The sequence below is a fragment of the Vanellus vanellus genome, assembly GCF_965231255.1.
Source record: "Vanellus vanellus genome assembly, chromosome: 6".
In the NCBI taxonomy this organism is placed as follows: domain Eukaryota; kingdom Metazoa; phylum Chordata; class Aves; order Charadriiformes; family Charadriidae; genus Vanellus; species Vanellus vanellus.
Genome location: NC_138911.1, coordinates 57,468,120 through 57,612,298, shown reverse-complemented (window position 1 = coordinate 57,612,298; position 144,179 = coordinate 57,468,120). Strand labels below are relative to the sequence as shown.

Here is a 144,179-nt window from a genome sequence, read left to right as displayed (position 1 = left end):
GCTGAGAAGGAAAATCTGGGAGCACTGAGAGCCTGAAGGAAGAGCCCCAGCAGGAAGTGGTGGGAACTGAGGTGCAGAGGCAGGTCCATATCCTGCAAACGCCACCAGGGAAAGGCTGTTGCAATCTGGGAGAAAGTGAATCAAGACCTGCAAAAGTGTTAGTTCGAGCCACACTTCTTTGATGCTGCTGTGGCCAAAATACATTGAAAAAGAATATCCCATTTAAAAGAAAATACAGGGTTTAACAGAGCATGTCAATTTGGTAATAACAACACTTATGAAACCCTCCACTCTCTGCTGGCCTCCAATGCTTCACTTAGTTACGAGCAATTAATTAGTGCATTTTTCTTTCTAAGTAGCAAGAAGTTCCCTGCAGAAAGCAAACTCAGAGCTGCTTCTTAGGAGAAACCAGTATGAAGCGAAGCAACACCCTGATTGCTGAAACCCCTGCTGTGAGCCAGCACATTGGGTAAGGAGAGCGTTTCGGTCGGCTTCTCCTCCCGGGAACCATTTCGGAGGAAGCTTTCATCACGAAGCCAGACTATGCCCCGCTCCTTTTAAACATCACCTCTTTCCCCAGGCTTTGCAGCAGGCTTGGGTGGGCTCATCGGAGCCTGGCATGACAGGAATTTCTTTAAAAAATGATCTGCATGCCTCCCTTGAGCCTCCTCATGCTCACGATCCCCCCGCCCCAGGGAGGCAGGAGGACTTTGTGAGGCTGCTGTGGTCCAGACAGACTTGAAGCAGCCCCACAGGCGTGATTGATGGGCACTCTGGTGGTGGGAGCGCCGAAAATAATCCCAACACATGTCTCCCAGTAGCACCTGGCAGCCAACCAGAAGACAGCACTAGCATTTCCTAAATACTGAAAAAATGGCTGTCACCGCAGATGCCTCACTAAATATAACCCTGGTGAGGTGGCAGCCTGTGAAAGGCTGGAGAGGGGCAGCTACCAGGGATGTATATACAATGCTGGTCCCATCCAAGGCCTGGCTGTCATCCCTGGGCTGCGAGATCTCCAGCACTGTTTGCTCCACCAGCTTTGAAGTCCTAGACCTGATGGGGAAGTGTATCTCAAGGAGCAGGTGCCAATAAAATATTGAAAATTGAAAATACAGAGTTATTTGAGTAGAGCAGGCTCTTACTGTCCACAGGCAGGAGACATGATTTTGGGTCTCTTTCCATCTCTGGGGCTCTCTGGGAGAGGGTTTGCCCTATTTGAGGCCAGGCACTCCATGGTGCGTGCTCTCAGCTTCTGCAGAGGGACCCAGGCAAGCCCCTTCGGGTGGCCCCTAGCTAAGACCTGGGCAGCTTGCACACCTAAAATTTCCTAGCTTTCATGAGTGTTTCACAGAGCAAAGTGCAACCAGGTGTCAGAGTGGTAGAACACAGCTTTTAATTTTTAAAGGAGATGGGGATTATCCTTCTCAGTGCGCCCCTCTCCCCTTTGCCCCCCGGCCTCACCTCAAGGATTAGTTTACCAGCAGAGCCCAATGGTTCCTCGGGTGACGGCACTGCAAAGCATCGGTCCTGGGAGCTGTATTGTGTTACAGGGCGAGACAGGGGGTAGTGCTGCCAGTGTTTGCTTTAGCCGCTTGCTGGGCCGACATATGCATCCAGATATGTGGTTCTGACTCTGGTACGTGATTCTCATTTTCCCAAGTTGGCTTTTGTTGGGGGGAGGGGGGTTGAAGGGACCTCTCAGGTCATTCTTGAAATCTGGCCTCTGGGACAAGAACCTGTCAAGGTGTTTCATGATTCTGAGATTCAGCTGTATCCCTTTAAGAGCCAAAATGTTAAATAAGGTGCCTAAATTTGTGCTTCTAAGACAAAAGAGTATGTTCGCAGACGTTTCACTTGCTCTTCAGCCTGCCATCACCCACCAGCATGAAGTGCACAAGGTCAGCCCTGGGAATGGCTGCTCAACTGCAGACACAGATCTAAGGAGTTGTGTCATGAATCCTACCAGGATAGAGCCAAAGAGCAGAAATCGGAATTTAAAAAAAAATGGTATTTTTCTTTGCCTCTTGCTACCTCCATGGGGCTTGTGAGCCATTCCGACTGACAAGCAAGGTGGTGGAGGAGAGCCTTCAAATCGGGGAGCACAGGAAGTCCCCACTAAGGAGGAGTTATTATCCAAGAGATGAAAGCCTGGATGAGGCCGCGGAGCAAAACAGTCACTGCAATATGCCCTGTCTATCTTCATGTAACTAGCAGAAGGAATGGGGCAGTGAAAGTACCATGGCTCTGCTTTTACCTGACTGTTACTCAGGTCCCCAGAGAGTTTGTTCTCCTGTTACTTGTGCTTGATAAAGGTCACGTCATGGCATCCTTGCTGGAGATGTGCTAGCTGTGCGCTAATGTGTGCAACAGGCATACTTCATCCTGCTGTGTGGAAAGACCCCCAAATAAGGCAAAATAACCCATAAAAAAAAAAGTCTTTTCCTGATTTTGTACTCTAGGAAATTATGGGAATGTCTCTTGGGAAAGTGACAGGAACAACCTTGCTAGACACCGAGGTCAATCTTCTAGCAAGCATAGCCCAAGGAACAGTCCTTTGAAAGGCAGAGAAGTGCTAAACAGCATGTTTTCAGTCTAGATGCTGTAGTCCAGGTTGGCCTCCTTGGAACAGTCAATGGGCATTTTTCTGTTGGCTGAAGGAATTTACATCAATATTAGATGCTACTGCTGGAGCGTTTACTGGTGCAGCAATATTTTATTGCTTTTACGATTTCTGCTGTTGGGCGTTTGGTATCTAACACTGCCAGAATTTGCACTTCACGTGTGTCCTCAGTTTAATTTTAGCAATCCAGAAGGAGAGTCCGAGTGGGAGATGATTGTTTTTTCTGGATTTGGCCTTGCCTTTGATTCTGAGCTGAGTGAAGCTGCAAGCAACCTTTTTCCGCTCTTATTCATAAACAGAATACAAAAAGCGGAATAGAATAAAAAGTCGATCCTATGATGTTACTGTAAACTCTGAGGTGATTCTGCCCCTCTACTCCACTCTCGTGAGACCCCACCTGGAGTACTACATCCAGCTCTGGAGTCCCCAACATAAGAAGGACATGGACCTGCTGGAGCGTGTTCAGAGGAGGGCTGGAGCACCTCTCCTATGAGGAGAGGCTGAAAGAGTTGGGGCTGTTCAGCCTGGAGAAGAGAAGGCTCCGGGGAGACCTTATTGCGGCCTTCCAGCACCTAAAGGGGGCCTACAGGAGAGCTGGGGAAGGACTTTTTGCTAGGGCATGTAGCGATAGGATGAGGGGCAATGACTTTAAACTGGAAGAGGGCAGGTTCAGATTAAACATTAGGAAGAATTTTTTCACTTTGAGGGTGGTAAGGCACTGGAAGAGGTTGCCCAGAGAGGTTGTTGAGGCCCCATCCCTGGAGGTGTTCAAGGCCAGGCTGGACATGGCCTTGGGCAACCTGGTCTAGTGGGAGGTGTCCCTGCCTATGGCAGGGGGGTTGGAACTCGATGATCTTCAAGGTCCTTTCCAACCTAAACCATTCTATGATTCTATGATCTGTCCTTTCTATATGTTTCCATAGTGCCTGCTACAGCAAGCCTGAGGTCCAAGAGGCATTATCAGACAGGTAGTTAACAAAGGAAGGCAACTGCAGACTTCCATTTCAAATCCATCATGTAACACGCTGGCAGAGGGGAATTTTGGAAATTGTTATCTGAAGCTGTCATCTTCTAGATGCAACTCACCATATGTGGCTCTAACTGTTCTTTGGAGAATCTTGCTTGTCCCCATTTTTTAATGATTCAGGCTTCAGTCCATCAGGATGAACAATTAATTTCTGAACCAAGGAGCACGGGCTTTCGGGCTTGCAGGTGTTCTCTCTAATAGGAGCTGTCATAGGAACAGTTCCTACAGCAGAGTAGGTAAACAAACGGATATAGAACATAGTCCTTCATAAGACAGCTGGTGAGAAAAGCTGTAAGGGTAGAAGTGTCATTTAAACAAAAATAGCTAATTTGGGATCTCCTGTACAGGACACAAGACCTTATGAGTGGCCAGTGTTGGCCCATACTAAAGCGTGTGGTTATGGCTGATCCATTTGTTTCTCCAGCATCATCTGTCCAACCCAGAATGGAACATGAGAACTTTTTGATGCACTAATTTGCAAGAAATGGGCAAAACCAACCTCAATGAAAGGAACGTGCAGCCTCATCAGCACTGCCTGCATTTCTTGGTTTCCTTTTTTGCTGTGGGCTTCCCTCCAGCCTGGCTGTCTGTGTCCACCTGTTGCCCCTGCTCTTATGTTTCGACTGTAAGTGCTTTGGGATAGGAAGCATTATCTTCCTGTGGGGCACTTGTACAGTGCCTGAGCCGCAGGCCTTAATGCTTGGACGTTATATGTAATGGTGTCCTGTAGCACTATGGAAAGACTTAGGAGCTTTTGTATTCATAAACCTATAAATCTCTGTCTGTGGGTACCTATGAAAGCCTGTGCTCACATGCATGTGCAGACTGCGTGGTGTGGCATTTCACCTTCTGGAAGATGGCGAGTGAGCGCATGGGAAGTGTTGGAGTGGGACCAACAGGCATGGGGCTGGATGTGGGGGCTGATGAACCACCAGTATCCCAGAGATGGGAAGAGACACGTCCTGCCCACAGCAATGTCTTCTGGTTATCTCAGGGCTCAGCTGTATGCCCATCCCTGGAGCATGGCATGGTGCCCCTGGGCAGGTTCTTGAGACTCTTGCAGTGTGTGGCAGCATGGGGATGTGTTGTATAGAGTCAGCATGTCCTGATGCAGAGTGAAGAGTAGGGTCCTTGGGAGTGAAGCACTCAGCTGAGGCATGAGTGATGGAATTCAGTCCCCTTCCTGGCATGTTGTAGGGTAAATCGCCCTTTCAGGGCCTTGGTCCCACCTTCCTGTTTGTGTCTTTCCATCAGTCATGTCATCACGTACCAGTGTCTGCCCTGCTTTGTTTCACACCCATGTTTGTCGCATGTGGTGGAGCAGTGGGGAGAGAAAGGGCCCACCTTTCTGGTTCCTCACTGCCTCCTGCATATCTCTTCTTCAGGCAATGGGAGCAAAAGCAAGTGGGTCTCTCTCCTTGTAAATTGTTGGAGCTTAATTCTTTGAGACTTCATTGCACCACTTCTCACAAAATTTAGGAGGTTTCCCAGGGTGCTTCCTCACATCAGCAAGCTTAAGGATGGTCTCAGGTGGTTTTGGAAGAGCAACACTCCATTGCTGAGACCGAGAGCTCTGGGTCTCCCCGCTTTGGCTGCCCTGCAGTGGGATGATGACTCCCAAGACGCATTTGAGGGCATGAAGTAAAATAAGCTTATCAAAGGCTCCCTAACTTCTCTAACTCATCTTCTTTAGGAAGGCCCATTGTGTGTCTTCCATTCCATCCAGGTATCAGCAGGGTTAACAGGCACCTCAGGAGCCATTAGGATTTTAATATTCATACTCCTTCCTAATTGTTCACTTCCCAGTGCCTTTTCTTCCTGCCAGGAGATGATAAAGTTCTTTGCCTAAAGCCAGATTCCTCCAGCTCCCTGACTAATTTTCCTACAAATTTTGCAGCAAAAGCAGTTGGCTGGTAGACCTGTTCAACACTTAAACGATACCTAGGCTGAAATTCATCTCCCTAGATCCAGGTACCTCCATCTAGCTGGTTACCATCTGGCCTGCTGTTGTCTCTTTAGAGTCAGTGGCTTTAAGCGAGATTCATCTTATGCTAAAATAGATGTCCAAAATCAATTGCATCCATCCCTCTCTAGAATGTGTTACATGTGTATGAAGGGAGCTCTGATAAGATGGCAGTGCTGCAAATGTCTAAAATGCAGTGAGATGAATCCTACCCCTGTGCCGCAAACAATGTTCTCCAGTAATTAAAGTAGATTAAAAAGAAGAATGCAAGGGGCTATGAAAAATCCGCAGCTGCACTGAAAAAATCATCAAAATCCCCAGCTTCCTTCTAATTGAAAAAGATGAATAGTTTCTAGTAGCTCATAATCCCAAACATTCTCTTGAACCTCCAAATCCCAATGACAGGCCCCAAGAAATTTATATGAAGCTTCTGTATCAGCTTTCTGGGTGTATCCACACAATTTGGCATCTTATCTGTAATGAAGTGTCCCTTTCTGTAGCTGAACTGCATGTTCAGATGTCAGAAACAGCAGCTTTCCAGTTCTGTAGCTGTGAATTTAGGGCAGGCTGGGGGGTTGTACATGGGCTTTGCACACCCATGCCCAGATCAAGACAAACAGGGGCAAAAAGAGACTTAAGTTCTCCTGAAAGCCTCTGGGTGGGGAGGAGAGCAAGTTTCACTTTGGTAGTGAATCCTGCGTTTTCTCCATTCTCAGTGTCTGTAAAAGCTCCCCTTAAATGCTCCTACAGTCTTCCGTTTAGCGGGACTTTGGCACATGCCAAAAGACAGCCACCTAGTGAACTTCCCAGCTGAATAAGGAGACACTAACCAGCAGGGCCCTTTGAATGGAGCATTACTGTTTATTTTAGGTCTTCGGGCAGAAGTTACGCTCTTGCCGTATGGTTGTTCAATAAGCTGGAGACTGTGAGTCTGCAGATACACACATGCACAGACACACAACTGGTTTGCAAACTATCAATTACTGCACTAAAAAAAAAGTTCAATATCTGCTGAGACACCCAGCTGAAGAGGAAAAAAAAAATTAAATAAAAGCACAGAACTGGCAAGAGAACTGTCTAGAAGTAATAAGTGAAGTTTTAAAGCTAGGTTTGAAGACTAGCTGCAACTTGCCACACAGGAAAAAACAGAAGACAAAAGCACTATTATGCTTTCTTAAAAATTTAAGAGTACAGCACACACATTCCCTGACAAGGTCGTTAAACATCGGTTCAGAGACCCACAACAGCATATGGCCGGGTACAATGTGTGTTTACTCTTTGATTCAGCGAGGTGCTGGTATGCATAGGGGTTGCTGTCGCCTGAAGAACATCGATTTTGGCCCCGTGTGGATCACAACCGCTTGGTTTGGTTAGTGCACAGAAATGTGGCTGAACCCACCCCTTCAGATATCTAATTTGTTTGGAATGACAGGCATGTCCTGACTAAAAATTAATTCTGCCAGGTGATATAACTTGTTTGAATTTGCAGGAATTTGCCATTTGGAAAAAGGAAAAAAGAAAAACATTTAATTAGGGATGGAGCTAAAGTAGCTAATTTGATCTTTCAATGGAAAAAAAATTAATTACAGGTTAAAAATGAAGATTATGTGCTCTGGGTGAAGCATGCTCCCTCCTTGCAGGTATGCTTTGATGAGGCTTCTTCCCCTGCTAAGAAATGCAGCGCATGTTTCTCTCGAAGTAACGGCAGCACGAACTCGATCTCATTGTTTTTTATCCTCCTGCTTCTGTCCCCCAGCAGATGACCTGGCTGTGCCGGGGCTTTATCTGGGGAATTTTGCTCTGCCATTCAGTTCTTTGCATGATGCGGCACGTCACCTATGAGGAGGGAAAAGGCAAAGCTGGCTGCTGTGGCTGTGGAAAGCAAACTTGCCTCTCCAGGGCTTTCCACCACATGCCCATCACAGCTCAGCCTGTCCCCTCTCTGTCCCAGAAAGGAGAGCTCACATACTCCTTGCTCTTCCCTGGAGTCAGGCAATCCCTTTCGTCCACACTGTTTCATCCCACCAAGACTCCTTGGCACAGCCCTGGAAGCAGATACGGTATGGTGAGGAGCAAGAGTCAGGTGGGTACAGTGCCACTGAGGTCTGAGCTAGCCCAAGCATGGCCATGAGACCACTGCCTATGGCTTTGCTGCGTTCCAAAGAGCCCCAGGGCAGCCCCAAAAGAGCAGCCAGGTTTACCACATCTCCAGAGCCAGCTTGGCCCCTGCCCAGGTACAAAACAAGCCTTTCAGATGGTCTTGACCTCAAGCCTGCAGAAACCAAGGCAAATTTCCCATTGACTCCAGCACTGCAGATCTTTAATAATACCAAGGACATGTCCCAGCAGCAATGACTTTTGGGCTTCCTTCCCCCTGGGAAGGTTTGGGACTCCATTCCTCCTGCTGCCTCCCCTGGGACACCCAGACCAGGAAGACAATTTGGGAGACCTTTGGCACCCACGTTGGAGCAGTTTTACTGCAGACGGGTTCAGACCAACCCTTCCTGTGGCCATGAGCAGATGGTCTAGACCACTAAAACCACATTTTCTGGAAGTAGATTCTCAGATGGAGTCACTTCCTGACAGAGCTCTTTGTCTTTTATCAGGAGGAGCGTAATCTGAAAAAGGCTAATTATTTACTGGAGGGATTTTTTTTTTTTTTTAATCTTTTCTCTTTTCTTATTAGTGTCCTTCCAGTTTATTACTCATCTGTGGCTTTTTTACAAGTTGTCTTTCAGGTGAGGCGCAGTGAAGTGGTGTTACATTCCATACATGTAGGGGCTTAGCTGCAGTTTCATTGTGTATTCAACCCTATAATTAAGATTCAGATGGAAGACTTTATGCCTTTAAAGCAAAGAAATTCTAGGTTTCTTGGCAAAACATTGGGCTGAGTACATAGAGAGCACCTTAAGTACTTAAATGGTCTCTACGTGAGGAAACCTGATGCCAGAAATGATGTACCTTAAAGGCAGGCTGTTGGGAAAAAGCAAACAAACCGACGCTAAAGCGCTTGATGTCTTGAGGTGCATTCTTCCTGCGTATTATTTTTTTCTTGGAAGATGCTCTGTGAGAGGGATTGTATTCTCAAAAACGACTCATTGCTGGCACTCGATCACTATTAATGTGAGCCGCATAAGGCGTGGGAGTCAGCAAAAACCACCCGGCTGGTTTTCAATAAATTATGAGGGACTTGACCCTTGCTTTTAAGCAAATCAGTACAGTGCTGCTGCAGTGTGCCAACAGCCGGGAAAACTCAACGGGAGGAAGCTCCTGTCTTTCTTAGGGCATTATCATGCACGGCCACCATGCCTGGTCCCTTCGAGGGGGACCATGGCTGGAGCAAGGCACAGCGGCCGTGGGACCGTGGGATGAGGCATGTGACAGGTTGGGTTTTTGGGTGAGTGCGGGGTGTTGGCACAGGTGGGCTTTACCCATGAGAAAGCCCCTGTGGGGAAGAGGAGCAGAGTGTCTCCTCCAGGCCGTAGCTCTGCAGGGGACACCTGAGGGCTGTGCCCCTGCCTGGGGAAGGGCTGGAGCAGCCGCAAGCTGGAGAAGATGCTCAGCTCTTGCCGATGGTATTTTACCATCTGGGCGTGCACCCATCGTCTTCCCCCGCCTCTCCGCTCCGCGTGCTGCCCTGCAGCCTTCGCTGCATCCCTCAGGGCCTGCTGATGTGTGAACTGCACCCGCCGCTGGAAGAAAGGCTTCGGAGGTGGGGGTTGGCAGAGCAGCCCTGCGACCCACCACTCCGTGGGGAGCACAGAGCAGTGGGTCCTTTATTCTTGGTATCCTGCTGGATGGCAGTGCGGATCGGTTCAGACTCTGAAGCCGGACATGGTAGGTAGAAAGAAGAACACGGTCATTAGGCTCAGAATAAGCAGCACAGGTCACATCTCCCCATGCAAATATGACCCTGTTTTTGCAAAAGGCTGTGCTTGTGCTCAAACACCAAGGTGGTGCAACATGAGCTAGCAGTGTTAAAAGCCACCACAGTGGTAATAAAAGGCTATTAATGCTAATAATAATGGTGTACAGTTCAGGCAGCTTTTTTCCACTAGTCAATCTCAAAATACTCCAAAAAGGGATCAATAACGTTTTTTTTATAGATGGAGAAACAGTGGAACAGAGCAGTGACCTTGTCACTGTCATCCAGCTGGCTGGCAGCAGAGCCAGCAGCAGAATTAAATTCACAACCCGTGTTTTTCTCAGCCTAAAACAAACTCAGCTTTGCCATTTTGACTTTTCACAGTGCCGTTCTAAAATTTGCCAGAGAAAGGTGCATGTAACCTCCACTCACCTCCCTTGTGTTTGGGGCATATCAAATGTTAAATGAAACGGCAGAACCAGAGCAATAAAGATTTCTATCAATGGGGGACCTCCCACTGCACAAGGAATGTATTTAGTTTGACCTTCAAAAGTAAGTAATTTGCCAAAAGTCAGCCCAAGGTTTTTAGGGGTGTCTGCGCTTCTTTCGAGGAGATGGTCTGTGTATCAGATGAGCCAGAATCCTTTGGGATGTGAAAAAATTACAACAGCCTCTTTTTCTTTCTTTCTCTTCCTTCCTTCCTTCCTTCCTTTCTTTCTTTCTTTCTTTCTTTCTTTCTTTCTTTCTTTCTTTCTTTCTTTCTTTCTTTCTTTCTCTCTTTTTCTCTTTCTCTCTTTCTCTCTATTTTTCTTTTTTATTAGGCATCAGAGTAAATAAGTATAAGCCCTACACAGAGCATCTTGTTGGGGCATACATTGTATATGCTCCAGGGCGCAAATATTTTACACACCCTCCCCTTTGATATTTTTTTAATGGAATATGCAAATCGTGCATGTTTCAGCTGGGATTGTCTCTCTTTGATCTGACTGTTCTCCATCCTGGAATTTCTTGCAGTGGGGAGAAACCGAACTGAGGTGTGCAGTGAAAGGAAATTTCACCCTGCACTTTCTCCAAGCCTGTCGGGCGCCAGCAAACTCACTACAAAGACCTTGTATGATGGCAACAGGTTTGGAATGAGGTCCCTACAAAGGAAGAGCCAGAGAGCACCATCCCAGGACATTGCAAAGGATGAGCAGAAGGGCTCGGGTGCCTCCCTCCGTGAGAGGATTCACCTACAAAGGGGACGGTTATGTGAAAGAAAGTCATGATTTCCTTTGAATTGCAGTGCCTGTCCTCAGAGTGAGATGTTGGAGGCACCGATATCCGGGTCCTACGAGCATGATGGGTGCATGCTCGTGTGCAGCAGGATGGAGAGCAGCATGTGGCTCTCCTGCCCAAGCAAAGACCCACAGCAGGCAAATACCTGGCAGCACCCACTCTTAGTGTCGTTAGCGATCTGCTGCCTTTGCCCAGCAACTCTTGGCCCCGCAGGGACTTAAAAACAATGCAGGGTGCAAACTGGCCAGTGGGAGGACCTTCAGGTGTTCTTCTAACCAAGACGTGAGCCGCTTCAGCTGCAAGCGAGTCACAAGAAAATGGTTTTAAAAAATGCACCAGGGGAAAAGGCTGGCGTGAGAGCCACCTGCATCCAGCCAGGAGGCCGGGGCAGGCGCCGCCGAAGAGGTCAACTGAAACAACAAGCGGTGCCTAGGCTACGCTGCCAAAACAGCTCACGCCGGGGCTTGAATTACCGCCTTTGTGCAAACACCCCGCGTGGCTGCCGTGATCAGCTCCCTTTCTTTGATGAAGCAGATAGGGCCGAAAGGAAAACAGAACGGGGAGAGAAAGCAACATATGGTGATACGCGTGGATTTGCTGGACGAAACGTGCTCCTGCTCCCGCTGGAGCTGGGGGAAGTTTTGCCTCTGACTCCAATTGACAGCAAAAGCAGTACTCGGAGGACCAGAGGAGTGTTTTGAAACACGGGGAAATGAGCTGGCGATCTGGGGATGTATCCATGGCCAGGAAGACCAGTCGCCGGTATGCCAGGCTATGCTGCAGCAAACCAGGCATAGTCAGGAGTTTGCACATATTCAGATAGAATGAATTGAGCTGTCTGGAGAAAATTATGCTAATACTGGGGTAAAGAGGGAGGGAGAGAAGGTGTCCTTCCAGAATTTGGAAAGTATTCCTGTTTATTTTTGCTTGCCTGTAGGGGAGAGGGCAGCATAATGAATCATCTCAGCCACATAAAGAGCTCAACTAAGATTTTACCTGACCGAGAAGAAAGCTTTTTCAAGGCTCATAAATGCTTATTGATTTGTCCTTTTCTATTTGTGTGCCTCTGCATTTCCAGGAGCACAAGCGGAAAGAAAACATCCCTGAAAAAAATTCCTGTTAACAGAGGTCTAATCCTCGGTCCCCTGACAGCAATGAAGCCGCTTGCCTCCAGCAATGGATTTGGTCCATCCTCTGCTGACAAAAGCAAACCAGTCCCGCTGCTCAGAGCCCCTGGCCAGCAGCAGTGCCCTCCTGTGCTTCCAGGTGCCTCTCACCTGCACACATTTGCCTTTTGGGCAAGCCCAGGACATTTCCAGGGGTCACCTAGCGGGTAGCCAAGAGTTTGGCCCAGAGTGTCTTGGGGCTTATCAATGGACTGTTGTTTGGCTCAGGATTCCTGAGCTCCTTAGTCACGTCTTCGCAGGTAACTATAAATCACTTTCTGAAGAGCCTGGGGTTTTGCAATACTTGGCCCTTTTCAATTTTGCCTCTTCTGCAAATAACAGGAGTGGCCATTTTTGCTCTGCTTGAGCCAGGCTTTCAAGTTATGGACTCTGGGTTCACAAAGAATTAGTTGGTTTGATTCTGTTTCCTTGCCAAAGTTATTAAATTGCTTTAGAAGCAGCTAGAAGCACATTAAGTTCCTCTATGCTCCTATTTTTCCATATAAGGAATAGTTGTCACTGGGCTGGAAAACTGGCAAAAGGATCCATAAAAATCTCTAAACAGGCTTGGGAAAATGACTGGGAAGGAATTGCTTATCTGGTCAAGTTTACATCTCTGGTCCAGGATCTCCATTGTTGGGTGGCCTTTCCTTGCAGGTGAGCTCAATGTTGTTTGCTGGTTGAAACTCTCCAGCTGTTGGTGTGACGGTGATCAGCTTGGCAGAGGCAGGTGACTTCTGGGGTCCACCTCCCCCTGTCATCAAGTCACATCCTTCTGTACTGGTGATGGACTCCGAGAAGAGAAACTCTGCACCCATGCTGTTCCCCAGCGTTTCATGCCATGAAGTTTCACAGTGCAGCAGTTTACCTGGGATGCACCTGCATAGCTAAATTTAGGTCCCGGGGTGGCCTCGGCTGATAGCTTAGGAGTGCTGTGTCCCTGACAGGCCCCTGCATTGGGCAGGGGGCCCTGCCACCATTCCCAAATGTCCTTCAGGAGTGAGGGGACATGCTGCCTGGAGAGTGAAACTGAGCTGTTTTGCGCCAGCCGTGCTGTACCCCAGCCTCGGGTGCCAGCAGTGCCACCCCAGGAGCACTTGGCCAAGCTCGCAGCCCACACTTTGCTGTGTGGGATTGCACCACTTCTGTGGGATTTGGCTCTGGGGCAGCTCATGCAATGGCAAAGTATTTCCACTCCCTCAGCCCTGAGCTAATTAGGACAGAAACAAGTGCACTGCAGACTTTAACGTTTACTGCCTCTTTTTTTCACATAGGCTCCTTCCCTTTCTAGGAAGTTGCTAAAATCATGGAAAAACCCCACGCTATTGCAGCAAACCATCAGCATGGCTGTCATGTCTCTGTCTCAGGTCCGGTCAGCTCTGCACATGAAAGCAGCTGCCGTGTCGGCTACTGAGGCTGTTCAGGGTTGGATATTTTTTATTATTTTTTATTTATTGATTACAAGGATAGATTTGAGTTTTCCACTTTTCAGGTTCACTCACCCTCTCGTCATGCCTTTCCCTCTCTCTGAGCTTGCTTAATAATGCATGACAAGGAGCACAGGCTGCTTGCTCTGCCACAGCAGCAATAATGCAGTGGGTACCCGCTCCGTGCGGGGTCAGGTTTCTGCCGCTCGGGAATTCGACAGATGGAAATGCTGGGATTCTTTCCATGGCCCTCCTGCCTCCCAGGCCCCCAGGATAGCAGAAGATTATCGGGGGCATATCCCAGCACAGTCGCCAGCATGGGAGAGGGAGGACCTACGGTGAGGGCTGGGGGAGGGGAGAGGTGGTAGGAGTCATTATTTTAATGAAACTATTGAAGATGAGACCCTTTCCTCTGCCTAAGAAGGCAGTGCATTCATAATATATTGCCAATAAGATCACTTTGGTTTCTTTAAACTGATTTTTTTTTTCACTGTCAATGACCTAACTAATTAAAAAATTCAAAACCAAGGTCCCCTCGCCTCCATCCCCAAACTGATGCTGGTGTTTCCTTTCCTTTGTTTTCTCTGCACCAAGTCAGGAGAAGTTCGTAGTTCCAAGGGATTCTGAAGAAGGTGCCCAGACTACGAGGTCCGCCCAGACTCCCTCACCCACCAGGGTCAAGGCCCTGGTTACAGGCCCGAGTGCTTCTGCATGAACATCGCCCTGCTGCCCCCAAGACACTGCTGCTTCTGCATACCCACTTCTAGGGATGCAGGGACTGGCCCATATGATCAGTCCCTTCCCCTGTTAGTGCAGGTGGCTTTTCTTTCAGATCCATCCCATTTGTTCCATTTACTGGCCCCATAGATGTCAGCATGTTACAGCAGAGGAGGAAAGGCAATTTTGGAAGCTGCTCTGGTGGGTAGAGGGATATATATCTGATTTCCCTTATCTCTGTTGTTTGTGAGAGCTAGGGTCTTCAGGTGATATAAGATGGGAACAAAAAAACTGGGTTAGGAAGAGCGAAAACACATGTGAAATCACTGAAAACAGGAGCAACCAAAAGGGTGTCACAACCAAAGCTAAAAAAGAACAAAAAAAGACAGCTCATTTGAATAGGTTTGTGTTCAGAAAACAAAGCACCAGAGGTGGTTTTCTGTGTCATATCTCTCTGTATCTTCTTCACACTGAGAAGCAGGGATGGGAGCAACAGGGTGCACAAGTTAGGGATTTGGGGATTTCAGGTTCAAGTGTCAGCCCGTGCTGGTGTTTATGGAGGGTATCCTGAAAAGTGGGCTGAAATCCAGTCATCTTCACCTCTGGGGCCCATCTGGCTGCCTCCCATCACCTCTGGCATTCATCAACATTGTGGCATGATGGCTTCTGACTTTGGCCCCGATCCTTTCTTTATGGGGAAAGACCTGGGCTTCTTTGTCCCCATAAATCATCTTTCCTTCCAAAAAAAAAAAAACCCACCTACCTTCCGGATTTCATCCCAGCTCGAATGGCTGCTTGTTCCAGCAAGAGCCGTCTGTACTGTAACAAAAATATTCATCTTAATTTTAGCATATAGAACACTGTGAAAGTCAAAGCTGGCTACATTTTGTAGTTATGGCAGAGCTGGCTGGAGCAGCCTCACAAAAATGGCATTGTCAGAAATGATTGCTGGAATATGAAAATGTCTGTGTGGCAGAGGTTGTGGAGTTTTGGGGACCATTCAGTTGCCTCTACAGCTGCTTCCCATGGAGAAAATGTTAAACAGGAACCCATTACTTAATGCTGTGCAATATCAGCGCGTACCCGGGATGCTCAGTTACAGCAGAGTAAGCAGAGCGAGAGCTGGGTGCCGTGCCTGGGCGCACTGGGTGCGCACCCTCGGCTGGTGCCGAGCCAGGGGCTTCCTCCCCACCTCTCCTTCGGAGGGCACACACTGTGCTCCTCCTTCTGCATTTCCAACCCTCATTTCGTCTCCTAACACTGCCCCACACAGCGACAAAGTGGCTAAATATTGCACTTGGACATATCCGTGGTGTGAAACCATTGAGTTTTGTCTCGGCTGGGACACGTGTGGTGGTGGGAGCAGAGCGTGCGGGAGTGGGAGTCACAGTGCTCCCGGGCACTCGGGAGGGCCAGTGTGGCCCCAGCCCTCCATGGCCAAGAGAGCAGGGAGGGGAAGGAGGATAGGTGCTGGGTGTTTGCACCCTCAGCTCCCGCTCAGGGTGGCAGGGAGGAGGTGGTGAGGTGCTGCCCGGGGCCTCTCGCCGGCCATCGGTGATGGACAGCTGGGGGACAGGGAAATCACCACGGGGCATGGCGAGTCTCTCCTTGGCTCCGGGAAGGAGAGGCAGGGAATAACGCGAAACATCAGGCAGGCGTATCGTTTGACTTTATCCCTTCATGAGGCCACTTTGTGGTCTCTGTCAATCCCGGATGACAAGATATGTAGATGGAAGCCAGCATTTGCTCCGTGTCTCAGTTTGCCCAGTCCAGCCGTGTACAGAGGCTTAAAGCGCCATGAGAACAGGGACAGAGACAGCTTCCGCACCAAAATATGTCACTGCTGGCTGACGCAATCCAGGCAAGAGACAAGGGGACTTAAGACAGCTCATGAAAAAAATGCCATTAGACTCGCCTTTAAACCTTGCCTTCAGGCTTTCCAACTTAAAAATAACACACACCGTTGGCCATTTATGTTTAGCTCACTGGGGGCTTTCTTTCCTGCAGGAATGCGAGGATTATATGGTCTTCTCCGCTTGTGCGGTGACTCCACCAGCACCCTGCAAAGCGATCATGTTCTCCTCTCCTAAAGCCTGGGCTGGATTGGCAGCAGCGGTGCAACAGCAGATGCATGAATGAGATTCCAGCGTGCCACGTCCCATCCAGGCGGGAAGGAGGGGACCTCTCTGGAGGACAGGCCCCACAGCAGGCTGGAGCGAGGCCTTTGAGCCAAGCAAGGACTCCAAGAAAAATGTGGGTGGCGTTCAGGTCTGTTTTATAGGCAACTAAACTTACTGATTGCAATGCCCTGATTTCTGAGGGTCAAATCCAGCTGCTTGGCTGAAACTGGTGACAAGCTGCTTCCAGGTTTCAGTGGAGTAAAGTGACTGTGAATGGCAGTAGGAAGTTGCTGCAGAGGGTTATCAATCAAGAAAACATTAGAAAGGCAGGTACTTAGCAGGATGCAGCAAAATCATCAGACTAGAGAGATGGAACACTGCGCAGCAGCTGGAGCTAGGACTGGAGCTGGGGCTGGGGCTGTTGGGGGCTCAGAAATCTGTGTCTGCTCTCAGAGCTAAGTCTGAGCTCTCCACAATATGTCAAAATAGGGTCTGGGGCAAAACAAGATATGGGCCCAGTGCTGGCTCACCTCCAGTTCTTCCGCAGGACAGACACCTGAATCTGAAAGACGCAGCCCCTGGCCTCCTTCTAGACAGCAACTGGCTCTTTGATTGAGTGGCAAGTATACGCGTGCAGTCCTGAGGCAAAATCAATCCCTCAGCCTGACAAGACAGAGCAACTGAATGCAATATCCTCCTGCCCCAAATGGGCAACTCATTTCTGGGCATCCTGGGCAGGAGCCAGCGCGTTACACAAGTGGCAGAACACGGTCTCAGACCCCACTGCCAAGTACCCTGTCTGCTGCAGAGTCACATCCTCATCTCTCCGGTGTATATCTAAGGGCCTGGAGAGCTGTCATTAGCCAGGACATTTGAAAGAAAGAAGTTTCCTGGGCTGACTAACTGGCACATTTCTTTTCTTTTTTTTTTTAATTAAGCAGTTTTTTGGCCAAGTAAAAATTTGGGGATGGTAGTGAAGATAGAATCATAGAATTGTTATGGCTGGAAAAGACCTTTAAGATCATCAAGTCCAACCGTTATCTAACTGTACCAGGCCCACTTCTAAACCACGTCCCTGAGCACCATATCTAGATGGCTTTTAAATACATCCAAGAACAGCGATTTAACTACTTCCCTGGGCGGCCTCTTCCAGTCTTCAATAACCCTTTCAGTGCAGAAGTTTTTATTAATGTCTAACCTAAATCTCCCCTGGTGCAACTTGAGGCCATTGCGTTTTGTCCTATCGGTTGTAACTTGTGAGAAGAGACCAATGCCCACCTCTCTACAACCTCCTTTCAGGTAGTTGTAGAGAGCAGTTAGTTCTCCCCTCAACCTCCTTTTCTTCAGACTAAACAATCCCAATTGCCTCAGCTTCTCCTTATGACATCTATTCTCAAGACCCTTCACCAGCTTTGTTGTCGTTCTCTGGACCTTCTCCAGCACCTCAAGGTCCTACTTATACTGTGGCGCCCAAAATTGAACACAGTACTCAAGGTGTGGCCTCACCAGTGTCAAGTACAGTGGGACAATCACTTCTCTAGCCCTGTTGGCTGCACTATTCCAGGCCAGGATGCCATTGGCCTTCTTGGCCACCTGGGCACACTGCTGGTTCACATTCAGCTGGCTGTCAGTCAACACCCCCAGGTCCTTTTCTGCCGAGCAGCTTTTCAGCCGCTCTTACCCGATCCTGTAGTGCTGTATGGGGTTGTTGCGGCCCAAGTGCAGGACTCGGCACTTGGCCTTGTCAAAGCTCATACTATTGGCCTCAGCCCATTAATTCACCCTGTCCAGATCCTTCTGAAGAGCCTTCCTACCCTCAAGCAGATCAACACTCCCACCTAACTTGGTGTCCTCTGCAAACTTACTGAGCGTGCTCTCAATCCCCTCGTCGAGATCATTAATAAAGATATTAAACAGGAGTGGCCCCAACACTGAGCCCTGTGGAACACCGCTTGTGACCAGCAAATAGAAAATAAAAGAGGGATAGAATTAAAAGAGGAAGAGGCCTAGAATTAGCAATGACAGCAGCCAGTAAACCCGAGAGGTTTACTTCTGAGGTTAGTTCTGAGAGTAAACCCAAGATTGCAGGCTCTGCAGCACAGAAGAAGACAAATTTGGCACAGGGAAACTCGTGTCTTCATCCCTCAGGGGACAGATGAAGGATGGAGCAGTGCCCCAAAGCAAGCCTGCTATGCCTGGAGACTGTCTTGCAGACACATCAGGTCAAATCTTGTTCAGAAGGAATCTCCTTGCAGGTACAATTATGTCGGACTAGGCGCTGCTGCCTGGTTGGGTATTGCTGAGCTTTCCTTAGGCAGTACCAGCCTTCTGTCCTCCTGCAGGAGCAGTCCAGCCAGACAAACAGAAAGATGTGGCAGCAGACACTGCTGAGCTCTGGTCTGTGCACTTCAGGATATGATTCACAAAGGAATTGGGCTTCCCCAGAACTGGGGAAGTGGTTTCAGACCAGATGCTGTAATACCTCCCCATCCGTCGCAACACCTCAGGACGTCTGAGCAGCATGTTGCCTGTCAGAGGCTGCTGAGATTGCCATGACTTTCCCCTTTAGACAATCTCAGCATTTCCTAGTGCCTCCTTCTTCGGTCATGTCACCTGTTTTGGGGTCTAGCTGAAATACTTCTGTGGCTCCCTTCACACTAGTACCTCTTAACACATTTCACCTCCAGTTATGTGAAGAGCTGATGTTGTTACCTTTGCTTTACAGACCTTCTTTACGTGCAATGCTTTTGGAGGCTCAGTTATGGTATCATTTCTACACAGGGGTAACAGCCATCTCCATACCATCGATTGCATTGAGATAGGCAGTCTTCTTCCAAAGCCGCTTCGGCCTTCTATGATCTTCACAGAGCAATTTGTTATGTTAAGCATAGGGCATAGCATAGGACGTCAGGGGCAGTGGTCCTTAAAATATGCTTGCTAGAGAAGGAACGTTTGCACAGGTGAACTTGAGGTGAGAGGAACACATAGCTCAGATGTCAAATGCCAGGCTGAAAAAGTGTTTGGTGGCAAAATAGAGATTGGCAAACCCTCTTGTGATGGCTGGTTTAAGAGATTGAATATTGCCTTTGGGCTAACTGTAAAAATGTGTAGCATCTAAAGACACATGGGGGCTGGTGAAAGAGAAAAGTGGTGGGTGATCATTCATACAAATCTAATAATATTGGAAATAATTTGAAACAAATTAGCAGAGGAAAACATAATAATACCTGTAGGTATTACTAATATTTCTTGTCCGGTATGAGCGAAAAATTTTGCTTGTGAAAATTGGACTCTTCAGCCAAGTGAGGATGTGTAATTGCAATGCATGTGGAGAAGAAAACGTTGGTTGTCATCATTAGTGATAATATATTAGTACTGGATGTTCTGATGAGGGCCCTCTGTGGTCAAGTAAACATGCCTGCGAGGCTTAGCCGTATTCTCTTCCTTTTAGAGAGCACCTAATTACATCTAGAGAGACCTATTGCACCTTTAATCTTGACAAATTACCATTGCTGTTCTTCTGACACAAGACTTGCTTATCTGCTGCACAGTGGTAGAGATCAGGAGACTTGGTAGCTGTTTCATTAGTAACGTAGAAATTTCTACCACCATTTGAGTATACCATTAACATGTTTTATTTCCACACAACTTCTCATATCCTGGGTCTGAGTTGGCCAAATGACACACACAATTTTCTGTTCTTCTGATGTCCCAGGCCACTGCCAAGATGCAGTTCCCAAAAGGCAAACCACCAGGAGATGGTCTTCCACAACCATTGACCCAACTCTCAGGATGAAAGGAGGTAGCTCACCCAGCAGGTCTTCACAAGACTGAATACCCAATGGAGATTTATGAAAAAGCCTGTGTTCAACCATTGCTCCTCAGGACAACTGCAGAGGTATTTACCTGAACACTTTTCTCTGCTGATGAGGAGGAGAGATTGTTTCTGCCTTATGGATCCTTTGCAGAAACTAGTTTGAAGAACAGCAAAACCTCCTGGTGATCCCTCAGTATTTATGCAAATTAACTCATAACAACAACAAAAAAGAACTTCAGAGTAATTTTTCTGGTCACCTTTCTGATTTGCAGCTACAAAGTTTTATGCAGTGCTTCCTATTAAAATGTTTATTGAGAGCCGTTGGGATGGCACTGTTCAGGCAGGCCAAGAAGCGTTCAGAGAAGCAAACTGGCTCTCTCGATGCAAATGAGCCCTCTGAGATAGCTGAAAAGCTCTTTCTTGTGGGCTTTGCTAAATACCGTGGTCAAATGGGCCGCTATTTGCTCCTTTGTACTGACTGTACATGCTGAATGCACACCCTGGCGCGACGTTATGCTGTTTGTCCAGACTGCAGGTTGGGCACTAAAATTAAATGAGCGCAGACGGACTGAGCTTGCAAAAACAAGAGGTTCAGAAACCACTTTCAGCTGTACACCAAGTCACACGGGTATGGGCCTTACTTGGGCTGCATTTGCCCTTGTTTTCTACTGGCGTAGCCCTGATGACTTCACTGCTGTATAAACAGGGTAAGAATCACAAGGTAAGTGTCTATACGCTTACAGTAAGACTTAGATATACAATAGTGGTGCAGTATGTCTGCTTCTAAAATCGTGTGTAATTCCTTCAAGGAACTGTATGGAAGAGACCAGAGAGGCACAGTCCTGAACGGGTCTGGAGCTCTCTGCTCTGGTCTATTGATGGGTGAGCAGATAAGCGAACTATAAAGCACCAGAAAGCCCTTAGCTGTCTTAAAAGGAAAGCGATAAGCCCTCAATGGCTAGGGAAATTGGGCAGGCAAAACCCTGTGGGTGAGGCCCCAGTTCAGCAAAGTCTTCCCCCATAGGTCAGCACATGGTCTTCCCTAAAATACCAATACAAGCCTGGCAACGATGTGCTTAATGTTGAGTTTGAGCATTTTCCCAGCTCAGTCCGCATGCGAGTGAACAGTCCCAGAGGAAAACATCGATGAGAGTTCCTCATCCTTGCTTGTCCTGAGACAGCAGGGACAGCACCAACAAGGCTTGAGCCAGTCTGCCAGCCAGGCCCTTCTCTTGCAGCCAGGCCAACAAAGCCCAGACCGCAGGTGCAGAGCTGCAGAGAGCTTCTCCGCGCACGTTTCTGCTGGACAAGGTGGTCAGGCCATGGTGGTTTGGGGCTAGCTCGGGGTGTGCTGGACCACCACACTGGAGCAGTTGCAGCATCCGTGGTGGAGCTGGGAAATGATGGTGGAGTGAAGAACATTTCCATTGCTGTGAGCTTCTGATGCCCTATAGCATCCAATTTCAAATTGCACCTCGGCAAAGAGAGACTGTTTCTCTGCACTCTTAGTTGTTTTTTGTCATATTTTCAGCACTGGTTCACATCCTGTTCTCTTTTCACCGTATCTTTGAATTCCCCTCTCCCCGTCCCTTCCAAGCCTGATGCAGCGAGGATGCTCTGCCCTCTCAGGGTATTTCCTTAAGAAATCTCCCTGCCCTAAGTCCCTGAGCCAGCCCCTTGCACGGGATGAGGGTACATAGTGATGTTTATTTGCCACAGGGCAGCATGTCTCACGGCTCTGGTTTGCTCCTGCTTGCCTGCACATTCCCGCCAGGGATAACAGTATTGTCTCAAGGAGCGTCAGGCGTAGGTACAGGATCAGGAAACTTGTTTGGTCATGCCATAATCCCAGCAGGAACTCTCTTATCTGCTGTTATCTCACAGTGCTACAGTGCGGCTTCCCTAACGCAGCGGTCCCTCCAAGACCCGGCCAGCGCGGAGGCTGCCGGCGTGGGACCAGAGACTCCGGCGCAGCAGCGATACCCAGAAATCACTCAGGTTATCCTCCCTGTGCGGACGGTCACATTCGGCTTCCTCGGGGATCCCATAAAAGCACAGAGGGAGGGGAAAGAGCACAAGGGGAAACCTGTGCGGTTGTTGCAGCTTTCCCCGCAGCTGACCACTGCTCCAGGGCTGGCGCCAGCCTCTCCCTTGCAAGCAGCGCTGTGTACAGATGCTGCACCCGGCCATGTTGTACATCCCAGTGAAGGGGGTTTCAACTACCCATGAGCCCATATGGGGAACGTCAGGGCCTCCAGGAAGAGAGCCTTGGCATTGGGCACTTTACTCTGGAGAGCACCCATCGGCCAGGAGGTGCCTGTGATGCCTTACCCCTGCTATAGCCAGCTTTCCTGTGCTCGTGTTACCTGCTTATGAGTGAGCTGTGAGAAGGCTAAGCCAAGGTTTTGGGCAGCTTGAGGGGTCCAAAACAAGTCATGAACTTCAGCACGGTGTTTGCCATCCCTCCAAAGCCTGGCTGGTGCTGCCTGCCCGGTTTCTGACCAGGGGCGAAGACAAGAGTCAGGTCTGCTCTGCGCTGCAGCCCTTCGCACGGAGGGTGGCCTGTTTCAGGCAGCAGCAACCAGGAGCAGCTAATTAACCCTGGCTCCTGTTTGAAATAATTACTATGCAAAACAGATGCATGCCGGGCTGGTTAATGCACGCCCTGCTCTGTGGTCGGTTGTCTCCTGGTGCTCCTGGATGGCCGGGGTTCAACAGTAGTTCCTCTGGACCTCTCCTCTGGAGGGATTTCTTCTATACGAAGGAGCTGGGAGGGTGAAAATTCACACCCTGAGAGATGTCCTGTGCCTCCTTGCTGCCTGCTCTGCGCACGTGTGACATGATGAGGCAAGCAAATGAAACAGGAGTGGGGATTTCTGATGGCATTCAAGCAGAAGGAGGGACTGGTCTTTACAGACTCGAGGTTCAGGCTCATTTCTGCACTGCCTGTTCAGAGTGCAGTCTCCAGATTTTTCCAAGCCTGTTAAAAAAAAAAAGGTGGTGAGCTTAGCTGCTGTATTTCAGCATTTTGTCTCATACCTTGCTCACCACGAAAATACAGACGTGACTCAGCAGTCGCAAGCTTTGGGAAGCTTTGGGCTGGGTCCCAGTATGGGCAAATCAACCCTGGGGTGTTGCTCTCACAGCACCTATTCTCTCTTCCTCACCCTGGTGCCCTTGGAGCTGCTGTGGCTGACAGCATCTTTACTGGTCTCCCCCAAATCCAAGAACAAACAGAGCTTTTCCGTCATGTGAAGACTGCTGTGATTTTTTGCAGAATGATGTACTGAAGGGGGGTGGAGGAACTGGGCAGGCCAGAGAGGGTCACGGTGTCCTGGGCAGGGGCTGAAAACAAATGGGACAAGAGGCTCCAGTGCAGAGCCAGGACACTGAAACAGGACAGATGCAAGGTGTAAGCCTTGGGTTCAGCAAAGCAAGCTGCCGACTTCAGTTTTGAGCTGCAGGATTCAACCTAGTGTAATTAAAATATTGCAGAGGAGCAGGTGAAGACTGTCATGGAAAGTAAAGCACAATTGCTTGTTTCTTTTCCCTGGATTAGCTTCAAGGAGCATTAGCAGCTAAGCAGCATCTCATGGGTTTGTCCTGCACGTGAGGCATTGCCCCAGCATCTACAGGCCCTTCTTGTGTATTATTTTACAATAAATCACAGCAGATCTTCCCCTGATGGAAAAGTTCTGTTTGTTCTTGGATTTAGCGGGGGGGTGGGGGGGGTGGGGGGTGGGGGGTGGGGGGGTGGGAGCTGGAGGGGCCAGGATTGAATGTGTTTGCACATTCCCTCCCTTATAGGATTGAATCCCTGTCAGCCCAGTGATGGATGCACTGCTGAGCCAGTATATCTGATAACCAGAATCATTAACTAAATTGTTGGAGGGTCAGGGGTCGGAGGGCCAAACACCATTCCCGTTCCCGGTTTTATAAGGTTCCTTTGTCGCATTGTGCATGAGCGCATGTCGTGTACGCAGGGAAAGCAACCACAGAGCCCTCAATCGCGTCCGAGCCGTGGGGGGATGTGGCAAACAAGGGGCAAGCTGTTTGCACAGGCATGGGGAGAAAATCCCGGGGCTTGGGTTGCTCAGCCACCGGATCTACCATATCTTTGGAAACGCATGCAGGATTTCCCCATGCTCGCAGCTTCGTTTGAGACTGGCGTTTGCCTTTCCTCTCTGCAGAAGGAGAAAGGGCACTGTGGTTGCACTGGCTTCCCCCACCCACCTTCCTCACCGCCCTACCCCTCCTCCTCCTCCTCCAGGAAAGGCCATTTATGGGACACAGCCTCTCTCCTGGCTCCTTTGGGGCCTCACTCTAATTTCTAGCTGTCACACACACGCCCAGCAACTTTTCTGGAAAATTGCCCTCCACTTACTTATGCCTGACGCACAAATGTGTGTGGATCCTGGGGAGGTGGCTACTTTCCCAGGCAGATGTCTCCAAGCGTTAAAAAAATAATCAGCTGCAAGCTGGGATGCTCCTATTCATCCTGGAGGGCAAACTGCAGTGGAAAAAAAGGATGTGCCCATCCCCTGGTCTTTATGGAGGGTCTGTTGCTTAAGAGACAGTTGAACCAAATTCAATGCACCACTGAAGCATCTAAGAGGGGATTTAGGGACTTAAAATTTGCCTGAGGGCACCAATACACACTTTGTGAACAAATGGCTGCCATCCCTGAAGAGGTTATCAGGCTGCCGGAAAAGAGGGAAGAAGCAATCAGCTCATGTTGAGTCAGACAAGAAGGAATGGGATGAAATGGCAGCAGAAGGTTCAGATGGGACCAAGACAGGGAGCAAAACCGCTGGGATGAAATTCCCGAGCAGAGACATGTGCTGCCCATCAGCTTTGGGAAATACACTGGGAAAACTAGAGAGGGAAAACATGTAATATTAAGTACATATCTACTTCAGTGACCAAAAATACTTTTGCTCATTCTTCAGTGTCACAAGAAGGCATTTTTGACATAGCTTATTTAGACAGCTGCTTGCAAATATTCAGGTTGAGACCTTTTCTGTCAGAAAAAAAAAAAAAAAAGAAAAATAAAAATAAAAAAGAAAGAAAATGAAAGAAAAAGAAAGTGATATTTCTTAAAAAAATTGAAACGGTCTGTGGGAATATAGAGCTTTCAACCAAAAGTCACTTTGCAAGAAGTTACACTGGTACTTTCCTGCCAAGGTCAAGATATTTGCTTGGCCTTTTCCAAGAGCCTCTTCTCTTTTTTCCTTTTCTTTTTTTTTTTTTTTTAAACAACTTTTCGTTAATTTTTAATGCATGTTCTATTACAAACAGCAGTGCAGTTCAAAAAAGACTGAGCCTGGAAAGAGGAGCATTGATTGTATTGATGGAGAATGTTCTTCTGACATCTGAAGTCCCACTTGTAATTCTGGAAGGAGATTTCAATTTTTTTTTTTTACTACATTTTGGTTTGAAACCAATATTTCAATATTTCAAACTCAGATAAGTTTCAAAATTCACATAAATTTCCCTAACCCCCCCCGTGTAGCTTTACTCATTTCCCCCGCAGACCTGCAAAATGTGTCATCGCCGGTGACACTGCCTGGCGGAGGGGTGAGGAGCTGCAGAGCTGGCGGAAAGCCACTTAAAGGCCATGGGGAATGGTAAAGCCTGCAAGAAAAAAATCAAACAAAAACCCATCAACCACCTCCAAATGTAGGGGTTTTTTTAAATCAAAAAGCTGCAGGTATCCAAACACAGAGCACAGAGGATGTCACCCCTGGTGCAAATATATAGATGTCGACTTGACTTAGCATCAAAATGATTGAGGAGAACATTTCTTGGGGAACATCTGTGAGGACCGTGAAAGGCAGCGGGGTGTAGCGACCCTGTTAGCATCCCCTGGCGAGGGGGGGTGGCTGGAGGCAGCACAGCAAAGACCTTTCTCAAGTTTGGTCCAAATAATGCCCAATGCTGCCTGTGGCCTGGGCTCTGGCTCAGGAGGGCTGTGCTGCAGATTTGTGAGTGTATTAACCCCACTTCTTGCCGACCTTTCAAAGGAGAAAACCTGGGGAGGTGCAGGCAGAAATGGAAACAGGAGATGGCTGGAGATGGACCCCAGGGGATATCCAACTTCATGACACGCTGTGGCGGAGAGAAAAAGATGCTGAAAAGTAGATTATCCAGAGTTGCTTTCCTTCAGTTGCTCTTGGAGCGACTCCATTCCCAGAGATGTCAAAGGGGCATCAGGAAGCCCAGCTGAAGATTACCCAGCACGGTGACACAGTTGAAAGGAAGGAGACTCTCTGCAGAGGGGATAACAGCCACAGGACCAGTGCAGGCATGCAGTGGAGATCAGATTAGGGGGGACCCAAATTCCTGGGCCTTGGAGCACTTGTCAAACAGGTTCTCTCACCTGCACCACCAAAATTTGAGGGCTTCTGTGGACATGGTGGCTGCGCACCACAATGTTTGTGGAAAGCGATCCTGCACGGCTGTGGCCCGTGCCAGGGGCTGGTCCCACAGCAGCAGCGCTAAGCCAGGCTGCTGGGCATGCTCTGCGGTCAGAGGCAGGCTGGGCATCCCTCCCCCATGGCTGGCTCCAGACCCAAACACCAGCCCAGACCTAAGGAGCAAGCCTGGGAACATCGTTATGTATGGGCAGAAACCAAGCAGGTGCTCTCAGAAGGTCTCATTGACTCTCCATCAAGTAACTCAGCTTCTGGATACACGGGGGAAAGGCAGAAGAAAGAAGCTGCACTAGAAACTGGCCTCACGCAGTAAGTTTTTTGTACATTTTCCTCTCTGATGATGTTCTCTCTCAGTTAATATACTGCACAAAGAGCCCTTTGGCTGGCTTACTAGACAGGAGATTCACAGCTGGACGGTGTCCCAGTCCCGTTGCAGATGTGTGGGCTCCAAACCCTCTGCACTTGACTCCCCATTTGGGAAACCACCTTGAGGTCACTCGGGAAATTTGGCACCTCGAGGTTTCAAAATTGTAGCTGACTCAGAGGTGTGCAGAAACTGCTGCCATGAACTCGGTTTGTGAGACGACCGCAGACATCATCTCTGACATGAGCACTGATTAATGCCATCTAGGCCATTGCTGGAGCATTTGCTGAATCACTGCACTCCTCTGCCTGAGAAGGGTCTCTTTTATTGTTTATTAGTCCTGCGAAAGACCATTTTCTCAAGTTTGTAAGCCATGGGCTGCTCTTTGCCATTCAGTCAGCTTTGCAGGAGAAGGATGCTTCGTCTCCTGTCCAGATTAAAAGCAACAAATGAAAATATTCCTTCTTCTGAAGACTCAATGATTTACAGCAAGGCAGTAGAAAGGTGTGAGTATTCCTGTGTGAAGACTTTCAATTTTAAAGGAGGAATGACTTGATAACCAAACAGACCCCATGCTATGACCCCTTTTAGTGACATTATTGTGTGGATCGGAGGATGAAATGGTAAATTGCCCATCTCTGGAGTCAGCCAGCTGTGGGCAAATGATTCTTAAATTGTCATCTGAGATGCAACACTGGACAGAGGGCAAGAAAACACTTACTTCCAAGCCAGCTGATAATTCCCAGCAAGGAATTTGTTTGGTGAATGTGACTGAGGTCCCTGTGAATTCTTTGGAATTATTGACTGTGGGCTTGTGTTTTTTTTTCTTGGTGGGTTGTGGGTGGGGATTTTTGTTGGGTTTTTTTTTTTTTTGCTTTTTGTCAGAATTTCAGGAGAATTCTGATGGGAAATGCAGGATGTGGCATATGTTTCTGTCCCCTGATAAACCAAATAAAACTCCACAAAGGTTCTGCATTTAGAGAGGACTTTCTGCAGCAGGAAGGGCAATTCAGTGGGGATCAATAATTGTGCCCAGGGGATAGAAATGGGGGATGAACAGAGCTGCTTGGGGCTCAGGTGGAAGAATAAAAATAGAGAAAGACTAAAATAATAATGATGATGATGATGATAATAATAATAATAATAATGCAATGAGCAGTTTCTTAGGCAGTCCTGCATGTTTATATGAAGTCATGCTGTGCCAGACCTGAGAAGCCATGAGCTTGATCTGCCTCATGGTCCTCTGGTAAAAAAAAATATTACCATGGCGCAAGCGAGAATTTGGTTAATACCTCTGGCTCCAGGACTTCAGCATATTATTGGCCTGGGACACGGGCATGTCATTGCTTTGGGATGTCAGCATGTCATCACTCTGGGACATTGACTTGTCATTGCTCCAGGACGTTTACACGTCATTTTTCCATGAAGTGAGCAAAGCCCAACAGGCTGATATCAAGTGAGCCTTAATGGGATATGCAGGCTCTGGGGTATGTTTATGTCCTGTGATGAACTAAACCCAGCTCAGGGAAGGAGCTGCAGCTGGACAGTGATTCGTGTGGACAGAAGGACAATTCCAGAAGTGTGGCTCACGGTACAGATCAGACGTGCTCTTTGCCTGGTTTCTAAAACTGGAGGTGAGACCATGTGTTGTCAAAACTTGGGCCCAGACTGGGGTCCCAGGAGCCCTTTGACCTCTAATTTTTCTGTCCTAATGGGTACCAGGCCAGGTACCAGCTAGCCAGGGAGCAAGTAGACTTTTCTCCCTGTCCCCGGTGCAAAGCACAGGAGCACCCTGCCTCTTCTTCACCCGGGGCAAAACCAAGGGCACAGCAGCTCTTGGGCTTTCCCTTGGGATGGAGGGAAGAAGGAAGGTGGCCATACACTCTGCACACCACAGGTTGAATGCAGAGGGAAGGGTGCATGGGAAGCTTCCTTTGGGTGCTGAGCTGAAAAACACATTGTGGAAAGGAAACCTCTTTCTCCGGTGAGCAGCTCTGGTGGTCAAGGTCCTACATCCTGAACCTCCTCACACCAGACTTCTCTCAGAGCTTTGGGGCCTTGCTGTAATGCTGGGCATTGCTGTAACCTGTCATGAATAGTCCAGATTTTAGATGGTGATTCATATTTCCTCCAATGTTTGGGTGCTGTTGGTATTTTCTCTTTTTTCCATTTTAAGGGAATTTGAAAAGCTCCTATGCTAATGACTTGGGCCTGCTCTGCTTTCAGTGTTTGAGTCAATACCCCTCCTTGAGCATATGACAGACTAAAACCACCACTGATCGTTCATCACAGCACTACCATCAGACCTGTCCCAGCTGGTCAGGGGGCCCATCTGGGATGTCAACCCCCCTCTCCAGTACAGTACCGGGTCCTGAGCTTTTTCTCTGCCCCCATGTTGTGTTTTCACCACCTTTATCAAGTCATGCCATCTCCAAACAACACTTGGGTATTTTGTCAGGCTTCACATCAATAAGAGGCTGTTTTTCCATCTTTTAAAATCCATTGTTTGTTCTCTATTCACTTCCTTCTGCTGATTCAATCTGCTGCAGAAATGACCCATTGCATGGTGGGTCCTTTGAGCTTCTGGAGGAGCTGTACACTTGGGCAAGGTACAGCTGTGTCCTCCACCATCCTGCAGAAACCATTGTTCAGTGGTGGCCACCTCCCATGGAAGTGATTTTCCAGGACCTGCTGCTGGAAATATCTCAGCCATAGGGGGGTCTTCAGTTAAACTCATTCCAAAACACCTGGTTTTGTCGCGGGCCCTTTCCAGAGCCTGAGGAAAAATGAAATATCCTCAGTTTTGGAAAATGTTTGTAGGAAACCAGGTTTCCGATGCTGAATGCTGGGGATATATGCTTTCCCTCATGGACATAAGAGGCACAGCAGCAATATGAGGACAGGGGAGGAGGGCAGACCTTAAAGGCAGTTTTTTAAGAAGCTGAGTCTCTCCTTAATTTTAGCAAAGAGGACTGAGAGACAGCCTGATATACATGCTTTGAAGGGGTGAAAATATTCAGTGCTACTAGGACCTTTAACATTACCAAAGGCATAGGTGGTTTGAGAGTTAAGGACACACATACTTGAAGCAGAAGGAAAGAACGTGACCGAACAACAATGGTAACCAGTTATTAGGACAAAGACAAAGAGGCATTCCCTCTCCCGATGTCTTCGGAGCAATGTGGGCTTCAGTGAAACAAGTTACTGAGCTCGAGTGATTGAGCTCAGTGATCTGGGTAAATCCAGATTTAGCAATTCCTTTTGGCCATAAAAGTTACAACCCTGCTGGTTCTCACAGTTTATCAGTGGGAAAGGGCTGAATTTGGTAAACTCAGACATAAATGTCATGTGCTATATTTATACAAACCAGTGCAGCATTCTCCTTGTAGGGGAGCAGCCTGTGCAGCAGCAGTCACTCATGGAAGGGTGGCAGCAGGTCTGAGTGGGGGCCTTTTCTCCCCAGAGGGTGGCTGGAAGCCATCCATAGCTGTCCCAGGGTAATGGTGATGCTGGCATTCCAGATCAGCTTCTCCACTCCCGAGGAAGCTCAGAGGGTTTTGTGGACCCAGAAAGGCACCTCTAAGGTCTGACATTGGCAGCATCCTGCAGTGCCCAGACAGGAGCCTAACACAGAGGGGTGCGTTGTTCCCAAACATGTCAAATAAACAGTATCCACGTTGCTGTGACCACATATGATGATGGTCTGCTTCATCCCACGTTCATGTAAATGCAATTCTCTTAACACCCCGAGGCCCCTAAGCTTTACTAGCCAACTACCCTAGCCCCAGCCCACCAATCCCCGCGATAACAAAAAAACAAATGGGTTAAAACACTGCAGGAAATATGCTTTCTGACGCCATAAACCCAGTTTGGTTCCAGGGTGTTGCTCTCGCAAGACAGAGCTTTTGCCTGGAAGATGGCTTCACCTCCTGTGCAGAAACCCCTGGTCCCAGCCCTCCCTTCCCCTGCAGGGCATGCGCACAGGTAACCAGAAATGCTACCCCAAGCCCAAAGCTGAGCTTGGGTACGAGTTTGTTGTTTTTTTTTTTTTTTTTTTTTTTGCAGGGCTTGTGGTATTAACCAGGCCTCCTATGAAAGGCTCCTGAGCATGGAGGGTAACGCGGGAGCAGTGTGAAACCCATGGGGGAGAGTAACCAGAGCAGCGGCATCGCTATGGCAATGGCGATAAGGGGCAGCCTCACACCGCAGCTGACGAGTGACATGTTTTCTAGCCCTTTCAATGCCTCGAAGTGTTTTCCTTCTTGACTCAAACTAGAAGTAGCACAACTTAAAAACAATTAATGTCCCCTTGGAGATAAAAAAAAAAGAAAAAAAGAAAAGAAAAAGAAAAAAAGCAGCAATTTTTCCTTCTATTTTTAAGTCTCGCTTCACCACAATAGCTCCAATATTTCACTCCTGACTCAAAGGCGAAGTCCGAGGGAGCAGGATATGCTGTAGGGTATCTCTCTTGCCACACCATTCGTGTTATTTTCAAGTTCCTCTCTCCCGGGTTGATCTTGGCAGCAGATCACAGCACCGGCGCAGCACAATGTAAACCGGAGCCATTGTTACTCCATCTCCCTCTCCTCACCGCTGCAACAACATTTCCCCACACGCCTCCCAGCAAATTGTTGCTGTGTCTCGTCCTGCTTCCCCCCTCTCCGCCCCCCTCCAAAATCCATTAGGCTGCTGCAGTTCAGCTATTCATCTAGCCCCTTCGGAGGCACCGAAATAAAGCGGTTTCCCTTTGTCGGCTGACATTACGCAGGGCTTTGACGAATGGTCTCGGTGACAGCGGTAAGCGACCCTGCTGCAGGGCCGCCTGATGTTTCATGTCATGTGCACCGAACGGGCAGAAAAGGGTGGTCAGGAAGCAGGCAGCTACCAGAAGGGCCTTAAATCGCTTCGTCCCCTTCCATCACCTGGCGAAGGCACAGCATTGGGTCTGTTCGAGGGCTGGGGAGGTGAGCCCTTCGCGTGGTGCCAGCTCGTTGTGCCATCCGAGGAGCATACCAGAGTTTGGACCATCACAGACAGGGATGGCTCTTGCTGGTGGAGCCAGAACCGAGGGTGAGTTGCGATACCAATGGAGAGCTGAAGGCCTCAGTCTTCATCAATGGGGACCAGCCAACGGCAGCAGACGCTGTCTGCTGGAGGTTTTGTTTACAAACTGGGGGCTAATGAGGCCCTGATACACCTAAATATGATGTATACATGTGTATGCATGTGGGCTCGCTCTTCCGTCAACACAAAGCCAAGGGACACTCCACAGCATCAGCATGGTGCTGAACCTCAGCTAACCCACCTTGCCTCTCGGGGGTGCACGTTACCCTGGCCCCAGCAGCTGCAGCAGAAGGATGCTCAACCAGCAAAGCTAGCCCCATCCCTGCAGAAATCCTCACAGACGCCCTCTGCCCAGGCTGGTGGTGGACGGTGCCCAAGATGGGCTGAGAGCAGCAATAAAAGTGACGTCTGTGGGAGTTCACTGCCAACTTCAGTGAAACAGGATCAAGTCTTCCGTCACTTGGCAACCCGCTTTATCAACGTGAACTTGTATCTCTCTCTGCTGCTGTTTTTCCAAGGGCTATTCATGGTTCAAAGCTGTAGACAATACCGTTCCTTTCTTCACTCACCGCCACCTAGTTATCTCTGGCAGAGTGTGACTCTGGAGAGAAGCAATTTGAGAGAGGAAATACATCGGAGATGGAAATAGCATGGAGGATACAAGAAGGACTCGACTTTCTTGTTTCTATCTTACTCAAGATTATGTTTCCTGACTGCATCCCCAGAGTCATTCGAGTTGTTCTAAAAATTATGAAAGGAACATAAAAAATTTTCATGCACATTGTAGAAAATCCAGAGTGATTTTGCTGACTTCCAGCGTGGAAGTGAGAAACAGGGGTCTGCACTTGGATAAAGCATGGAATACAGGGAAGGTCCAGGGGCATGGGAGAAAGAAGTGCTGTGTCCCAATCAGATACCTATGTGGGAACATTTGTCAGCATCCCAGCTCATAGCCCGTTGGAAAACCCATCTTGGTCTCTGCAAACATTCATTGTTACAAAAATTCATTAGGTGGGCAAAAAAAAAAATACTAAAATGGATAATTCTACATGCAAGACTGTGGCGAGACAGGTTTAGTTGGGAGAAATGATCGATGAAACCCAAAGCCATAGGTGTCGAATCTTGGGTCTGGCCCCCTTCCCTGGAAATCTGCTGGATCAGTTCACCTGTACGGCAAGGAAATTTGTCTTCTCATCCTGGGCTTACCCTGATTTTCCTAAGTTTACACTGGAAATTGGCTAAGAAGCTCTCACAAGTTTCATTCATGGAAAGGTGAAATTAAATAAGTGCACACAAACACAGGGCAATTTTTATACTAAGGGCTATACAAAACTTTTCTTGAAAGGCTAAGTTATCCTCCCATGGGTAAATCTGATCTGATTGATTTAATTTGCTGAAAAATGTGCACACAGACATCAGGTGATGAGTTTGCAATGAATTAGCAAAAAAGGTGTAACAAAGGAAAAACAGAATGGAAAGAAAATGAGAGGAAAGTTGTAAAACCAATAACCTTGGGAAACAACAAAAAAATCCAATCAGATTTTCTTGCACTTAGCTGACCTGCAACAATTAAGACCCCATCAGGAGGGCGCAGTGGCTCTGCTTGGAGTGGTCCCCTGAGGCTGGAGGGGGCTCAGGGAGGCACCCTATGGGGCAGAGCTCCTGCCACTGTCCCACCGCCATTCCAGCCAGGAACCCTTGACACCAGCCAGGACACCGGTCTACAATGTGGCACCGGGACACGACGAGCTTGCCCCCTCCACACTTCTGGGGCCGTGTGTCGGAAAGCCTCACCAAGAGAGTGACTCTGAAGAGATCCCAGGCTGCCAAAATGCCCAAACTGAAACTTTCTCTCTATTTTGATCAAAACCAGCTTGATCGCAAAGCTTTTTCCTGCCTCATCCCAAATGGGAAATTTATGAGAAATAAACAGCTACAGTTAAATAAACACTTGCAGGCCTCCGGCTATCCTGACAGGGGAAAAAAAAAAACAAACAACCAAAACCTGACAGCAAATATTAGCAACAGATTTTTAACAGGTGGAGGAATTATCGTATGTATCTAGGAAAGAAAACAAAACAGGCACTCCTAAATCACCAGCGCTGATTTAAACATAAGCTTTTAAATATCGTGTGTGAGCAGCAAATGAGTTCTAATTGAGGAAAGCTTGTAAACAAACAACAGCCTTCATCTGCAGCATCACGCGCGATAGAGGCTTTGTGCCGGGGGCCGGACCGTGCTGCCGAAGCCCAGGCCTGGGAGTGGAGACGGGTACGGGCTCTGATCTCCTTAATGAATTTCAAGGCAGAAGCATCTTGGAGCAACGAGGACCAGCAGACCCGGCCCCACACTTCTTGGGGTGTGGATGAGCGAAGGGAGCAGCGTCACGTCAGTGAACCAAGCACACGTGAGGGTCCCGGGGCTGCTCCATCTGGTCCGGGTGCTGCAGAGAACCAGAGCAACGCGGTCGGGATGCTGCAGCCTTGGAGCAGTCAGCCCGCAACGAGAGCCACTTTTTAAAACCACCTTTGAGAGATGTCATTTGCCTTGAAGCAAGAGGGTTGAGGGCATTTCCAGCGCCCGTGTTTGTGTGGGCATATGATCCCTGCCACGTTCACTCGTCATCCCCTGCTCTGGGTAAAGACTTGCCTCAACATCCAACGTCTACCAAGCACCATGAAGAAGTATCTGAGGAGCAATCTGTGAAAGTGGGAGTTGCAGAAAGGAGGGAACGTGGCTGGAAGCAAGCCTCTGGAAGATAGTCGGGGCCGTGGTCAGGAAGGAAAGGTCTGTTGCAGCAAAGCATGCGAAGTTAATGCTCAGCCTGTGATGCAAGAGCAGGGGAGATACAGCATGTCAGGAAATGTCTAAGCAGCGCTGATACAATCGGGCTGAAAACACACAGAGCATGCCAAGGAAGTAACCTTGAATGTCTGCTGGTATTTTTCTCTGGAAAGCAACAACAGGATATTACAAAGGGACAGAAACACGGACACGGTTGCCAGCGCTTACCTAGATACATAAATTACCTGCCCTGGAAAGGAGCATGAAAGGGAAAAGTGTTTATGCCGGGGTCCAGACCAGGGCACCTTAAAAGGCAAGTGCCGGCTCCGCTGGTGCCCCGCTGAGCCGCCGCAGCCAGCTGGGGGCTTTGACAGCGGGATGGTTGCGTTCAGCATTAGAGCTCAGCGCTCCCTCCGGGTCTGCAGGGGACAGGCTGCGCAAAACACTCCGGTTGCAGGAGAGATGGACAGCAGCGGCCGAGCTGCGCGGGCACCACCTCGTCCGCTGCGAGGAAAAAGTAGTCCGCCTTACTTCAGTTTTTATTTCCAGAAGTTATAATCGCTCCGATGAGCTGAACCAGAAACTGGCAAATGAAAGCCACCCTTGTTTTGAAAACGCTTTTCCCACAACCCCCAGTTTAGCACCATACCCCACAGCGGGAGAAACACAAACCGAAGCAGAATATAGCACCCGCAACTCCCAGCCCAAGTACCCAAATTTAGGCATGTAGATAGAGCAGCTTAACCCTGAGGATTGCTGGGACCCATATAGACCACCAGAGTCAATGGAAGCAGCAGGTGCTTGGAAACACTGCAAATCAAAGCACTCGTTTAGGGGACTAAATATAGAGCAAAATTTAAACAGCCAGGCTGGAAAATGTTGGCCATGTAGTCCCTGCGCTACATTTCGCTGCGGGTCCCGCGCACCCAGGCTGCTGCTGCACAACGCCTGTAGAAGGTGCTGGGTCTCCGCTCCCACCACCGCTCCTCATTAACAGGTTTTTATCCATGGTGACACGGTGCAAAGTAGGTTCTCCTCCTCGCTTTTTTAGAGGATATCACCGCACTTGAGATAACCTCGTGGGTTTATCTGTACTGAAAGCGATGTCAGCGGGCTGTCAGAACACCTCCCTGCCAACCCACCGCATCCGTGGCACCTCAGGGCTGTGTGTGAGGGTTGTCCCTGTGCTACCATGCTGGGGACCCTCGCCAGGCTGAGGTTTGCATCCAGACATCCTCCAGCAGCCCACCAGGGCCCAGGGAGCCAAGGCAGCACCCTCGCGCTTCCCAGCGCATGCTCAAGGCCATCACAAGAGAGCAGAGCTCTTTGCTACCAATGAATCTTTCTTTTATTTTTTTTTCATAAAATTACAGCCAAAATAAGAAAAGGAAGGGAGGAGAGAAATAGAGAGGCGAGCCTGCTGATTCATACTTGTCTTTTAACTTGCCCAAATCTTCAGCTCCAGCGATGCCTTATTTTGCCTCCTGTTGAGAAGCTGCTGCACTCACCCTTTCCATTTGCTTTTGGAAAGCAGAGATTAGAAAGTGCTGCAGCATTTGAACCTTCAGTGCCCTGTGGAGGGGCCAGCCCTGCCCAGGGGAGTTCAGGGGAGTTCCAGCCTCACAGAAGGCAGGCCAGGTCAGGGACATCACCTTGGCTGGAGCAAGGGCTGGCTTGCACATCTCCTGCGTGGGCTAACTTGGGGTTTCAGCACCAACTGGCCCTTTCTCAAGCCTCTTTACAACTCCTTGTAAGTAATGCATGGAGGAGTTTGGAATGTAGCCCAGTCATGTAGACATGTATCAGCGAAGGGACCACCAAAGAGGGAAGAATGAGATAAGCCACGTGGCAAAAGGAGAAAGAGAGGCAAACTGCTCCTGAATTTTCTAATCCATAAAGAGGTCAGAGCCTGGGACTGCATTTAACAAGGGTACATGAGGAGGGACAACGGCCCCTCTCCCCAACAGCTATCATATACTATCTATAAACGATGCACAAACTTTTATATAAAACTACAGCTCCTAAATATACAAAACTAATTTTGAGCCATTTCTGAATGGAGTTGTGTATCTTGCTGTTTTTCCAGCACTGGCAGGTACCAGGACCTAGAAAAGCCCTGCCAGGGTATTCCCTTTGCTCCTAAAACCACTAGTTGTCTGCAACAGCTCTTAGACATGGCCAAGCAGCCTAGTCACAAACAGGAGCTGCTGCTCTCTGACAGATAACAGTGCGGAGAAGCCGCCCAGGCTGTTCTCCTCCTGGCTTGAGCAACCGTGTGTCTGCCCAGGGCTGGGCACAGGACAACAGCCACCAGCCACCCAACCCTTCTTCCTTCTCCTCTCCCTTCTTCCTCTCCGCCATGAGTGCTGGTGGTACAGCATGAACATGGCCATTTTCACAGTCTGCCCAGGGAGGTTGTGGAGTCCCCTTCTCTGGAGATTTTCAAGACCCGCCTGGATGCAGTCCTGAGTAATGTGCTCTGGGCAATCCTGCTTTAGCAGGGGAGTTGGACTAGATGATCTGTAGAGGTCCCTTCCAACTCTGAAAACGCCGTGATTCTGTGATTTTGGCCTCAGCTTGGAGAGCACTGTGGATATGCTGCTTTTGAGAAAGACTGTGAACTTGTCACACAGCTCTTCAGCAGCAGAGAAATCGAAGAGGGATGAACCAAAGTGATGTTGGTATCCACCCGACTCTCATCTCTGGATCTTATTGATGTAGCGTTCCCCAAAATACAGTCCTCTTCCGTGCTCACTGATGCACCTGTCCTTTTCAGCCTTTTCCCCACTGGGGAGGCTGCAAGGTTAGTTCTTCTACTAGCCCTGTGTGCACGAGTCTTGCCACCCCTGAAACAAACGGGATCACAATGCTCAGGCCTAGTGTGGACTCCCTCACCCCATTTTCCGGTTCTGCTCCTCGCAGATAGTCATGGGTAGACTGAGCTTCTCCAGGGACCCTGGCACTCAAAGCAGTGGGATTCGGACAGCTTTACACTCTTGGTCTAACATGAACCGGGCATATGCAGAGCTAACGCATGAAACAACCATCTTCATTTGCTCATTAGTCTTGAAGCCAGCAGGGACCAAAAAGTAACCAGCCTGCCAGGGACTGCTGAGAAAGGATTTGAATGAAGCGGAGAATAGTGCTGGTCTGCGTGGGGTGCCCACGCATCAGATGCTGTTTCGTTTGGTCATCCCGACTCAAAAGCGGCAGAGAATAATTTGAAAGGGCACTGAGCTCATACAGGAAAAACAGCCGGAGACACGGAACAGAACCTCTGCAAGTGGAGGGCAAAGAGAGTGGGACTCTGAACCCCAAGACTTAGGGAGAGACAGGTGTCTGCACTGTAAATCCCAAATGTGGAGATGGAGGAGAGGGAACAACTGCATGCTGTATTCAAATCATCTTATCAAGGAACACATTCACAACAAACAGAAAGAAGCACTTTTTCACCCAATTCATGGTGCAATTGCGGAACTCATTGCCAAAGGGTGTTGTGGAGGCCTAAAGCATAAAAGGCCTGATATGATGCCATGGAAAGGAGGTGCCTATCAAACATGTCTGGCTCAGCAAGTCCCTAAACCACTTATCGACAGAGCTGGACGGGCATGAGAAGGCTGCAATTGGCTACGTTCTCGCAGGTTCTCCAAGCATCTCCCACTGGCCACTGCAGGACACAGGATACTAGACTAGATGGACCTTTGATCTGTACCAGTATGGCTGTTGGCTGAATCAACTTCCACCCACAGGTAGGGCTTTCTTAATTAGTAGGTGGGGTTATGCCCAGAGTTATGCCTCCAGGCAGATGGCCGAGCCTTCAAAGGGCCTTATATATGCCGCTGCTACAGCAGTTTCCAAACCTGCTCCACAGCTCCCTGCTCAACCTTGTTTCATATGTAGCCTATCGGCACAGCAAATCTGCCACAGGGAGAAGTCCCCTCTAACCTAAACCTCCTTCAGATGGGTGGGAGAAAAGATAGGATAGCAGCTGAGAAAGATCTACAAGTTAACAAGTCCTTCTGTACCAAACAGGGCTGAAGGATTTGCATTTGATTGGTTTTGTGGGTTATTTTTGACAGAACATTTGAAAGCAATAGTCTCTGTTGAGAACCCATGGGCCAGAAAACAGTGAAACTCCCTAGTCACGGTCTTGCATCCTTACAGGATTGTCACGTTTACACCCACAAAGTGATCCTTTCACCTTATCCACCACTCAAGAAAAAGAAATCTTTGTTTTTTCAGAAAAGCAGACATCACTTTTGTCTCTGTGGTTATAAAGAGTAATATGGACAGAGTATCATTAATACAAACAAAAGCGTAACACCTCCTAAACACTGCCTGTTTAAGGTTTCCATGATTTTTTTTTGCCCATCTAGAAAAATCTGAAGCAGCTTTATTGCCAGGGAAAGAAGCTAACTAAAGTTCCTCCTCTGGGTTTCTAAAGACCTGGTCACTTTTCACTCAAGCTACTTGATTTACATACTCCTTTCATGAAGATATTGCGAAGTACCCTTTGCAAAAGATGTGCTCCATCTGCATAGCTGTAGGAACAAGTTATAGGTACAAACTGTGGGACTTGTTATTGGCGGCAAGAATCATCAAGAGAGCATTGTTCAGTCTTTGGGAAATTACATGCCTTGTGCAAATCATGCTGATTCTCTGCAAATAACCTGGATTGTTAACTTTGAGGCAGGAGAGTTGGGTTCCTGTCCAGCTCATTTGTAAGACTACTTGATGCTATGAATACAGACACGGCCCTGTACAATGTCTGCTTCTTCTTGCTCCAGAAGTAGTATATACAGTGTAAAAAGGAGATTCATATAAACCGCCCATATTTTACTGGCATTTGCAATAGAAAAGGTGACCCAATGAACCATGAAATTTAGCGATGCTTGCAGGAAAAACCCCCACCATCCTATTTATCACTTATGACACTCATTTATAAACATTTAATTGCAAGCAGATGTTTACAATCAAGTGTTTGAAGAAGAAAGATTTTTGCACTTAGTCTAAGTCCCCGTCACGCTGAAAGAAATCATTTGTATACAGAGCAAAGCGTTCCACATATCCATATAGAAGCACTGCACCCATGAGAATGGGTGCTGAAAAAGGGACGAACATGGGAAGTACATAGTCATTCTCATTCCCAAGGGGATATTTTGTTCCTTTACTGTTTCATAAACCCATTCTTTACTGCACCATCCGTGATGAAACAAGGACAAGAGGCTAGTTTGGGACTGCTCTGCAGCACTGAACACAGCAAGTTTGAGATTCACATAATTTTTCCAAAGCAAGAGCAAGATTCCTACTAAGAGTGACTCAAACACCTACTTTACTGTTGAGAAAGAAGAAAAAGCAAAGCCAACCTCCACCGTCCTCCCTCACAATAAGGGCCCCCAGAGGTCACAGCTTGACTGCCTAACAGAAGCTTCACAGGCTAAAGGAACTCTTCTTCAGGCTCATCCTTTCTCTTGTTGCATCCAAAGCTGCCCATCAGCACTCAAGAACAATGAGACAGAAGCCACACATGTGACTAAACTGAACCAACCCATATTCCTGTGCAAGCTAATTCTGTGCCACCCCAATCTCTTGTTGTCCAAGCTACCTCACAACTAGCATTGCAACTAGCATCCTCTGCAGCTTTCAGTGCCTTTCAACTTTTAGGTTATTCCTGAAAAAGAGTATAGGGCAGCAGTGATTTTTTTTTTTTGCTATATGAACTAACTTTCCATCCAAGCACGGTTTGATGTCAAGGGAACTAATTACATGGTCTGATGGAGAACAAACCGGACAACAGCAAACAGCCGAATGTTTCAAGTTAGCATCAGATCTTGAAAAGAGCAGAGAAGAAAAAATTAACCTGGAACTACTCATTGCTTAGAAAAATCTCAAGGAAGACCCCATTTACTAATTTTCCTCATTACATACTCACTGTAACAGATGCAAAAACAAAACTACTGAATAAGGTGATGTGGAACAAGTAGAGAAGACATGCAACTAATTTAAGAGCAACACAGAATCTGTATAAAACAGGTCAAACTTGAACTGTGCAGATAAAAAAAATTACTTTTTGTTCCTCCTCTGTTTTTAATCATCTTGCTTCACAACTCTCAGTCTCTTGATTAATCACCTGAATGTGGCATAAAAATCATTCTTGGTTTTGGCAGGCAAACAGCACTGCCAGGTTGAACACTTGTCCATGCTGGTTTTGTGAATCCACAGGGGAACAAGTTCTGGACACGGTACCAGCCATTGGGGAACACCCTGACCCTTTGTTTAGAACAGAGGGTCATGACCAGTGCTGTGACCCCATTACTTCCTGTACTATTTCAGTAATACGAAGCAGCAGAACTAGCTCCTTCAGGACCAGTGAGCCAGCTCACTGCTGCACAACAGAACCGCAACAGCCTTATTCTATATGTATATAAAAATCTATGATTTCTCCATTTGCCTACAGTAGTGACATCCACTACGTTTATTTATGTAAAACCTCCAACAAGGAGCATTCTCTCAGCTATTTCAAGGACACTGTGAATATCAGAAATTGCTCTTTGCCGCAGGTACTCACAAATACCGCAGTCTTGGAGAGTAGCGCCTCTTTGTAAGAGACATTTTTCTAACCCAGCACTGTCCTGAATGGTTATAGCATTGCTCCCACTATTTCCAAGAAACTAATAGCAGCCACTAAGTTTTCCCAAGGCACCACAGAGTTGATTTTAGAAAGTCATCCTTGAAAGAGTGTTGGTTCTGTCTCAGCTTTGGATTTCCCCTCCCCCATCAGCCTTTCTTCAAGGGCAGGAGACAGATATTTGAAAAGTGGAAATCAAAGATAACAACAGAATTTGATTTTGAGAACTGACTTAGAAACAGCTCTCACTGATCAACATAAAGACAAGCCAATACTCCAAGGCAAATAGTAACAAAGTAACTGTATGATGAGTGGAATAAACACTCCACTAGGATCTAGCATTCTGCTTCAGAGGTTGATATGCACTAGGAAAATTCAACTTGTATATTCCATATTATTTTACATGAGTCCACCTTTCACTACAGAAAATATTCTATACAAAAGCCATTCAAGTCACCCTAAGAAACAAGCATAGGCCTACTAAACTGAAATTGGAACATGACAAGTACAAGGTCTAAATGGCTGCAGAACAGAGGAGAAAGGTATTACTTAAAAATCCAACTTGATTTGGCAAGAATACCTCAAGCCCCTGCATGCTCAACAGCCCTCTTATCATCCAAGGAAGCAAAACAATACCACTTTGACAAGCCTCTGCTCAGCAGCTAGGAGGAGAGCCATGTTAAAAAAGGCATATCATACGCACAGTCAGTAACTGTCAGCTATAATCAGCCTTTGTACTTTGCAAAGAGGCAGTGCAGGGAGAGTCCCAGCTTATGTACTGAAGGTGTCTGTCTCTAGACCACATGTGGGATACCACCTCCTGCGCAAACTGTTAGTGGTGCAGTCGTGGGCAGAGGACAACGCTGCCAAGTTGGCTCAGGAAGTATCGGCACTTGGACGCAGGCTGTAAGCTCGGGTTACAGGAAGTACCGCGTATTAAATCAGGACTTTCACTCCTCCTTCGTTTAGCCTCATCACGTCAGAGAGCGCTCCAAGGACTTCAAAAGCAAAGACAATCTGAAGTATCTTACACACAATGAGGGAATCATTTTATTAGATTATGGAAGACAGCAGCATTACAGTACAAAAAGTTACAAGAGTAGCAGAAAAAAAGTGTTTTTGGTTTAAATACTCAGGATTATACTGGGGAACATGAGAAGGATAGTACCCTTTTCTAAACTAACTCCTAATCAGGTTACCAAAATAAGTTTTGAATATTTAGCACAAGTAAAAAAGTTACAACAAACATCATTATAAAATGCTTTAATAAATAGTTTCTTTTCTGAAAGTTTTTTTATTTAAGAACATGTCAAAAAAAAAAAAAAGGTACTAAAACAGAAGATCCTGCAAAGCAAATCCTGCGTTCCTGTATAAAATAACTGGTTTCAAAACATTCATGTTTATGTTGTTCATGGGCCAGAGTTTACACTCTCAAACATCTGCTCCTCTCACTGGTAGGGTAACCAGGTGTATGTAGTGTTACGCTTCTTCAGTAATTAAAATAAACTTTAAGTTTGCCCAGTTAATAGCAATAATAAAGCCTTTAAAAAAAAAAACCCAACAATGCATAAGCCTTCCATTACAAATAACCATTTCTAATGAGGTACTCCCACCTTCTGAGCTTGCCAGCCTTTTTTCTTTAGAGCAAAAGATGAATAAAGCACAACAGAAACAGGATTGAGGAAAATATTGTTCCCTTCATTAGGCCTGTATTTAAACGCAAAAAAGTAATACCACATGTAATTAACATATTCACAAAAGAAAAAAAAAAACAATGCCTCGCTATGTTGGTACTGTACAGTAGATGCACCCGTTAGTGTTCTTGAGATGGGCTGAACATGAGGATAAACAAACATTTCTGGATCTATTTACACATAAGTGGTTATGCTCCTATGTAAATACAAGTGACCAACAGATTCCTAACATTGATTGTATTAACATCATTTTCTAATCTGGACATAATAGCCAAAAAAGTCTTATAAACTGCCATAAAACCTCCTTTTCTGCAACATAAATTAAAAGGAATGACATGTAAAAAAAAAAGACCAAAATATTTAAGTTATTAAATCAAATATACAGAGTGATTCATTTAATATGTACATATTTACAAAAAAGCACTTTCACTATTAGAAAATAAACTGTGTCAGTTGGGGAACCTAGAGTTCTCACAATTTTACTATATTGATATGGCAGTCTTTGACAGTTGCTATAGAAAAAGTTTAATCTCAAGGCACTTGTCACATGCTTCAATACTGCAATTCTAAAGTAATTAAACAGAAATAAAAAGGCCACTTTTAAACCACAGTTGAAAGATCTCTATAATTTTTTTTTTGTTCCTATTACAAAGTGTATAAGGCAAATTTGGAAAAAATATTACAGAAGCTACTAACGTAACAAGTGCAGTGAGCTGCCATTAATAGAGATTCAAAGTCAAGAAAGCAGTTTAAAGTTCACACAATTTCCTCAACCAGGAGGTTTTTAAAGCCACCATTAAATTAGAGCAAGTAATAAAAAGAAATACATTCTGTAAACAGTGTACAGTCTTTTGTAATAAACTTTACACATATTGAAAATACCTCTCCTCTGCCACACAGCGAGTGTATTATAAGTAAACTTTACAAAAATAGCAACTATCAAAGATTACTCATTTTTTTATCTGACAGTCATTGAATAATTTATACAAGGCTAAAGAAACAAAATAAATTTTATTTATTATTTTTATTTATTTTTTTTACGCAAAATAAAGAAACTATGAACATTTGACTCCAGATATTTTTAGTCCTTGATGCAAAGTGGAGATGTCAATTTTTTCCCCTCCCCAGTAAGCGTAGGCGCAGTCTGCCTACATTCCAAATACAAGTTAGTCTCTACTGCCTTCAAAGTTTGATGCATTCACATTTTTTACAGATCTGTTGTCCATTTTGCCTATTTGATGGGATTTCTTTACTGGACTGCTTTCTGACGTGTCAGATGCCTTTGTCGGCAAAGGCTTTGCAAGTTTGTGAGAGAGGAATTTGTCCATTTCCTCATCTCTTTCCTCCTCTTCATCCTCCTCTTCCTCATACTCTACATACTCCTCTACTGCATCACAAGTTCTTTTTTGAGGAGATATGAAGTTTTTGCATTCATAACGAATGTCTTTGTTACTGTAAGATCTGTCTATAGGATTTCTTATGGGATTTAAAGGTGCCCACTGGTTATTGGCACCCTCTTCTCTGGGAGGACGACTTCTCTCTCTCTCTTTTCTTCTCTTCCGAGTCCACCACACGCAGATGATTATACAAGTCAGCCATACAATGCTAAATACCGCACAAAGAATTGGAACCAAATAATCTAGAGGGCAAATGAAAAAAAAAAAAATTCTGGAGTTAACAGAACTAGATATATAGCACTGGACATCTGCAAGAGGAGTATCCATATGTAACTACAGGTTAGCCCTAGAAAGATTTTTAGGAGAATGGAAACAAGATGCGATTATAGCACAATGATAACTGTCTGAATGCACTAGTCCATCTAGAAATGCTCATTAGTAGTTTAAACTAAATTAGAGTTTTCACTGCTTAATGATGAGGGGGGAAATGCTACATTTGAGATGTTTTTTTTCCTATTCAACAGACAAATTTGTTATATAAGCAGCATCTCCTTAAGCACCTAAGCTAAGGCGGCCCAGAAAACATCAGTAATGACTCTTAAGAAAAACAGTCTCTCCTTGCATGAGGCAGGCTATAAAGTGTACTGTGCCTCTAAGTTGCTCTAGAAGTGCTGGCACTTGCATCAGAAATACGTTCTGCATTTACTATCAGAAAAAAAAAAAAAAAAAAAAAAAAAAAGAGTCCTTTACCATCAAAGTCCACAGATAGTTATGTTATCAGTTATCTCAAAAACCACTCAGTTTAGAGCTATATAACCAAACCCCTCATGCACTCTTTAGGATGTTCCAGTTTTAATTCAGAGTAAAACACCAGAGTATTGTCACTAGAGATATGAATCTTCACTGCTCAATGAATAAACAAAAGGAGTCGAGGCAATTGCTTTGCTCCACATTCCCATTCACAAACCCCACTAGTATTCTCCCAGACACACAGATCCAGATTATTTCTCTAGGAAACCATTCCTGAAAAATTATGTATGTTTGGACTTCCCCCACCCCCCTACCCCTCAAGGGCTTTACTGCTAGGATAGAACAGCAGCATTTTTATACTCTTCTTGATAAGCAAGAATTCACACATGGTAAGAGGCAGTAAGACATGAGGTGCTTTGCTTTTGGTAGAGACAGCAGGATTGCTCAAAAGCTCTGCAGACAAGTGTTGTCAACCTACCACTCTAACTTCTCATCCAAATGTAAATTCCCTTTGCAGTTTTAAGACAACTGCTTACAGAGTAACCTGCAAATGGCTGTACAAAAACAACCAACTGCTTCAACACCATGGTGATTCATACTAACGTTAATGTGTATTCTGAACATATTCTTATGTGGAATATGACGTATTCTCAAACATTTTCTTTGGTAAAGCAGGACGAATAAACTGTGAACGTGGTTGGCCTCAAGGGATCTAAACACTGTATTTTAGCAGTTTGGGGAAAGATTGTACTCTTAGGAGTAACTGCTACTCTCCCCTCACTTTTCATAAGCAATCTAATATTAAAACCATGGCTAGGGGAAAAAGTACCCCAAGGAAAAAAGAAACTCTTCATACCAGCTTCTTCAAGATTAAAATACAAAGCTTGCATTCTCACTGCTATCGCATCCATTATTTTGTCATATGACTGTGGATCCAAGCTTACTTAATAAAAGGCTCTTATACAAAGAACTGTCTGTATATAGATTCTAAATTCAGAATATTTTTTCTTAAAGCTAGAGGAAATCAATGAAGTGCCTAAATGATCATCTCCACCTAGACACTCGAGCATCCCCCAGAAATTAAAGTCTCAATACCAACACAGGGCTTTACACTGCATTTTGTGATAGGTTTCTGCTTACCTCACCCAGCTAAGGTGTAACAATAAAACCAAATGAAAGAATATGAATGTCCAGATTATAGTTTACTTCATAACAACTCCACCTAAAGAACTAGGGCCCAGTGGTCACTACTGAGCATCCATATTAAAGTGAGGAGTCTGGAAACCATTCTCTAGCACTAGCTGCAAGAGAACTCAAAGTCTATCCTCTTAGGAGAATCTTTGAACCTTATATTGAGGTGGGAGGCAAAGTAACTCCCATTGCTTTTGCCCTAGCATTTAACACACAATCAGAAGGAAGAGAAGCTGAGCGAGGTATGCCAGAATCTCAGCTCAATTCTTTATCATCATGCAATTTCTGTTCCAGACAAGAACAAAGCTGATACACTCCTTCAGGGGAGCTGAGGAAATAGTACATTTGCCAAGGCTTTAACAGATGACAGTCATTTCCTAGAAGGGAAACACAAGGAAAGTGGGACAAGGTAATTTACTAATTGCTTGGACTATGGGTGGAAGATCTGCCAGAAGAAAAAAGTTGGGAGAGTCTCCTACCATTCTAAGATTTCCACTCTGGGGCTTACTTGAACTGGAGCCTACCAGGGGTCTTCCACAAGACTGTCTCCTGCCTCCCCCAGGCAGAAACACAGGCATGCAAAATCTTCAACTGCTTATTTTGGCACAGCTCTTGGACAGCCAATATTCAGAAATAAAAGGTCTCTACAAACACTCCATGTCCTCATTAAGAGGAATGAGCACTAGATTTTAAGACAGCTGTGTACTAGTGAGAAACACATGTTGAAAAAGAGCAAAGTTTTACATTATTATGGCCAAGTATTAAAAGATATGAGACATCTTTAACTCTTTTTAAGGTAAACAATATATAAGCACTTCAGAAGAGACTTGGTATCACACTGTGTGTCTTCCCCCTTCCCATGCTTTCAATACCTCACAGCCTCAGTTTCTATAGTACAGCAGCATCAAGGGCTGAGGTTGGGTTAAGGTTAATGTAGGAGAATCACAAAGGATTTGAAGAGCACATGAGAACTCCTCCTGATCCTGTGCAAGGTATGCTTAGACTGAACGACAGGGTTGGAAGTCAGAACCAAAACAGTGGTGAGGGTAGGTGGGGATATCACGCGATGTATGAGGTTAAGTTTAAACGAGCACACAAGCACAGAATCATGATTTTAAAGCCACTTTTTCTCCAGTTAGTAAGAAGGATTACAGAAATAACCTGATCTATCATTTTTCCCAACATGTAAAGAAAGATAAGAAAAGACTGACAGTAGGGGAACAGAAAATGCTTACACACACAGAATGTATGCATTAGAAACCTTACCTGATGATGAATTCCCAACAACAATGGTTTCTACTTTGACTTCAGTTACTGCCAACATAACAGTGCTGTTTTGCCGCTTAGTGATTGCATTTACTATTGTATTAGCAGCATTCTGTATGAGACTATTATCTTGTTCATCTCGATGCGGGACAAAAGACTAAAGTGAGTGAAGGGGGAAAACAAAAAGTTATTGCAATCACCTAACTGTGGAAATCTACATTTTAAAGGCAGCTACACCTTAATTAAGTTCACTAGGTTGAATTTACCTGACAGTAGTTACAAACAGTACCCTAGAAGTTTGCTGTAGCAATAGCACAGCTGGTTCTATCCAAACTGCAAAGGCTGTGTCAGACTTGGTGGGTAACACGCATACTTGCTAATCTAGCATACCTCAAATAAAAGGCAGCTGACTTCCATGTTACTTACACTGCTGAGCTAAACTTAGTCATAGTTTGGAGCACTTCAAGACATGGATTATCTAGATAGAAGCTTGAACTAGTAACAGTCTGCTCTATTTATACGATAAACTTTGTTTCCAGCATCATGGCTCAGCATGTTCTTTATGGTACTGGTAGAGAGAGATAGTCCAGCTTCTGCCTGGATAAACTCTTTCCTATGAAAATTAACTGTTTCTTGGAAACTAAGCAATACATGGGCATTGAGTAATTTGGTTGTAAATGCCTCTAAAGCAAGTCTTTAGCTCAGTAGGGCAACAGTTACTTTCATCTACTCAACTTATACCTTCTTCCACTTCCCATTTAGCAGTTATGTATGTAACAAACATCCTGAAGCAGCCATACTGAAATGCACAGCAGAAACCTCCCCACAAGATCCAATCCAGTCACCTGCAACCATATCTCCTTACTGAGAAGGTCAATAGCCCAAGTTTTCTGACAGAACAGGTAGGCACCTGCTCACTAATTTGGGCTGAATCAGTCTTTAGAGTAACTTATCAGGAGGCTGTGGTAGTCTGTCATTAACAAAACCTGCAGTTTCAGCTATCTAGCATTACAGGAAATTGTGAGATCACAAAATTGCTTTGCATTCATACTAAGCCACAGATTGCACTACCTGCATTGAAGTGAAACAAGCTTAAACAACCTCTTGCTGAGCTCAAACTACTAGAAAAATGTTTTCCTATATATATTAATACAAGTCTCATACTTACAATAGCAACTTCCACTGCATTCTCTGTGGAGAAAGACAGATCACATAATATTATCAGAGTTCTGTCCCTAGAAACTGTCCTAGTAGCTGGTAAATACCGGATTTCAGAACAGATATTTTCAGTTGTAGTGCCCTGTTAGAAGCAAGGGAGATTGCATTACTTTAGTTCAAGTTAAAAAACAGTACATAAAAATAAACACCTTCAGAGTTTTTGCAATTACCGAGACCTGATGAAGGCAGCAAAGAGGGCAGCAGGGAAGTGCAGAAGAACAGGGATTTGCAATGAAGAATGAGAAACTGAGCTTGCATGACTATTCTAGTACAGTCTGAGCCCATCTTGAAATTTAAGAAAGTAGTTCTTTGAGGTTGAAAAAATAGAAAATAAGTTATTTGCTACAAACCCTAATTTTGCCTCGCCCTTTAGACAAAGCACAATTAATAGCAACAGAGAAGTCTAATAATAAATTTTGCAAGTTTATGACAGAAAGGAGTCATATTAGAAACATTAGTCTTTCATGCTTTGACACTGAATATATCCCTACATATATTGCCATACTTCATTAATAATTCTGTTCTCACCTGGGGGACTTTGTCTCCGTTAAAAATTAAAGTAATTCTAGCACAGTCATTGTCCAAGTATCCAGAATTAGGCAGACACTTGATATTGGAGGGCAGAGGTTCAGAGGCACTGCATTCTCCCCAGTCCGTGCATGGTGGCTGAAAACACTTCATATACTTCTCCTGGCATTCTTGACCCATAGGACACTGATTATTTGAATTATCCCAGTGTTTGTGTAACAGGCAAGGTTTTTTCCCACACCACACCTAGAAATTAAAAATAACAAAGCATTGTTACAGTTAATTGCTCACGTATCAAATCAAAATAAGCAACTCACATAAGATAGTAATGATCTACTACTGATTGAAAAAAAAAAAACAAAACAACACATCCATACTTTGATACTGCTGTAGTCCTAATAGATGTATTTGCTCTGCCACAAAACAAGGACATTTTGTATGGACGAAAGAGTAAGAACTGTGCAAAGATTACCTGAGAACCAGTAAACATATCTCCTTAGAGGCTCACGGATTTGTCTCCCATAACTGAGTTATACAGAAGTTTAAGCATTTTTTTAAACTAGTCATCTAGGTTTCTATAATCTAGCAAGAGAAACACTTCCACAAGGATTAATTTCTCTTCAATATTTATACTGAGATCCTTGCCACAGAATGCTGAAGATGTTAACAGCTGATGCACATTGGTGATAAGCACCATCACTTCAACCACTCTCCCTAAACAGTATGCTGGTACTCCCAAGCTACTGAAGTACAGCAAGCTTCCAAACACAGCTCCATTTCATTGATGTAACCTTCAAGATTCTATATATAACTGCGTCCAGCTCTGGAGCCCCCAACATAAGAAGGATATGGACCTGCTGGAGTGGGTCCAGAGGAGGGCTGGAGCACCCCCACTGTGAAGACAGGCTGAGAGAGTTGGGATTGTTCAGCCTGGAGAAGTGAAGGCTCCGGGGAGACCTTACAGCAGCATTCCAGTATCTGAAAGGGGCCTACAAGAAAGCTGGAGAGGGACTTTTTACAAGGGTATGCAGTGATAGGACGAGGGGAAATGGCTTCAAACTGGAAGAGGGGAGATTTAGATTAGATATCAGAAAGAAATTTTTCACTGTGAGGGTGGTGAGGCACTGGAACAGGGTGCCCAGAGAAGTTGTGGAGGCCCCATCCCTGGAGGTGTTCAAGGCCAGGTTGGATTGGGCTTTGAGTAACCAGGTCTAGTGGAAGGTGTCCTTGCCCATGGCAGGTGGGAAGTAGACGATCTTTAAGGTCTCTTTCAACCTAAACCATTCTATGATTCTATGACATACTACTATACAGCTACTAGTTTAGGAACTTATAGATTTCTTAAAGCACAATTGTCAGCAAGAAAGTATATTTGTTCCATTGCACTTGAAAGAACCAAATACCATATATGGTTAAGTTGCATCTACCACACCACCATTTCTGAGATACTAGTTCCCTTTGTGTACTGTTATCTTCTGAAGACACCTCAAACTTGTAATCACAACACCATAAAGGGTCTAAAATAGCATTTCCACATTACTAAGTGCAAGATTTAGTTATTTCTTTGCCTAAAGTGCATACCTCACTAAACAAAGTAAGATTAAGGCTGGATAGATAAGACATGGAGGTTTTTAAACTGGTGCTTCCAGTGAAACGTGGGAGACTGCCGTGTGAGGCAACGTTGTAAGTGCTATCAGCGCTTACCCGGAGCCACCCACCTAGCCCCACAACTTCTAAACAGCAGTGATCTTGTCTGTCTCCAGCTGTGATATGACGTACAGCTGCCCAGGTACCACAAATCCACTGAGAAATGCTGTCTCAGGAGGGCTGAAAGGCTTGGAGCACATACACTAGCATGTTCAATCTGCATTTAGGGTAGTCTTATTTTTTCCAAGTCACAACCACCAAGATATAGTCCATTATAAATATAAAAAGGTTGCAATTTCTCAATTCATAAACCTACTGCAGGACAATACAAAAATGCAGTTATTACCCACTGAAGAATCTTTTCTTCCTACATGTCCTTTATGTTGGAACTAATGTTTCACAAAATTAGGAGCTCTAAAATTGTGTTTGCAAAGCTTTGGCAGAGTGATCATTATTCCATTCCAGTCCATATTTCCTTTTCTGCAAAAAGTGTCTGTCTGTTTCTGAGAACTTGTTCTAGCATGTGGAGAGCACGACAGTAGCTTATGATTATAAAGACAATACTGTAAGTACTTTTAGTTGTTAGAACACTTTTTTAAACAAAGACAGTTTGGGGGAGACCTATGCAAGCGTCCAGATAGAAAAATCTGAAGAATAACTTGTGCATGAAGAACAGTAAGTTTGTTTCAGTCAGAAGGATTTAAGAAAATAGATCAAAATGCCTACCTTGGTGCAGTCAATACGGCCATCTAAACAGTGGCAGTTGTTGCATTCTTGATCCCACCTGCTGCCATGGGGGAATGTAATTCCTTTAAGCCAGCAAGGCTTTCCAATTCCAATCACTAAGAAAAAAAGCACACTCAGACACTTCACCTCTTTGAGTTACTGAAGCTATACAAATTTAAATAAAAAAATACTAGCTACTACTGTTCCTTACACATCAGGCTACTATATATAAACTCTATAGAGGCTGCATTGTACCCTACTGTTTTTTGGGTAAAGGTTGATAGCAGATATAAGAATACCTTCTTGGCACCTAGGACCGATTCTTCCAGGAGGACAAGTGCATCGGTATCCGTTTATTTCATCTATACAAGTGGCACCATATCCACAAGGGGAGGACTGGCATTCATCAATATCTAGATAGAAAAATAGGTAAAACTCAATGGCAAGGCATAGAATATTGTAATTAAACATTTACCGAGATGTAATCTGACAATACCTGCTTTCTTAACAAGCAAAGGATAGTTTGGCTTCAGAATTAATCTCCTAATTGGACAGTTCTACCATTTCAGCAGTAACCTCTAACAGATTTCTTATAGTTGTACCCTAATTGAGGTTCTGGCAATCAAAGCAGCAGTCATATGCTGACTCATCTCACAGAGCAGAGATGCTGGACAGCTGAAGGTGCTAATATAATGTCTTCTCCACATTCAGCTATAGAACTGAAGTCCCATATCCTGTTCTGGCACTAATCTCAGACATTTAGGCTTACTAGAAAAGCACATGCTTTCAGGAAGTTATCACTGCAAGAGCTGAACAATTAATTAACTCAACAGCACTCAAAAAAAGTGACTTTCTGCAATACAATTCACCATAAGGAAGAAATATACATCAGACATTTGATGTTACTTTTCTAAATAACCTTGAAACAGCAAGTAGATTAATTTGGTACATACATACACAGCACAAAAGCCTCTTAAAAAAACCCAACCTTTAAAGATTCAGGCTCAGACATGGAAATTTATTGAAAAAGACAGGGAGGCATAGTTTATTCAGATGCACAGCAATGTGCTCTTTGTTGTCCTGGGGAAGTGATCAATACTAATTTATACAACAGTCTACCAAAGACAACAGAAACCAACCTATCAAGTTGAGACACAGGCACCAACTGCTGCATATTCAACCATAACCATTCCCTTCCAAAGCCTCTTTTGAGAGGTCTCCTTCCACTGAACATGAATACCCACTCCAAAACCTCAGAAAAACTGTTTAAACACTTATTCTTGGCCAATGCACAGTATCAGGTCATCTGTGTTTAAAGGTCTGGACTTTAAGGGTGGTAAGGCACTGGCACAGGTTGCCCAGAGAGGTTGTTGAGGCCCCATCCCTGGAGGTGTTCAAGGCCAGGCTGGACGTGGCCTTGGGCAACCTGGTCTAGTGGGAGGTGTCCCTGCCTATGGCAGGGGGGGTTGGAACTCGATGATCTTCAAGGTGCTTTCCAACCTAAACTATTTTATGATTCTATGACTTAGAAAGCAAATGTGATAGTGGTAGTAGTGATACTGTTACCCATGTAGGCAATGGAAAATACCAAGTGGATGTGGAAGGGCTTTTGGTTCTACCCTAGCTTCCTTCAGAAGTGCTCTAAGATGAAGTTTTATGCAAATACAGAAATATCTAAACTACTACAGGGTTTAACTGCTCTCTCCTCCTTTCTTCAAGCTATGTTGGTTTAAGATTCTCTAGCCCGTGTATGGTGAAAAAAGCGACTGTTTACTCTGTTTCTGTTATCAGCCATAAAAGGCATTTTTGTCAGAGCTACTCCTTTTGTCTATACCAGTATAGACAAGAAAAAAAAATCCTGCAGTTCCATTACAAATGCACAGTATTTATCTTTGACTACAAATAGTCCTCTCTGCATTTCCTGTCTGGAAAAAGAGAATTCAGTATACCTCCACTGTGGTTTTGGATGTAGATACAGGATGACCTGCCATCCTTGGTTCTATATGCAGAGATAGTGGTCTCTCTATGTTGATGCTACCACAAGTGCTACAGTCACCCTCTGACTAGAGGTGTTGGCTCATTTACTATCTGCCAGAATGAGGATGAAGTCTCAACTTGAGCCACCATACTGATGGAGTGGAAGGACCAAGTCCAACAGACTTGAGGCTACAGAAGGCTCAAAGTGTGATCTTCCAAAGAGGTAAAAATAAAGTAAAAATAAGGTATCACACACAAGTCAAAATGGTAGTAAGCCATTAAAAAAACACAACAAAACAACTCTTCCACAGCACTTCAATGTGGTTTTAGGGTCTTTTGTTCCCCCTTCTTTTCAGCTTCTATCCTGCAGAATAATTGCAGTGTAACAGGTTTTTCTTTTTGTAGATTTGAAAGACTTTTATCATACTTCTATTAGTCACGTGCCAGCACTACACTCCTGATGTTTCGGTTTTTATTTGTAATGTCTCAATGGATTTCAGTTTCTAATGTCAAAAGGAACACTTACTGATACATGTCACCTTTAATGACAAGTTGCTTATCAAGAAAAATACTTAATAAGCTTCTACAAAGCCAGCACTCCAGAACCTTCAGAAGTGTCTGACAAAATCCAGCCTTGGATTTGTGTATAATTTAAGCCAAATAATTTAAGTCTTTGTGTATAATTTAAGCCAAATCATTTCAGTTCCATTTAATGAAATGAAGAAGGGAACATAAGTTGCCATTATTTACAATATATGAGTACCTGGCTGACTGACAAGTGGCTTCTGCTCCATTATTTGGAATTCAGCTAGCCTCATACAAAAAGGGTCACAGTGTTCTTTGATTTGTGTGTCAGAATGGTACAACCTTTCAGGTCTTTATCAAAACAGGTACTTACTAATTCTGCAGTCAGGACCAGCAAACCCAGGTGCACATTCACATCGAAACCAATTCACACCATCAACACAGATGCCTCCATTGTAACTGTAAAAATAATAAACCTATCATTACACCAAGCGTTCTCAGGGTAGATTCACTGAAGTCTAAAGATGAGTAAAACCCATAGGTCTCATGTGGTGTGTTGAAATGCAAATTTCTATTGTCCCTATTCATAACACTTTCTCACTATTCAACAACGCAGAATTAAAAAGTCAATGCTAATTTATAATCGAGTCTACTTTAGCCATCTACACAGTTTCATTGGTCTCTATTAAAGCTTTGTTAATTAAACTTTCTGCTTCTATTTAGTGGGATGATCTATTCCCATCAACAGAGAAAGCATAATCTTAGATAAACAATATTGCTTAGTAAGTCACCTGTTAAAACAGCAACAACCTACAAAAGTGCGTACATGCATAGGGAGGTGTATCAGCAGAACTCAAGGAGATAAAACAGCACTGTAAAGTGAATACAGAGAAAGCCTGAGCTTTTGCAAGGTTTTTAATACATGAAGTACAGTTTATTGTATCAGAATGGACAGACAAAGATAAGGTAGATGGTTTGCTTCATCTACATATCAGTATTTTTTCCTCTTCAACCACAGATATCAACCTCTATTTAAAATACTCCCGTTGTATCTTCCAGAAAAATTAATATGGTTTTAAAAAAAACATTTATACATAGTATTTGATCAAACAGTACTTTTTGTATTATCTAAAATTATTTATTGTAAACTAACACATTTTCATTTCTCATTTTTTATTTTAAAACTCAATTGTAGATGCTTGAAATGTTATCAAGTCTGATTCATTTCATATCACAGTAATTTACTAGTCAGTTCTGGCACAAATAACCACACTGAAGTACTTTTATCTGTTCATATATGAATCAACTCAGGATTGTTTTGTGATTGTTTTTGCTGTCAAGGAATAAATAAGGAATGTCAAAAAATTATTTTAAGATTTTTACAGAGGCTGGCTTCAATTATTTTAGCTTAGAATTAGTTCTAATCTGAAACAGAAATCCATATTCCGGTGCTCACTTTTATTTTCACAATAGGGACAGAACTGGAGTCTGCATACTTACCATGGATGAGGGTTACAGTCATTGGTATCTAAAAAAAGAATAACACAGACTAGTGTAACTAGTAGCATATTTATTTTCTAATATATAATATTATCGTTCAAGAGACACTATATTTGATAAGGAAAGCAAAGAAAAATAATACAGAATTCAATGTTTTCTTCCACACTTGCAAAGAAAGTTCAATTAGACCCAACAAATCAATGAAATACCTTAAATTTTATGAATAGGCCGACAAATGCAAAATTTTACAACTTTGGTGTATTTTAATATATACCAACATCACAGACTGATGCGCATCATGATGGCAATATAACAGAAAAAAACAGGGTATCATTTAGATTGGTAGTGGATAATTCAACTAAACTCTAAAAACTTTCTAAAATATTACTACTACCTTGGCACTTCGTATGTATATGTGTGTTCTGGTGTCCTGTGCAACTAGCCAGATTTCTTAAACGAATCTTTCCCATTATAAATGGCTATGAATGACTCTATTAAATATTTGCACACATCAATACAATAGTAATTTCACAGTAGATTTAGAGTAAAAACAGAGCTCAAATTTAGATCCCCCCACATTATGCCTTGGAAAAAAACCCACATAAATCAAAGTTGCAGGCTTTACTCCACCTAACCAATTCACTATATTGGTATGTCAAAGCAGTTAACTGCAATCCCTCAGAGAAAATGATGGAATATACACTATTGCCTGCCTTTTTCATTATTAAAATTAGTATATCTGCCAGGATATATTTTTTTTTTGCTCTGTACATATTCCCCAAAATTATATTTCTGTAGAAGGCCAAAAGTCTTATTTTGGCAGAGATCAGTGGCAAAAAGAAGCATAACAAGTTCTTCATTCATTATTCGAGCATCATCTTCTTTACCTACCTCCCACCCTGAATGATTCAGATATTTTGGCACATGAAAACTGAAACAAAGCAAGTTTATAGAGAACAGATCTGTGCCAGACACTCCTAATATCCCAGGGGAAGAAAGGAGAAAAGCCTTACTCTGTGTGCATGTACGTCCTTCCCATCCTTCTTTGCAGATGCAAGAAAAGGAATCTCCACTGCCAACGCATGTTCCACCATTCATGCAAGGGTTTGGAATACAGCTGCTGTTTTTAGCTTTGAAAACAGAAGAGTTCTCTATTTAGCACAGAAAACCAAAAGTACATATCATCTGGATATGTCAATATCACAATCCTGAATAGCATTTAAGTCAACAGTGCAAGACTTAAAAGGTCAAAAGGCTCCCAAAATAGTTGTATTGCATGATAATCTCTCACCTACCTTCACTATCATCCCAATTCAATTGTTTGATTAAACCATGAAGTTTTATTAAAAAAAAAAAAAAGATTATCTACTTTTTCCCCATCTGTGTAAGCGTCCTTCAAATACTGCTAAATTCCTACTTTGGCAGTGAGTTACCCAGGTCATGAGGTATCCTTTATAACAAAATACTAGTATTTAAAGTTCAGGTTTTGATTAAATGCCACAATTGTATCTAAAAAGTAGAAAAACTATACTAAATTACCCTCATCCAGCTTCTTGGTCCTAATGCAAGTTTCCTATTCAGAAAAATGTACCATGGAGACTATAGTCAATCCCTGAAAAGATGAACAGCAGTTCCCTACAGCAGGCAGTAACCCTGCAAACCCCCTAGGAAGAACTGTTTAATTTCATTTTTCCTGAGGAAATATGCTCATATGCCTCTCGATCACAAACTTACTCACATCATGAACTTTCAAGCAAAGAGGGGGACTAAGTTCCCAAGAAAACCTTTACACAGGGTCTCTAAAGACTAATATAGAGTTCCAAATCTGCGTTAGAGAAGCTATGTAAAAGACCATGTAAGCAGCCTGTGGAGAACAGCTTCCTAAAAATCAATATCATGTCAGGTGAGTGGAAGAAATTACTCTAAACTTCAGTCACCAGCCAACTGGAACAGCTTTGAACTAGCCGGCTAGAAGAATGATGTGCCTATTTACTAAACAGTTATCATTTAAGTATTATTTAAACACTTCTCTACTACTTCTGTCTTTATTTGTAGATGATTTAAAAAGCTTACCAGTGTTGCAGGTACTTCCTATCCATTCTGGAGGACATGAACAGCGGAATGTGTCTCCATCATCATAGCACGTTCCACCATTGCTACAAGTATTTGCATCACATTGGTATTCACCTATACATCACAATAAAACAGTTAATTTCCATTGGTCTTGCTGAATTTTAAGACCAGGTACTTTTTAATCACAAAATTACTTTTAAAGAGACTTCATATTTAATGCAACAGTACAAGAAATGCATACTTCCACTTGCTCTATTACAGTAAAAAATGGAAAGAGTGGAATGTAAGAGCATCTCTTAAAACACTATTTCACTACATGAAGGAATACATTTTTTAAATGTTCCGTTTTGTTGCTGGGAAACTGGAAGAGCTAATGAAAATATGCCTATTATTTCACTGCAATTGTTTTATTTTAAATTTCAGGAACTCTAGTCTCATGAGAAGAAAGAAAACAAATCTTCGGGTAAACTAAAGATCAAAGTAAAGAACACTTACGTGAATGGCAAGTTTTGCCTTTCCAGTCATTCTTACACTCACAATAGAAGTCATTTACCAAATCAATGCATCGGCCACCGTTGTGACATGGGTTAGGAGAACAGTCATTGAAATCTAGAAAGAGAGTTATTCAAATTAGATGCTCTAGCCTAGCCAAAGCCATGAGAAAGTATAAAATACTTCTTTATAAAGGAAATAAATTGTGCACTATTTAGGAAGATAGCGTTCCTAATTGTTATGGGGTTACCTTTATAAGCAAGGAAAAAAACCTCTGATTTAATACAGAACAACATGAAGTATGAAAGGTTTTCTGACAGCTTAAGAGAGAAAGTATCATTCAGTATGGCTTCTAAGTAGAGCTTCAAAGTAGCTTCATTTTTCCAGGAAACAGCTGTATTCTGAACTTCAGAGAAAACTTTCTAGTAGGGATTCACAATGTCCTGAAAAGGAGCCGCAGCCCAGGACATCCACATGAGACAGTTAAGACTCCCTCTCCTGCTTTATGTCTCAAAATACAGAGCGTTAAAGCCCTTAGATGGCTTAACCATATATATACACACACATATATGTGTGTGTATATACACACATTAAACATGTACATACACATACATGAATTTCAGAGAAAATTCTTTTCACTTGAGAAAAATGTTTTACTAGGTAGAACATAATTATTCCAGGCTGAATTTCATCTTGACCACACAAAAAGCTCTTTTGACAGTGATAACTGCCCAAAACTTCTCAGTCTGTATTTCACATCTCAACTGGTGCATGTCCTGTAATAAGTCTCAGCAAGACTTTGCCATCACGTTTTAGAATGGGCTTCATTCAGAGTAGAAAAAGAATCAACTGCAGTTTCCTCTGAGATACCTTAACCATAGAATCATAGAATCAGTGAGGTTGGAAGGGACCTTTAAGATCATCAAGTCCAACCATTAACCTACCCTGATAAAAACACCACCACTCCTAAACCATGTCCCTAAGCACCTCATCTACCCTTTTCTTAAACACCTCCATGGATGGTGAATCCACCACCTCTCTGGGCAGCTTATTCCAATGTTTAATAACCCTTTCAGTGAAAAAATGCTTCCTAATATCCAATCTAAACCTGCCCTGACATAACTTGAACCCATTTCCTCTTGTCCTATCACTTGTCGAACCATGAACTGGCCTAGTACACTTCTTTGTCAATTAAGGCCCAATATGTCTCAAGCCAGGGCAGCAAGAGTAAAGGCCTGCTCCCATTGAACCCAGAATACAAACCACCTACTCATGATATTCATTGAATAGAAATTCAGGCTTCAGCAATTCTTTTCTTAATAAAGGAATGGGTATTAATTAATAAAATCCTTCAGTGAGGTGGAAGCACATTACAGCTTGCACTGGCTTAAAGCTAAAAAGCTTTTCAAGTTTGGAAACTACTGCATATGACTAGATTGGGTAAGGGACACGCTATCATGTACAGTAAATACTAAAAAGTATATATGCTTATAACAATAAAAGCAACATAATGAGCAGACCCCCTAACACAGTATATTCACTTTTGCCTCTCCTCCTGAGGGAAGAAAAAGTTATCTCCTCCTGAGATATATCCTGTAGCGTTACCAAAGAATCAGATTACAGTCCTGTTAAAGGAACTGAGCCTTTCAGAGCTGCTACTCAAAAGTCTTTCTGAAAATACTTTTGCAAACAACACTAGGAGACTGTAATTGTAGAACAGAGAAACTACACCGTTCTTATTAACCAAGCATTACTAACTGTTACATCAAAGCTGTAATATTTGACCCTGCAATGCTCAGCAGTACTCACTTGTGTCACACAATTCTCCTTCCCAGCCACTTGAGCAGAAACATCTAAATGAATCAACTTCATCAATGCACGTCCCGCCATTCTTGCAAGGTTTCCCAAGACAATCATTGATATCTATGACAAAAAGAGTCAACAATTATTGCTCAAGGCTGTCTTCACCTACCTAGAGGAGTGACCGACACTTGCATCTCTAGGAAAAGTTATACTCTGTTTGTACACACACAAGAACAGCTCAAACATCTATTTTCAAGCCTGGTAAGGTTTCTAGATCTATTCTCTCTCACGTAGCAAGTCAAACCAGAGCATTAAGTTTACTTGGGAAAAACATCCAGGTGTTCAAAAAATACCTGGAACAGCAATACGCATACTCCTAAGCTGTGCTGTGAATGTGTCTGTCCCTTCTTTATCATCCCCATGTTGGAGAAATCGATGGCTTCTTGTAAGACTGTACATAAAGGTAGTGGGTACAGACACATTCACATTGAAGTTGGACTAAAACCAGTTTTCTTTCACAGAGGAAGCGTGAACCCCTACAAAAATCACTGTTACCAGAAGAAACTGGATTTCAAACAGTACATCTGAAACAGTGCTCTATGCAGCTTTATTAAAATCTTAATGTTTTGTTTTACGTTGTAAAGATTCATAACAAAAAACTTGAAGGCAGTTTTAGAGCAACAAAATCATTCAGAAGAAAATCCTACTTACTTTCATGACAGTATACTCCAGTAAAACCTCTTTCACAGGCACAAGTAAAATTGCCTCCTGGCTGACTAATACACCGTCCATGAGGCCCACAAACATTAGACGAAATGAAACGGATTCCTTCTTGGGTAGCATTAGTGAAGACTTCTATTGTACAGCTGTCTATTACTAAGAACGAAAAGTTAAGATCAGACTAATAATATTCATCACCAATCATTTTTTTAGTTTTAATAAAGTTATCCAAAAATTAAAACTAATCACAATTTTAAAAGGTATGTTAACTGTAAGTTACTCTCTACCTCTTTATAAATAAGGACTGTTACAAGAATTTCTTCTCACTGCTTCTCTATTTCACAAAAGTCCAAGTACGTAAAATAAAAATGTTTCTGCATTATGCTATTTCCAGAAATACTACTTTTCTTTTTTAATCTACCACCAATACATTAAGACAAGTTTCTGGACAACAGAAGGTACCTTTACAAGAATTGTTCTTGCAGTGGTCCTTGAGATGAGAACAATTCTTTCCATCATAGTCATCAGGGCAGGCACAGTAATAATCTCCTCCCAGATCATAGCATTTAGCCCCATTCTGGCAAGGGTTAGGTTCACAGAAATCAATATCCATCTGTAAGAGAGACCATAGTTAGCAGCAGCTGCTTCATTTCCCAGGAGTAAGCAGCATTATCTGTGTTGCCAAAGATGCAGATGAAGCTAATTTACAGGGAACCTCAAGTTTTAAGGAAGGTTATGAATCATATATGCTGCATTCTATCCTGCAATACAGAGGAAAACTTCAGGTTACTTTAGTCAATCCTAACACAAAGCATTTCTGATACCGCTAAAAACATACTTCTTTGCAGGAGGCTGAGTAAGCACATTTGCAATAACTTAGTTAGCAAAGAACAAGCCATTAAGAAACATCTTACTGTGACTAATCTGGATCACTATAAGTCACTTCTCTGTCCTTCACACCCACATACTAAGTGCTATAATGCAAGTTAAATACCAGCGCACTTGTCAACTTTGTGTCTGCAAAACACTTAAAATACACAGAACCTTAAAAAAAAATTCTATGCTCTAGAGCAACTTCTCTTCCCATCTCAATTAACACAGAATTCATTAAAGAACCACATAGCTTGGAAGGGACCTCTAGAGGTCAGCTACTCCCACCCACCTGCTCAAAGTAGGTCTAGGTAGACCAAGCTGCTCCGGGCCTTATTCTTACAACTAGCACCATGCCAACCTACACACAGAAATACTAGGTATATTTTGAACACTACTCACTCTCCAATTCAAAAAAGTAAAATTTAAACCCAGCTTTCATAATACAACCATTAACACGGACAAATTGCTACAGCAAAGCAATTCTGCTTCTTCTACATCTTAGATAGTCACACAGTATCACTGATTGGCAATGCCCTAAATTGCCCTCAAAATCTACAAAGCAGCCCCAAAAGGGACATTGTTACATCACAGTATCTTTCCTCCAAACTGTCGTTAAGGATTCCTTTCCTCCCCTTCAAGTGAATTTTTCCTTCTTCACATCTCTCTTATGAGAAAGACAGCTTTCTCAACCTTACAGACATAAAATTAAGTCTGATAGTGGGTTTGCTCACTATTTTTAGTAGTTCTGTAGCTAAATAGGAGAAAAATTCAAAGCTAACCAAAACAGAAGGAACCTAAATGGTGTTAGGTATTTAATTCAGAGGAGCATGTACAATTCCAGCTGCAATAGAGAGATTTTCAGCAAGCTGTTTCATGCTCTCATATGGAACATTCAAAGCAAACTACAAAAAATAGTTAAGGTCTGAGAAAGATTCCCAGATCTCCTCTATCAGATGTCTCCATTTGTTTCCTTCCATTAGAGTATATTTCCCCTTCCCAATGCAAGTTCAGTAGCTGGTACTTTAGCATCTGGAATCAATGGTAGATATTTCCTGCAACACACAAGGCAAGCAGCCAACTCCCCCCTATTATTCAAACAGATTTGCTAAAACTTTAATTACACAGTATGGTATAAATCAGCCAAGAGTAAAGCACTCAAGCTATGATGCTTATGTAGAGATGGTATATGAGCTATTAGGTACTGTGCCACTTTTATTGAACTGGTCAGTATCTGCAACCCTTTTTAATTTTGTATAAGAGGAGAGCATTGTTTTGTTAACAATGCAAATAATACAGAATAAAATTACTTCAGCATTTAAGAGAGATCATGCTAATGTCCTCCACAAAAATTCTGGAGCAAATCCAACCAAATTCTAATCTAGTGCCTCCAGTAGATGCTTGCTATAACACTTCCATAAATTTGGCTATCAGCAAAAGCCAGAAAGTACATACTTAGGGCAATATAGTTTTTCATTGAAAAGTCTAATGTCCTCACTAGAAAGATGGATCTTCATTATCATAAAGTACTTTATTATCACTAGCACTTCAGTATTTCAGATCTGAATCCTTATTGAAGCACTAGAACTATATTTTCCTGAAATGTTTTCAAACAGAAAGTTCTGAGAGCGAATACTTGTGTATCTGCCTGCCTTCAATCCTACTACCAACAGCAGTAAGATTACTTAAAAGCTAGTTCAGCTATGTACTTCAGAGTTATTAGGATGAACACCTAAACCATTCTAGTTTAACAAAAGGAAACAGGTCCTGAAAATTGCAGAGGAAAGTTTCAAGCTTAAGGAATACTTGCAGCCTTAAATCATTTAGGAGAGCCAACACCTATGTGCAAAAACTTGTAGTATATCAGGCTGCAAATTCAAAAGTGCTACAGCTACTTTGACAGCACTGCACAACAAATTTGCTTATTCAGAGTGTCAAGTAACAGCTATGTCAGTCAGTAATGCTTTAGCCTTGGGTTACTTCCATTTAAACCCAGATATATGTTTCTTTCCAGAATTCAATCCATGAAAAGTATTGCAGTAATGTCACCACTGCTCTCACCTCACAAAAGACTCCTGAGAAGCCCTGTAAACACAGGCAACTGAATCCATTCACCAGGTCTTTGCAACGGCCTCCATTTTGGCATGGATTGCTTTCACACTCATTTGTTTCTGTCTCACAGTTTTTTCCTGTGAAACCACGAGGGCATAAGCAATGGTAACCATTCACTTCATCCTTCATAGAGGGGGGAAAAAAGCAAAAGTAGAAAGAATTGTTGTTCATAAAACTTGCACACAAAAATTCGAGCTATTTCTATATTCTGGATTTGTGAACAGCAGTAGCACCACAAAATTATTTTGTGAAATGGTGCAAGAGATTGCAAGTGCAACACTACACTTTTAACTTTTACCCTCGTTTAATCAACCTGTAATTGCAAACTACAGAATTTGTAACTAGCCAGAACAAGACTTATTTTCAACATAGCATGTAATATAACAAGAGTTACCTTACAAGTCCCTCCATGTTGACATTGTCCATGACAGTCATTAATATCTATGGATAAGATATGCAAGCATGAGAATTTATACCAGAACACTTATACTGGAAGACTAAGCTGTAAAGTACAGGTCTAGCATAAAAATGCAGAACAAATTATTTTCAGAAAGGATTTGTCTAGATGTTTCAATAGAAAACAAGGATGCTTGACGTCTTAAGAGATTCTTATTTTAAAAAATATGTAATAGAGAATTACATATTGCATATTTCTATTACAGTGTAATAGAAATCAAATGCTATCAGATAATTTTGTATCTAACATTTTAGCTAAAAAGTATTTTAAACTGAATCAGTACATGGTATCATTCAGAATCAGGGACGAGTGAGTAGGGAGGGATTTATTAGAGTTATGTAAGTGTACATCTAACATCATTTTAACACCAGTTACACCTCTAAATAAATTTTCAAACAGTATTTTCAATTTATATTGCTAGAATTTAGTAAAATATGACAACAGGTATTTTTTCTTGTACAAGTATGTATATTACCATTCATCATAAAACCTTTTTTAAAGAATAAAGCATCCTATGATCAACATGTATTAAAGAAATACTAACTGATATGACAATTTACTCCTGTCCATCCTGGAATGCAGTCACAGTAATATCCACCAATGAGATTTTTGCAAGAGTAAGCATTAACACAGGGTTTCCCCTCACACTCATTAGCATCTGTGAAAGAAGATAAAAGAAAGAAGAGAATAAAGGACAAACCCAGAAACAGATTACCACAGCACCAAGCAAAGTTCCCATGCAATCCAAGCGTCAGAAGCTTATATTACACATTGGTAGGGCACTAAAACCATTTACATACCACAGGTTTTTAATGCACACTTGTCTATAGTAGCACATGCATGTTATCTTACACTTCCCTTTGCCAAAACTCAAAAAGGTAATATGTTAGTCAGGACAAATCCCTTCCTTGCCTCCATAAGCTTATAGTCACTGTTCTGCCACCATGAAGGAGCTACCATCACCAATGCTGTATTTTGAAACAGAAAAGTTATTGGGCATTCTAGCAGAGCTATTATAAGTAAGCTTAAGTTGGGGCTTAAATAGCTACAGGTTCACTTGAAACTCCTGGCTTTAAGATCTACTAAAGAAGAACTAAGACACCAACAGTAACATACATCTTCAACGTTTTTTTTCAATAAAAATCATATCAGAAACACGCTTAACAGAGTTACTCATTATTTAGGAATAATCTCCAGTGGTCTTCAAAACTTTAGAAAGTAATTACTTACCAAGCTGACATGTTGCTCCAATCCACTGTTGTGGACATATACACTCAAATGCATTAACACCATCAATGCAGGTCCCTCCTTGAGCACAAGGGTTAGATGCACATTCATCAATATCTGGAAAGTCAAAGTATGCCTTTCATTATATGGTTTAAAAATTGGCTTAAACTGGGGGGTGTGAGTTAAAGTTATTTTGAGATGAAGGGGGAGAATGTACAAACAAATAAACTTAGGAACAGACTAACATTTCTAACCTAATTTTTGCTTGGGCTTTTCTCACATCTTTGGGATAGAAAATTTCAGAGTTCCTCTCTCCTCTATCTGCAAACAGCAAGGCAATTCAGTTAATCTGCCAACGATTAACACATTCACTAAAAGCCATGTTCCTGGATCATGAGACAAGTTTATCCAGTGTTTTTTTTGAGGACAGTTGCTGTTGAAAAACAGATAAAAATCCCGTGTTCCAAATCACGGGCAACATGCAAACCAGTTACATAGGTCCATAATACATTTCAACCACCTCTGTGTCTTCCAAGATTCAGCATTTAAGCAAGTAACCTACTCTTCCACTACTTTAATAAGGGGAGAACGTTTCATGTTTGCATTTATATCTCTTAAAATGAATCCATTCTATATTTTGCTTTAGACTGGCTAGAGTCAGAAATTATCTTACAAGCTCCGGCAAGAGAGCATTTCTTTGTATATGGTCCAGCTATGCTTTTGATAACCTGTAGATCTCGACCACATCAAATAGACACTGCTTGCTGCATAGAACCATTAATCTTTTCAGAGGCTCCCAACGTATAGCTGTTAAAAGACAGGCAAGGTAAAGACTACCACAAATTCCACACCCACAGAGCATGATTATCAAAGTAAGCTGTATCAACCCTTCCAACCCACCAGGTCAGTCATCAGTAAATGCATACCCACCAATAGCACATGTTGGTCCACTCCACCCTGATGGGCAGTGACATTTGAAGCCTGATGAAATTTCATGACAAATTCCACCATTAGCACAGGGATTAGATACACAAGCATGCTCCGCTGGGAAGAAAGAGGGAAAGAAATTCTTGCTAAATACTCTTCCAATATCAATTAAGGAAAACTTACATGGCTAGAAATTACATTCTAATTAAAGTGACCAAGACCATGTGCAGTAGAGAGTTACATAAGTTTGGAGCCTCCCTCTCCCAGCTGCAGAGAGTAAGATTCCCAGTAGAAGACTGAACCAGGATTTTACTGAAGGTGCATCATCCTTCATATCTACTGACTAGAAAGCCCAAAGGCAGACAAGTCACTAATATCTCAATATCCTGAGAGCTAGAGAAGTTCCCCATTGATCTACTGCTTCCAGCCATGCACTTCCACCTCTGGAGCGCTCCAGCACTTTTTTTTTTCCTTTCAGTGATACAAAACAGATACGCCGTGTGCAGGGGTAGTAGTAGTCTAAGTATCAAAGGTCTGTTTAGCTTCATTCTAGTTCTGTTCCTCGGAAACAGTAAAGTATAGAGCTACTTGCAATTATAGGCAGTACTGCTTGTTGTCGCTCCATGTATGGCTGTAACACTTGCAGAAGCTGCACTATGCAACAATCAAGTTGAGGAGAGACAAACTGTATGCCATCACTTTTGAATATTTTCCCCTCTCAGAAGCCAAGGAAGCTTTTGGAAAGAAGAAAACAATCCCCTTGCTAGGTAAGGCTTTCTAATTGCTGCTAGCATTTATATTTTGGAATCTTTCTTTCAGGGATGTTATCTAATTTGCAAACTGAATTTACATTTTCTAGGATGTTAGATGCTAGTACCTACAGCAGCTCAAATACTGATTATTAGCAGTAGCTTAGTATAAGACTCATCAAATGTATGGCTCCCTTTATCACTGCCTCCTCATCTGGAGAGCCAAGGTACTTCCCCACAACTTTCAGGGCAAGCTAAGATAAGATTTCATCCATTTCAGCCAAAATTTTGCATCACATTCTACCAGCTGAAGAAAAATTCAAGTTTTAATAGTATCATTAATACCACACAGCACTTTTCAGAAGTTCAAAGAAGATCTACATCGTGATAAATGGGAAAACCTTCTGCTGATAATAGTTCAGTGAACTTAAGGCCAAATAGTTGAGTTAAAGAAAAAAAAATGGTTCTTTCCATCAACACTTTTAACTATATCAAGGAACAGCAAAATTCAAAGTGAGAAGACTGGGAGTATCACATTTAAAACCAGGATTTAAAAACCCATCATGGCAAAGAAACTCATGGCAGGACACCGAACTGAATACTACAGGTGAATAAGTTGAACCAAAAGTTTTCCTTTTTTTCCAAACATCACATCTTTAAAGCAAAATAGGGAAAAAAAAATAGAAACTGCGCACTTGCCCCTTTATCTCCAGGGCCAGAAAAATCAGGAAAAGTCTCCAAATATCAAAATAGTTTCCAGTACATGAAAATTTTGGTCTTTGTGTAATACATACACAGATATATATATATATATATATATATAAAAAGCAATATGCTATCTTTGTAGTGCGGTTGATACAGGAAGCAGTTTTTCATGCTGGATAGACACAGATCTGTTAAACTCTAGTCAAGAAAGCATACTTCATCAGAAATATGGTTTAAAGTCTTTCCTCCATTTTGCCAATGGGAACAAGGAATACACTTAACTTTTCATTCAGACTGCTCAAGATGAATCTGTAGGAGGGCTTGAACACATTTCCATAGTAGTTAACATCTGTGTCATTAATCCAAATCCATTAAGAATCCAATATTAAAAAAAGATTCTAAAAATCAAGTTTCAGTTGATCAAAATGGGTAGTCAACACATTCAGGCAGCTAAAAATTGGACCAAAAGCCCTACACCACAGTTAAAACTGAAGTGTCCATCACTACTACCTTCCTTAGTCACCAGGTTGTACAAGATGCATGTTTGTAAACAAGCCAGAAGACAAGAAAATGTGTAGCAGAGAGAAAGGTAACAAAGAAAGGCTGCATTTCCATGACACTATAGTCCAATTACATGCTTAGATTAAGGAACTGAAGAAGTAGCCAAAGGGAAGAAATATTCTCAGTCCTCCAAGGGAAACCGTTGCAACTTTGTCTTCAGTGTTTTTTTGAATAGCCAACCTAAGGCCCTAGACAAGACAGACAGAGCTGGCATATCCCCACTACCACACAAAGTAACAATCAAGTTTAAAAGACAAATTTCATGCCATCACTATTCAAACTCCCCCTTCTCAGAAACCAAGCTAGCTTTTGGAAGGAGAAATCAGCCCCTCCACCCTACCCCCTAGCCCCCCCCCCCCCCCCTTCAAAATAAAAGGAACAATAAGCATACAAAAATGCCACCTGGCTAACTACAATGTAGCCATGCCTAAAAAAGTTTCAGATTTCTGAAGATACATGCAATATGCATAAGTACCAATTTCGCAGTTCTTTCCAGAGTAGCCATCTGGGCAAGCACAGCGATATTCATCTGGTTCAGTATTCATACAGGTTCCACCGTTCAGGCAGGGATGGTGATTTCCACAGTAATTCAGATCTGGACAGAGAAAAATGTCAATCCACAGGGAATGTAAATCTCACCATTTTAATCCCTAGTCAGACATACAGATGCCTTTCTAGCTTGAATGTTATTCACCCACATCATCCCTGTATTCTATTAGCCAGCCTGTCATCTCATTATTATCCCAGAACAGGTTAGTATGAACAAGAGACAACTGCATGAGTTAGAAAAGTCGGGACCATTCCAAGCCTTCTGCCTTAAAACTTCCTATACTTACAATGTTTAGGCACCATATGCCATAAAAAGAATTAGGCACAGAAATACTCAGGTAGTTGCACACAAGCAGGAAAAAAGTGGTTAATGAGTTATCAGTTAATCATGCAACTTTACTTATTTTTCCTGTACATTAATGTTAAGTACCTTTGTTACAGAGCAGGCCACCCCAGTTGGTTTCGCAATTACACTGCCATGGTTCATTACAGCTCCCATGAGCACAGCCTGGGTAGCGGACACACTCATCACAGAACTGTCCTTGCCAACCATAATGACACCTAAGATGTAAGTTCACATGTTAAAAGTTAGCAACATGATGCTTAATTACCAGCATTACAGGTATTTAGAACACTACACTTACCATTCTCAAGAACAAGGTCAACTGTTCAATGTACAGACAGCAAAACTTTATTTTTCCTGTTTACAAGGGACATACTAGTTCTGTTGAACATCTTTACTGGAACTCATCTTGCTCAACTGTATTACGCACCCAGGCAACAAAAACCACCAAGCACTATGTCTAATGAGAACTGCACATAAATTAGTTGTTCTTTCACAAGAAGTCCCATCTTCACATAATCATCTCACACTAGGATAAAAATTGTGATTGGTATAAAAAAGCTGAAATTACTTTTCAAAAGGAGATTGCTGGCTTACTGCATCAAGCACCATAGCATTTTTCTCTCCATGAAGATAGCTTTCAAGATACTAGCTAGTTTGTTCTGGAGTGCTACAGTCTTGAAAGACCAGAGACGCAGCTATCTTGTCAATTTTCTCAGGACTTAGTTTCTATAGAGAACCCTTTCTACAGATTTATTCTATTACATCCTCTGCGTTCTCTAGTGACATTATGAAAAGGATGCTCTTTGGAGAAGCGAGGAGCGAGAACAGAAACAAAACCCATCAATAATTCATTTGTTTTAAACAGAGTTGAAATTTTTTCACAAGATTTCTTCAGAGCCCAGTATCTATGTTCTCTATAACAGAATTCTGCTAACAAAAGCAACTGTTTATGCTACAGGAAAAGCGTTAAAATCTGAACTTCAAAAAAAGAAAAGGACATAGGCTACTGCTTTTTTTTAACTTATATTTCACACACATTTTAATCCAAGAGAAATAGTAAGCTTGCTCTTTTGGGCCAAAAGAAAACATTCTGTCTGTTATTTTAAGAATATTTCTTATAAACAGTTTGAGAGCCATACTAGCAAAGAGACCCATAAAAACACAGTGAATGGGAGTGGGGCGCACACATGCCAGTGAAGCCCTAAAGCCTAGAGGAAAAATGCATTAGAAAGGAAATGGTACTTTTTTTTTTTTAGATTTAATACCACCATTCTGTTATCAACGTGCTTTGAATAACACAAAAGAAAAGAAAGTAAATTCTTAAGTCTTTGGGGTGTAGCGAGAGAAGACAAGGAAAAGAAGTATAAACGAGAAGTCTTGGCTCCTTGTGGATCAACCCACTTCCACCATTTCAGTAAACTGTATCAATCCCTACAGGAACGGAACAGGTTATGCTGACACCTTATTTAAATTTCTACTACTTACACAGGCAGAAGAAATCTAGATGCAGATCCTTGCAAGACTTTTTTTTTTATATAAAGTTCTAGAACTACTTTGAGTTCTTAGCCGCAGTACCTGCTCCTCATTCAAAACCTCACAATTGTGGGCTCCCTAAGTAGAGCCTCAGCTGTGTACCAGTCCAGAGGCTTCCAATCACTCATTTACGCAAGGCTGTCAAAAGCCTGGAGAACATACATATTTCAGAAGCAGTTTTCTTTTGCTGTATTAGCAGTAAGAGGAAACAAACACTGCTCCTGCTAAATTTGATCTCTTCCTTCCTCCTCAAGGACAGAAAAATCTTTTCAGGGGCTGGTAATAAACAATAAAAAAGCACTGTAACTCACTTTACTGGCCCCAACCCAAATCTTCATCCATGCCAAACCTGGCACTACTGCCAGTGATTCACCATGACTATCCTAGCCAACTCCCCACCCACATATAACAAGTGTTTTCAAGGGGTGAAAGTCTGCATCACAAAGCAAATAGTCACAGTAACTCAATTTGTTTTGCATACCCAATGGATAACAGGTTTCTTTGTTTAACACTGCATTGGTGATTAAGAGTGCAAAGAAAAATACAGCCACCTTCTTAGAACTTGAAGACATCTTAAGCACCTACTTGAGTTTGTAGGTATTCTTGACTACATTAAAATTAGTTCAGCAGAAAAGGGTTGCTACTTTTTCCATGATATTCACCACAGTCAAAGTTTAATAGCAAAGTTACCGTCAAGCCCGAAGGAAAATAATTTCTAGAGGCTAAAATCAGTCCAAAGGAACACAGTGTTTACAAGTCAAAAGGTTACTATGTGGTAAGCTGATCAGCCTTTAGTTTACAAGGAAGAGTAAATTAGGATTTCCTCTTGAACAGGAAGTCTGGTCGCATCCTACATTAGCAGGTGGTAGAGCAGCTTTAATTCCACTTCCTTCTAAAGATAATGTTTACACAGATCTCAGCTCACCCCTAGAGCTAGATGTGATCAATAAAGTGAAATCAATTCAGAAATGGGCATGTTGTCACTTGAGAGAAATACCAAGCCACAAAACAAAGATGAAAAAAGGTTAATGATCCACTAGAAGCAGCCCAAAAAGTACAGACATAAAAGCAACTTCACCTATATAAAAAACCCCCCAAACGGGATTCGTTTTCAAGTAACAACCACTTCTTTTAAAGCCAAAAGAAAACTGCTACTGCAGTTAATGATGGGCTGAAGTTACTTCTTCCCTGCCCCTCCAGTTGAGGATAATTTATTGGAAGCTTCAACAATTCTAAGTTTTTCACATCTGAATAAATAAAACCAAACAAATTTAGAGAAATCATAAGGATTCCCATTGTTCAACAGACAAAGAAAATTCTTATTGAAATCAAGATTCTACTTCCTTTGTCCTTCCCCTGTGCTGACTTCATCGGCTTTAACTTGTCTTTACAACCAAACGCACGCAAAATAATCAGAGACGGCTTAATCTTAGCTCTTGCTGGGTTATTAGCAGTACAAAAGAAGCTACCATAAATAGACTGTTACAGTTTAGTAACTTCCTGATGGAAGGTTGAAGTACAGGCATCTGCTCCCAGACCAAAGCGTCCCTTCAGGTCCGGATTAACAGAGAGAGTGCAATAGGAATAGAAGAACAATTGCTAGTTATCTTTAAGAACTTGCCGAAGAGATCCTGATAATTCTACAGACATGCTTCACAGCTTCCATTTTCCTTAGATGGCAGTCTGGTGGCAATAGAAAATGAGAAGTTAAATACAAGGCTGGAGGAAGGGGAGGTGGCAAGAGTTAACATTAGCAAAGCTTCTAGATAACATTTCAGTCTTGAGATTAGAGAAACTGCATCTGTGCAGGAAAAATACTGTTGTCATTGACAAGCAAAGCCACAATAATTCAACTCACAGTGTACACTGGGTTGCAATAAGCAAGTGGGGCTTCAAACAGCTAAATTCCAGGATAAGGAGGAAAGACCTTCAACAGTAAATCTCAATGTGTTTAAAGTAGTAAATTTAGCACCAAAGAATCCTACAGAAGCACCCATCATTCTGCACAGTTCAAAGATACCTAATGCACTCAGAGGCAGGAACAGGGGGGAAGTGGGGAAAGGAGAAAGAAATAGAAGATTTAGGTCTTTTGCTTTCTCTGAGACTATTAAAAAAAGTTAAACTGGTCAAGTTCAATAAAACAGAGATTTTTCTACAGGACTATGCTTTCCTTGTGTTCTTCTGAAAGAACTGTAATTAAGGAAAGGGCTGATACTGGTCTTCATGTTCCCCTGAGGATGTTTGTGTTATAATTATTTAGTGAAAGCTAGGCTTAAATTGAGCATTTCCAAATCAGATAGCACAAGGTATTCAGAAGATCCCATGCTGCTATATATAAACAGATACATTATTTGTGAGGATAAGGCCCTGAGCAACCTGGTGTAACTAGACCTCCTTTGGGCAGGAGGTGGGACTCAAAACTCCATGATTTTATGATAAATCCTACAATGGCAGTTATGCAAGTGGTGTGGAAAGGCATAGACATGTACCCAAATCCTGATGGTCTGTAAACCATGGTCCCTCAGCACCTTCCATGATTAACTCCTGCTTATCCAAAGGGAAGATGCCTGTTGCATACCAAAAAGTTAGGGTGCTCTCCACAGTCAGTAGTAACTCAGCTGTTTTGTACTGTCTTCACACATAGTTTATAGTCCTGGTCCAATCACTTCTGGGGAGTCGAGAGTCCTGAACTTTCTCTGCAGAAAGTTCACCTGAGAAACTTCATATCGCAGGTCTCATCCAATCACTAATCTACTCTGGTTAACCTTATGAAAAAGTTTGCAATACTTAAGAATGAGAGGATACCTAAATAAATTCTGTTCTACACCTAGCTACACAGCTTTGTCAGCACTTAACGCACAAGTACACCTAAATTATCAATGTGAAAGAAATCAAAACCAAATTTTTCTCAAGTGTAGGTCCAATATACAGGGCCTAAAAATAAATTGAAAAAATCCTAGAAATGATATAGGCAATGTGGTATAAGCCTTTAATTACCATAGGTTACACCTTACTCATATCTTGCACATCCTGCAAAAGCTGAAGTGAGAATCATCATGCCATATTTACACATCATTTTTTAAGCAGGCTTTTTGGAGAGAGCTTCTTCCACTCATATTTCAATTGGAAGCCGTGGCCAAAACACTCAACACAGGAAAGTTGAGCAAAACAGTGACATTAAGAGCAGAAGTAAAATGCATCATTCAGGGGCGGGGGAGAAATAACCCTCTTAAATGGAAAACCACTAAATTTTCTAATGACGCGAACAGGATGGTGTTGCATAGGCCAGAACAATAGCTTTATATTAGTTATTCACTTAAAATAACTATAAGAAAATCTGTTTAATCTTTTAAGAGATTAATTGTTGCATAGCAGGCAGCAATATGGTCTAGCTGTTAGGAGATCCTATGACTCTGAGCATCCAGATTCAATGTTATAGCTAATATGGTACTCACTAAGGATTTGTTACAGAAGCGCGTTCTCCACTTTCCTACCCTTGAAATAGGCATGATGGTTTAGTGAATAGGGAAGAAGATGCTCATTAATCAACTCAAATAATTTAATTACCTGAAAGCTTGTTGTCTTTTCCTCTCACCCCCATCATTTTTATTAGACCAAAAGATACAGACCTTCCCCTACAAACTTGTTTCTCCTCTGACAAAGGAAGTCAATGAAAGCTAACATTCTCACTCCAGTACTTTATTTAGAGTTTTGTGAAGGAGTTGATAGAGGGGATGGTTAAAAATTGTTTACCCAGAACACGTGGGGAAAGGTTGCTCAGTTAACTTGCAGTAAGTGGCTCTAAGGCCATGTCTATATTTGCATTAGTTCACACCAGTAGCATGCTTTAAGTGAACTGCCTGATTGTTCCTGTTGGTGTGTTGGTTCATATCACAGAGCTGTTTTGGAACAAGGGAATTGGACTCCTTTTAGATTAAACTAAGGTAACATAAAACAATGTATGCAAGGAGCACTCCTAATGCGTTATAGCTGCAAACAGCTTGTCCACAAGAACAGAATTAGTCTAAAATTTAAAAAAATGAAGTGTTTTTAGTATGGATATTGGGTTCTCAACACGGCTTTGATCTACTGTTCCAATTTGTCTGCACTACCTACTATTGTAGACACAGGTTAAAGTACTACATGTTTTTACTTCCTGTGCACCTGCTCCCATTCTCCTGGAAGCAGCATCCAACTTTAGTATAAATTCTGTGTCTTTCTACCCACTAACCATCCAAAGAAGTGAGTGCAGAGTGTGCCTCACCTCCCCGACCAATAAAGAAACAAATAACGGGATTCTTTGTTGTCTAACTTAATATGTCTACTTGTTAAATACTTGCCAACAATCCCAGGAAGCTTACCACTAGGACACAGAAAACCCCTACCATAATAAAGGCATACTGGTTATGACAACAGGCAAGAGAATTTAGATGATGAGACGCAGCAATTGTAAAAATTTTCCAAGTTATTTGAAACTTGAAGCTCAGATGCAATACATTGCACCAAAGAGAAGAGAGAAGAGATCGAGGTAGGGGAACCAAGTGCATTCCTGCAGGGCCAAACAATTACCCTACATTCTTTAGGAACCATAGCTAGGCCAAGTTGCAGGAATTGATAAAGTCAGAGGCCACAGCAGCTAGCACACTGCTCAAACAAGACTCTCTAGTTTACTGTTCAGAGCAGGTTATGAGGTTTCTCCAAATTACAGAGTTTGAGATTCCTCATACTTCCATTCTGGAACAGTTGCAGAAGGAAGCCATATCATTCAGAACTGCTCTTGACAAGTCCTGCTTAGCCAGCAACTCATCTGTGAACAATTTCTCACGTGTTTAGAAATGATATACCTGTTTCAGTGTTCTTTTGAGATTTCTATCTGATCTAACTAGTATGGAAGTTCCCTATCTCTTAGTTTCTCCTCATTTTTAGAAGCTAGCATTGAATTTCCTTCTTTCTTTCAGTCCTCTAAGATCTTTTGTTAGTCCTCTACAGTCTTTCAATAACAACCTGCTTTGAGATGCCTCACCAGATCTCCTTGTACCCAAGAATGAGTTTACAATCCAGCTGCCTTTTTTTTTTTTTTTAAAGTTTAGGCAGAGTTCCCAAATGGGAGGATAACATGGTTAACATCAACAACTGTCATGAAAACATAAGCAAGAGATTAGTGATATTGGTAGGCCTCCTACTGAAAAGGATAGGAAGACTATGCAAGCCTTTAACATTTAACAAAGGTTCTCTAGAACACTATTACACCCCCAACACTCCAGGTAGCTGTAGCTCATTTTGCAACTCAGGCTTTTATTCCTGCATCTCTGTAAAGAAAGTATTGAATAATGGCTGATTACGTTCTAGCCCTTATAGTGACAGATTAAGGGAGCAAAACCACTCGGGAGAGGCATACAGCACCTGCAGGCACTGCTGAACTCAAAAAAAAAAAAAAAAAAAAAAAAAAAAATTTAAAAAATCAGCCTCACAAGCAGGGCTGAAATCAAATACAAGGACTCCAAAAGACATAGCACTGGAAAAGAAGTTTGAGAAACCTGTTTCAACAGGACAAACATAAGACATGATTAAATAACAAAGTGACCAACACTGTAGAACCAAAATTTGTCATATGTAGTTCAAACGTAATTTTAGAGTAAAACAGTTCAAAGTACACAGATTATACAATTAATTTCCTTAAGAAGTTTAAAAATCTGTATGCTTGCTTTGTTCACCTTGCACAAATTCACATTAAAGTATTATTAACAATCCCATTTCTAATTCATTTCAGCTCACCTACACATTCTAACAAAAATTTTTGTATCATAATTGTGTGAAGTAAGACTTGCATTTCCTAGGACATAACCTAGGTCCTACCATAGGTCCAGAAGCTGAACACAAGCTGAGTAGTATTAGGGTTTGGCCCCTTTTGTTTTGCTTTGAAAGAGAAATTCAAACATTCAAAGGCAACAAGAGAAGTAGAAAGACTTCTGAAAATACCATCATCCTGGCAGGAATATGACAACATAGTCCAAATAGGAGGCATATCTGGACTTCTGCCAAACCCATACCACTCTGGATCACAAAGTGAAAGTGAAGCCATTAAGCCTACAGACAATTTATAAGTGGTGTACCAAACATACTCAAGTCAGCAGTTTTAATCAAGGAAGGAGACCGTCACTTGTAGTTTCTCTATATTCATGTTGATATTTTCATAAGGTGATTGAGCCTAAGCCAGTTATAAGCCATTAGATCAAACTTCATTCGTCTCCAGACAGTTTAATTGAATTTAACAAAATACTTCAAATGATGCAAAAACATACAAAAAAGCACCAATCATCATGGCTTGGCAGTGTTGCTTCTTTGACAATCCTTTCTACTACTCTGGGCTGGTGAAGTCAATCAGTAAGACCACTTGGTCTGCCACTGCAGGCTAAAGAAAAAAAGAAATTACAGCAGCCAAATACTTTGAGTCTAGATATGGAGTTCAACAAGGCTAAGTGCAAGGTCTTACATATTTGAACTGCCTCCACAATGACAAAAACCTATCACCTAGACCCAGCCATACCACAAAATCTTTTCTGACATCAGGTTACCCCCTACTTATTTTCCATTTCTTCAGTGAAAGCTCAACAAAAGAAACAGCAAACGTCACAGCACTAACTTCCTCAAAACAAGGGGTACATCATGAACTTGCCCAACAAGTACGGTTACCGCTAATGGCATATCCTTTATTAACAGTCTGCAGTCATTTAGCTACTTTTAAGATTTGTTTTAGTATAACATTTAATCCAAGAACAGCTCTAAATTACTTTGGAACATCAAAGCATGGAGGGTAGATCCTTGCTATGAGAGTTAGGCTGAAGCCTCAGAGCCATTGCTTAAGTTACCTGCATGTTCATGCAAGTTGAAGTTGGAAACAGTTTTCCAACTTTTCTATTTATAAACGCCACTGCAGATTTTGGCAATCAAGTAGCTATTGGCACCAGTAGATTTCCATACATCTCACACCCATGTTTTTCTCACATTTTCATTTTCTTTCTGAATTAAAAAAAGGACATTGTTTTCACCTGTTAAATGACACTGGCAACTGTCCAAAAACCAGGATGAAGGAATCTAGATTATAATTCAATAGCACCAAACATAGCAGTTTCTTTTAAACAACAGCTTCCTTTGTACTGCTGAAGATAAAGGTCACGTCTGCAAGCCCTGCTTATTTTTAGTTCAGCATCGTTTTTCTACTGAAAGTTATTACCCATTTGGGTTAAAAGCAACATTTCTAATGTAGCCTAATAACCACTATAGAATACAAGCTTAAAGATATCGGTGTGAACAAGCTCAAGCTACTAAATCACATTTAAAGAGGTAGCTGAGAACCTTCTGCAATACTGGAAATAGAGTGTCCATACATAGAAAGGCCATTGTTTTCCTTCTATGGGCTGACTACAGATCTGTCAATTCAGCGGACAGGCATTAAGAAACAACGCAAGTGGCATACAACCCATCTGAAACATTAAGTCCCTCATTCCTTCCCCCAGTACCTTCTTTCAGATGAGAGAATCCATCCAATAAAACAGTAAGATTTTGATCAGAGTCCTTCAGCAGACTCAGTGTTATTTTTGTGAGCTTTATTTAGCTGGGCAGGTTAGAAGAGGGCACCTAGACTTACAACATTAGATGCTTCTTCACATCAGTGACATGCAGTAAGGAAAGGCTTTGCTTGTATGAGACTACCTATTGACAGAGGTAAAAGGTACCATAGCCACCCCACCCCCTGTCTTGAAGGGTTTTGTATTCCCTTCAAAGCTTCCGCCTCCTCTCCAACTTCTGTCTTCCCAGATACAGCTCGTATCACAGAGAAATGAAAGCTAAAAAGGAAACTGCACCAGCCCCTCTCTCCCCCTCAAAAAAGGGTACTGTTACACATTTGCTTAAGCCTGTTGCTTTTTCACCTTTATTCAAATGCTCCTTGAGTTCGAAAAGCAAACATTCACAGGCTCCTAGGATGCTCCTTTGATACCTACAGGACTCCAGAAACCCTTACACAAATCAAAATTCATTAGAGTAGGTTCTCAAGGGGAAAAACGTGTTCTTGGAAGGCTTGAGGAGTAATTCTTACTCAGGCAGAAGTGATACTGGCTCAGCTCTCAACCACAATCTCTACTTGTAACCTAAAAAGATCACCAACAGCAGTAGGAGCACACAATACTTGAAATCACAAGCAAAATGTTTAATGATAAGAAGAGATCCTAAATAACATTAATAGAAATATTCTTTCTTACAAAAAGGAAGCCATGGTTTAAACGCCTGCCTTAAAAGAAAATAAAAAGCTTTTAAGGGAGGTTTTATAGCCCTTCAAAAGTGAAAATGCACACGCAGCGAAACACCGCACTTCATATACTGGAATTTACAGTTTTCAGTCAGATTTGAGAGCTATCAACACAGCAAATCTTCTAGAAATCAGCAGCATCTGATGGAAGTTTCAGGGCAGTAAGGAACCACTCTGTGGTGCAATGATTTAGGACTTTGTTATCTGCCATACTCCACTGTCAGAAACTTCACGCTCTTCAACAGGATGGGAATCGTTTGCATGTCAGCTGCCACAGCTCAAAAACTGGCACTTCAACCCCAGCTTAGCTCTAAGCCCAGCAAAGTTCAGCAACCTGCATCCATGATGGTTGTAGTAGTTACCAGTAGGAGGATGAAACACAATTGCCTTAAACTGTCACAGCTTGCCACAAATGGTTATTTGTCAGCTCTCGGGGGTTCTGGCAGTCAGTTCAGTTTCACATCATTCCAAGCAAGCACATTCAATACAGCTTACAAAGGAACCACTGCACAAATCTTACAATGACACGTACAACTCTGACCACAAATAAACTAAACAACTTACACAGGATCCCAAACTTACAAGTAGGCCTGTCCCATTTCTTCAACAGCCAGTGTAAAAATAACACTCATTTCCCCTTGACCTACTGCATTGGATGCCTGAACTTTTACAAGGAAACAATCAACTCCTCTTACTACCACAAAGGCTATTTAGGCTTCATCACAAAGCTGAGGGAACATTTCAGGCTCTGTTCTCTTAGATTTAGAGACCAAAAAACATTCACTTGGGGTAGAAAGTTTAGGTTGGCGTTACTACTGTTATCTCCATTAACTACCAACAAAACCTTTTTTTTCTTGGGAAAGCTGAGTTTACTGTATTTTGGTGATCAAATACATATATTGAGGGTTCTAGCACTGTGAACATTTCCTAGTTGTAACAGTCCTAAGAGCAAGTTTCCCTTTTTATTTGAAGGGAACAGATAGTACACAGAAATCAAAGCTCCTGAGAATTTTGAAAAGAAAGAAAAAAGATTATTCTCATTTCATAAAGGCATAGTTTTGGATTAGATGAAGTAAGTCTGCTCAGTCCTATACACACAAAAAAATAGACTAGGACTACAAACCAGCATGAAGTATATGCAGTTCTTACACACGTGAAATCTACTTCAGATCTATTTCCATCCATACAATTGTATGTATTTCCATCTATAAAATCATACAGATTTTTTTTTCCCATTTTAGAGTAGACTTTTAAAAGGTAGCAACATACACAGAAAATACCAGAAAGATCAGCACTCAAAAAAAAGATACTCAAGCATGCAGACTTACTTGCATTCCCCAGGTGTACTGCAACCCCCATGGAGCAAATTACATCCTTGTTTACATACAGCTGTAAATAGAAAAAAGTTTGGGCATCAGTCTGGGCATCTAAGCAATCCATTAGTACAGCAGCAGCCTGGAACTGTTCAGCTAGGGCTTCTGTCATTTAGCCTATTTGTGGCTTGTGCAAAGCAGACTGTCTTTCACCATCTTCGAAGAGTTGTTGCTTCCAGCTAGCTATTTCACAAAACACAACCCCATTACAGCTGTTTGAAAAATAACTTAAGGTAACTCCTTGAAAAAGCTGCTACCAACTAGGTTCACAGCAGGAGTGTCAGCACTGAAACATTTATCAAATACAGTTTTTTTTTTTAAACCTGGTATTAGACCGGTATTATGCTGGAAATCGCAAACTTCAAAACATACATATGACCTTGAGTAAGCCCTAAAAACGATCTCCCCTCTGATTAACAGGCTTTTTACTGAAAAGGAACAGAAAACAAAAACAAGCCACCCTCAACAGAAAGAAGAGTATGTAAAGTAATTTTATCACTAGTTACTCACGGAGACTGAAGGCAAAATGCAAAGAGATCTGATTGAGTGGAACATTAAAGAGGAAGACTACACTTGAATTTCTGTTCACATTAAGAGCTATCAAAAAGCTTTCAGCTCTGCATACATTATACTTAAAACTTTTTCATTTGTGAAAATAGTGTTACAAGGGCATTTTTACAGGATTAATGTCTACAGTATTACTGATATCACTGTTCAATAAAATCTTACATTAACAGAAGCAATTTATCATTTTCCTTTGAAGTAACACCACCATCAAATAAAGTCAATTAGTAAAAAGATGTTTCACTATTTCGAATCCCGTATTTGTTGTGTAGCCCTCATAGCACAACCTGCAAGCAACACTGTATCCTGCCCTGGGCTCCACTCTTCAGAAACGATGTTTTTTCAAAGATTTTCATTCGAAGAACAAAGTCTGCATGTGTTAAAATTAATGTGCTACAGCACCGACACTACAGAAATTGCAGCTTATACCTATTATATATACACATTAGAGCTAATCTATAATGAAGCAAACCAATACTACCTTGTTTACATTCTTCTCCCATCCAACCTTCCATGCAGGCTTTGTTTCCATTTTGATCACATGTGTAGTGGCCAACAAAATCATCTCGAGGGCCACAAAATTTATTGCACAGAGCACTGTAGTAATTTTCATCACACTTCACTCTTATTTGTACTTCAAAATGGGCAACAGGACCATTAAATTGTAGTGTCTTCCATCGATCTTCTGGGTTGATCATGCCAGCATGTGCCACTCGTTCTATTAACAAGTCTTCACCTTTTAAAAAAAGACAAACAAAAAACCAAACAGGTGGCAGTATTCAGGTGATGAGTTTGATAGCATATAAGAGCATATAAATTCAATTCAAAAGTATTCAACCGGTTAAGAGAAAACCTAGTAAAGAAAATGTTAAGACGATAAAGATCTACTGTATAACTGAATTTTCCTTTGCCTTGCAAAGTTCATTACAGGAAGGCCAATTTAAAAAATTGTCCCAAAGGAAATATTAAAAAACCCTGGAACATAATCCATAGGAAATAGCTTATTTTTCAAGGCAGCCAAAGATACCACACCCACACGCTGACAACTAGCAGCTTTATCTTGATCTGAGGCTCTTTTTGTTCTTATAAAATTCCAAAATCTGCATAAGCTAGTAGCTGAGATATTATAAGTTCTCTGGTGCAAGTTAAATTTTAAAAATAAAGCAAAAGATGTACTCATCTTTCTGCAAAATTGCTAAGCACTAGTAAATGCTCTAGTAGGCTTGCATTATGAACATAAACTAGCTTTTTTGCATTTTATTATTCTCTCTATAGTAAAGGTAAAACATCTTTAACAAGCATTTCATAAAACACTTTGTGCAGCTAATATTTCACATTTTGACAAGAAATATACAAGCAAACCCAGGATTTTCAAGGGGCCATTCTCAACTCTGTATCCTGCTTATCCTTACCCCCAGTGGAACTACTGGTAATTACGATCACTGTTGCAATACACTCTATAAGTATCCTGCCTTGCCCTCACAGAAAGCAGCAGCACTGCTACTGTCAGGCTCCATTAACTGAGACCAAATGTGCACAAAGTATTAGCTGTCACATGGGACAAGAGGACTCTAGGGTACAAGATTATGGGACTGCCAACATGAAGTATTTTCACTTTCATTAATATCCATTTTGTATTTATCCATTTTATTCTTGGTATAAAAAATTCAGTACTAGGAGATGAGAAGCAATTATAGTCAGTACAATGAAATTACACAAATTGCTTCAGTAAATGTTAAGAGTAAGCAAAGCACAGTAAGGGTAAGGGTAGACAATCAGTAACCCCAGTGATAAGAGTTTTCAGAGGTTTTCACTATTCAAATCTGGTAACATCCTACTGCAAGACTTTTTCTAGATGATTCTGCAAGCCACAGCTAGAACTCCAAACACTACTTAAGGATAAGAAAAAGGTACAGAAGTTCCACTTGTATACATGAATTTCACATCCATTTATGAAATAGCTATAGTATTGCCAGTTCAGAGCTTCAGGGTCCACTTTCTTTAAAAATAAGGACTCTTTAAAATGCATGTTAAAATAAAGAACCAAAAACTTGCACACAGCAAGAGGCTGTAACGGTAGCGAGATAGAATCTAAACTTCAGATTATTAATAATATAAAGCACATTAAGCTGGTAGCAATGAATACTAAACTACCATTTACAGCAAATGCGTTTTACCTACTTACTTTATAGAACCCCTTAACCTAATCAGTTTAGAAAATAAAACCTAGGTGTGAAACAGTCACTCCTTTGGAAGTTATGGACAGCACAGAGGTATCCTGTGCAACTGTTACCAAAGCTGCACTTCCCCTTCAGCTTGTAAAAGAACTCAAGCGACGCTTTTCATTCACTCCAACATTAAAGGAAAGCTATAGTAGTGGTGTCTGCAATGCATTTTATCTTAACATCTTTTTTTAAAAACTTACTTCTACCAAAACAATCTTTCCTCTTAAAATTAAGGAATATTGAACTGAAAAAAAAGTTGTTTTAATTAGGCATTGAATGTTCTCCAATTATTAAGGACTAAAAGTATATCTCTGCTTTGATATTAAAAGTGGTATCACCATGTACAGGCTACAATTCATGCTCACCTGGACTAGTCTGCATAAAATATTTTATGGCTAGACAATACACATTGAAGTCTATCTCCGTTCTTTAACTCTCAAATTCCCATATGTGAACTCCTCTGTCACCCAGCAGCATGTGGTCAGTAGCAGAGTGGGCAAGAAACCTGCAAGCTAGAAAAGACTGCCTGCATTTTATTTTTGCCTGAACAGTATATCTATTGTATTACTGGTCACGATTAAAAGTTCGTGATTAGATTCAACATCCTTTCATAATCTTATTATTCTCTAATAACTATTGATCGGGTAACCTTGATGAGAAACTATAAAGGAGAAATGCTGAATCACTGGATGGTCAAGGAATTTGAACAAATAGCAAGTACACATTATAGAGCTGTAAGCAACACAGGCTCATTAAAAACAGCTGCAGCAGCCACTGCTATAAAAGTGTGTCCTCAAAGTGCATCAGATGGACTGAAGAATGGGTCCTGAGATTGAAAGGAGTGGCTTATATGATAAAAATATTATCAATTATGATGATCAGAGGGCTGGAGCACCTCTCCTATGAGGACAGGCTGAGAGTGTTTGTGTTGCTCAGCCTGGAGAAGGGAAGACTCCAGGGAGACCTTACAGCAGCCTTCCAGTATCTGAAGGGCACCTACAATGTCCCTGGAGAGGGACATTTCACAAGGGCATGTACTTATAGGATAAGAGGTAATGGCTTCAAACTGTAAGAGGGGAGATTTAGATTAGATAGCAGGAAGAAATTCTTCACTATGAGGGTGGTGAGGCACTGGAACAGTTGCCCTGGGAAGTTGTGGATGCCCCATCCCTGCAAGTGTTCAAGACCAGCCTGGATGGGGCTTTCCGCAATCTGGTCTAGCAGGAGGTGTCCCCACCCATAGCAGGAAGGGTTGGTACTAGACAATCTTTGAGGTCCTCCCTTCAAACTCTAACCATTCTATGACTCTGAGCATCTTCAGGCCAATGCAGATTCATCACCCACAGTTGAACAACTGGAATAAGCATTACAGATATTGTAAATATACCTAGGCAGAACAATCCTTTTGATACCTGGTGTCAAGAACAGGGGATATAAACCAATAATGCCTTTTTGTTTTTTGAACACTCAAACTTTATCTTCCCAAACTCCTCTGAAAAAGAATGTATTCTGAGCAGAGCTTTTCCTCTGGCTTATATCAGTAAAAGGAGGGCTTAACAGCCTAAATAAGCAAGCCAAATAGTTTACCCTGAACCACACAAGGTATCAGGAAATCAGCTCCAAGTCACAGAATCACGGAGTTTCAGAGTTGGAAGGCACCTCTAGAGATGATCTAGTCCAACTCCCCTGCTAAAGCAGGATTGCCTAGAGCATGTTACTCAGGACTGCATCCAGATGGGTCTTGAAAATCTCCAGAGAAGGGGACTCCACAACCTCCCTGGGCAGCCTGTGCCAGTGCTCTGTCACCCTCACCGCAAAGAAGTTTTTCCGTGTATTTGAACGGAACTTCCTATGTTCTAACTTGTGCCCATTACCCCTCGTCCTGTCACTGGGAACCATTAAAAAGAGCCTGGCTCCATCCTCCTTCAACCCACCCTTTAGATACTTGTACGCCATAATAAGGTCTCCCCTCAGCCTTCTCTTCTCCAGGCTAAAGAGTCCCAGCTCTCTCAGCCTTTCCTCATAAGGCAGATGCTCCAAGCCCTTAATCATCTTAGTTGCCCTTCGCTGGACTTGCTCCAGCAGTTCCCTGTCCCTCTTGAACTGGGGAGCCCAAAACTGGACACAGTATTCCAGTTATGGCCTCACCAGTGCCGAGTAGAGGGGGAGAAGGACCTCCTTCGACCTACTGGCCACACTCTTCCCTATGCAGCCCAGGATTCCATTGGCCTTTTTGGCAACAAGGGCACATTGCTGGGCCATGGATAATTTACTGTCTACCACGACCCCCAGATCCTTCTCCTCAGAACTACTTCCCAGCAGGTCCGCCCCTAACCTATACTGGTGCTTTGCATTCTTCCTCCCGAGGTGCAGGACCTTGCACTTGCTTTTGTTGAACCTCATTAGGTTCTTCTCTGCACAGCTCTGTCATTTAGTATAAAAATTCTGATTTACTTCAGATTTAAAACTGATCCCAAACAGTTCCCATCTCTTCCAAAGAGATTTGTAATTGCAGGGAGGAACGTGTTTGTCAACGTTCCTACTTCCTCTCCCACAATGCCAAAGTGTTTCTGAAGATACTCAGTCTCTCACATTTAAGCATTCTGATGAGACAAGTTTGCCCCCTGCATCTGGTTTACCATTAAAATTTACATGAGGAACTCACTTAGCCCTCAGTAAAGGCAATGAACTGCAGAACTGAATTTGTCTGGTCATTGGTCAAAAAGGCAGCATACACTACGCTAGCCTCCCCACACACACTCCTCAGAAGCAACAGGGCTTCTCGATTACTAAGAAGTTTTTTGCAAGTCCCTCCAGAAAAGTGGCACAGATGTTTGCATAAAAAGAGAAGATGGCTAAAAGGTGGTTCTTTAATTAAGCCTCTGATTTTTGGAAGAAAAATCCTTATCTGAAGAGTATTTAACTGTAACTGTGCAATAAGGAGCCATGACTACATTTAAACAACACCACTGCTCAACAACACACTAACAGAGGTCAGCATTCCCAGCAAGCCACTCACAGGGCAATACAAAAGGTGATGCTGGTGGTAGCTGTTTGCAAGGAAACACACGAGAGCATAAGAACTTCATGGCCAAAGGAACAGGAGGTGCCCTTCTCAGGAAGTACATTGTCTTCAGCCTTTTTCAAGCAACCATTTCAAAAAACTGTAAGGACAGATTAGTCTTCTACAGACTTACATGAAAAAGGAACGCAACCACTGCATCCCTGCTGCGGACATGGAGTCAAATGGAAAGTTATTTCACATGTGAAGATGCCAGCTTGCTTCATAATGGCAGCGCTGGGTTAGGTTTTGCCAACACCTCTGCTATACAACTAGAAGTTTGCCAAGTCAAATGACTTACCTGGAAAGTAACATGAACTGCTGTGACAGATGACAGAGAACAGGACCTTTACAGCGACTGTGTATCTAAGGCAGCTTCCTCTCCCCTTCCTCCACCCTCACAAAGCAAACAAGGAATAACATTATACTGCCACAAGCTTCCCTCTGAGACAACCCTGCTGCACTGAGGAGGAAAAAAACCACAGCAGTGGTTCAGGAATCAGGGTTTGAAAGCCCCTCTTAGAGTTTGTAGTTTGAGGTAAATACTGGGGAAACATTTGCCCTGGCAGACTTGTTCTTGAGATGGTACTTTACAGCTCTGCTCTGAGCACCCCTGCTGTGCTTTCAATGGGTGCAAGGAAGAATACAAGATGCTAGGACACAGAGGGAGGGAAGGAGGAACAACTGTTCTAAAACCTTCAAGTTGTTCACTGGAATCCCCTCTTTCCAGGTTTTGGGTTTTGTTTTTTTTTTGAGTTTGTGGGGTTTTTTTGTTGTTTTGGTTTTTTTTGTTTTTTTTTTTTTTTTTTTTTTTTTTTTTGTAAGAATACCCACTTGAAAGTAAGTGAGAACACAGGACCTGCATTTAACTTTCAGTCTTACTCACCCCCATTAAAGGAAAGCAAAACTTGACTTTGGAACTAATTAATCAGCTTATAAACAGACTCTGGCAATTAGTTTGATTAATCTTTCTTACAGTAGCAACAGAAGACACATATAACTTTATCCAGAGATCAGCTCAGGATATGACAGGGAGTTCAGCTTTCCACAGATATTCTCTTCACCCCTCCAGGACGCAGATACTGTTTTCTCTTTTCTGTGGAGGAGTTGCCATATTCCCTTTCCTATTCTCTTACATAGGATTTTTTACTGACCTGTCCCTGTTTGGCAGTTCAGCAGTCCTTGCAAAAATACAAGGGAAGTGTCCTGACAGATTCACAAGACAATTTCCAGCATTAATGAATTCTTTCTAGAAATCTAGTACGCAAGTCTAAATTGCAGCATGGCAAAGAAACAGATTTCTATCATGGAATCAGTAAACAGACTACAGAAAAATTTAACCAAGACAAATGTTTAGCTACTCTTCTGCCAAATTATAGACCAAGAAAGCCTTCCCAAATTCACATGACACTTCCAAATTTCAGATACAATACAACTTAGAACCACCTCTCCTGCAGCCTATGTTAGAGGGAAGTTCACCTTCCATTCGCAGTTTCTCATTAGAGCTAAACTGTAATCTGACACTTACGTAGACATCTGTAGTTCATGGAACTTGTTAAATTAAGGAGATGGCCCACTGGGCCTCTAAAAGACACTATATATCTTGTTATCCTGAAGTTCAGGAAAAAGAATACATCAGTGCAAGTAAACAGATTTTTTAGAGCATGTTAAAAAACTAAAAGGCATAAGAAAGACTTAACACAAGCCTAGAGCGATTGTCCTGCTATCAAGTGCATTTTAAAAAAATGGATTTTAAAGCTACAGATTTGCAAGAGGATTCTGCAGATTCTAACACATAAACATAGCAAGTTAGAAGACTATTTTTTATCAAGTAGCTTATTAAAAACCAAAATTCAGCACTTAAATGCATACAGGTCTGTTTTGCAGGATAGGCTCTTCATGTTCACCCCCTTCTACACCATCTCATGAGTTGATCTGCCATCTAGAACTACAGCATGAATATTCCAATATCCACTGTACTAGCCGCCCATTGGTAAATTGTTCCCAAGCTGGAAACTATTTAATGGAATTAACTTCATGTAGTACTTTTTGAACAAAGCATTCAAGAGGACAACTCCAATCTGTTGCTAAGATATCTAAACTTATTTGAGATTCAGGCTTACTCTGCTCAGCACACAAGATCTCATTTTGAATACCATGTCCAGCTTTGGGAACTGCCATTCAAGAAGACTGAAGGGTTGCAGCAACATGAATTACCAGAGATCTAAAGAAAACACACCTATTAGAAAAGGTTGAAGGAGCTGTTAAACAACAAGAAAAAAGAAGCTTAAGTGTAACAGAGGGAGGGCTCCAGAACAAACTACAACTCATCATTACTTTGTCTGTCATTGGAGACAGAGTATGTTAGGAAAATCTCCGAGTTAGGAAAGTCTGTCAGGAAAATCCAAGTGGCTCTGATCCCAATCTTCAAGGAAAAGGACCTTAAAACTCTAATATAGCTTTAATATCAGTTGAGCTTTGCCAGCTGTTTATGTTTGATACATCTTCATAAGGATGGTCAGTAAAACAGTGGAGAATGGAGCCCATAATTAGAAACTGATGATAATTTGGGACATAAACCTTTCCTAACTTAATGTCCAAACATTTATCTCCCTCTATATTCATCCCAGCCAAGATAGTCCATCATTAACCACAACGAAAGCCTGAAGCTCACTTAACACTTGTAGCCAAAAAGCATTGATTATTCCAAGACAGGTTTTTAAACCATTATGAAAGAGCAGGTTCAAGCTGGAGTCCTACTTTAGCAACAATATGGCAACCAGAATCTTCATATGATTTTGAAGTATTTATACAATAATCTTGCTTTTCCTTCAAATCAATAGCACTGCTCTGATACTGAGCACTAGTATTTACAGACGAGAAATGCAAGGTAACTTTCAGTACTTAAGAAGGAATCATGATTTAGAACACCTTCAAAAACATCAAGCATGGTTTCTTTATGGGGAGCAAGAATGCTTATTTGTTTACCTGATCACAAAAAGTATTACAGAACATGGTTATGGGTAAACTGAGGAGAATTTAAAGTGTAATTTTACAGCACAGGCAGTTTTCCTTTAAAAAAAATAAAAAAGCCTAGCATGATTTTTAAACATTTTAAGCTAATTAGTAAGTAATGTATTGCAACCTTCACTTAATATTGTCCATTCTTTTTCATATCAGTAATAATTTTTCACAGTTCCTAACCCAGTATTCACTACTTGGATTTGTACATGACCTCTTTACTTAGATAGCAGGTTTGCATTTGGATTGATTTGGAGGGATGGCTAATTGTAGCAGCATACCTCCTCCACAATCTGTGTACATAAAGCACAGAGTTAGTGAAAACTGAAAATTTTACATAAATACTCACCAGCTTTTGTATCATTATCCCAATCCCATGCTTCTATTATTAACGTGAACGATCTCTGAAAAGAAACAAGACATCCGTCAGAGAGTAATAAAAAACTTACACACCAGGCACAAACAGTGATTTGGAATAAGCAGTTACTGCTCCTACAAGAAAGCCAACTGAAAACAGTTAAAAAATTTCACTTCTCTGCTGTCATGTGAAAGCCCTTGAAGGCATCTTGTCAAAAGCATGAAATATAACAGTACTAAAAATTGTGGGGCAAAGCATGCTAACAGCAAAACAAACACCCACACATACACCCACCAAGGACTGAATTATTATTATTCTTCTACTCCTACTGCATTTAATTCTTAGCTTTGCTTAGCCACAGAAATCCTTTTCAGTGGCCCTAAAAGGTTCAAATGAAGTGAGGGGTTCTGAACCTTCGGAAACTACTAGGATATTTAAGACTTAAGCAACTGAAGACAAAAAAAAAAAGGAATAAAATCAGAGCCATCCTTTATGAAGCATACAAAAGATCAGTCTATATAACAGATCTGTTTGCTGTTTTCTAGAAAAACATGTCTAAAGAAGAAACACACAAAAATCAACCCTGTATCTAATCTATCAAGAATGTAGACTTCTGTCTCATGAAAGGGGAAATGTGAAAAAAAATTGACCTCCAAAAGACACAGCAGAAACATAATTGTTAAAAGAAGCACACTTAGTATACCTTCCCCTGAGGAAAGAGGAAAAGTGTGATTTCAGACAGTTCTAAAATTATTTGGAAAACACATGAAGGCTTTACTTCACTAAAGTAAGCCTTTAGGCATTTTTCTTAGTTTTATGACCACATATGTAGGATAGATGTTGATTTTCAAATATTAAACTTATTTAGGAACAAGTTACCTTATGCATAGATGCAATGTTTCCCTGTTTTGAGTTTAATGAGAGTAGCTGTCAAGCCCCTCAGCTTTGGTAGTTTCCAACTTGTCCAAGTTAACATCAAGATTCTCACATACATTTAAAATCAAGGAAAAAGCCTCCAAGAACAGAAAGAGTTATTGCACCACTATCCTAAAACCCTCATATATACATCTTTGTGCTTAGAGGCAAGCCACACCAAAAACTGAAGCTCATTAAATACAGCAAAGCCAAGCCCCAATGTGCACAGAATTCACAGGCTAACGATCCATGACTTCATATGGACCTGGGAACATTCAGCCAAGAAATTAAGAGCATTGTCTTAAGATGAGGATTATTTAAGAATTCAGTTACCTTTCATAGTGTGCTTCAGACTATTTTATCATTACATCAAGAGATGTACATTTTTGCTCTGAGATAGCTCATAAGTGCTTTGTATGTCCCTCGCCTCCTCACCAAGGAGGGTTGATAACAACACTGAAATCTCTCCGTTTTAGAACAGCAGCAGCAAGAAGAAAAAAAATCAGTGCAGCACCAAAGCAAAAGGGCTCCTGCCCAACATCCTTCATGGCTACAGCAAGGGATCAGAGTAACTGAGTACATATTTGTCTACTGCTTAGTTACATTAACATATAAACCACAAACTATGCTTTAAAAAAAACCTCTTCTGTACTTTCAGCTTCAGACAAATACTAGGGAAGATGATTTTCCATCATTGAAACAGATAAATGTTTAGTGGTAAATAGTTATATTACACTCAAGGAAGGAGGGAAAAAGTAAGCTCAGCAGTGTCTACGGTGGACAGATGCATACTGGGGCTTGAACTGCTTTTGGAAAAAGAAAACTGGTAAGAGATCAGCTGAGAAAGTAAAGACCTTTATTTCTGAAGTATGCCAACACAGCACAACTCACAACACAGATTTTTTGAAAACATGTTAGTAGAGTATTTCAGTAGCTTCACTCTCCAACTCCTTGATCTCCCCTGCCCCCCCAATCTCATCATTTAGGGAAGCAGGATAGCTACTGTATTCTGAAAAAAAAAAAACAAACACCTGCCACCCCTTTCCAAAAAATAAACGCACAGCGAATAGTATCAGAAAATAGGCACTATATAGCATTACCCCAACATTACCTTCTGACAATTGCAAACCTCCTTATTTTGTGTCAAAATTAAGTGTAAATCTAGGTAGAATTCTGCAAATCAGTGCATGACCCAAAGCTCTGTTCGTCACCTCTCCTGCTTTTAACAATTGATCTTCTAACCTATCCCTCAGTTTTCCTGCATTCCATTGATTTGTATTAGAAGTACAAAATAGTGCTCAAGCGCTTCTACATGGCCACTTACTCATCTTATGCAAGTGCTGATCTTTCCTACTGCAAATTAGCTGTTGCATCTGACTGCTCACACAGGCTAAGGCAGAAAAAAAAATTTAAGCTGGACTTGCTCTCTGAGGAAACAGACTGGTCAACTATGTCTTCCTGTCACTCCACTTGAAAGCAGATTTCTATCTTTGCCTAGGATGCTAGAGAATTTTTGTGGGTAAAGACTCAACGCACTGTTCCAACATGCACATGCTGGAGGGTGTGAATGGGGATAAAGAAGCAGTCTAACAATTTTAAAATGTTTAAAACAAGGAGTCCTGTAGCTCCAGGGGCAAATCTGACCATCTAAGCTGGCATAGACTCTGGAGTTGAAGATATTCCTCTGCTACCTTATAGAAACTTAATAGGACATTGCAAGCAACTATGACTTTGGTGCACAGCTCTTCCAAGATTTGGAACAACTGGATTTCTGGCCAAATAACTGACCTCTGCAGCCCGCACAGCTCATGCTGCCTCCTGGTGGCAGACAGGGCAAGAAAGTGGCTCTGCCAGCCCCAGGTTGGTCTCAACCATTCGCCTTTACCCTCCTCCCACTGGTGACCATAAAGAACTATAAGCCCATCTATAAAAAGTTTAAACAATATACACAAAGACAAGACACAGACTATCACATCCTTTCACTTAGTGGCATCCCATAGCCTCAGTTTCCCCACGTCTACTTCCAGACTAATAGGTAAGCACTTGGCCATTTACACATGAGCAAGAATATGGAGTGTAACACTTTAGGAAGGCTTGTAGTCACACTTGTAGGAGATTAGAGATGTTATTCAAATTATAGTAAAATAGTATTGATAGATAAATGCATATTTACTGGAAAAAAAAAAAAAAAAAAATCACTTTCAGCAGGGACAGTTCTCAGTTGTGCAACTTCCTGCTTTCTACTGACAGTTACACAGTCACCCTCCAAAAACTCCTAAGGAACACAGTAAGAGTGTAACCAGAAGAGTAACTGATTTTTGTGGCTATTCTACCCTTAGAGAACACAGCTCAGATTACCAACCTAGCTTGTCATCTCTTCCTCACCTCCAGCTAGTCAATAACTTCAAAGAGGAATTTCTCTCCGTGGTAGCACGATGGTCATGTTACAATTACTACACCTCAAAACAGGAAACAGATCCTTAATCTACTGGTTCAATAAAACCCCTCTCTCCCTTTCCAGCCCCCACCACAGGTATCAAGTCTTGCACTGGTTCTGCTTAAATTCTTTTGAATTTTGCACTTCACTTTAAAAACAACAGCTGAAAACTTACAAAGAAGCATCCATGTTATTAAATATGTTCATGGTATACTGCGCTAAGAGCTTTGCAGTTGCTGCTCAACTATCAGAAATATTTGTTCAACTATCAACAGCATTTATTAGTGGAAATTTTAATATCTATACACTCACCCATACTATAACCGAAGTAAGAGCAATAGGTTGAATAATAATAATGGATATCAATTTTGAAGTACTTTTAGCTTACATAATGGATATACTCATTTTATAAAACAGCTCTACCATTGGCTTAAATTACTCCCATCTGTACTTTTTGACAGAAAGCCTAACACAGACTACCCAGCACACCTTCCGCTAGCATCAGCTGCAAGTAACTTTTCTGTAGCACAGATACCTATATACCAGACAAGGTCTTTCTTAAATTGTGCTTCCAGAAAACAATTATAGAACTTATATTAATTTAGCTTTTGTCCAGATTCTAAGGTCTACCTATATTGCGAATCTTTAAACTCCTCACATCATCCAATGGTGTATTGGCGCTTCGACATATCTTTAAGAATGGCTAGCTTAAAAGCTATTTAAGGTAAGAAGTTCTCCACAGATGCTATTGATTGATATCTATGTAAGTGTGTCCAAGTTCCTGTATAAATTTAACAGAAAACTATTTTTCTAGCAAGTGTCCTAAGAATGCCATAAATTCATAAGTATTTTATGCACGATACACACACACACACCACCACACATGCTTCTTTTCTAACTTTCAGAGAACTCTTGTTGTAGGCCGATACAACTCACAACAGCAGGACAGGCACATTCCAGTCTGTTCTTATACACAAAAAGAAAAGCATTGTGAAGTAGTAATTGCTGTTCATTTCAACTACTACTAGCAAATATTTAGAAAATATTTTAAAAGTGACCACAGCACAGATTGGAGGGGATGAGGGTGAACATGCAGCACTTGAAAACACACTTGATTCTACTGACTTTTGTGTCTAGGTTTACCTTCCTGAAAGAATTAAACACAATACAGCATTTTCTCATCAAATCAAACCCCAGAAGATATCAAAGGCTACAAGTCAGAAGAGGAGCATGAGCACACTTCTGCAGAAAAGTGCAGCTTTATGAGGGAACCATTTGGTAGGAGTTAACTAAATAGATATGCCAAACAGTTTGGAAAGATACAAATTAAGCCTGTTTATCCTGCTGATGCTGCTTCAGTTGTGTTTTTCTTGGAATTGGTGTTGACAAAAGCAACTTCAAAGCATTATTCCACTGTTTACACTAAACAAAACACTCCCCATACTATCTGAGCTACCTACTTTCTGGGTAGGGGGAAACAAGACCTGCAATATTGGTTTGGCATTGTCTTTTCATGAGCTACTACTACCTTGATATTTGCAAATCAACATTCAAAAGTGGTGGGGTTTTTGTTTGGGGTTTTTTTTTTTTTTGCAAAACAGACATGTCAGACTTTTTATCCCAAGAAAGGTGATTGATCTGCTGACAGCACTTTCAATCAGGTATAGAACTTATATTCTCTACCTCAAAGTCTGAAAATGCAAAACGTTAAGGTTGACATGAGATGAACAGTTGACATTTTCTGCATCAGTAACAAGCTATTGTGTATTAAAATACTTTTATTCTAACAGACAAAAAATTATCAATTTTGTGTGGATAAAAAAAAAAAAACTTTGACTGGACTTTTTGCATGGAAAAACCTCAGAAGAAATCATGAATCAGCTATGAATTAGAGAAAAGTATGGCTCCAGAGCCCACATTATCTTCCTGTTCCACAATCACACAGTAAACATGGTCTCATCACCAGTCAGTACCATTTCCTTTCAAACCTCAATCAAGGAAAAGCAATATTTGTATTTGAACATTTCAACTGTAAAAACACGTCAAATGCCAGTAGTACGTCACTATTCTTATTCCAGAAGTTACAAAAGTTAGACTAGTAGTAAGTCATCACCAGTATTTCTTGCAACCAAGTCCATTAAGCCTTGATCAACACAGTCAACTCTCAGATTTGGTTTCTTAAGAAACTTCTAGAAAAGTCAGGCAAGCACAGGTCTGCCTCCCCTCCTTTTTTTTTTTTTTTTTTTTTTTTTTTTTTTTTTTTTTTTTAAAAAGCACCCTCACCCTCCTCCTTGCCATGGAAAAAGCTGACTTGAAGGCAAGCATATTCCATTTCCTTCCCCAGGAGCTCTGCAGCTAGGCAAATTCTTACAACTTCCTCATGAATAAGCCAGAAGTGCGAAGGAAACAAGAAAGAAATGAAGAAAGATTCTGAGAAGGTCCAGGACTCATCTTCAACACAGGTTTAAGGGCAGACAGATGGAACAAGCCTGCAGGTTGATCTTGTAGAAGCAGAAATTATAAAGACATAATGGAGATCTTTACTGATGGAGTAAGTGTTCCCCATTTTGGGAAAGGGGGGCGAGGGGGATGGGAGTTGTTTTTTGAAACTTCAAGGATGTTTCAGCCACACACGTAAGAACTTGTCTGCTGAAAGCAAAGGCCAGTTCACCACACAAAATCATAAAGGTGCCCATCCCCTAAACCCTCATTTCTCATTTGCGAAGCAAGTACCATTGGCCTAGCAAGTCCTAAACAAAAGCCTTTCCTTTGGAAAAGAGGGCCAAACAATCTCATTTTGTTGAGAGTGCTGTGGAAGGTGGGGTGAGAGTACTGCAAACATCGGCAACAGATAGCAGAAAGCAGTTGAGCAAGTTGAAGCCTTCTATTTGAGAGCAATTACTGCAGTTATACTCCTCTTGGCCCAGTCACAAAAGCAGGATGATGTTTACAAACTTTGGAGCCCTACTACTGTGTGAGGGGAGCTCTTTATGAATTAGCCCCACCTGACACTCTTTAGGAAGTCTGCAAAACCAGGGTGCATAGAGGGTATTTTTTGCCACGATTAACAGCCAACAGCCTGATACCTCTGCCTACGTGAGTTTTAACACTTCATTCCACTACTCCCTCAAACTAAGCGAAGTCAAAGCTGGAGGAGTGTGTATGTGTGTACGCATATGGGGGTGGCAGGGGGAAATCTAGATGTCTAGACTATTAAGACTCATTTCATTGCAAAAGGAGCACAAATAAAAACAACAGGTGAATAAGAGTCAGTCTTGGAGTTAATATATCAAATTTAACACCCAGGTAGACTCACCTCTAGATGTCTCAGCACCACCCAGCAACTGGGTGGAAGAATCCTACCAACAACCAGCTGCACTCACCTAAAAGATAAAACAACTTCAAGGAGTAACTCAAAGGGGTACTACAACACCTATTTCGCAGTGACCAGCACTTTGTGAAATGGAGAGAAGCACACTACGCTCCTAAGGTGATCAAACTACTAGGATCATGACATACTAACTTACTAGCTGATATATCAAGCTTCACTTGAAGGTCTGAAGATATTCCGATCCTCTGCTGCAATGGCAGAATGCAACAGGAGTTTCTTGATATGAGGGGGTTTTGATATATCATGGGACAGCAAATATTTTAGCTGTGGAGTTCCAAAAATCATCTGAAGTCTCATAGTAGCTTTACCTAATGCCTGTAGAAACAATGACCCATTTTCAGGTAGCTCAAAAGAGGCCAAAATGACATGTCTTCGACTAGAGCTCCTCAAGGGAGGATATTAATACAGTCACCTCAGACCACATCCAGAGCAAAGAGAAAGCTCTCTGGAGATCCATCTACACATGAGAAGCTAAATCACCACAAGAAAGACTCCACAGTCTTCTGGTATACTTAGCACCGTAGACAAACTTCAAGCAAACCTCAGCCAATTCAACCTTATGACAAATGCCAAGTCTTAGAGACACAGTATTTGTTCCCAATACCTCAGTGCTGACCCTGACCTTTGATAGCACCCTCTGTTAGACAGCTGCTGCAGACAGAGCAGCATCCTCCTTGAGTAAATAGGAAGCATACACCTCACTAACAGCCTTCAGTGCCACAAGCAAGTCATTAGTGTCTTATTTAGAAAAGCTGCAGGAGATCTGACCAGGCAGTAGTCATGTCAGGACGTATCTGAAGAAAAGCTGATCTGCTAGCTACTCTCAGCTCACAGGACACTAAAGGTTCTAGAAGAGTCCATCCCTACTTTAAAGCAGCGCCTTTCACCATTACACGCATAGCAGCAACACTAGTCCTGTGGAATAGAAGTAATTCCTGCCTCTGCTTTTTATAGCTGTCTGCTACTCATCCCCACCCTACTCCATCTCCCTTCCCCCAATTCCAGCATACATACATCTCTGCTGTAGTCAGGGAGATTAAGTTCCAACTCTGAAATCTAAAGCTGTTGATTATGGTCACTTAAATTTGAACAAACATCACAGGATTGGCTTCCAAATCATTTATTTCACTTATACTTCCAAAACTAAACAAACAACAACAACAAAAAAAAGCATCAGTCAAAAATTAGCTCCTCAGGTAAAAGGGCTCCTGCGATAACTTGCCTTTGCTGAGATTTTTCCAGCAAGAAACGAGAAAAATATCAATGTTTAATACCAATCCAAGCTATCAGCTGCCACATTTACAAGTTTTGTTGCAACACTTCTATTTTACTGCAAATGCCTTCTGCCTATGCCACCTCTACGGACCTCCTGTGTACCACAAGTCTCAACAAAAGTATTGGTTTATAAATCTAATCAATACATCAGGGGTGACATAGATGTAGGTTTGGGGTTTTTTTTGCCAAACAGCTGAGCAAGCATAATGCTTATGGAAAAAAAGAATCAATTTATTCTCAGGTAAACAATCAGTAACTACAATCTTATTCTAGTGTCTAGAATAATGGTATTCTAGGTGGTCTTTAAACCAGTTCTTAGACTGACATATACACAGTTTAATCATACCAATAATTTCTTTCCACAGTATCTTTAAGAATTTTTTGTACCAATTGTCATAATGGGAGTACAGTATTTCAAGTCTTGTCATTTAAGCTTCCAACCTTGCTGAATGTAAACTAATTTTCAGAAAGCCTCATATAACCCTGAGTTAATGACACCTGTGCCTTTGTTGTTCTTTGAAAATTTTTAATGATAAACAGGGTTTCACAAAATATGTCTTGTAACTTGTCAATTCTGTAAACAGCTACTCTTTCAATCCACCAAAGCCATCTTGTTTCTAGCAAAGCGAGTTGCCCTCACAAGCTCACCAGAAGTTCTCTGATCGGATCACAGTAAGAGATCTGCTTCCCACTCTGAGAGGGACATTCAGTGTTATGCCACTGTGTGATTCTGTACCTGAAGGTGGAGGAAAGCAGAATGGTTCTCCCGTTCCCCCTCTCCCAAGAGTTGGGATGAAGAGTATCCCTCAAGAGTGGGATGTTAGAAATCAAAGGTCCAGAGAAGAGCAACAAGAAGGAACAAAGAATCAAATGATTTCCATGAAAGAAATGAAAGAGGTGGTCAAAACTCCTCAGCCTGGAAGACAGACAACTGGAGTATGTGATAGGAGTCTGAAAAAGCTACAAGAGACCCTGGGGATGGCTAGGAATAGATCATCCATTTTCTTGTTCTTAACAAGAATGAAAGAGGATCAAATTAAGCTAACAGGAGACATGGCCAGATGAAAAGAAACAAGAGAAGATGGCACTTCGTGCAAAGCTTGGCAAAACATTACATAGGTTGCCAAAGGGCGAAGTGGTTTTAAGAGCTTTGTGGGTCCAAGGGCAGACTGGCACAAATACTTAAGAGAGACCAATGACAACTACTTCAGGAAGCTCCCGGGTTGAAAACAAAGCTTGAGAGAATGAAAAGAAATTGTCTGTATTTGGTTCAACTGGTTTCAACCAGTATGGGTGCTACTCTGAAGCAAGTATTCCACGTTTTCAAATAGCTGACATTAAAGCAAGAGACTACAAAAACAAAAAAAAAAAACAAACAACAAAAAAACAACACAACATTTACACTGTAGAAACTTATAAGCCCGCCTGAGCCATTAGTATCTCTCCTTGGGTAAACAAGATCACGACCAAGGAAATTTTGAGGAAAAAAGGGAAGCCGGGAGAAATGGAAACCAGGTCTAAATTAGATTTATTATTATACCTCGGAACTCCTCTTTGAAAGCCATGACAGAAGAAGTCATAATTGAAAAAGCTAATCAGGATTCTCCTTTCTGCATACTAAAGTGTCATATGAAATAAGAAAATTGCAAAAATCACCAACCATGTATACAATACATGCATAGCAAGTCACGCAACTGTTGCAGTAGATGCAACAAATGCAATTCAGAAAGACAAAAAGCTGAGCTAGAGCTATTACCTGGGAGATCTTACTATTTGAAATAAAGGCTTAGAGGACTATAGACTTCCGAGACTTCCCCTGAGGAAAAGGTAGTCACTCTTAAAAGACCGTCTGGATTAAATCAAGTAACACAAAGCAGAACATGCTGTCATCCAAGGCAAGATAAGAGAAATGCACAAATCCAGTAAGCATTTATCATTTATTAACTAGCTGAAGATTGACAAACGTCAAGTGAAATACTAAGCGTACTGATTTTATATCAATTTTTCCACACAAAAATTGGTCAGCACATTTGTGATGAAAATCCTGGCTTAACTATAAGAAAGATTTGTCTTGGGAAAGACAAAAAACTGAGGTTTACACAGAAAGATAACTGAAATAATTAGGCAATTAATCTCCAAACCATAGCTATTCTATTTACAGTAGTCCAAACCAATCCTTATTGGCATCTATGTAACATCACAGATGAAGGCTGGTGCTATTCCTAGTTACTCCTGCTCCACTAAGGAAGTGATTCGGCACTGTCTATATATGTCACTGAGCCAAGTATCACTGTTCCAGAGAGACATGTTCTTCCACACCAGCTCAAGTGCAAGTAAGAAATACACATACCCCACCACCCCCACCCCTGAAAAGCCAGACCTCTCAGTCACTCAGAAACCAGTCTCTCTAAGAAGGAATAAAACAGCTTTCAAAACATCACCTATATTCTCCAGGCAGAATTAGAGGATGAATAGAATAGGAAGGTTAGCATGACTGGCATGGAAGCTGTGAAGGCAAGAGCACCTGTGACAGTCTGGAAATACCAGCTAATAGGAAAGAAGTGTTAGAACTTTAAAGCTGGAAAAGAAAAAAAGTCACGGGCTTACTACACCAGTTTCCCTAACTTGACTGAATTGCTTCAAATGCGACACTGCTACCCACAAAATGTATCTTTAAATATCGTAAGGAATCTTTGTGATTAATTCAAGATGCCAGACACAAACTACAGGAATAAGATCCAGACTCTTTAGAGCAAGCCAGATTAATTGCCTAGATTTACAAAATATTCCCCCAGGTACTCTGCAAGGCTACCCTAAGTACTCCTGACAAAGGGAAATGGTAGATATATCCACTTAGCCTTTTGGATCTGCCCCCCTATGTACCTGACAGTCACTATAAACTCAGTCCTGGGCTCAAGTAACACAGACACAGAATTTGAGCCACAATCGCAATCCTTAGTGACCTCAAGAAACACATTTTAGACCAAAAGGAACAGAGGCGGGGAAACAAGAATTAAGACATCACAGGCCTTCTGGAGCCACACCTATAGAGGTAAAACCATTTCCAGATAAACTTTTTGACGTGAACTTTTACACACTGTCCAGTTGGGAAAAAATGCTTTGAAAACCATTTTGGTCAGAACCCAAACTGTCTCCCTTCTGATCTCTAACAAGTCATGGGAAATGACTTCCAGAAACTCAATACCTTTCAACAACTCAGTAAAACTGCTTTTCTTCCACATGAAGGAAGCCCACCCCACATTCCAATTTGCAACAAAGAGGATGGCAGATTTTGCTGCATCTTGGAGGTGATCCTTTAATCTGCTGGATGGAGTTCTAGTGCCCCACAAAACACTTTCCACATGCCCCACTGAGGCATGTGGAAAACAGGCCTCAAAGTAAAGCTTTTCCCAACTGCCACCTCTTCCACAGATGCTCGAGCACTGCAATGCTCTGCTCAAATACAACTGCTGTGGAAGAACAATTCACACTATAAAGAAGGATGATACACACAAAATCCACCTGAAAACAGAGTCTTAACAAACCATGCTGCTCATCACTTAGCTTTGTTTCAATAGCTGATCAGAGCTAATGATGAACGCAGAACACAAAAGACCTAACGCAGCCAGCAAATACTAGTGCTCAGAAGCAGCATTAGTCATCCTTCCTACTGTCACAGCTCCTCTCTGCTAGTTAATTTACCTAACTCATCTATATACACTGAACATTTACACAATCCAACTAAAACTTAACCTATCTTTAAATATCCTTTGATATAGGTGTTAATGTGTCTGTTCCAATGAGGTTTTCTGGAAAGCAAATTGGGGTATAAAATGGCATTGGCAAGCTTTCCTACACCTCAAAAGAAATTAGATAGTAGAAACGCCAGCCAGTTAGAAAAAAAATATTCTAAATATAATGGCTATCAAAGCAATAGAATTTGGTATGCTATACTACAACCACTCAAAAAGAAGAGACAACACCCTACTAGTTTACCTAAGGGTAGTCAAACAAGTACCACAGTTTATACTGTACCTGTCTCTCTCAAACAGGAGAGCGTAGTGTAACCTCCCCAGGTTTCATTTATCTTTTTGACAGTTCTAGAGCAGAAGCAGCAGGAAGGAAAATGAAATTAACTCCGTGCACATCAATTCTGCAAACCTGCAAGAACCTCAAATAATAGCCTTCTCTTCCATACTATTCAGGGAGAACACAAGGTATTGACTTTTAATTGAGATTAGAAATTGAGATTAAAAAGCAGAAGTTGTATACAAGAGAAAAGAGTAACAATTCCAGCAGATGTTTCTCTGCAACTATCCAATTTTAGTGGACAAAACGAAAAAAAGAAGTCAGAAACCCGCCAGAAAACACTATTTTAGATGGACAGTCACAGGATTAAGTTTCAGTAGACGTTTTACCTGATCATTATATGAAAGGAAATAAACAAGCTATTTAAATCTTAAGATACTTTAATGACTTCACAGCTATTAAGATACAGTCCTCTCCACCACAGCTGGAGTTAACACTACCAGTTTCCAGAAAACCACTAAATTAATCCAATAGCAAAGAACAGAAGAAAGTATTGATGAAATTACAGAATAGAGAAAAAAGCCTTTTAGAAAGAGACATGTACAAGTACAATGCCATGCAGACAGTTGGGTACAACCTTAAGATCATTTTATTAGATTTAAGTGGAAGCTTTCAGCCTTGCTACCACCTTTGAACTGTTTCAGACAAACTTGATATTAACCAAGTATCCATGTCCTACTCTTTTCCTAACTTTCTGGAAGAAGTCCAAGATAAATTAAATCCATAATATGTATACTTTCTTGTTGCATTAATGAAAGTGTAGCTAGATTGTCTCTTTTGAAGTGTATGTAACGACCATGAAGACCCATTAATGGTTAGTGCAAGACTTGTTTTATGCTAATATTTAGAATTCAAAGATGAACTAGTAATTAATACTGCTCTTCCCTTCCCCTCCACACTCCATGTGGCATGGATATTAGTGTCCTCTGGGCACTTCAAGCCATGCATCATTATAATTTCAACTTGAAGTCAAGAGGGAATTAAACTAACTATGTAATAACATACTTTAATTATTGTTCTAAACACAGAACACCTGCATGCTCTCTCTTTTGTATTGGAAATATGCATACTAAGAAGGTAGGCAAATACAGAAAAAAAAAGCATGCCCCCAAGTTCTATGTATGCAAAGTTCCCAGGAATAGAGAGTAGTGTTTTAATATTAACCATTTTAAATAATGTTAGCAGTGGATAGCACTGCAGTCTTTCCCTTTGTTTCTGAAAAAAACAAATGCCCACAAAACCAATTTAAGCTAATGAGCCTAGATGTCTTGCCTCAGGAAGAGGAGAAGCCCATACTCAACCTCTGTTCCTAAGGGAGCACAGGGACAAGGGCACTGTTCTTCTAAGTCCTCTTCAACTCTCTCATCCGTCCCACCCACCCAAGTCAATCCAAGAGCTAGGTGGGGCAGCACCAGTCACATTTGAAAGACGACATGCAAGGCAAAGGCTTCGCTGGCCCACAGTGATGGCAACAGCTGACTGATCAAACATCCATATAGCTCCAAACAAGATGCATTGTTTTTCTCCAATGGCATTGGCTCTGAGCACAGATATTGTCAGAGGCCTTTTCGCCATAAAGGAACATAAATGTCTAGGTCTTATTGCTACACGAGTTGCACAAGTTTCAGTCAATTTGAACTTCATGTTTGCACAAGACACTTATCAAATAGATTGTGTAGATTTCCTCACAGCTAGGAACAGACATATTATTAATCTAGAAAAAGTGGATAATGCACTTAAAGTGTCCTTCATTTCAGCCCCAAACTGAACACCAGCTCAGTTTTGAATTTCTGCACATGCTAAAAAGGCTGGCAGAGAAACAAATGGAAAGACAACACCTTATTTCAACTTCACAGGTAGCTGCTCACCTTCCCTTACAACTGCCTCAGCTCTCTGAACAAGGACACTGCAAACACAACCAATGCTATATCCATGTCTTGCTGTTCTCCATAAATTTACGTGTATAAGTTGAGCAGAAAAATAACAGCCACCACAGTAAGAGATGGTGCAAATTTTCACGTAGATCAACACATGGAAGAAACTTGAATAAAGGATTAAACAGAGATTCTGCACATAGACATGCACACTTAGTTAAATATACATGGGAGCACCAGAGTTTAGTTGTGGAGAAAATAAGTTCATTAAGATGTTCCTGAAACAAATGCTTGTATCATATTCCAGTAGCAGGACTGAATCGTCTGAACAGTGTGGCTACAGTAAATCTTTACCATGTTTGCAGCACCAACCACTATGCTGTATTTAATTACTATTAAAGATGAACTGCTTACAGCAGCAAACACAGCATACCGCAGTAGATGTAGGCTACAATTCCAAGATACCTATTTGAATATATGGCAACCAAGACTTCATCAATCCCACCATAAAAAAGCAGCATCAGAAGTTTAATATCAAATCATATATTTCAGATTAGTGTAAACTGGCGGGGATCTGATATAGCTTTATATTACTACAAATCAGACAAAACCCACAAATTGGCATGCCTTTGGAAGGAAAACTTTGTAACAAACATAGCAAAGTACATAGAACAACCTTTGACAGCCAGCACTTGCCCTGTATATTTACTCTAAGCAAGAGAAGAGTGCTTCTCTTTTTTTTTTTTTTTTTTTTTTTTTTCTTCTTCCCCTTGTCCTGGATTTGGAAGCTATGAAAGGGAAATTACGTCAGCAAGTCTTCAAGTTCATTTCATTTTTGACCCCTAGTTACTTCTCTGCTGGGTACCAGTGTTACAGCTTTCCTCAATGTATCAATGGAGAACAGAATGAAGCCATGTAGAGTAAGCTACTCTACTAGCAAAGTCCTAGTGAATGCTTTTCAGTTTCGTTAGTACTTCATTTGCCACTGACTCTTCTGATGTTCACCCTTCTCCAGATTCTTTGTCAAGCTGATGTTTCACAGACTACCAAATCTTGAAAATCCATCTTAAGGCCTTAGGGACAAATTATCACCGATAGCAAGCTGCCACAAGCCAAGGCTATCTTTTCCTGCCAGCTAAAGCTTATTTTATTTACCTTACATTTATGGTGATCTGGGAGTAGCTTGAGCAGATCTGTTGATATGCAACAGTTTGTTCTTCTAAGCCCTGTGACAATTACGTTTTGACAGTCCACACTTTAAGTCCAGAATATGCAGTGTTAGAAAGAAGGGATTTGAAATCTGGGAATTAACCTATCAAGATCTGCCACTAGCTAGGTTTGTGCAACCACTTCACTCTTCACCTCTTACAGAGCAAGAGGAGGAGATGTGAAGTGACTACAAGCTATAAATCACAGAACCCTGAAGTTATCACAATTTAACAGCAAGGCATCAGAAAGCACCGCAGGAGCGCTAAATATTTGACAACCAACGTCTTAAGCGTGTATGCAAGTCTAAACATACAGTAAGAACTCCATGTTGTGATATAAGGAAAATCATGTTACTGTAATGTAAAAGAGAATCAGAACTATCAAAAGCACACGCACAAAAACGTTTTTGCACATGGTGTAAGAGAAAGGAACTACCACTAAAATGTATTAAGCAGCAGCTTGTATTACCAGTCCAGTCCTATTAAAATTGTCCTCAGCCAATAGGAAGAACAGTAAATTGCACCAAAAATTGCACACCCTGAAAAATTTCTACTTCAGTCTTGATTGCAGTAGATCAATAATTAAACTATTTACATATTTCTCAACTTACTGCTTAAAGCATGTCAGTCAAGTCTTCCAAGTATGAAAAGCTCCCTAATTAGAATTTAAGTTCTCCAGCTGGAATCTTGGACCTTTAACATTAAAAGCGTAGACTGTGTTTTAAGGTAGACATCATTTTCTACCAGTTTTAAGATACTGCATCAGTATTAATATCGCCTACTCACTGGAAGTCCAGAAATGTAAATTTTATCCAATTCGAACATTAGATGCTTAAAGTTACTTAAGGTTGGTATGTCCATCATACTAGAAAGCATAGGAGAGACTAGAGAACTAGTGGACTATCTGGAAGTAGAAGAGGCATTGCAAGAACTATTTAAGTGTCATAATAATCAAATAGTAATATACTGAACAAAAAAAAACAAAAACAACACAACACCAGAACACATCCTGTTGGGAGGGAGAAAGATGAATAGAGCTGTGTGATGGCTCTTATATAGATCATCCTGAGTCAGGGAGGAGTGGCTGTCCCTGATTTAACCATAGACTTTTGGTGTCTTTGCTTACTGTATAAGGAAAAATACTCTATATAAAACTTAGCCTCTACTTAAGACAACAGTCTTAAAGATTATCACATGTCCATTAATATTATAGATAAACAATGAAGCTAGACTAGGACTGAACAGATTAATTTATTTTTCAGTTACTCAGATTCCTTTGGCTTTTCTTTTTCCTGGTCTAATGACCAGAGTTTTGCTGAAAGACACTTGGTTTTAGAAATCCAATGCGTGCGACATAGTAGATATATTTCAGCATCACCAGAGATTTAAATACCATCCAGCTCTGTGAGATAAATGTTTGCTGTTTCCCTGAGATGTCTCTAATGCTGCATTTGATATTAAGTATTTTTCTTGTGATTATTTCTGAAACAGCAATTAATAAAAGAAACCTTTAAATTTCCTCCTTTTTATAGAGAATAAAGGCTAACTACAACTCTAAAAAATGACCTTGTGAATAAAGTTTAATAAGCGAGCATAAGCTACAGCCTAACTCTTAACCAACAAGATTTTATAACCGTACAACATTGTCAGAAAATAATCACAAGAAAAATACTTAATATCAAATGCAGCATTAGAGACATCTCAGGGAAACAGCAAACATTTATCTCACAGAGCTGGATGGTATTTAAATCTCTGGTGATGCTGAAATATATCTACTATGTCGCACGCATTGGATTTCTAAAACCAAGTGTCTTTCAGCAAAACTCTGGTCATTAGACCAGGAAAAAGAAAAGCCAAAGGAATCTGAGTAACTGAAAAATAAATTAATCTGTTCAGTCCTAGTCTAGCTTCATTGTTTATCTATAATATTAATGGACATGTGATAATCTTTAAGACTGTTGTCTTAAGTAGAGGCTAAGTTTTATATAGAGTATTTTTCCTTATACAGTAAGCAAAGACACCAAAAGTCTATGGTTAAATCAGGGACAGCCACTCCTCCCTGACTCAGGATGATCTATATAAGAGCCATCACACAGCTCTATTCATCTTTCTCCCTCCCAACAGGTCTCCCTGGGTGTACAGCAGGGGAAGGCAGCAGCTCTAAGATGGTCCCACCACCCCATGGGAGGCAGAAGTTCAGCAGGTGCCCAACAGGTGGTCTTAGCCATCTACACTGGTTCATTCCCCAACCCTGGGGGCAGTGGTAGGGGAAAATGGTCAGTCTACATATCCACCTCCTGTTCACATGACAGCTGAACATGCAGCTCAAAAGCCACCAACTGGCTATGGCAGCCAGTACTGCCAGTAGTCATCTCTGGCACCAAAACCCGATCAATTTTAGACACCCACTAACCAGAAGCCAGAGTAGCTTTCTAGCAAGAAGCCCAAAGGCATATTAGAGTGCTAAAGAGGAAGAGAATGGTGGAGTTACTGGCAAGGAACAGTAGCGACTATCCTTTGGTAAGCATCTGGCTAAGCATTAAGGAGCCAGAATACTTTTGTTCCTCACTACTTGAAGTAGCCTTTCTCCTTCCAAACTGCTGCTCCCAAGTTTTTTTCCGGAGCAGAGGATTACTAGCAGCTAGAACTGGAGAGGACCAAGGGAAAGTAAGTTGATGTGCTAGCAGGAAAGTGACCCTCCCTTTTTAGTCTCTTCAGTAGGCTGAGCAGCTCTGAACCAGAGAAAGCAATGCAAATAGGACCCACACAGAGTTGACAAAACATTGGCCTTGTTTTCAGAAGAGGAGGGAGGGAAGCTTTCAGGCACACAGTAATTTAAAGCTTCTGCAGATGACTAAGTATACAATGCAATCATAGCTGCTTTATGAACTTAATAAAGTAGTTTCTAAAGTAAGTTCATAGCATGTTTTTCAGAGCCAACACTCGCACAAAGCAACACCTACAGGAAAAACAAGTGAAGGAGTCAGACTACACAGAAAAGATGAATTCCACTTATCTCACCTACACGTAGTGACTCAATGGCATTGCTCAAAAGAGGGGCCACACAGCTACCAGCCCACAGGGATAGCACAAAAGTAATTTTAAAAGTTAAAAAAAAAAAAAAATCATCATCGTTTACCTTGCACATCTGTCTCAAATACAATCCTGCTCATACAAGAAAAACTTTGTGGCAACTGATTAATGACAAACAGATTAAAAATCCACTAAACAGTTTGTGGCATTTTTTACATCCAGAAAATGTAGTTGTTTCACATCATTTATTGTTTGACAGAAGCTTAATTTTTTGCAGCTTTTGTGCTGCTGATGAACAGCGAACTCTAACAGTATCTCAAAGCGAGCTGGACTTGCGCAAGGATTACAAGCAGTAGCGTCAAACACAGAAAGTAGCTTTTACAACACAATGCTTCTCAACATCTACACCAACAGATTTCCTTGAACTTCACAGGATCTCTCAGAAAGTCCACAATACAGTGGGAACACAGCCCAATTAGGCCAAACATCACAAGTCTGATATAAACACAACCAATTATGGTTTTACCCCAACCAACTATGCTAAAGATAAACTTCATTGTTTAAGATTAAAGCTACAAGTAGTCATGTCTCTAGCAGACCTTTCATAAACAGACTTTTTTTTTTTTTTTTTTTTTGAGAAAACAGTGCTTGAAACATCTTCATACAGCCCAAAGACAGTGCTATGAAGCCTCCATCACATTATGGTGAATCAAACATGCTGTTTCTACCTCACCCTCTTCTCCAGTTCACATCCTCTAGTGTAAGTGTAACCCTTACTAATACCTATTCCATTTTCAGTCAAAGATTTAATGTGCACACCAGCTGCGTGGCTAAAAGTGTAGCATTTCACTGATAGGCTGGCTGGAGTACCTTCTGGAATAAAGATTAAAAATTTGACAAGAGGTATATAAGCTGTACCACTCATCTGGGAGGTAAGGTTATTTGTCTGCAAGTTTTGAGTTCAGCCTCAGTGTTTCTAATAAATAAGCAAGTGTTTACTTAAGGAAGCTTTCAAGGAGTATAAATAGAAGTGTTCTTTACTATCTCACCATCTCTGTGACATTCAAAAACCTCCCAGAACTTTAAGGTATAAAAGCTTAAATAGTTAGAATACTGTCCTCTGAGGCATATTTATTTCAAAGACATAAGAAATTCTAGATTTAGTGACATCAATGTATGAAAGATTAAGAGTGCAAAGAACATTTCTGCTTAAAATTAGAAGAGAGATTTTCTATAGTTACATGAAACTTAAGTCTTTAGGCTTTCTATTCTGGGCAAGCTGCAAATAGTTGCTGGCACACACAGCATGCCAATAATAAATCCCTTTTTCAAAGAGTGGTTCTGAAGTGCTCACCATTAAGGCCTTGATTATTTTTTTTTTTTTTTTTTTTTAGAGGTGACACCTGCAGCTGCTATTGAAATCAACTGGAGTTGTCACTACCCAGCATTGCTAATGTCCATCTCTAAAACATCACCCGATTATCTTCTTTTAGGAAAGAGTATAACAAAACCTGAAAGCTACTCTTTGTGTTTGTGTAACTTGAAACTAAAGGGGTATCATTTATATAGTAAACCATTCCTCCAGCCTCAACCTTTCATTTCTGATCAAAAAAGTTTGAAGGCAAATACAGTTCTGAGCAGGTGAAAGCATTTGATTCCCTGATCTACCTTCTGAGACTGAGGAAACATGGATCCATGTTTTCTGATCCACAATATATCTCCCCCTGAATTGCAACAGGCAGAGGAAGGCTTCATGAGCACAAGGACTGCAGGTGTTTTGTCAAAATAAGAAACAGTTTGGTATGCCAGGCACCCACAGCAGTCCTAAAGTATACTGACAAGCCAATCAGGCAGAGTCAGTAAACAAGCAGCAAGCTCAGGGAGGGGGAAAGTGGTCAAGTATTAAAAAGGAAGCTTTGTGCTATCAGCAGAGCCTTCCACCTGGGGGGAAAGAAAAAAAGAAAGAAAAAAAAAAAAAAAAAAGAGTTAGGCTGCTGGCAAATAAGACATTAGCCATATATTGATGAACTACATAAACATTTATCAACTACATTATTTTTTCCCATGCTGACTTCCTCTGCTAATGAGGTGTGATGTATGTACATTATAACTCATCACTATACCAGGTGAATTTTACATTTTGGCATAAGGTCTTGCTCTCACTTCTTATTCCCTGCCCTCGGGTCTTGCTTGGGACAGCATGTTTGCACGGGCTTATGTTTTTTCTAAAAGGAGTTTCAATGGAGCAAAGAACAACTATTTAGAGGTAAAGCTTGCTGTGTATCACTTGAGCATGCTTCTTTTGTGAAATTCTGATCTTTTTCATGTACATACTGTTCCTCAGGTACAGCTATCTACAAGCACCTTTTTCAGTGGTAAATGGCCTAAAGTTAACCTGCTTAATTGAAGCATATCTGTCACAATGGGTTGTCATTCAAGCTGACAAGATACATGTTTACTCTACCAGGGAGCATGGAGTAATCTAATCCAGGATGCTTTTATTACAAGGCCTCAAGATCCTGATCAGAGAGTAGTGATGGCTGTGTTAAGACAGAAGGCAGACCAACTGCAGATCTACCAGCCAAATAAAAATAGACAAGAACATTTCCTGTCGTCAGGCTACCTAATTCCCTACAGGCACCAAGGATACACACAAGGATACACCCAGATAACACACTTCAAGTTTAGATGCCCTCAAAGGCCTAATCACCTTCATTTTTCAAATTAGAAGGACAGAGAGCTTGATGCAGAAACCTATACTGAAGTAGACAAAATCTGAAAGTGCCAAACAGAACACTGTACCCATTAAGTAATAAAAGCTATAAGGTCAAGTATTCCTGCTTGGGTTTTGGCAGAGGACGGGTTGCTTTCTAAGAAATTCAACATTTACTGCTGCAGCCAAGTTAACCTCTCAACAGCTTTACACATTTGATGGTTCATGCTCCTGTGTATGTTTTAGATCAAGACTGAACCCCTTCCAGGCATTTGGATAAGACTCACATATGGACTGCACATGGATGAAACTTACACAGAGCATAGATGTTAAGTTTATATACTTTCACTCATTTTTATTTACCTGAAAGTTAACAGTACTTCAGAAGGGTACAGAGAGGTGCTACGATCACACTCCAATTAGGAAAAAACTTAATATCAGTGCTTGCAAAAGCAATAAATTAGTTGCCGACATTCTAGCAGGGAAGGAACCCAAGCAAGTTGAAGGCTGCCTGAACGTTTACTATCCCTTCTTCAGACAGGTACACAGAGTCCTAGCTAAGGTCTCTCAAGGAAAAAAGAGAAGTGAAATTGCTTGTTTCTGCTACTTATCTCCAAGGCCCTAAACTCTGAAGTTCACCTGTGGAGTACAGAGTATACTGTACTCATACGTATACTGCACTGTCAGTCAGTCACACTAGAATCTCAAAACCAGAGGACAGAGGGACTGAGGAGAGATAGCGATGCATACTATAATACACAATTTCAACATCCACAACTAGTCAGAACAATTCCTCTATATGACTAATTAAGTGAAGTAATGGATGCCATACCAATATTTACAGTGCAGGAAAAGCTGTGAATTCCCTAAGGGAAGGAACAGGGTGGAGGGAAAAACCACACACACACAACTCCATTTCATGCCATCTTGCAAAGGAGTATAAAAAATGGTTCCACATAACCCATCCAGAAGAACAACTTTAACTTTAAAACCTAATAACCTAACTGTCATTGATAAATATTGTTGTGGAAGGTATTTCTGAAGCTTCAGTGTCTGAATTAACAGCTTTGTGCTGGGAAAAAAAACACTCAAGACTAATGAACCTAAACTGTGTAAGTCATCAGAACTGATTCTTCAAAACTACTTGAGTTCTCCCGTCTTTTTTGTTTTAAAGTTGCATATAAATTTTAATTGCATCATTTGTTTGTTAACAGTCTCAAATGAGCATTAAGCTTCAAGTTTTACAGCAGGAGGCAAAGAAAAAAATGTGAGGTAGGTGGGTGAAGACGACAGCTGTATTGTTCTAGCTGTTCCTCAGCCTCTCCCACTGCCAGATTTCTGCTTATGATGTATCCCAAGGTAGCAATTTTAAGAATTTTTTGGCAATATCCCAAGCTCCTCTTGCAAATCAGTGATCAGACTGATGTTATTAAAAAAAGACAGGAAATAGGAATAAACTGCATAACTGACACTGTGTCAAACAGTAGAAATCACTGAACTCTGGGTACTGCAGCTTTACAGAAGAGATACTTAACTGAATTTCAGAGTAAAAATTTACCATCTAAAATTAAAAAAAAAAAATCAGTATAAGAAAACCAAGGTAAAAAGCCAGTTTTCAAGATACTACTTGCCTTAGAGCTACTGCTAGCTCAGGACACTGCAATATCAAACAGTCGTCAAGAAAGCCTCCCTCGAGCAATTTAGACATTAATATGTTAGTCTCCTTCAATGAGGGAGCTATCGTTCAGATGAGGTTCAGTAAGAAGTCCACATATACCAATGCTGCCTTTCATTAGGGTTGGATTTCTCAGTCTTAATAATCCAATCTAGAACTACTGAAATAAGTCCTTCGCCCACTGCTAGCACACAAAGGTAAATTTGTTTCATAAGCGAAGGACACAATTTCTGGTTCTCTTTAGTCTTGTCCCTTCCCAGCATATTCAATAAAGGAACATTAATTTCGTTACTGTTGCATGGCAAAAAAAAAAAAGTCATATGAAAAGACTACATCCATATTGTTCTTTCTTGTTTGCAAACTTGAGCAGAGAGAGCATAGTATTTGAGAATAATTTTGAAATTACCCCAGGGAGTTGAGACCTAACCTAGGAACCCAATCTATTTCAAAAAAACTTTGCATTAAACTAGCATTACAATTAAGCCTCTCCTTGCAGAGTCTATACAGCTTATGTACAGTTGTGACAAAGATGCCGTGTTTCCCATCAACAGACTGAATGTCCAGATTTCAAAATGTAAACCACGAGATACAGGAGGAACTTCTTTCCACAACTGTATCCACAGGCTGCAATACAGGGACTGTTTTTAAAAGCACAACTACTACACAACTTATTTTTAGAATCAAGGGTGGGCAGGGAGAGTATTCAGTAAACCTTCCAAAAATCAGCCAACCACCCACTAAACTGCACTGGGACTGCTGAAATAAACTACAGGCTGCTTTGCAACAGCTGCAAAAAAAGGTGGAAGGAAAGACCCAATGTTTCAAGTCCTTTAAAATGCTGCAGGCAGTGACAAAAAAAAAAAAAGAAATAGCAGCAGACATGGCATTGTATGCTAGCGACACTGTGGCAATTTACCTGCAAGAGGTAGGTCAAACAGGCCTTTCTTAGGACTTGATGAGCATAGAGCAACAATATCCGGCAGCTGCAAGATAGGAATGTGCTTATTCCAGCAGAGAAAAACCAAAGAAGGCTGGTCTTAGGGACCTGCACTGTAAGGATTATCAAACCCTCCTCTTGTTTCAAGTAGCACTACTAGAAAATGGCAAAATAAAAGCGTGAGTTAAGTTACCTTTACTTCCTCATGCAGGTAACATAAAAGGTTTGAGGTGCTAACGTTACCAAAATCTCCTACTGAAGAGTTTATGATTTCACCAAGCCTATATTAAATGGTCAATAAAGAGGAGAACGAATCTTAATTTTCCCTTTGATCTTACAACTAAAGAGCAGAGTTCTAAATACCTGTTTTTATGGTATTGGCTATATCCATTAACAGGAATCTTTCTTACTTCAACAGGCTCACAGCACCGACAAATGCAATCAAAACACCCCAACTTGGCAATCGGAATGCAAATGCCTCACAGCAGTCAGTTCTTAATTTGAGGTGCATGAGCACCAGGTGGGAGGGTCCCTGGTAGCACAGAAAGTGAAGTGATTTACGGGGACTGGTTTCCTTTTGCAGAAAATACGAGTGAGCAGTTTTGTCCCTGACCACCCCTAGCAGCAGTTTTCCAAGTAACAAAGATCCTGCGAGCTGCATAATCTCGAGAGGTCAGCAAGGGCCATTTCATCTGTTAGTCACCAGGTGCCAAACACCATCCACAGGTACCGAGGCTTCCCGTACTCATCTCCCTCTTGAGCTCGGGCATTGCACCATCCCCATTCCTCAGCACCTCGCAACTTGCCAGCTTCCACCCCGTGGCCCACTTGGACAGGCCAGGAGCAACAGCTGTGAAACTCCCTGCAGGACCCTACCTGCCTGCAGCCGGGCACGAAGCCACGGCCTTCCCTCCCTCCCGCCCGCCGCTCCCCGCTCCGCACCCAGCGCCCCCAACAAGCAGAAGGCAGTACCCCCGTCCTCCGAGGACAGGAACGCGCCTTGGCCCGCAGCCCCTGCGGATGCGCCCCCTCGGAGCTGCGGGCTGAGGGAACGGATCGGGAGACGAGTCACAGAACCCTCCGAGATCCTGAAGGGAGGGACGGGGGCGGCAGCACCGGGGTCTCGCACGCAGACGCCCGCAGCCCCCGCCGCCGCGCAGCCGAGGCACCGATCCGGTTGCTGACAGGATCAGAGCCGGGCTCCGCTTCGGACGCCCCCTCCCGATTCGTGGGTCCGGAGGCGGGCGGCTCCGGCCTCCCTTCGCCACCCGGGAGACGGCGAGCGCCGCGCTCAGCCCAGCGCAGGTGCGCGTGTGTGTGGAAAGGGGGGAGCTCGCTGCGCTTGGGACGCGAGAGGCCCCCGCGGCTGCCCCCCGCCCTCACACCCACCGGCTCCCGCCCCTCAGACCCCCCGCGCGCTCCGCCGCCGCCTCCGCCACGCGGCCCCGCCCGCGCCCCGGGGGGGGGGGGGGGGGTGGAGGGAGGAGGGAGGAAGGGGGAGTAAGGCCGGCAGCTCGCGCCCTTCGCGAGCCGCGGCACGCGCCCCGCCGCGCCCCCCACCTGCGCCGCCGCGGCGGCGCCCCCTGCCGGGGACAGCCCCGCGCTGCGCGGAGCCGCGGGGGGCTCGGCGGGGGTGCGCGGCCGCCGTCGGGCTTCGCCTTTCGGGGGGAGGCGGTTTTTCGCTGTTATTATTATTTTTTTACAGGGCAAAAATTAAAATAAATTCGCGCACGAGCCGCAGCCGGTGTGGGAGCCCGCCACGCGGTCAGCCCGCCGCCGGCTATTCCGCAGCCGCTCCCCGCCGCCGGTAGCCCCTTGGCGAGGCTGTGGCGGACCCCCGCGCCCCTCCGCGGAGAGAAGGCAGCGCACACATACACCCCCCGCCACCCCCCTCCCGTCCGCCAGGCCGTGCCCCGCAGCCCCAGGAGGCGGCCGGCCCCGCCCGGGCAGCGCACCGGCGGTTCTCCCGGCTTTCTAACGGGGGAGCGGGCAGGCGCTGCAGAATCGACAACGGGGCGGGGGGGGGGGGGGGGGGGGGACGACACAAAAAATAGAGAGCGATAACAGTGGCCCGATCATCAACCTACCGGCCAGGCAAACTGAAAGGGAATAACAATCCTGCCCGCCTCGGGGGTTCTGCCTTGATGGGAGTATTTGTTGCTGTTCAAATAGAAAATATTTCCACCGAGAACGGGGGTAGATCCGAATCCGTAGTTGCAGGGTCCGACCGGAGTGATCTTGGCCTGATATTCCTTGAGACAGACTTTCACGTAAGTGTCGCACTCGTCCCGGGTACAGTCCAGGTTCTGGGGGCTTTTCATGCCGTCGCAGCATTCCCCATTGAACAACTCGCCGTTTACATTCCGCACCGAGTTAAGCCGCAGCTCGAAATAGCCCGTGGACCGGGACACCTAAAAATAAAAATCAAAGGGGAAGAACGGCCCCGTTACTACCGCGGCCGGGGGCAGCGCAGGGGGAGGCGCGGGGCTGCGGCGAGCCGCTCCCCGGCTGTCCCCCATCCAACTTTCGCCGGCTGCGGGCTCAACCCCGCGCGTATACGTATACATATACATAAATATTACATACATGATATATGCAAGGTGGAAAGGCAGCGGAGAGGAGGGAGCCGCGCCGCCGCCGGCGCCCCGCGTCCGGTGAGCGGAGCCCCCCGCGCCCGCCCGCGTCCCCCCCCGCCTCCCCTCCCCTCCCCTCCCCGCTCCTACCTGCACGCAGGAGGCGAGGAGCAGCGCCAGGCCGAGCGCGGCGGCGCGGGGGGCCCGGCTCCGCCGACCGGCGCCCCGCATGCCTGCTGCTCCGCGCGGCCGCCTCACAGGAGCCCGCCGAGCCCACCGGCCACGGACCGGCGGCCGCTCGCCGCATGGGCGGCGGGGGAGCCGCCCGCAGCGCGCCGGGGGGCGCAGGGCATGAGCTGCCGGCGGGGCCGCCCGGAGCGCTCCGCCGCCGCTCCCCTCCCGCGGGCTCCGCTCGCCCTCTGTGCGCCTCGGCTCCGCGGACACCCAACAAGTAGGTGCCGGAGTGACAGCTTCATTACCCATTCGCCGCCGCTGCCGCCGCCTTCATATTAATGAGGGGGACGGCCCGGCCCCGCGGCCCGGCGGGTGGGGCCAGCGCCGCTCCCGCCGCGGCTCTTAAAGGGCGGCGGGCGGCAGTAGTAGCCCCCGCCCTGCCTTGCCCTGCCCCGCTGGTAGCGGGGGGTCCACCAGCCTCAGGTTGGGGGGGGATGATGTGCCCCCACGCCGGGTGGGAGCGCCCGCCGCCGCCGCCGAGGAGCGCTTTGGGGCGCGTGTGCCCGCACTGGCGTGTAAGCGGGTGGGGGGGTGCGTGAACGCACCGCCACGGAGGAGGGCGCGGGGTGCCCGCACCCACACCGTCGGAGGGAGCAACCGTGGGATGTGTGCACCCGCGGGGGAGCGCGTAGAGTGGGTGCATCCCTGGCCGTGGAGGAGCATATGGGATATGTGCGTCTACGCTCATGTAGAATTACACAGAGTGTATGCACGTACAGGCATGGAAGAGCACGTGTGTGAGAACAGGCAGTCACGAAGAAGGTCTTGGGGTGAGAGCACCCCACCAATGTAGGAGCATGCATAGTTCATGTGCCCACAGCTGTGGAGGAGTGGGCAGGGTGGGATCACCTACAGCTGTGGAGGAGTGGGCAGGGTGGGATCACCTACAGCTGTGGAGGAGTGGGCAGGGTGGGATCACCTACAGCTGTGGAGGAGTGCACACTCAGAGTCATGGGAGATTGTGCTGGTTGGGAGTGCCCACAGCCATGTAGGAGCACACATGGTGCATGTAAATGTAGCTGTGGAGGAGAACATTGGGTGGGATGATCCACAGCTGTGAGAGCATGCATGGGGCAAGCACCCACAGCTGTGGAGGACTGCATGGAGTGGGTGGACCCGTGGCTGTAGAGAAACACAGAGGGTGGGAGCACCCATGGGAGCATGTGGGGTGCATGTACCCACAGCTGTGGAGGAACACATGGGATGCATGTGCTCATGTAGAAGCACAAAGGGTGCGCGCACCCACAGCCATGTAGGAGTTCACACAGGATCACTTATAGAGTGCTCTCAGTGACGTGTGCGGCACAGAGAGCAGATGGCCAAGTGGTGGGATCATGTCCTCCTCCAGTGGTGGCTCAAGCAACTATGAGAGTAATCGACCAGAGATTTCTCCTTTAGTTTAAGCACCCTCTGATTTTGATCCCTGCTGACAACTATGAAAGCTATACATCCAGACAACTGCATGCTATAGATACGCTATCAAAGCCTGGATCCTCATTTAGGACCTAAGTTTTCCTTCTGTTTCTCTCCCTTCCCCCCCCCTCCCCATTTTAACTCTTTGGTACTGCTCATCCACCGGAGTGGACAATTGGAGAACAAACAGCTCAGAAATCAAAGGGCTGTCATGTTCCCCTGCGCGGAAAACCTTTCACAGAGCCTCCCCCTGCCTTTTCAGCGCCCCGGCTGCCTCCCGTCCCTCCAGCAGCCAGCCGGCACGCTGCTCCTCTGCTATTCATGGCCAACGTGCAGCTGCAGCTACTCTCCTAGGCTGACACAGCAGCAGCTGCTATATGTGTGCCAGCTGGCTAGCCGCTCTCCAAAATCCTCTTGTCCGCCCCGCTCCCCTTGCTTTCCTGCTTCCCCACCTACAGACCTGCTTCTCCTTCCCCACCCACATCTCCCACTCGCCACAATCTGCTCCTGTTTCCTACCCCCCCACACTGTCCTGAGCCTACCCCTCTGCTGTCCCGATTCACCTCGCTTGCTCTCCGGGAAGCATCCCCTACTTTCCCTCTCATCCCTCTGTGAGCTCAAACAGCAGCTCTCTGAAGTGGAGCGGTGAATATTGCTTTTAATTATTTTCTGTGTCCTCTCTTTGAAACTGTGCCTCCCAACATAGCTACGTTCGAGCATTTTTTTGGTTAAGATAACCTCCGGTATAACCACCTTTAGAAGGCGGCAAAGGGAAAGAAGGGGGCGCTGAGGGAGGGCCAGGACCTTGGTTTGAGGCATTATTTTGAAGTCACTACTTTTTGCTAATCAGAAACTTTGCTGGGCCCCTACCCTTGCCCAGCTGCGCGCTTCCAAATAGGCAAATGCTCTTTAGTTTTTAAATTACTTGTTCTGGTGGCTGAAGGGAAAGAGTTTCTTAGCTTAGCTTTCTGCCTAACGATTATTTTGTGGTGGATGGCAGCCAAAATATTTTGCAAGACAGGTATTTTGTTTGCGTGTATCATCATAAACAAACATAAAACCTCATAATCTACGTTCAGCATTATGCGGTCAATACGCCTGTGGAGGAAGACATATATTTTTATCACCAAGCTAAGCAAATGTAATACAGGAGAAAGATGATCCAGTAGTTACAGCATATGCTCAGTCTCTACAGAGCCGAGCTCGGTTACCTGCTGTATCACAGAATTTCTTTGTTACCTTGAGCACGCTGCATGCTCTTTTTGTGCTTTGGTTTCACCTTTGTAAATGTTCTGCAGTGCTCAAAAACTCTGGTGCCATTAAAAAATGCCTTTTCTCGCTGTAACTGACTTCACAGGAGCAGAGTGGGGAGGTGCGGCTATTTCCAGGCATCCTCTCTGCTCAGGGAAACTTTCATTTTATTCTTCTTGGTGCTGCAGCCCCGTTTTCAGCCTGAACTCCTCAGTTCTTTCACTGTGGTGGTTATTATTTCTCGAGTGCCGTGGACATTCACTCTTTTCTTCTGCAGGTATGCAAAGTTGTTTCATTATAGTTATGCACAGATAGTGACAGTTTTCAGGAAATGCGGCACTAATATTTCTTAACATATGAACTCTGAGTTTTTAGAAAAGATCTGGAGGTGAATGCTGAGCAAGGCTAAGAGGAGCTGTCCTTTGCAGCTTGGCCAACCCACGTCAGACAGTCCCTGCGGGACCAGCCATGAAGGGGGACAGTCCAGCCTCCCATGATAGTCCCTGCCTTCCCGCGGGGGCAGCCTCCCACTAGCATTTGGAGGGAGATAAAGTTAAATAAGATGAAAAGCAAAAGGGGCACCTTGGGGTGCCTTGGACACTTCCAACAGGCCAGCGAACTCTTCTGCATCCACCGTTGCAGTGGCAGGACTCACCCCTCTCCTGCTCCAGCATTTCCCGGGCTCCGGACCCCTGCCGCATGACAGCTCGCAGGGCCGGGCTTTCCCAGCTCTGAGCAAGCACGCTGGAGGCGGCCGGCTCCATAACTCATTCCCAATCAGCTGTGCTCTCCAAGACCCGGTCGATGCCCTGGCTGCCAAGTGTAACGTGTCTCCTCTTACACCCACACCTGCAGCCCAGCCTGCTGTCACCCAACCCGACGGCTTTCCCGGCCCTAATGCATCTGGCTGCGCCCTGCACCGGCAGCCGTCCTTTTCCTGGTGAGTGAGACCGGGACCTTTCCTTCCCTGCTGCAGGGTCATCCTCCCCTCACCTTCCCTAGAGAAGGGTCCCTGTGCCTTTGCGTTGAGCCGTGGGACCATCCGTGCAGTCCCGTGCAGGCAGGTACCTGCCTGCCGCTCAGGGGAAGTCGATATAAATTCCCCTATGCTGAGCACAAGCTTTGAGGTGCTCTTCTTTCACTCCCTCCTCACCAAAACAAGGGCTGTCAAGATCCAGATTAAAAAAAACCACCATAAATATCCTCCCATTGCTGCTCCCTCGTTTCCTCCTGCTGCTGCTCCTTCTCCTTTCTCCAGCAACCCCCGCTGAAGGGGGGGCTGTGCATGAGAGAAGGGTGGAAATAGGGCTGAAGAAGCTCATGCTTGACTTCAACTGGGGTTTGAGCTTGCAGTCAGCAGTTAATCATCCTGCACAAGGGACGCGACTGGAGAACATCGGTCCCTCTGGCAGGGGAGGGACGTGCTCACCGCCCGTCTCAGGCAGGGTGGAGTGCCGGCATCCCGCACCTCCTCATTCCCAGCCCTCTGGGCCAGGATTTTTGCTTTTGTGCTCTGGCTGCGCTCTTGTGCTAAGTTTATGCCGGCATGCAAATCCTTTGCAAGTATGCTCATTAAACCATTTGCATAAAATATCCCCGGAGGATCATAGCAGCTAGGAAGGGGCAGGGTTTATCCGTTTGTCTTAGAGATGGCAGAGGTATAGGGATGTCATTTGTCAGTGTGCGTGTGGATATGGATACGGACATATATCACATTTACCCAGGCCAGAATGCGTCCGCTTGGGAAAGTTAAAGGCAAGAAGATCATTTTGGATGTTGTCCATCTGAAACTTGGCAGGGTAGGAGTTAACCCTCCCTTTCTGGCCAGAAAGGCTACAGCTGCCTGTCCTGAGAGCAAGGCATTGCAGGATAGAACCAGCTGTGAAGAATTAATTTCTCTCCTTCCTCCTCCATGAGAAGCCTTGTGGGCCAGGGCTAAGTGTATGAATGGAGAAGGCTGCTCAGGAAGAGAGCTAGAGGGTAACCAGAGAAGGATTGTTCTTTCTCTCTTCTTTGTGGAACTTGGCTGGAGCAAGGTATTTTGAGCTTTGCTGCGGACTTGGCAGGGTAAAGACATGTCTCTTCTCCCTTGACTTTGACTGAAGAGCCCTGTTGGATTTGTATCGTTTATGTAATATCTTTAACGAGTGTGTACATGCATGTGCATGTTCTTCATGGAAGCAAAGCAGAGTTGAACTGCAAGGATGTTGTTTTTAAATATCTTCCAATGTAAGACCTGGGAGCGGTTTCTCTCAGTTAGAACTGAGCTGCTAGTACAGCCCAAGAGAAGACCAAGCAGAGAAGGCACAAGGTAGTGCTTGTATCTGTTTTCCTTCCTGACTACTACTAGGAAGGTAAAGTTATGCTTGATGGAAGTTGTGCCAGGAAAGAAGCTGAGATCTTGGCACCACCCTTTCCCATTTCAGTGGTTGCCCCGCTCTGAGCTGGCGCTGGTCTCTGCAGGCTCCAGAGCAGAAAGAAGGTGGTTTCCTATGGTTTCAACTTTGCTGCCTGGCATGCTTTCTGCTTTTGGGGCCTGGGCTTCTGCCAGCAGAAGCCTATGCTGAGTCTGGTCTGAGAAGTCAACTGGTCTCCGTTTGTGCAGCTTGATACTAAAGGCCAGCAATATTAGTAAAATGAAGGAGATCTACTGAATGTGGTCTTTGAGAGTTCCTCTAAACTAATCACCTCCCATTTTCAAAGCCCTGCCTAAAATGTTAACACTTGTGTTGAAGGTGGAGGTATTAACTGGTCACTTGGGGAAAAATAAATTAGAAGTCAGATCAGCTGAGCTGGTTTTCTGAGACTCAATCCACCCCCTTTAAAGTAATTTTCTTGCTCTCCTGGTGACATATCTTCTTTTGGATTTTCGCAAGACGACCCATCTGAGAAGCCTTCTCAGAACTGACTGAACCATGCTGTATACACTGTCCACAGCTGGCCTTTGTTCTTCCGGTCCATTGCAGTCATCCTCAAAGAAAGCTCTACCTATGATTTTCCTGGTGTATAAATTGTAGAAAATAAGGTCAGAAGGAATATCCAGAGATAGGTTATCACATTCCACAAAGAAGGACAAACAGTGGCTGCTTCTTGCATAACAGATGGACATCTGACTTCTTAAAAAACATCCCCAGATAGAAATTTCTTTGCTGTGATAACCTGTTCTAGTGGTTAACCATCAGAAAACATATGCTACTGCCTTGCTGTGCTTTGATCCCACTTCTTGACCTGTTTGCAGCAGATGTGGAGCACAGCATATTCCCTTCCTCTCTGCTACTACCATTTATGTATTTGAAGACTATGGCTGTGCCTCCCTCTGATGTCTCTTCTTTACAATGAAAAAAAAAAAAAATCCAGTCTTTTACTGGTCTTATGTGATTGTAGACTGTATTTTCTAGACCCTTGATCATTTTTGTGGTCCTACAGTAGTCTCTCTCTCTACTAGTTCTTGCTGCCCCAGTAATAGGAAAAATATCTGGGTGATTTAACAAATTTGTGTTAGCTGTTAGTCACTTTGTTATTTTCCAGATGTTTACAGAACATTTCTTTATTTGTTCCAGTCTTCTGACACCTTGCTGGTTCTCTGTGGGGTCTCAGAGAGCTGCTAACAGCCATGAGATTGCTTCAACAAGCAGCTTAAGCACACAATATTTCATCCAGGTAAGTGTTCTTCACTTATTCTTTCTTCTTTCTAGACTGAGTTCTTTCTCTATCATCCATGACACTGTGCGAGTGGTCTTTTTACTGAAAGCTGGAGTTAAAAAGGCAGGTACTTCCACTGTCTTCACATCACACATTGCTAGCTTTCCTTCCCTGTTGGATGGTCTTCACATCCCTGCTAATGTATTTTATGTTTTCTTAATGTCCTGTTGATCCTGTGTTTCTTTTTACATCTTGAGTTTTCTGGTTTGGTCCCTACATCTTCACCCTATGTGTTTAAATTCACATGCAAGTGAATCTCTCTTCCATTTTCTGAATGCACTCTTTCTTGCATTAGAGGTCAATGAAGTGATCATGATTTAAGCAAATCACCCATCTTTTACAACAGTTGCTTTCCCTTCTCTGCTGGGATTGTTTGAATAGATGTTCTTACCATTGTTTCTTTAAGGTGCTGCCAACTTTCCTGAATTCTCTTTTCTCTGAGACTTGTTTCTCATGATTATCAGTTCTATGAGGTTTTTGAAATATGGTTTCTGGAAGTCCATTGTATTTATTTTGCTGTTCTCCTTCCTTCCTTTCCTACGACTTGTGAACTCTGTTGTTTCATGGTCATTCTCACCCAAGCTGCATTCCTCTTGCATGTTATAAGCAGTTCCTTCTCTTTGGCTAGAGTCAAATTCAGTTCTCATTTTGATTATGTATCAAGGTTTTAATCTCTTCTTATTTATTCCTTATGCTGTTTGCATTATTTCATCAGGTGATTCATTATCCTCTTCAGTATCCCTCCAATGATATTCTTATGAGTAATGGTATTTCCCCTAGTTTATAACACCTCTGCCCAAGTACTCGATGCTTGTATTTACCCATTCACTTTTGAAACCGGTCCTTGAGGATCCTGGTTGCATTACTTCAGCAGGTCAGGGCACAGAGATGCTCTTCCTGCCTTGTGAGTTGAATGCTAGTTCTGATCACCAGTTCTTTTTCTTGGAACGTTCATCTAATTTCAAGAAAGTCAAAACCATCCTGGTGATACCACCTGCACAGTCGTGCATTCATTTCCAGGAAAAGAGTTATAAGTAGCTGATGCCACTCGTGACCAAAATAGCTAGTGCTTTATTCATGGAAGGAATTTTCCCTTCCTCCTTTCATACATGAACTGGTCTGACCAATGCTAAGAAAACCCACTCTGGATATGTTGATTCTAGCCAACTGCCAACATGTCAGATCTCTAATTCCCATGGAAAATTCATAGAGAAATTATCCAAGCTGCAGTTAGAAGTCTGTCTAATTAAAACCCAATCTGGATTCAGACTAAGCCACTGACATCTTGGATAATCTGCTGTCAGCGGAGGGAGGCCTGACATCCCTCTCCTGCATCTGGACCACTTGCCAGAGCAGGAGTTGTTGTTGACCAGGAGGTGCTGTTGTCATGCCAAGAGGAGGTGGCAGAGTTCAGGAAAATGCAATATCCACATCTGTGGAGAGGACATATTCAATAAGCAGGAAGGAAAGCAGACATGTGTCTATGCGATGAATTGTTAAGGTGCAATGGACTGAGGTATCAGACTTATGTACATAGATATTATTCCATCTTCTGTGTTTGAAAGCATCCTACTCATCAGCAGTGGAGTAGAGTTCATGCATTACTCGCTGAAATTAGGTTCTCGCACAGCAGCATCCTCAGCTGATACTGTCCACTATTTCTGTTCTCCTGGAAAACCTACCCAATGCTGGAGGAACGGGATTGCTTTTTATTAGGGTCTTTCGCCATGTAGGGACCACTGTAACACAATGTGCTTGAAAGTAAAGCAGTCAGACCTAAGGAAATGCAGATTTGTAGATGGCACTGCTGAACACCACACTGATGATGTCCCAGTCTAAGCATCATGCCAGTGCAGCCTCAGCAGCGGAGATGCGCGTGAGAAGTGCTTCCAGTGCAAAGGCCCAGTAAAGTACTTACACAGTGACACTGATTTAAAAAAAACTAAAACAAACCAACAAAAAAACCCAATAGCTATGACATTCCTCTAGATTTTTTTCCAGTTATTAATGCATTTATTTGAATGACTGCTTGGTGCGTAGTTTGATCTGATGTGCATGTTCATGCAATATTTCTTCTTCCTCACTGGCACCTCCAGCCCCTTATATTTTGATAAGTGAAGCCAGATCTCTTCTAAAAAATTCTCTTTGGGCTTATGTATAGCTGAGGTTGTCAGAGAAGTGGTCATTCACATCAGAGTTCTTGAACTAAAATACTTGTGCCCCCTTGTCTCCATTAACACTGGGATCTCGGTTAGTCTTTGACCCTTCTTCCAGCCGGTGCCTTCCAGTGCTTTCTGTACGGAGGCGATGTGCAGGACCAGACCTCACGCTTGCAGAAGACAGCTCAATTCATTTGAGATAAGTGACTCAGAGCCAGGACCATGCCATCCATTGTGCTGGATCAGAGTCACATTCACAATTCATCTGTTTATGCCCTGATTAACCATTCAAATAAAATTTTTATCACTCCTAGTTAAAAGCAGACATAAATGAGAGCTTCCTCTTCTGAAGGAGAGACCTCGCTCCGAAAAAGAATTCCTTCTTCCTGGAGGCAGGCAAAATAACCAAGAGGGGCAACGGATGATTCATCCACCAGCACTCTCCCATCAAAAACTGTAGCTAAAACAAGATTACTAAGAAGAAGAGTGCTATTAAAGGAGGAAACTACTGCTGTAATTTTGTTAAGGAACATGAGATTATTTAAAAGCCCTTTTAAAAGTGTGTTTGTTCCGGGAGAGGAGGGGTGAGGGAGGATTTTAGAGGAAGGGAGAAGGGAGAGAGATTATTAGTCTTTCTTGCCTATAAAGATTCATGCTGCTTTCTTTGCCCTAGCCAGCAAGGGTAACGATTTCAGGAGCCGTTGTAAGTCATTATTCCAGCCCTAATGAATAGGACACAACCCGCACCTTAGCTTTGCGGAGGCTGAAAGCGTGGCAAAAAAAAAAAAAGGTTGTGGGGCGTAGAGGATTTGGTGCGCTGTACTGCACATAATTGCAGGTTAAGGGTTTTTTTCCAGCCTGTGTTTTTGTTCCTGGCCATGATGGTCCCTGGCATACTCACACAGCAGCAGTCTCTTATTGTTCGGTGTTGCTTTATACTCTCAAAGCCACGAACAAGCAAGGCTCAAAGCGTGTGCCTCGCTTTGCTCACCGATAGCCAGTTTTGCACCTGCTTAGCCCACGAAGCGGCGATGAAGCAGGTAATGAAACAGGTTGCCACTGCTTTCAGCAGGCTCCGCTGTATCTTAATCACGGAGAATTACACAGCACATATGTGTTTGTGCAGTGACCCTGTAGGAAGCGGTGCAGGGATCTACTGGGTAGAATCCCAGAGCTGGGGGGAGCCGGGATTTGGGTGAGTCTGCCGGGACGGATCCGGTGCTGGCTGCAGACCTGAGCTGGGGGACTGCTGCTGGATTTGGTCTGCTGCCAGTGCGCCGGGTCCCCCGTGGAGCCGGGCTGGCACAGCTGTCCCTGGGATCGTGGGCAAAGCCTGCACCTGGGAAGTTGGAGATCCCATTCTGCTTCTGGAAGTAGCTTCTCCACATGCCAGCTGGATGTGTTGTAGGTGTTACTGGGAGAGATAGAAAGAGGATTTGTGCCCTGCAGACACCGGTCACTGGCCAGGAGTCACATGTGGGCGTTCCAAATGTGATTCTTCCTAGAAAAAGCTGAGGGACTGAAGGGATCCATTAAACCAGATGCTTCTGTCGAACAAAAAGCATTTTGTGTACAGTGTCAACTCACAGTCAGAGCTGTGCATTTTGATCAGATTTTTCAAGGTCAGATGGAAACTTGATGGTGATCCGGTCTGACCTCAACTGGTTTTCAGGCTTTCACTCAGTTTGCTGTTATTAAGAGGGGCGGTGCAGTAAGGCTCCCGGAGTTGGGCTCAGCAAAGGCCACTCACTGGGCAGGATTTGGCCCAGAGGTTGTGTAACAAACTGAGAAAACACTGCCGAGCAGCAGAGAAAAAGCCCTGAGACCCGGTATAGTAGGTGTCTGCGTTTCTCCCAGACAAAGGACAAGTGCTGTGGACTGGAGCAGATATCTGTTCATTAACCATGTCTTGAAGTTGCATTGCTATCGGAAATTAATGGTATGTTTTAAAGGCAGAGCTCCACTGAGCAGAATGTTATAAAACTTTGGCTTCGTAATGGGGCAGGATGGGGGGGCTTGGGGGAACTGTGGCAGTTCTGGACTTCAAAAAGAGAAATGTTAGATGAAGGAGCTTGGAAGCTGAGAGAGGTTCCAGTAATGAACAATTCTGCATAAAACGATTGAGTTGAAGCTGCAAAAAACATATCCAGGATGTGGCTTGTTTTCTGTAGTTAATCCCTTCTAAATATTTAAGAAAAAAAAAAAAAGAGAGGGAATGGAAATGGTGGGTTTTTTTAAAAAAAAACCAAAACAACAGGTTCAGAGGTTCTACTAAACACATGAAGAAATCCCACAGTTTATTGCACCCTGGGATCACCCCCCACCCCTCCCCATCCAGGCCCACCCTACTTGGTGCAGTCCTGGAAGAGCCAAAAAATGAGTTTGTATTTTAAAAATGTACATCTAGGATTTGGTAGCCTCCAAATTTCCTTTTAGCCCTCAAAGCGTGTGCCCAAAGCGTATGTCGCACACAACCCGCGATATGCGTATGCAGGGAAACAGGGAATCAGACTTGCTGTTACTTTAACCGGCAAACTGACCCCTGTCTGGAGAGACCCCCCCCAGCTCCTGTGTCAGACCCACCGTTGGGCTGGTGCAGCCTCCCCTCGCTGCCACGCCGTATGAAATCTCCCTCCGCAGACCAGCAATGTGCCCGGGGCCTCCGAAACCCTGGATCCATCCAGCATGGACCAAAACACACAGAGCTGGCTGCGCGCCCGAACGCAGGGATTTGTGGGTGTATTGTGTCCTTGCATACATTTCCAGGCAAAACATATTACACCTAGCTTCGGATGCCAAACTTTTCCAATTATGAGAGAACAGTAATTCACCAAGGAGTAAGTATTCTTTCAATTTCCTTTGCTTGGAAATGATACTGAGAATCTGTTCTGGATGGAGGCAGCCGAAAAATGCTACATGTTAATGCATATTCTGGGTTAGCTGTCTTTGTTAAATTAGAATGAATGCTGCTCATTTCCCATCTGGTCCTCTTTGACATTACTTCCAGAATATATTCACAGCTCTTATTTGTACAGTACAAATGGCTGGCTATAGTACCAACTTTACCTTTTATAGGCTGCTAAAACGTCGGTGCCAAATCGCAAAATAACGTTCTACTTCTAGGAAGCATCTGTGAACATTACTTGCTCCAACAGCTTTCTTTTTTCCCTCCTCTTATTTTCTTTAAATGTAACCATATATGTGAAGCGAGTTTGTTGTCAAACCAAGTGAAAGTTGACGGTTTGACAGCCCTGGAGCCTGCAATCTTCCTCACGCAGCGAGGATGCGGCAGGCAGATCGAGCAATGTGCTATCAGCCTTCTCATCTCTTCTGCACAGCCTTCCCCGAGGGCTGAAAGAGCAGATATTTCTCTATCTGCAGCTGCTCGTTGGTGCCTTTGCTGGCTGCCATGCCGAGGGATTTTGTGCTCCGGATCCCTGGGTTGCCCTGAAAAATACCAATGCAACAGAAACCAAACAGCTCTCAGCCAGCGCTGAATCCGGTGCTGCCGACCTGAGCTGGTTTTCTGATTATTCCTAAATCTTTTCATCCGCGCGCGCATTTGTTTCTGGCGGTTTCCTCAGCAGGCTCCCCGTTCCAGCAACCTCTGCCCCTGCCCTCCGATGCGTTTCAGACCTACCTCGGTAAACAGAGTGTTGTGAGCCGAAACGCCTACGTTTGTCTGCCTGGAGTGACCAAGGGCTGCAGCGCCGCGCTGGGAATTCTCACCATAGCAACTACCAGCATCGACAGAATTTGGTACTTATTAAATAGGCTGTTTGTTTACCTCTTGGGCTGCAAGACTAGGCTACAACCTGCCATGAAACACCGTGAGCTGAACAATGCCCGGCTGCCGCTAGTACCTTCACATGTAAAACGGATAATTACTGTGTTCTGTAAGTGAAACAGATACAGAAAGCCTGCGTGGGGTAGGAGTGTTGAAGATGTAGGGTGACACGGTATTATTATGGGAAGATCAGCAAGCGTGCTTGTCAGACGTGCTAGGCGGTCTTGATGGATCCAACAGAAAGTGAGTCCTGCTGGTCACATCTCCTCGACAGACGATCTAAGTGACCATGTTCATGGAAGTCAGTTCATGGGCTTAGCAAGCAGCAAATGCATAGGGAAAAAAAAAAAAAAGAAATTATTGGTACCCCAGCAGAAAATAAGCAAGCTTGCAGAGGGAAGTTCAGCACTCAGCCTTTCAGGGATGGAATGTATGGAAGTGGTTTTTAAGATGTTTGTCAATGCACAAATTGCAGAATCCCGTAACAGTGCAAAAGTGATTTTCGCAAAAGTGATTTTCATAAAACATCTCCCTTCACCTGTGTAACCATTTCAGTTCCAGCAATGCGGCATCAGCATCTGTGCAGCCCTGTGCTTCCAGTGGGGCCATAAGCTGGTGCAGGGCTGCTGTAAGCTATGCTCAGCAAAACGTGACAAAAATAAGGCGAAGCACCCAATGTCGAACGTCTTCTGCCCACCCCAGAGCTGCCCAACCTCCTAAGCAGTGCCCCTGACAGGGAGATGGCTTTCAAGACCTACGCAGGGTTGCTGCTGGGCACCCACTACTGCTCGGGCAGGAGCAGGGTGATGCTCAGCCTTGGCACAAGCTGTCCGAGCTGTGGCATCCCATGGGAGCTGCGCACTGGGTGGAAACTGCCCATGTGTGCAACTTGGCAGCAAAGCCTCGGGGCAGCCCTGTAAAATGAGCTAATGAGTCCCCAGCACGGCCAAATCCCCAGAGAAGGGGCACGTGCAGGCATGGCCAGAGCAAAAACTGGGAGCATCGAGCACTGAGCACCGAACACCCTGTGGCACGCAGCTGCAGTTTCTGTCCGGCACCCGAACGCGTTGCCCGCTCTCCCACACATCCCCTACAAGCCTGCGATCCACTTGGGCATCCCTGCTTGCCCCTGACTGCCTGCAGGTAGGCAATGAGGGGCCCAATCCAGGCAGCAGCCGCAGGGCATGGCTGTAAGGCACTGAAAAAGGAAAGAGAAGCCATACGGCATAACCCCCGTCTGGCATCCCCGTTAAAAGGGGCCAGGGCTGCTGCTCAGCTCCCTGCCCTCGGCAGGGAGGGGAAGGGAGGTGGGCTGGAGTCCCTTTGCGTACCATCACCTAATTAGAGCATTGCTGTAAGAGAGGACAGGTCCGAGTCCCACTCCCTTCACCTTTTAGGGGAGCACTATAGCTGTCTGGTCACAGATGAGATGCTTAGGACTTTGTGCAGGCAGGTGCTTGTAGGAAAGGAGAGAAATACCTCTGTGACAAAGGTGAGCCTGGAAACCAGACTCCATAGCTGTGCTGACTGCAAAAAAAAAAAAACAACCAAGGACTCCACGGGGTTTTATTAACACTTTACCTCAGGTCTTACCTTGAATTAACCTCTCTCCCTTCCTTAGGCAGTAATTCTTGCTCTTTTTCCCCCCCTAACCTTATCACTTTGCTAATAGTCCTCTCTTTTGTGCAGGTGCTAACCCTTCTTTTCACTTACCTTAAGTAATTAACAAAATTAAACTCAAGAAATTGTGCTCAGATATCCCTAGGCTGGAACTGCTGCTTCTCTTTCAAACCCAAAGAAGAGCTTTTAGACCTGGAAACCTGCCTGTTTTCGCCAACCACGTGAGCTCGTCTGATGAGAGTCATTATATCTCCATACAACCCCGGCCTTGCCTAATGGTAGGAAGAGGAAAGCCCTGTGCTCTTGTCCCTCGTCCCCCAGCTCTTTCAGCATCTGTTTAATTTTAAATGCAGAGTGCTTTCCTTGGGGGTGACCTGAACATAAGGCTGGGGAGCTGTTTCCACTCCTCATATCCTGGCTAACGAGAGCCTCAGTTATTTTTGATTCAGCATCAGGGGGAGGAGGGATGGAGAATGCCTCTGTATCCCAGTGAGGTGCGGGTGCCCTCCTCGGGGACTTCCAGTGGGTTTGGCTGCTCATCTGAATGTGCCCATGGTGGGAACCAGGGGGTCTGGTCCCCACAGCTGGGCTCCTCCCTGCTCACAGCAGCAAGGAGATACCCCAGAAGGCAGCGGAGAATAAATTGCTACAGGAGCAATGGTTTCAGCTACCAGGAACTTGGGAGGGCTTGTGCAGGCTGGGCCACCATAGCTTTGCTGTCACCACCCGGTGCACAGCTTTGAGCACAGCCGATCTCACCCAGCACAGCTGATCTACACCTTGATGTATGGGGGGGCATTGTGTTTCACTTGAACATCACAGCCCCTCATGGCTTCAGTGTCCTCCGGTTCTGGCTGCTTGACTTTAAATGGCAAAGATTTCATTTTCTGAGTTGCTGGTCTCTTCTTGTTGTTGCTGCAATCGGGGCAGCAGAGGCATCAAATTAGAGCCTCCAGTTTGGTTAGAGAATGGGGATATCAGCAGCGGCATACCCGGAGGGGAGAGGTTATTGCTCTCCCTTTGAAAGGACAGGGATGGAGTTCAGAGAAGGTATGAGGATTAAGCAAATGTTAATGGTGAGCATGTAAATGGGTGATCAGATTAGAGGGAGAGCTGCAGGCCCTTACGTGTGGGGACAGGCAGAGTTATGGGGCAGCTACTGGCCACGGGGCTCCTGCTTTGGCTGCTCCTGCCTCTCAGAGAGGTGCTGCTGTGCCTTGTTTCCAGGTTGGTTGTGGCAGGTTGGTATGTTGCTCTTGTTCCAACCTTACCACTTACTATGACCAGGCACATTTCACATTTAGAACTATTTTTCTACTGGCTGTCATGTAGGTGGGCATAAGACACAAAATCTTGCCTTGACTGTTTCTTCAGAGTGTTGAATTTCTTCAGTGTCAGACATTTGGTGGTGCTTGAAGATACAGAGATGTTGACAGATGGTTTTCTGCCATTCAGTTCTGCAAGGAGAGGGGCGATGGCGTGTGTCAGGCTCTGATGGGGTGGTAATTCCCCACTCACCCAGAGGACCCTTCAGCCAGCCTTCTGTGGGGCTTCCTCAGCACAGGATAAAATCATGGTCTCTTGGAAATTCACTATGAGTTCCCATGGACAAAAGGACACTTAGAAAGCGTATCTTTGCTCAAGAAGAAAACCAAGTTTAGAATTAATTACATTAAACAGAAAAAAAAAATTGTATGTGGATTTTGTACATGAATTAGCTATGTAACAGGGAATATGTTTAACTGGATTATTTCTGCTTTCCTACTTCCATGATTTCTGATGAACTGCAGTTCCCCAACTGCACTTCAGAACATTAAGGAGAGCAGTTATGGAAAGTGTGGGGTAGAACACCAGGAGAAAACTGGCCCATTTTTCTCAGTTCAGAAGGGGGTCCCAACCTGAGTCTTTTGCTGGACCCAAAACATCCCTGAACATCAGCAGTCATTTCTGGTTACTGCTTTAGAATAACAGCAGTGGCTTTCCTGGGGACCTGTTCAGAGTAGGGACTGCTCTGCATCTTCCCTGTGGGGAGGGAAAGACCTGGCTTGGTGCCCCTTAACCCAGGTCTCTCCCGGCTCTACCTTTCCTCTCCCAGCTGCGCTGCTGGGCTGCAAGGGAGGCGGAGGTCAGGAGCTGAGCCTGTCCCCTCCCAAGCCCTGAGCAATGGGGCTGCCTGCACATCCCCCTGCCCGCTTTAAATATGCTCCTTCCCACTGTGAAGCCGCACATCCATGATTTGGGGCTGAATCAAAACTGGGGTTCAGGGGCAGCTGAGCCCAAACCAGACCTGAATCCCCAAATTTATCCTGATTCAAATACCTGGGAGACGACTGCTATGAATTGGACAATAAGTCCCTTTGTTTCCCATTTCTGACTCGTCCTCTTTTACTGCCTCACGTTTCCAGCAACAAATGAGCCCAACTGCCAGTTCGGAGAATTATTTTTGTGGCAGAGCGTGCCTGATGGAAGAGGCACCCATTGCTATCCATTTCCATTAGCAGCCTGTCAATAGAAATTAAATTACATGAATAAGGCGCTATCAGTGCCAGCATCACTGCAGGAAAACATTAATTAATCCTCATTTACATTAGTCAGTGCTACCATCAAATAGACTCTTCTGTTGCTACGAAAGACATTTCCACAAATGATTGTTGCTGTCTGATAAACAGATTCACAGAACCTCACTGACTCACTTGTTGGGCACTCGCCATCGCATTCGGGGTCTGAACGAAGCAAATGCTTTGTGGGATTCTATTCAAAGCCCAGGTCGAACATCGGGCCTCTGAGTCCTATTCAAACCAACCCAGACACCAAAGAGGTAGAGCTTCGGGCTTTAAAGAAAATAAATCCCCAATTAACTGGAAACAGTCAAAGCAAATTTATTTTTCTAAGGAGTTTGAGATGTGCCCGTCACCGTTATATCTAAACATCACTAAGGGTCTAATGATTTTTCAGACGGTGCTATACAATAGGAGGAAAGCAGAGGGGACAGATCCTTCCCTTCTGGCTCAAGAAGGAAGGATTAAGAGCTAAACTCCTTCCCGAATGAACGTTTAAGTAAGACATGCCCTATTTAAATCATAGGATGTCTTTACTTTGGGATTTTTGAGCCCTGCTGAAATCCAGATTTGCAAACAGGCTCTGTCTTCACTGCAGACTGAATGAAGCTCCTACATCCAAACATGGCTGCCCTTTGAGGGGCTGCAAGCCCCAGCTCTGTGGCCTGGCTCACCTCAGGGGACTCGATCCCTGGCTGCCTGCCTTCTGCCCGGGAGAAGGAAAGCAAGGAGCAGTGCTGCTGCCTCAGGAGAGCCATCTTTTGCACCCAGCTTTTGGGGAGTAAACATGATATATGGCTGGATCCACAGCTGGCACTCATCCAATGCAGTGGATGTGACAACAGTGTCACCGTAAGGAGTCCTCATGACCCCAGAGACTTCCCTGATGTTTCCACACTCTTACTATCCCATCCCTCCATTGAGCTGGCACAACTGACTTCACCACCAAACAACACGGCCGTGGATCTGTGGCATAGGCAATGCAACCCTGTTGCTAGCAGGCCTCAGTTTCCCTCCAGGGCACCTGCTGGGAAGGGGGAGTCTGCAAACTGGGATGGGTCAGAAAGCAGTTTGGAGAGGTCAGGTGCCTGCTTTGGGATTGTAAGCCCTGTTCCTGGACCTGGATACTGGACGCTACAACATTTACGCTAGTTCCAAGTCCTCCCATGGATGTAGAAGGGGCACTGTGACCTGACCATCAGTCCCAGACCGGGCACATTGTTGCTCAAGGAGCTGTGCAGCTATCGGCTCAGGCTGAACAACACACCAGGCGGAACTGGTCACTGAGGGTGTTTCTGCCTGTGTCGGAAGCCAGAAATGAAGTCAGCAGTCCTGGTGGCAAAAAAAACCAGAGGCATGAAGAAGGAAGAGTGAGGAAAAAACCAAAGAAAACACCAGAATGTCTCTAAATTATGGCAATGACTTTCTAAATGAGTTGCATTGCACAGCTGGCTTTGGGGGCCACTGAGGTGACCGTGTGTACCAGCGCTGCAAATATTTGATTCTTCTACTTTGCTGCAGGAGAAAAATTGGTCTAATGGGAGGTGGGAATGGGTAGAAATGGAAATTGCGGTCACCAGCAGCTTTTGCCAAGAGATAAGAAATGCCATTAGCGGTTCTTCTCCGTGGCAGATTGCTGGGTCATGGGTCCTCCTCCCTGACCATACAGGAGAGTGCTTCATCTGGCCCACTGCTGCCAGGGAGCTGTTTGGAGGCCTAGAGCTGCTAATTCTTTGCTCCGCTGGAGACCTGTGCGCTTGTGCTTGGGGTCTTTATTTTACCCATGTGGAATAGTGCTGGTATGGGTCTGTACACTGAAAAGCACTATTTTGAGCCAGTAATGGGGGATAGCAAAATAACAGAAAAATGAGCCTAAAATCTCTGGATTACAGTAGGTTTTGAAATCCTGTTCAATGCTTTGGCTGTATAGTGTCTGGCACAAACTGTTGGTTACTGTAATAAGTCTCTAAATCTACTGTAAGTGCCCTTCCATTTTCCTTCCTTTCACAAGGCATGTCTTCAGCTGCCAAATGACTATATGGGGATGTATTAAGCAATAAACAGCAGAGTCCAGACAAAAAAGCTTAGCTGGGATAAAGATAAGGCAGTATCCACACAATCAGTGCATGCACGGGCAAAGCTGAGAGCAGGAAACGTGGGATGTACCTCACGAACACTGCGCACGAAAGCAAATTATACCCCATAACCCTCCTGACATTTAGAGTGAGGAAGCAGAGATGTAAACAGCAGCTATTTATTGGTCCGGCCCCAGCACAAACTGTCCTGGCAGTGCAGGGATGGGCAGTGGTTTCCACCCTGGGTAGGGGATGCTGCAATGGGGCTTTGAAGCTCTGCTGGTCCACGTAGGGACTGCTTTTTGCAGTGCCCAGCCTGGTCCTGCTGGGCGCAGGTGTGCAGATCATCGACCTCCTGCTCCATCTCTCTCTCCATCTATCGATCTATAGGGAGAGAGCATTTCGCTATGTGCTCCCCTAAAGCTGACGCCTGAAAAGATCTGCGCAGGAGATAATGGTGAGCAGCCCTCAATGAAAGCGTGAGCTAAATGTGATTCACAGCAATCGCTTGAAATGTGTTACCCAGTCATCTGCTACCTTGTACTGCATGCCAACACTAATATAATGAACCGCTGATCGTTCACTTAATAGCTACACTGTGGCTGAAAAGCTGGGGACTCCTACATCATGTAAATTTGCCTAGATTTCATACGCCTACTGGTGACCTCCAATCCTTTTTAAAATGGTTTAGTTCCTCTGAATAGAATGGATTTATTCTGGTTTTTCAGTGAGGTAAATAAAATGGGAATCAGGTCCCTAATGTTATGTTAAACTGCTTTGAATCACCATTAGCAGAAAAATCACAACTCAGGTAAAGTGGCAGGAATTTAAGATTTTTAAATGCTTACCTCTAGCTTTCCTTTCATGAGCTGCTTTTTTTCTCCCAGTCAGTAAATCTTTATCCACTTTTCCTGATCATGAACCTTTCTGCTTGAAAGCCATGGGTGAGAATGCAAGGACTGTTACTCCAGGGGATTCTCACCAGGAGGGACAAGTGAAATTAGGATTAATCAGATAAAAATAATGTGGCACAATGAAAGACTGCTAGTGCTTAAAGCAGAGAAGAAACTGTGGATAGTCTTACCTTGGGTGTTTTAAAAAGCAGTGATTTAAAGAAACCAAGTGCAGTGTGTGTTAAGACATCAAAGCCAAAAATCACTGTCAAATTAGTCATCATCTTAGAAAATGCCCATTTAACTGAAAACAATCTCCTTAACTAAATTCAGAGACCGGTTTCAGTCAAGACCCCATGCCATCTGGCCAAGGCCTTATTTGGCACACTGCTGGGATATCTCCGACGCGGCTAGTATCCCTGTGGTGGACAACCTGGTGTCCATGTCCCTTGTGCTTCCTGTTTTTTTTTCCCACAGCCCAGGGCTGGGCAGCCACGTGGGGCACAAGGGGCAAACCCTGCCCAGTGGCAGGGACAGAGGTGATTTCCTTCACTTTTGTTCCTGGACACGATGCGAATCCAGCCGGCTGGAGGCTCAGTTGATTGTAAGACAAGGTGGGAAACTCTTGCCTCCCATGCTGTGTGCCACCTCCCTCCAGCCTCTCAGTCTTGGAGCTCCAGGAGGGGCTGGGGGCTCGCTGGGAGCACAGAGGGCTCTAGGGGGCTTTTTCAGTGTCTGCCGAAGAAAGCAGGTGGTGAGTTAAACGAGGGAGAAAAGATGGGCTGAGGAGGGTGTTTGAAGACCAGGCTGGAGAAACTGTTTCTTCCCTTGCTCCTCCCATCTTACAAGCTGCACAAAGTATGTGGCAAATTACTTGCATGCAATTTTTTAGTGTATTCCTCACTTTCTATGTGCCCAGCATGAGATGCTCATTTATTTTACTGTAATACATTGCCACCACACTTTATGGCACCTGGGTGCCTTCCACATGAAGTGTATAGCCAAGGTGAAGTCCCTGGACGTCAATGATTATTGAACATTGTTTGCTCTCTGTATTCTCCTGTCTCTTCATGGGTTGGCTCAGCAGGCATGTACGCATACACTGGGGGAGAGAGGGGAGGGGGGTGGTGGTGGGAGATATCCATTGACTTGGCTTTGCTTACACAGGGATGTAAGGGCACAAGCACTGGATTAATACTTGACTTCAAATTTCCAGATGTCTGAGTGCTCACAGCTGGTGCAAAGTCTTTGTGTTCCAACCACAAAGTCTGTTTGGTGCCATGAAACATGGACCATTCAGAAAAATCTCAAGCTGAGCAATCCTAGTAATTGGGAAGATGGCAATTTTGACTTTAAGCTCCTAGTTTTTTTCATTTTTCCAGCTTTCAAAATGAGGTAATGCCACCAAGTCTCTCAAGAAGTCATTCTGGTGGACTCCTCAATGCTGTCAAACTGCTCAGCTACTGCAAAAAGCAATAATTAGAAATGGGGCAAGAAAACGGAGGTCATGATGTGGTCAAAGACATCTTTAATCCTGCTGTTTTACCTGTGCAGTGCTTGGTTTTCCAGTCCTATTTATAGTTTCAAAGATATAAACAGTTCCTTCCCTGTCCATAAGGAATAAGAAGGGAAAGAAAGATCAGTCTCAGAGATTGCAGTTTCATGGCTTGATCCTAGGATAGATGTTCATTGACTCAGTTAAAATAACTTGAAAGATTTGCTAGCTTTAATGTGACTTACATCTCAAATTAGACACAGCAACATGGTGGGGTGAAAAGCTAGTGTAGATAGGAGACAGAGAATTGCCAGGGTGGTGAGATATCGAGTACGTTTGGTTATGCACACTTCTTATTTGCGTTGCTGTAATCCTTGGAGGCATATCTGTGGTTCAGCACCCCATTTTACAAAGTTCTTCTTGGTTGTCCTCCTTTGTTGTACATTTGCTTTGAGATAACAGGTAATTGCATGGGAAATAGAAGTTGGGCAATAGACCAGGACAGGGTTTTGCTCTCAAAGCCTACCCAGAAAAGGTGAGGCATTTCTATGCCTAAGTACATGCCAGACATCCCATCAGGATCGTGTTTAATCAGTCAACAGTGATGACCCCCCTAAAAATTGCCATTTGCCTTAGATAAGACATATCTCTCTGATAACCTCAGTATTTGCCTTATTCAAGATACTTCCCATAACGAGTACAATGAACTAGATGCTATTTGTTTAAGTAAAATTATTTATGTAGGGAAGGCCAGCGCTGTGACTCTCGTACTCGCAGGTGCTCTCAGGTAGCCGATGGTCACAGCGATGTCCTGTTTCAAAGGACCCGTTTCCCACAGGGCCGCGGTGAGCTGCCCCGGTCCCCTGCCCACAGGCAGCGCTGCCAGCCTGGGGCAGTAAGCACAGCACCTTGTGGCTCTTCCCGCCCAGTGCACCCGGGAAGCTCATCCACATGTCTGCTACAGCCCAGCTTGCCATGGAGAAACTGAACAAAGGTGCTGATACATTTTTCTTCGGTGTATTCAGTGTCTTTTTTCAATTTTCAACCAAGATCTTCCCTGGTTTTCAGGTGCCTTTGTGGCTGTGGCCCAGGAGAAGGTGGTGGGCAGGGAAGGGCAGTGAGTGAGGATGTGACCGTATCCTTCATTTGGGGGACACAGAGGTGGACTGGAGCATGCCTGGCTGCAAAGGACAAGGTTGTGTCCCCAGCCTGCATCTTTCTTACCTGGTAAAGCAAGAGATTGAACATAGGAGAAATTTCTCTGCAAGCCAAGAAATTGAGAAAATGCTACAGATGGGAAATGGAAGAGGAAATCTATGAAAGGCAAGGCAAGCTTTGACCCTCAAGAAAATTTTGCAAAAGAATCAGTAGGGATTCTAACTTTTTCACTGCAGTTTATAAATATATATATCTGCATTTGTGTGTGTGTCTATGTCAAATCCCCCAGCCCAGACATGGTATGCTGACCACTCAATTGAATCTGTGAAGAACATTATACAGACCTACAGACCCAGGAATGACAAGGATTTTACAAGGGGCATATACACACAGAGGACCCTGAGGCCTAATAAGGAAACTCTTTACCATTTGTTTAAAGACTACATAATTTATGTTTTTCATCATCTCACAGAGGAGAGGAAGGTTGTTTACTTTGATTTGTTGATGCAGCAATTTTAAACATACTGTATGGTATGTGGAGTCTATATGGAAAAAAACACACCTTATTGATTGTGGTGTAACCAACCCAAAAAACATGGCACGTGAAGAAGAAAACTGTGTGTAAAGGATAGAGAGTACCATTCTCCCTCAAGTTATGCACCAGCACCCTTTACGCAATGTTTGTGGTCGAAGACACCTTGCCGGAAGAATTACAGGAAAAGTAAAAGGAAAGGCTAAACTTGCCAGATTTGAGTTGTGCCTTGGAGGGCAGAACGAGGGAGAGGTACCCACAGAGTCACCACAGGCTGTACCACTCCCAAAAGCCGCGGGTCGAGGTTTGAGCTCTCGGGGGCAGGTAGCTGTGAAACCAGAGGAACAACAGCGAGGCAACTCCATGGAAAATCTGCCATGGTAAATTGTTTGCTCTTAATATAAGCAGGTTCATAAACCAATCTGATCCCTGAAGCTTGAGAGAGACCAGATACCAGAAAGCACATTTTCAGCTGCAGAGCTGGCAGAAATCATACCTGGGATCCTGACCCAGGTATAGCATTACATCATGCTTCAAACAGGTTTGATTACTGGCGATGTCCTCGCTAGGTTACCCAGCACTGCCACATACGGTGAGACTCTTGGAGCTAAAACAAGCTTTGATTTTGTCATTGCAGGCAGAGCTTTGTGCCATGGGTACACACAGTCTGTCTGATGGTGCTTTGGGAGCGCAGGGCGCTCTTCGTTGGGCTGCCAAGCAAAGTGCCATCAGCCGTGGGGCTGAGCATGGCCCATCAATGCTACCTGCAGATCGGAGGTGGGAAAGCTGGACAAGCCTGTGGGATGCAACTCTCCCTGGGGCTGTCCCTCCTCCCTGGGAGCCCGGCCAAAAGGTCCCCTCTCAGTTGCAGAGTGGGTGCAGGGGTGATGCCAACCCCAGCTCGGCTGTGGAGACCGAGCTGAAACTGAGGTGCCCCCATGATTTCTCTCTGTGCATGTCTCAACACCCCCTCCACCCCTCATTCCCTACAGCCAGGAGTCTAAAGCCCCTCCTTTTGCTCTGGTATCCTCGCATCTTCTCTTGTTTTCATTTGCAGTACACAAGCGCACTGATGATTGTGAGTGGGGACAGCAGACCTTCAATTCTTCAAACTTTTTACAAGAAAAGAGTGCACTTTGCCTAATATGGGCTGCTCCCTGGGCTCTTTGCTTACATCTATAATTTTAAACAGAAGGAGTAGGTTTTGCTGGTGGCTTTTATTCCCTCCTTGCTCTCATTTGTTTTACTGTAAGGAAAATGTGGCCACATAGTCTTTCTTCTTTATGCAAAGGGTTTGCCTTTAAAGAACAGATGAGAAGGAGCAATTTAAGTTTGATAGCACATTTTCATAGACCTGATATGCAAATTGTAGATGTACACTGAAAAAGCCAGATTCTGTCTTCAGTTCCCAAGCCAGATTGAAGTAGGTGGGCTAACCAAAAGAAAGATCTAATTCAAACCTCTTGCTTTGTTTATAGCAACTGTTTTTTCCATCCTGAATGCTCTTAATGTAAATTGTTGCTTTTTTCCTTTTTTTTTTTTTTTTTGGTAACACTTGTCTTTTATGTTTACATCGTAATGCAGCTGGGAATTTATTGGCAATATCTCTTATCAGAGCTTCTTGGATTGTGCCCAACATTTATTGAGGCATTTTGTATAGACATAAAAAAAATTGCTTCATGATGCAGGGACTCTTCCCTGTCGTGTAGCTTAACTTTTTATTAGAAGTCATGAAATCAAGATATCGAGCAACAAAGTGGCTAATAGCTAGAGTGGACTAGGAAAATCCTCTCCTTATCTCTTCCTCCCCTTTTCTAATGGAGATTTTTTTTTGATAAAATGAAGTTTTAGTTGCATTGAACCATTTTGGCTTTCCTAACAAAAATCTGGATTACTTTTATGGAATAGAGAAGTATGTGAAAATTACTGTTTCTGCTCGCAAAACAGTTGCAGCAGAAATGTTTCAACTAAATTCACTAATGGCAGTGTGCCTTCTGTTCCTATCTACTAGTAGGGTATTTTCCAGTCAGTACTTGAAATTAAGTAGACAGCTATTAATACAAAGTAGTTTCAGCTTCTGAATTCTTAGGTTCAGATGATTCAGTCTGAATTTTCTTTGTTCGTGCAATAATCCTTATTTTCCCATTTGGGACAATCACTTGGTTTACCTTCAGTGTTCATTTTGCACTGAAGACCTAATTGTACGCTAAGTGCATAAGAGTGCAAACACTTTTCAGCATCTCACCCCTCTGTTCCTTTGGTTTGTACTGTAGCAATACACAGGTTGTCATTATAAATATGTATACGACCTGCTGTTACGATAAACAGCAACAGTAAAGGAGCATCAGGCAGCGCGAGGGAGGGGAGGCCATCACCACACCATCTGTTTTGGAGATTTTGAAGGCCTGAAGGTGATGCCTGCACTGCTTAGCACGGTGGTCCAGGTACCCGCACCATACAGGGTGGTGTGACACCCCACCCGGATGCACCAGCCCAAGCCAGTGACCCATCTCCAGGCTCATTAGCTCCAGACAAACTAAGCTTCAGCAAAACCAGCCCTTCACACACCTCCCTCCCAGCCACTTGCTCCTGCCCTGCTCCATCCTCTTGGCTGTGCTTGCAGGAGAGTACGAGGGTCTGGTGAGGACAGTGGCAGAGAGGCAGAGATCAGATTTGGCTTTGGGGAAAATGTGATATTTTTTTTTTTTCTCCTTCCCTGTGTTATTTTCCAGCTGGATCAGTTTCCACGGCTAGCTCAATGAGGCACAGGAGGGTACGAGGCAAGAAGATTTCCCTTGTGTTGGCGAGGGATGAAGCATGGAGAGATGCAGGGACGCCGAGAGCTAGCCAGGCTCTTGAACAAGACCCTTCACCCCCACGTCTTGGCCCAGGTGGCCGGAGCAACCTCTCATGAAACGGAGCCCAACTGCCTCCAACAGGCTCTTGATTAAGCTATTATGTTTGTGACTAATTTTTTAAATATCTGCTTTCCTTCTTATGTTCTCTCAAGAGCCTCCCGCTCCGCAGTTGACTCACACGGGAGCAGGTGCTGCTGGCAGAAGACGGCACGTGCCGGTTTCTCCACCCCTGCCTCTGTACCAAGCCCCAGTGCTGCTCCCCCGGCATGCCCCGTCCCCAGAAGCAGGGACGGATTCTGCACAGACCTGTCCTGCTGCCAGTGGGGTCAGAGAAATGGCACTGTAAAGCAGTTCACAACATCCAAAGACAGTGACGAAAAAAAAAGCTGGGAAAAAAAGGCAATCTTACTGTTTGCTTTAGCTCTCAATGAGGAAGAAAGGAGTTTGCAGTGCCCAACGGGAGTCTGGCATCAGAAAACAAAGTATTTTCCACCCAGAAGTTGTCTCATCATTTATGTCATACATCTGTATTTCCAAAGAAATCCCCATTTTCAGTGCTGAGTACTGTGTGGAGCAGATTATGGTATCACAGCCGGGTGATTAGGGTAGGGCTATGAACAAGTTGGTCAGCTGCATGGCAGGGATGAGAACTGGATTTAACTGCAGCTGTTACACCACTGACAAATGAACCTGCCCTCCTAACCGATTCAGTCTTTCTTAAGGGAATGACAGGAGGACCCAAACTCACGCAATGCTGTAATAAAATAATCACTGGACCACTTGTTCGAAAATTACGGGTCGTGCATTGCCTGAGAGTAAGTAATTCAGCAGCCTCAGCCCTGTATGTACAGCTCACCATGCACCGAGACAAGGCATGGACACCAGAACTGGACCTCACTTTGCATTTAGGGAGAGGTCAAGGAGGAAGTCAAGGGAATGGGTTGCATTTCCTTCAGTCAGGCATGGGCAAGGGGATTTTGGCTGTGGTGCTGCTGCAGGATGTATCCTCTGTCTTTTGGCAAAGCTCTGCCATGATTAAGACACTATTTGGGGTGCTGTGGGCTATGGCAGAAGAGGTCACTCACCCTCTCTGCTGTGAAGTTCCCTTGGTGGCCCACAAGTGACAACCTGGTGTGGCAGCTCCATCCATCTGGAGAAGACAAGGAAGGGTTGTGCAAGCAGCAAACGCTGCCCAAACAGCTTCCGAAACAGCACAACCCAACTATTTTGGGGGCTACAGCTGCTCCTTTGCTCCTGTGAGCAGTTTTCCAGCCTTGCTCTTCCCTCTCCGCTGCTGGAGGCCATGAAAACCAGCCCTCCCCGCAGCAGCGAAAAATGTCACCTCAGAGAGCTCTGCAGCGGGAGGAGAAAGGGCAGCAGTTGCCTGTCTGCAAGGACCTCACACAACTTTATTAACATTTGGTGACAAGAAAAACATCGCCAGCAAAGACTTTCCTCCCCAGCGCAGGGGAACGGCTGCCTGGGCTCTGCATCAGGGCTGTGCTCAGCCAGACGGCGGATCTATACAATTTCCAGACCCCTTCCTTGCTCGTCCTTAGCCTGAGAGAGCAGATGCAGCACCACTGAGCTCATTCCTGCTTTTCCTTCCATATTAGGCAGACCCCTAAGTGTCCTGCCCTTCGCAGAGCTAACATGATCTCCAGATAGCAGCAGATGGCACTCGACGGCTTGTGTTGTGTCCGCAACTCCTTGCACACGTTTCACCCGTCTCCAGGCTTCAGTTCCCTCGCCCAACATTGTGCCCCATCACATCATCTCTTGGTGGTGCAACTGCTGGACCACTCTCTTTCTCCTGTTTAAAGATATCCAGCTGCTGCCTGTGGATGTGGGCTCCTAATGAGCCGGTACCACTTGGATCAAGCTACTGATGCTGCAGAGAAACGTTCCTCAGAGAGGTGGCAGAGATGTCTCTTCACCTTGGCCAGTGGCCTACCTGTGACCTGTACCAAACCATAAAAAAGAGAGCCGAATAACTGAAAAATTACATATATCCTTTGTTCGCCTTGGCCTCTGCTGGTGCCTCCTCCTCCCCTCCCGCACCATCGGGCTGCAGGGGAGTGAGATCATCCACGCTCTCCCTTGCAACGGGTCAGCCCTCGCTGGCCCACCTGGTGCTCATGTTGCTAAATATAACGAGGATGAGTGGCACCGGCAACCACGTCTAATTGTCATGCAGCAGATTTTTACAGTAGATGTCTTGTGCTGATTTAGCGCAGTAGTCATCTGAAAGATGGAGCGTGCTCAGGATAAAAGCCTTGGAGATGCCTTACAGACACTTGTCTGTAACAAGTGAAGCTCATACAGAAACTTGTCCTGGAAACAGTTGGATTTTGAGCCATTGCAAATGTTTGAAATATCTATGCAACATGTTTATCTTTTAGCTTGTGGCTTCAGCACTGAGTGTGTTCTGCAGTCTGTAACCACGGAGTAAGGAGGTTTTGCCTCTGCCTGGCAGAAGAAATGGCCCAGCGATCGGTTTTGTATGATTAATGTAACCAAACGTTAAGAGTGTGCATGAAATGGAACAAGGCATTGCTCATGCAACCCCCCAACCTGGCAATCAATCTGGGTCA

General features: G+C 43.6%; 1 protein-coding gene across 1 annotated transcript; it reads right to left on the bottom strand.

The window, feature by feature from the left end:
• Positions 1-42,309: 42,309 nt before the first annotated feature.
• JAG2 (jagged canonical Notch ligand 2) lies at positions 42,310-116,333 on the bottom strand (the record flags this gene model as incomplete). Its single annotated transcript, XM_082485778.1, has 26 exons — positions 42,310-44,610; positions 47,576-47,732; positions 48,744-48,875; positions 49,322-49,567; positions 51,695-51,810; positions 51,994-52,107; positions 54,570-54,655; positions 55,697-55,724; positions 56,710-56,826; positions 57,770-57,883; positions 58,265-58,378; positions 60,071-60,184; positions 60,776-60,940; positions 61,247-61,397; positions 63,716-63,889; positions 64,161-64,207; positions 64,768-64,881; positions 65,454-65,567; positions 66,381-66,494; positions 68,868-68,987; positions 69,372-69,502; positions 80,457-80,517; positions 81,547-81,801; positions 89,722-89,776; positions 115,365-115,688; positions 116,001-116,333. The coding sequence occupies 26 exons, from the start codon at positions 116,331-116,333 to the stop codon at positions 44,138-44,140; spliced, it is 3,969 nt and encodes a 1,322-aa protein (XP_082341904.1). The 3' UTR covers positions 42,310-44,137.
• Between the last annotated feature and the right edge of the window lie 27,846 nt (positions 116,334-144,179).